The sequence below is a fragment of the Botryllus schlosseri genome, chromosome 3 (genome assembly GCF_051294905.1).
Source record: "Botryllus schlosseri isolate E-star chromosome 3, Bs_hap1, whole genome shotgun sequence".
NCBI lineage: Eukaryota > Metazoa > Chordata > Ascidiacea > Stolidobranchia > Styelidae > Botryllus > Botryllus schlosseri.
Genome location: NC_137238.1, coordinates 8,974,616 through 9,096,511, shown reverse-complemented (window position 1 = coordinate 9,096,511; position 121,896 = coordinate 8,974,616). Strand labels below are relative to the sequence as shown.

The following is a 121,896-nucleotide window of genomic DNA, read 5'->3' as shown; positions in this document are numbered from 1 at the left end:
ACATTCTATTACGCCACAAAACTCGCACGCGTACTAAGAGCGTTAAATAAAGCCAAATATTCACATACGATTGCTTTACGCAGTTGCAAATTACACACATAGTGAGATGAGGTCCAGCATTTCAGCAAATATCATTATTACGGAGTTTGGTCTTGCGTAAAGTACCAGGGACTAGTGCTAACACTGCAAAAATAGGTATGTGACTCACGGAAGTAATAACTGCGCCCGACCTTGTAATAACAGCTTGTAATAACAAACAGTTGTATCATAAGTTTGGGATGTGATACGAAGTTACTGTTGACTTCAATGAATAGCTGTATCACTTATATGGATTATAAGTCGCGCGGAAGATGTTTCAAATTGATATGAAATGCAGCAATACTATATTACGTAAGAGAACTAGCAGTGTCAAATAGACATAATATATTTACTTGCGATGGCCCTATGCAGCTGGAAATTACACATATAGTTGGTTGTGTACGATCAATAGGATCTATAAGACCAATAACATGGAGTTTGGTCTCATATGAGGCAGAATATACGTCCGCAGGAAATACCAACTACACTCGAATTACAATGCGCACTGCCTTACGCGATGCCTTTGCCGAAATGGCGTAAATTACGCCAGCCGCTAGTCATGCTTATCACAACAACTTTCCTATGTTGGTGCGCTCGACTGCGTACAGCCGTGTAGCTATCAAACCATAGTGTCCTATATGGTGTCGACACAAGCAAATCGCACGGTTCAATGAAATTGTATCACGTCACAGTTTCCATTTGGCTACGGGCAATTTGACGGTGATTTTTGACCGACTTGCCAAGCATTAAATTTGATGAATCGGGTATCAATCGAAAGCTGACGCTGTACTGCTTGCGAAAATATAAATTTTATTCCACTCATGGCCCTGGAACCCCCACAATCGGCCCCAGATTATTCATTGTCGAGTAGATTGGCAGTGTGACGCAACAATGCTGTCTGGCGAAACGATAGACTAGCTCAAGAGCAAGGATGCGGCCGAGCGGCGAGAGTGGGATCAGCTGACGTCGCGGCAATAGCAATGTGCAACGGCGCCACAGAGAAACGCTGCGCTGTTGATACTTTTTCCATGCGCTTCGGTACAAGCGAGCACACACCAGCCGGGGCCTACGTAGGCCCCGCACCAGCCTTTCCTTGACTTGTAAGGGTAGAACTGGGTCCACAGAATGTATTAGGGCCCTACCAATTTTCGCGCAATAGCCTTCAGCTGATAGAGATATGCAGGCTACGTCTAAGTAGTCTACATTGGATATGTCAGATTATTATGATATCGATCGCCTTAATCCGCTTGTTGCGTAGGGCTCCAGAGACACGTCGCGCTGTTGATGGCGGGTGTCGATACTTTCTATAGTCGCTTTTGTGGTTAAGTGTGAGCAAGGAGCATTGAGCATGAGCATACATTACAAACTTTTATTTGATCCGTATGGGTAGGACTTGGTCCGCGAATGCAGCAGGTAAAATGTTGATTGTTGAATAAAGTTTAACAGCAGGAGTGTCGAATTAAACTGGTATCGCTGCCCGGATTCAATCCGTTCCTAGAAATCTTGCGGGCCATACCTGCCATATGATTCCAAAATGTTACCACCAAATTCATACCTTTTTTTTCACTGGAATATATCTGATATCACTATAAACGTTGACGTTGGAATTTGGTTTAGCATTTTGCAATCACCAAACAGTTTTTTTGAATGCCGGGGACCTTTTGCGTCAAAAGTAATTCAGTGATATCACAGATATTTGAATTATATTCATTCTGTAGCCTGTATTTATATTCCTAATGTAACTTACGTAAAACGGATTTGCATTATTTTTTCGCATCTGTGAATAACTGAATGTCCATTGTCCATTCGGCCCAACAGAGTTTGCACTTTTTCGCCTTCTCGGAATTTGGTGTTAAGGTCACCGACGTGGTGCTTATGGGGACTAGAGTGAAAACTCAACACTATGATATATTTACATTATCTAAATTTGCTGTCTTGAGTGAATCTTATTACTTGAAAGTATATTTTTCTTACTAGAAATATCTCTATCAGCTGAAGGATATTGCGCGAAAATTGGTAGGGACCAAATACATTCTGTGGACCCAGTTCTACCCTTACAAGTCAAGGAAAGGCTGGTGTGTGCTCGCTCTTAGCGAAGCGCCCATAGAAAGTATCAACAGCGCCACGCATCTCTGGAGCCCTACGCAACAAGCGGATTAAGGCAATCGATATCATAATAATCTGACATATCCAATGTAGACTACTTAGACGTAGCCTGCATATCTCTATCAGCTGAAGGCTATTGCGCGAAAATTGGTAGGGCCCTAATACATTCTGTGGACCCAGTTCTACCCTTACAAGTCAAGGAAAGGCTGGTGCGGGGCCTACGTAGGCCCCGGCTGGTGTGTGCTCGCTTGTACCGAAGCGCATAGAAAAAGTATCAACAGCGCAGCGTTTCTCTGTGGCGCGGTTGCACATTGCTATTGCCGCGACGTCAGCTGATCCCACTCTCGCCGCTCGGCCGCATCCTTGCTCTTGAGCTAGTCTATCGTTTCGCCAGACAGCATTGTTGCGTCACACTGCCAATCTACTCGACAATGAATAATCTGGGGCCGATTGTGGGGGTTCCAGGGCCATGAGTGGAATAAAATTTATATTTTCGCAAGCAGTACAGCGTCAGCTTTCGATTGATACCCGATTCATCAAATTTAATGCTTGGCAAGTCGGTCAAAAATCACCGTCAAATTGCCTGTAGCCAAATGGAAACTGTGACGTGATACAATTTAATTGAACCGTGCGATTTGCTTGTGTCGACACCATATAGGACACTATGATCAAACCGAGTAAAGTCTTGTTCTAATGCTGAAATTAATGTAGCCAACACCGTAATCGGCCAGATTCGGTTTTCATGATACAATATCAAATCAAGGCAACTCCCGTACGCCTGCTAGATTTTACATTTCACATCGATGCATTCTTTACCTAAATTTCATTGAATTAAAAAATTGATTAGTTGAATAATCACAATTTGCACATGTGGTATTGTTGCTTTTTCTGGTATTCATACAGTGTTTTCTGACAACAATGGTCCTTTACACTAGGCCGCATACAGAACGCTAACGTGAACCTCGCGTTCACACCATCCGTAGCTTATATAGTGGTAGGCCTACATTTTGAAGTTTGCTCTACTCTACAATCTCTACATAATCAACTATATAAGGCTAATATCAAATAATTATGCATTTAATAACAGGTGCTAAAACAAAAAAGGCCTTCATTGCAGCCCACAACCCTTATGCACGATTTTGAATTGGCAGCCATTCGGGCATTCTCTGATGAATTTCCGAATGTGAAAATTACGGGGTGCCTGTTTCATCTCAGCCAAAGTGTACAAAGAAAGGTGCAGGAGTTAGGATTGAAAACTCAATATCTATCTGATCGCGACTTCTCCATTCAGGCAAGCCTTTGTATAGCCAATGACGTTATCGCTAAGTGATAATGACTTGAGGTTTTGTTACAGGTAAAGTCCCTGACGGCCCTGGCTTTTATGCCGGAGTCAGACGTAGAACGTTGCTTTGGTATATTGACTTCCTCTGGCAATGGCTGGCCAACTATTGCCGACGGTCATATACACAACGATTAGGGATTTGAGGATTAAATTATGTATTCGTAAATGTTCTATCTGTGAAGTGTATGTATCTTCCTCATTTCTTTACATAACATGATGAAATCCTGAAAATTCAATTCTGTATTCTAAGGCATCGAGATTTTGTGGAATGATCATGGATAGGTGACTTTTTTCAGAGGTGGGTGATGTATGCAACGTTGCTACTGAAGTAGTGGAAGTATTGCTACAATGATTTACTCAGGTTCAAATAGAAGTAGCGAAAATATAAATGTGTATAGTACTTTTAAAAAGTTCTAAAAGTAGATTTGGTTGTTCGCTCGGAGTCAGTTGGAAATAGTCACTTTTGAAATTGCAGGGTTAAGCTTAGTGACTACCGCAAAATGGCCATTGAATATGTGTGTTCTATTTTCAAAAACCTTCAAAACTCAGGAGATCTAGATATCCCCAGAAAAAAACAAGTTGTGATGTTTTTGTTTGGTGAGTAGTATGAAAACACAATCACCCGCGGAAGTAGGCAAACCTACTCGAGTACTCAAAATAACTAGAATTACTCCTTTAAAAACTACGTCTGCTTGATATTTAATTATATATGATGTTATTGATGTAGGAATATGATGGAAAAGCGACACCTCAAGTTGGAATGAAGGTTGTGTCACTTGCAACAAAGGTTGAACGTCCGCGACTGTGTGAACATAAGCCTCGTTGGTCGTCACAAGGCTACATCACGGGGATTGCGTATAATTGCGAGTCGTCAATGTGTGAATTGGATTTACGATACGCGCATGACGCGCGAAATTTATCTTGTGAACTAGGTGTACGACTGTACGAAGTACGTGTACGTGAATCAACGTTTATATGACAGCGGTCCGCTAGCATAATCAGAAGAAAAATGCCAGACGCGTTAAAGCTATTCAACACGTTAACGCAAATTGCCACTGATAAATATACCCAATGAATTATATATCATCGCTAGTTCCTCAAAGAAGTATTGCTGAGGAAGCCTTTGTTTACAGCACAACTGTGTATGCGATGAAGCGTGACCAGGAACACGCTGAAACGCAGAGCTCACGGTAGTTTCCAATCATTGTATATATATCATTGGTCTTTACTTACTAGGAATTTGCCTGCTTCACAATATAGGGTCAAGGGTCAAATCCTGGTTTTAAAATTGCCATATGTTGAAATCAGTGATGCGTAACGTTATTTTCAAACTTATCTGGCGCAATTCTATTTAAACCAAAATTCACGAACAAGGTGTCATATGAAAGCTGCTGCCAATTAGAATACAATAAACTTGGTTGTAATATTGATATTTGACCACAGCATAGTGTAAAATATGATTTGGTACTCAGTGAAAAATAGCACAATTTCTCATAAATATTAAATGTAAAATTCTAACTATCTGATTTTGCGTTTAGTAGATACTTGTTGCCATGCTCAGAGAGTAATCTTATTAATTGGATATGTTCATTATGCTTGCAAGGGAACTTATGGGTTACCTTTCAAACGATATTTAGACTTTCTGTATGACAGGTAGTGAGTTATTCCATGTTTTATCCATGCTAAACAGTATATTTTATGACTACAAGTTCATTGTTTGCTCTATATCCTATGCCTATATTATGAGTAATATTGATACGATTGTTGGTCTACGTAACGTGTCAAAATGTCATCATAAGATTTACTGTTGCATGTGATGTCAGTCAAAATTCCAATCACGTACACCGAGTCATGTATGCATATTATTGCCTATTTAATGTCTTGCCAATCCGTGTAGGATATCTCTGATGATCTGCAATCTTTCGATTGATGTTAATCAGTAGACATGGCATAAATAATTTGAAATAGCTATGAGTTGTTGAGTAATAGTGCTGTCTTGTTGTTCAGATACAATCAGGTTTTATGCTATTTACAATGAACGCGATAGAATCCTGCAGTGTTGGAATACTATTAGATGAACCCAGCGAGTGCCATAAGCTAACATTTGTGACCAAGAAATCACTAGTTTCATGTAAAGAATTGGATGTTGAGGAAAGAGAGAAACTTCTACACAGAGCAAATTTAATCAGCGAAGAGGGGAAAGTTGAGACAATATGTGGACACCACAAAGCACTGATGATAGACCAGTATGAAGCATTGCAGGTAACTTGTTGTGACCCCTTGAAGTGTCATAGAAGGAAAATTAGAAAGAACATCCATGCCATAACACTTGAGCAGACAAAGGCTTTACAGAAGCAGATGGTAACAGTTGTTCCAGGAAAGAAAGTTTGTAATAACTGCAATATTAAGTTGAAAGCAATGTGTGCGCAAATCTGTGACTCTTCTAATGGTGAAGATAGTGAGGAAAATGGTGAAGATGGTGAGGAAGAATGTTCAATTGATCAGGTATCAAGTTTTGTATTGAATTCAAGTTTGAACGAAATTGGAGTGTCCCCCTTGAAACTGCATGGTATGGCCAAAGATCGACGCTCTCAGTACGGCAAAAGAAAATTATTGAAGATTAGAAACAGAATGACAAAAAAAATTGCAACTGCACTAGACCTCTCAATAGATGAGGTCAGTGAGGAGAGTTATTCCAACAGATCATTGGAACAAAAAGCTAATGATCTGGATATCTTAATGGGAGAAATTTTTGCCAAGATAAATCATACTGATACAACAAGAGCAGAGAAAATCCAACTACTGACATTAGCTCCAAATTCGTGGAATAAAAAAGAAATATCTGAGTATTTTGGTGTCCCATATTGTTTAGTGACTGCTGCTAAAAGCATACTCGGGGAAATGGTATTTTGAGTAAACCACCACCAAGAAAGAGAAAGGCTTTAAGTCAGTCAATAAAAGAAACAATCTCAGAATTTTACTGCAATGATGATAATTCAAGAACAATGCCTGGAATTCGGGATAAGGTCTCAGTTAAAAGAAACGTATATCAGCAGAAAAAATTGATTTTATGTACCTTGAAAGAGCTGTATCAGCTATTTCGAGAGAAGCACAATGACCTCAAAGTTGGATTTTCAACCTTTGCAGCTTTAAGGCCAAAATGGTGTGTATTGGCAGGATCCTCAGGTACACATTCAGTTTGCGTGTGTACAATACACCAGAATGTGATATTGATGATGAAATCAGCACAATTTGAGGAGAGTTACCATGAGTTGATCAGCATGATGGTGTGTGATACAAAGAGCAATGACTGTATGTTGCAACGTTGTTCTCATTGCCCAGGCCCCAAAGTAGTTGAGGAATATATAAAAAGGAAATTTGAAGATTTCAATGAACCAATTACATTCAATCAGTGGACAGCCACTGACAGAACAGAGTTGGTTTATAGGGTACTTCCTGTGACTGAGTTTATTGCGGTGCTCATGACTAAACTGATCAAACTCTTACCGCATTCCTTCATTGCAAAACAACAGGCGACTTTTCTTAAACTGCGCAAGGAGACATTGGAGGAAGGATCTGTAGTTATCTTGATGGACTTCAGTGAAAACCATTCATTTCATGTCCAAGACGAGGCCCAAGGATATCACTGGTCTCATAGTAATTGTACTGTGCATCCAGTGGTATGCTACTATGTCAAAAATGGCGAGCTGCAGCATTTGTCGCTTTGTTTTTTTTTCAAGCGACTTGCGCCACGATGTAGCCATGGTTTATGAAATTCAAAGTGAAACGATAAGCTTTTTGAAAAATTCATTGCCATCTGTAACAAAAGTGGAATATTTTACCGATGGTTGCGCTGCGCAATATAAAATTTAAAAAACTTCATCAATTTGTGCTGGCACGAAGAGGACTTCGGTGTGAAAGCGGAATGGTCCTTTTTCGCAACTAGTCACGGCAAATCCGTTTGCGATGGAATAGGAGGTACAGTGAAAAGATCAGCCACTTTGGAAAGTCTTCGACGACGGCCATACGATGCCCAAATTCTGAATGTTCAAGAAATGATGAAGTACTGCAAAACTGCAATTCCCAGCATCTATTTCAAAGAGCTTCCAGAAACAGACCTCCAAATTACAAGAGAACAATTGAAAAAAAGATTTGCTCTTGGTAGCACCATCAAAGGAACCAGATCCTTTCATAATTTTCGGCCAATATCTAATTGCAAAGTTGCCATGAAACGCATAAATTTTGTTGCCATGAAACGCATAAATTTTGATGAGAAGGACAGTTTAATTTTTGATTTTTCACAGCCTAAATGTCACCCATGTGTTGATGGCATCAAGCAGGGCAGTTATGCATCTGTTATTTATGACAATGACTGGTTCATTGGATATATCACCGAAGTGGATAATGCAAATGATGATGCTAAAGTAAAATTTATGCATCCAAAAGGGCCTTCGGTCTCATTCAGATTTCCTGAATATGAAGATGTATGTTGGGTTCCTTATGCTCATATCTTGTGTATCGTCGAACCTCCAACCTTGGCAACATTAAGGGGCCAGTACAAATTATCAAATGGCACCCTTCAGCAAATTCAATCTGCATTTGCCAAGTTCCTACATACTCCGAAATGCACCGAAAAAACGTCAAGTGCATAATATGGACAGTATATATTGAAATAATTTGAAAATGTGTTCTGATGTTTAATATTGGTATTCAAAACTGATTATTGATATGCTTTCTACTTACTGTTCGACTTTCTTGTTCATTAACAATCGCCCCACACTACACAGATTGGTTTTTGATGCAGCTAATCTACTCTTTTCGTTTTCAGAATGTCTGGTGAATATTTATCCGTATCCGTGTTTCAGCCAAGTGATATGATCTTTAATCAACATGACAGCCATTTCAAAATAAGTTTTCTAGTAAATATTGTATGATCAGAGATCGGTGGCAATCAGGCAGTTTAGACACAGAAAGATATCTGGAAAAAACTCTAAACGCTAGAAAAAAATGAAAAATTTAAACATATCTTTTCAATGAAGTATTGAGATGATTGGCAGTCAAATATCACATTCAATATCAATTCAGCAGTGTTCTACTCTTTTCAAGCTTTCATTCAACACCTTTCTCGAAAAAATCGGTTTAAATAGAATTACGCTAGGCAAAGTTGAATATTTGTTATGCATGACTGATTTTGAAAACATGATGACTTTAAATTGACATTTGACCTCTAAACCCTAGTCGTAAAGTTAAAAAGTTAGGTCTATCACAATAAGCATATATAAAATTTCTTACTACAGAAATTTGAGTCTGTCTGGCTGCAATTTTATCACTATAATGTCAATTCCAATTAGACATAGGTTTCAAGCAGTATAGCATCACGGCCGAGTGAGCACAAAGTGTCATTTTTCAAATTGCAATAACTCTGCAGCGAATTGTCCGATTTTCTTGAAACAAAGTTTGTTATGCTCAAAATTTCATACCCTATCCATGTGAAAATTTTCAATTGGATCTAAAACTGTAGTGGAGACGGGCGTTTGCATGTTGAGAGGGAATTACTCCAGTTAATTATACTCAGTCAGTCATTACTCGCAGCGATTGCTCCAGTCCAACTCGCCGTCGAGTTGTAACAGTTCTGTGAAGGACTGAATGTGTCATAACAAGGACAGCCTTGTTGGAAGTGAAATGCCCATACAATGGCCGGAGTAGCCATATCACAGTAGCTTCAATCAAGTTATTCCCATTTCTTGCAATCAAAAATTAGAATATTGAGCTGAAAAGAAACCACAATTATTATTACCAAATACAAGGCCAACTCGGATTGTCAGATAGAAACTGTTGCTATTTCGTTGTTAACACTTTCAATGATTTATTTATAGAAAAAATTACACTTGATAAACATTTCTTTGAGAATAATTGGAGGCCCTTCCATTCAGCAGAGGCCCATCCATTCAGCAAAGTTTCTGTGTTAGGATTGGTTTTATATTCTATCAATATTTAGTTTATTAAAACCATTGCTGTGTTTACCTATTGTTTGTGAATTAATGGAGCGAAGCCACATTAAAGGCTTAAGATTTCTTTTTAGCAGTCTGAAGTGCAGTCTTTACACAAGTCGCGTCACTTCATGCTTCGAGTTATGAGAGTAATTTCTATTCACCTGAGAAAACAAAATAACAGAAAATCACTAGAGCTAAAATTCTTAGAAACAACTCAAATATGAAAGTATATGCTAGGCGTTTTCCTCTACAATACATTTCCTCAAATTCACAAGCGAGAATACGATATACACAATCTGCGAACACAGTCTAAGCCAGGGGTGGGCAAACTACGGCCCGCGGGCTCCATGCGGCCCGCGAGAGTCTAAAAAAACTAATTAAATATATTGATAAAATGCGTACTAAAAATCTAATTAATGCAGGGATTTATACTTTTTTAGTATATTTCACCATGATAATTCTACGGCAGTGGTTCTCAGACTGGGTGGGGGGCACGACCCCTTGTGGGCGTGAAAGCGTCTGAAGGGGGCGCGAAGTTGAGCTCAACTTGAATTTTTTCTGCTGCTGCAATTTGTGAAAATGTAATAAGCTTCCATCAAGTACGTATGTAGACCAGGCGGGGGCATAGAATGTAGAAGGACAAGAAGTGCGAGGTCATTGTGTCGTCATTTCATTGTTACGTAGGACGTCCGTCATTTTGGTCCTGAAGCTGCAGTTGTCTATCGTTGATTTGCCTATTACCCCGCTCTTCAGTTGTATTGAAATTGACTTTTCGAACGATTTCTCCCTCTTTATTCATAAAATCCAAGTAATACTGTTTAATTTGTAATCTTACTATTTTTCTGAAACGAACGCTAACCAGAGAATATACCCAAATTAAAAAGCAGGTTCGTTAGAATAAGTTCAAGATTGGTTTCATCACAACACTCACTACAATAATACATTTAGTGTTTGAGTGATATTAAATGTAATATTACAATAGATGTTGTGATAAATAAATTAAAAAGCATTGCAATACAACATAAACAACAATCATATAAATTAGTTCGAATATAATGGCAGCATAACGCTAACAAAGGTACAGTAGGACTAAAGTCATAATAAACATCACCATAAAAATAATACAATAATAATAATAGCTTTCAATACAACATCCATTGCAGTAAAATATTTATTCAACTCGAAGACTTTTCGGATGCCTCTTTTCAAGAGTTAACGGCACACTGAAGGGATTTAAGAAGAATGAAAAGCAAAACCAGAAAATCAAAGTATGACGCAACAATCAGAAATTACATACTATGAAGTCCGCAATGTAACAATGGCAACAATAAAAAAACTTCGAACTGTACGGTACTATAGTAACATTATGGAATGTAAACGTGGAATGGCAGCGACCGATTTTGCAGCTTCGTTCCGCTTCGCTGAAGCTTTACTCAGACTTATTTTACGGCCGCTACTGTAGAATTTCTGGCAATCCAAAAGTTGTCTTCCAGAGCTCAGAATTAACTGAATCCGGTCTTGATCGAAAGCTACTGTCGCACTGATTTCGAAAATATCAATCAAAATATGGTGAAGCACCGTACTGAGATGAAAAACCACCCTCAACATCTAAAATCTGCATTGTTCAGAACAATCGGATGACCGCAAAACAATGACCATAACAATGACCCATTGCGGCTCTTCGATTGTTCGGACAATGCCGATAATTCAGACTTGGAGGGCGAATTCTAAGCGGTTCAGTGCCTGATGATATTTTTATTTACATTTTCGGAATCAGTGCGACAGTAGCTTTCGATCAAGACCAGATTCAGTAAATTCTGAGCTCTGGAAGACAACTTTTGGATTGCCAGAAATCCTACAGTAGCTGCCGTAAAATAAGTCTGAGTAAAGCTTCAGTGAAGCGGAACGAAGCTGCAAAATCGGTCGCTGCCGTTCCACGTTTACATTCTATAGTAACATAGCTATTGGAAACTGAACAATAACAAATACGAATTTCCCATTAGTGCGTTCTAATTCGTGTTTGTTATCGTTTAGTTACCAATTGCTATGTGCACACTTATCTTTAAAGTGAAAAGGTCCTTCCATGTAACGATAAAACAAACAGCAGCTTCGTTTACCCGTATTTATTTCTAATCATACAATTTTTGATAAATCTCATTTTTTCGCGCATCTGCTGAAACTTCAGGCAACACTCGCTCTTGTAGCCGTGTGCAATTTTGCTCAGCAGACGACCATTTTTTTCGTAAAACGCACGCAGTCGATCGTCGTTAAGCAGTCTTATGACTTGCTGCTTTGTAAACGGGACTTGGTACCTCTGGCGTTTGCAAATGGTGATCACGAGACCTTCAACTCCATCGTCTGCGCGTTTGAATATTCAGACCATAATAGCGTTTTGAGATTGAAGATATCACTTTATCCTTTATTACAATTAATGCCGAGAGCACTGTTCGTTGCCGTTGTAGATTCTCTTGCCGTGCTTCGATCGCTCGACGGAAGGTTGTCGTCCTCTGTTTCCGGAGTTTTCGGAATACCGGTTGTTGATTCACACGAATCTTGATGCGTAACTGGTTTTGAATCGATTGCGTATTAATTTTAGTCGACTGCACACACGTTGAGTTGATCCGCGTTTTGACGCGGCCAAATCCGAATATATGCTCTCGAGTTGGCTGTACAAGTGGACATGGCCGTCGCGAGTAATTTTCTGCAAACAATCGATCCAGCGACCGCCTACCGAGCTCTCCCGATCCCATCGTAATGTTGACAGGCCACTTCCGTGCTGTGCGAAGAGGGGATCGATACCTGATTTTGACCCACCTCTTCAACCGAGCTGCCAAAGTCGCGACGATTTTACGTAGGTGCTGGTACGTCAGTGCCACGTCGCCGCGGTGGAGATATTCGATAACGAGCGCGGAAAGATTTTTGTACGGCTCGCCGTTTGAGTTTCTAAGCGCGACTTTTTCCTGTGCGAATCGAAACTCGCGTTGCTTTGCTGGCAAATCTGAATGGACAACAGGTCGTACATCGTTTCGTAACACGTCGGCGACTTTGTAACGCTTACTTAAATCGCCCGTAGTCACGTTGGCCCATAACGAACAGGCCCTGCTGCGAGCGGGATTTGTTCTGGTCGACTTGAACCACTCAACTCGTAGGTAATCTTATAGCTGGCGACCAGAGCGCAAAATTTATTTAAACCGGTCTCAATCGAAAGATATTTTCACGCTGATTCCGAAAATATAAATTAAAATCTGGTCAGCGCACTGGAACCTCCCCAAAATCCACCTCAAAGTTCGAAATTTTCATTGTTCCGAACAATAGGGGCGCCTGAGCTGAATGGTCGATTAACGCCTCGTACTCATTGTGACGCCATTGAGCGTCTCGGCGAAGTCGAACCGTGTTCTCCGTGACTCTCGGAGTATTTAGCGTCGTATCAATCGCCGTAACGCGAATATGTCCCAATCAGAGTAGTTTTCTTCGTACTGCTTTTACAGATTTCGATAAATGCATATGATTGCACTGAAGACTACGCATATCAACTTAACATTTACTGGTAATGCTTAATATAACAGGCCATTTCGCGTCGTATCAATCACTGTAAACGAATAGGCTACTGTATAATTACGATGCGCATTTACAAATTTAGCAAAATACAAATCAGAGCACACCAGTTCTTATCGTGTTAATTTACGAAACATTTCTATCCTCATAATTTGGTAAAACCCATTATGAAACAGTTCGTACATTCGGTCGCAATGCTTTTCAACCTTATGCAGATAAAATTGTGCTCTACGTTTTCTGATGAAGTTTCGTCGTCTGGATCTATTAGTAAAAATATGTCGGACTTACGTCACCCCACGAAATTATTTTTTCAGTTTGAATTTTGAGTTGTTCCATTGTCAAGCTCACATTTTAATTTGTGTTTTCGGAATCAGTCCGACACTAACTTCTGATTACCACAAGCTGAAGGACTACCATTTATACGCTGCTTTTAGCCGGCTGTTGTGTACACTGTGCACTGTGCCGCCTCATTTTGCCGCCCCTGGCGCAGAGCCCTAGCCACCCAGTCGCTGCTACGCCACTGACCTTCACTATCACGTATTTCACCCAGGGGCGTATACACCATTTCTCCCTCAGAGTCGGGCTATACTACATCCTCTCCTAATTTTCATGCTGACCAAGTCTTGGCACTACCTACGACGTTGTATCTTGAAAAGAAGCTCGATACCTATATGCTTTTCTATTATTCGTCCTTAATTGCCTGCGAAACCCCAATTTAACGCAGGCGAAACCTGACTTTGGTTTAAATTTTATTCGTCAACAATAAAAACATAAGGTTGCAATGCGATAAAATCGAATAAACGTTGCAATCGGTTGCTCTGCTGAGATAGGGTTACCATATTTTGGAAATCTGAAAAGAGGACACTTTTTCAAAAAAAGGTCAACTTTCCGGCCATCAGCTTCTGAAAAAGCCGCCGGAGCGTTACTTCAGTGCTTATTTACTGTATCTCAGTCGAATTTTACCCTATATTTAACCAAAAAAAAGGTAGCCCTGAAAAGGGCTGTTTGTGACAAGGTAGCCCCGAAAAGGGCTGTTTTACGACCGCCGCGTAGGGAGATAGGAGCTTTCGTACCAGTCGGCTATCATATTACCAACCACTTCACGCTGGATATTCATGGGCAATCCACTCTAGCAATCTATTGTAGACTTTCCAGCGGCCCCGGTCAGGGAACGAAACCATATTTCTGCCAAATGCGAGGGAAACAAGTAAACAACGCAGGGGAAGTTCCTCGCATAATGCGCAGAAGCTTGTCTTTGACCGGGCGCCACGATGTTTCAATACATTGTGCACGGGCACCTGTATCAGGCGAAACGAAATAATTGGTGTGGTTCACAGTGTAGTGATGGTATCCGATTCTGTTGAGACCATTGTAGCCTCCCCATTCATCGGTCTGAATGATTGTACCCAGCTCTACCTCGGCAAGAATCAAGTCATGGAGAGTTCGTTTATCCCGCCACTGGGAAGAGCCGAAGCTCTTTTGCCTTTCGGATTTCCTCATTACGACTGTTATAAGAAATGGAAATTTGGCGCATTCCCACAACCCATGGAGCCCTCTGACCCGGCGTCTATTGGTTGCCAGAACCAACACCAATGTTGGGATTTCTGCTTGGTCCAGGATCACTTTCTAGATCCGGACCAACTCCAGAATTCCCGTCACTCTCAACATCGCTTACCCCGGAAGTCCCATCATCTCCATCGTCAGCAACTCCATCGCTACTCTCTGTCTGGTAGTCCCCACGTAAAAACCTACTACGATGAGCTCTCCGCTTCCCTCGAATAAGGGATTCGTCGATTTCCACTACGATCCCGACTCCTCCCAATTTCTCGCGTCGCTGAAAACCTGCTAGGCAGATTTCCCGATAGAAATTGCGCCAGTCGACGATGCTAGCCTCAGTTAGGCCAAGAGATGTTGTAGTGTCCACGCCCAATCTATCCATCGACCAGTGGAAGATAATCTGCATCACCTTCTGGTAGCTGAGTTTGTGTTGGCACGGTTCTGCTTGTCTATGTATGCAAAAAACGTCTCGGTTCTAGGAGAGACATAAGTGCTGCAGGCATTACAGCGAATGACCATGATGGAATCAGGATTCTCCCCTTGCTCCTCGCACTCTCTTGCAGACGCGGCGGTCAGACTCCTTGCTCGTGTTGCCCATCGCAGTTTGCCTCGCTTTCTTCAGCGGGTGTTCGGACACCTTGAGAAAGACTCTGGCGTGCGTATCAGTCCCTTAGTGACAAAGAACTCTTTCAAAAGGGTATCGTTGAGTAAAACTTATAGAGTTTTGGCTCGCTCATCCTTGTTGCGCTGTGAAGCAGAAATGGAACTCCACGTGTAGTTTTTGTGGAATACATACAAAAATATGAATGGAGCTCATTGTTATGTCACTGCGATTTACGAAGCCGTGGGTGTCCCTGAGGGACCTGGAGTCAAACATTGAGAGTTTTATCAATCTCATTATGACATGTAATCTCATTGGATATCAAGCCGAGTATGATGCGACTATGTAACTTCCTATTAAACACACATCCGGTGATCATCAATTCATCAGCCTCGCACCTTCAACCAAGTTATTCGAGTGGTATCCAAAATAATACACAAAATATCCTTAAATGCTGACTTTGCATATGAATTCTTTGACAATATTTATTTCATAATCTGAAATTTTTTGGTACACGGCCGTAGTCTATAGAAAGTATTCGAAAGTCGGCATCATTCTGGAATGCTTTTTAATTTGTCGTGAATTAACTATTGAGGTTAGTGATAACTTTTAATATGATATTATAATCATCTCATCGTCGTTTTATAATTACAACTTACAATAAACCGCTGTAGGCTACAGTATAACCTTGTATTACACCAGGGGTCGCCAACTCAAAACGGGTTGCGGGCCACTTTTCAAATTTCGTAGAGGCCGCGGGCCGCATTTCGAGATAAAATAGGCCGCAGTCCAACAACCACGTTTTTGAATCTTGAAATCAGTAGGGGGGATTTGGTACCGATGAGACACTGGGACCGAAAATGCTTGAAAAATTCTCTGTAATAATCCCATGATTACAGTACGTGACTTTGTTTACAATGGCATGCTGGAAGAATCTTCCCTCACATGCAAAAAACTTCAACATGCGTGAGTTATTGGGTCTGTGACAAATGATTTACGCTTTAGTGGGTGTAAAAGAAATTTGGATCGACAGATACATTTTTCTATATCACCTTCCAGACTAGCAAACCCACTAAGCACTAAACAAGGAGGAACCATATGCAACAAAGTGATAAATAAAAACCCGTAGATGCATCATCACTACGCTCGTAGTACTAGGATTACCACGCGACCCGCAAAAAATTGTACGATATCGGTAACTTTAGCTTTACAATCCTTTGTCGGGTATTGGTTAATAGGCATCATAACACTGGGTTAATATGATGACATAACATCTAGGAGCCATCTCTGGGTTAGCCAAGGTTGCTGATTTCTTTTTTATTGGCTTCGCGCCACCCTTTTTGTGCTTTCACGTCTCCCAGCTCGAGAATCACTGCACTGAAATGTATATGCAACAGTACAAAGCTTATTTTCTTGGTAGGTGTGCAGGTAAAATGCAGCTTTATGTTGAGTGGAGCTTGCAGTTTTTCTGAACTTCGCCCTCCCTTGACCGAATGTTTCGTGATTTTGACATAAAGACTGACCTCAATTAAAATCCTTAATCTCGACGACTTGATCGACAAAAACTGAAAGGGTGGGTTTACCCCTAAATCGAGTGTGCGAATATTTAGTGCTCTAAATTATAAACCTTCATGGATTTTCAGTTTGACTTTTTTGGCATGCGCGTTAATACTTTATGCGGGTGGTAGATATTATTATTAGTATAGGTAAAAACATTGGCATGAGTGGCGCTTATCACAACTGAAGGCTTTTTGCGCCACGGACAGAAACAAGTTAAACGCTACAGAAAGTTCATAATATATAACTGAGATAGGTAGGCCTACACATGTGCACATAAAAAGGTTTTACAATATTCCTCGAGTCGATCTAACACAGTGGTTCTTAACCTTTTTTCCTCCAGCGCCCCCTTTCAAAAATTATCGTGCTCCAGCGCCCCCCAACCTCATATTGTAAGGAATGTAATAAAGACAATGAGTAAGAGGGAGGGCCGTAACAGCACTTCGTCAACCCCCCTAAAAACGATTGCCTTGCGCACCCATAGCGTGATAAACCAAACTTCTGAAGGCTTTGCCCCCAAGAACCCCGTAGCGTGATTTCGATGGTCAGCAAAGTTTGTTAGGTCTGGTCGCCCTAGGTACCAAAATTTTCTATAATGCATGAATGAATAGGTGGTATTTACATATATAAGTCGCCATAAACTTTTTATCCTCTCAGCACACGTAATCAGATTTACCGGTATTGCGGAGTGAGCTGTTGTATGGCAAAATAAAGGGCATGTAATTAATAATTAAACATATTTGGGCGTGCCCGTAGGTACAATTAATTCGTTACCGGGGCTGTAACAGCACTTCGTCAGCCCCCCCCCAAAAAAACCGTTGGTCTTGGGCCCCATCGGGTGATAAACCAAACTTCCGAGGGGGTTTCGCCCCCAGACCCCCTTTCGGCTATCCGCTATTTTCTGAAACTAGTCATCTACATTTGGTGTCCATTTACTGAGGCAGCTATTCTCGCCTAGACGCGCGAAGCGCGAAAAATTTCACTAATTAATGATTGAATTGGTCAATATGATCGGGAATTGCATGTATATTGAGATCAATTTTTATCCTCTCTCTGCTCGCGTAAACAGATTTACTGGTAAAGCTGAGTGATGTGTGATTGAAAAGGTAGGACCCCTCAATAATAATTACACATCTTCGGGCGTATACCCATTGGCAGGAACGAAACGGCACTTCGTCAGGCCCCCCGAAAAAACTTGGGTCTTGGGATCCCATAGGGTGATAAACCGACCCCCCCCCCCCCCCCCCATCACGTCGTTCGCTTTTGCCAGGAATCAGATGTACTGTTTAGCGAGCCAGTGCGAAGCGCGAAAACTTTCGATAATTCATAATATAATCGGTCAGTAAGAATTGCATATATATTGCTATCAATTTCTTGTCCTCTCTGCTCACGTTACCAGATTTACCGGTAGAGCTGAGTGAGGTGCAATGCTCCCTCTAAGTTGCGCACGTGCGCAGTGCACGGTCTCTGCGCACAAAAATCTACGTTGCGCACAACAAATCCGAAGTTATGACCTTTTTTTTAGTCGTTACGCACTGTTGTCCAAGGGTCAGCGCAGACTGTGCGCAGACTCATTAAAACTTAGAGCGAACATTGTGAGGTGTCTTGGAAACTGTAGGGCCCGTAACTGATAATTAAACATATTCGGGCGGACGAAGCCGTTGGTATGACTTCGTTGCATGACGTTATTTCGTGACCTCCTGTCTGCTATATCAAAAAATATAGAATCGCCAAACAGGGATATCGCCCAACAGGAATATCTAGTTTTAGATATCCCTGTCGCCCAATCGTACTAAACTAAAAGACGCACACGATTTCAGAGTGGTATTTCCTCACTTGCATATAATTTTCCCCTGCCAGATGGAATTCGTCTTCTGGGGTTCAGATTGCCAAGGCAGGAACATTCGGTGCCATCAGTCATTCAGGCGCCCATGGACAATTAAACCTATATGTCTTTTGTAGGCTATATATAACGAAGTTTTCGGTGTTGATTTACTCTGAATACTCATTAGGGATATGTCCTACCACCACATCATCTACTGCGAAGCCATTTTTCTCCAGCGCCCCCCATACCGCCCCCCTGAACCCAGCGCCCCCCATATCGCCCCCTGAGCGTTTCCGCCCCCTTCAAAATCGTCAGCGCCCCTTAGGGGGCGCTGGAGGCAAGGTTAAGAACCACTGATCTAACATATTCAACAACATATGGCAGTACTTGTGGATCAGTCAGTAGGGTTCGCATGTCGAAATTTACATTCTTCGACTCTGCATGGCGTCGTAAGCGTTCTCTTTGATAGCGGTATTTTCTATGATGAGTCATATAGTAATCGTGAGCACTGATTGACTTGTTTTACGAATAAGGGATTTGGACGTGTCTTCAAAAGTTTGAGAAACACTGTTCTAAAGTAAATATTTCCTACAGCCCGATCTCAAGGCCCACGCAGTTTAAAAGGTTTCAACTGCTAAACATCATAGAACTCCTAAACGAAATTGACATAATTTAGATCACGAGTATGATTTCACATTGGCCACATCAGTCACATTGCCTTTATTTTGAATCTGGATTACGCATGCCAGGTACGTATAGGCCAGAGGTCTCAAACTCAAATGTGCTCGCGGGCCATTTCCTAGTTTTTGATGACGCGGCGGGCCGCAGCATCAATAATCGGGATATTCAATGTATAGGTTCTAACTAGGCCTTATTTGACGGGTCCTTGCAGACAGGCATTCCATAAACATCATGGAAATGTGATTTACTATTGCATTATTCACGCTTGACCCGAAATAAAATCACATTTTCAAATATTTGAATAGTTTTTTTGTGCGTGGCATAATTTATCTAATTAATAAGTTATAGACATAATACGAGAGGATGCATCATGACATCGTAAAACTGTCGGGTTATAATAGTGCAGCTACACTCTAAATTCCAAGCGTTACATTAAAACACAATATGACTTTTTTCCATCTCTCGAGATGCGTGAATGTGAAGTAAACACCGGCATAGCGAGAGAGCGACGTCTGTTTTCGCGTGAGTGACATAAAGGTGAGATAAATCGAGCTCATTCCTCATTTTCCTCTTCTCGTAATATTACGTCACAAACGATGTGGTATCGCACGCTCGATGGTGTGACAATCGCGAGAAGAGTGAGAACGTTCACAGAATTGTCCGTTGAGTGAAGTTGGCTGCTAGAGTTATTCGTAGTTGGACGCCATGGATTTAAAATTGGCCGATTTTCTGCTAGGACACGGTATAGAGCAGAGACACATCGACTTATTGAACGGTAAGTGTTACGTATATCGATCACGCAAATCATAGAAAGCTATATTGATGTAGGTTCTCTTTGATAAGGTTATGCCAAATAGCGCCATTTTACATGTAAACAGCTCGACTATTATTTGCTAACGTGCAGCAATGTTTCTTGGTGGATTGTACGCTTTAGATACAGATGGTACAGCCTACAACTGTTCTTTAATTTTGTGTTGTACCGGTAACGTTGCATCATATGATACTTGCATCAACGTGCATACTTATGTATACATTTTACGAGAAGTGTAACGATAATGCCGAAAATATTTGTGTAATTTCTTGTTCTGCATCCAAGTATATATCCATCAAGAATTCTCAGCCTGTGATTCAAGGTTCCTACCACCATGTAAATCTTAATATTTCTACTTATTTTGTTCTAACATAAAAATGAAGTCATGTGCTGTTCTGGTGTAATGTACTGCAAAGACTGGTCTAGGTTCTTGTCAAAACAGCTACTCTGAATTCAATTGCGTTAAAACGTTTGTACAAACATCGGGGAGTATATTTTGCAAATACCGCCGCTTCAATGTATTGCATTTCGAGTCCAAATTCAATGCATTTGCCGTAGAAAGTAGTGATGCTGTTGAGTTCTGCAAATTTTCTGAGTTCACCTATCCATGGCCACAAATCAGTCACAAAATTGGTGACACACAGTATATTATTAGCAAGAATGTTGATCAGGTGTGGTGCTTTTGAAGCTTGTCCTGTTAAAGCTAGTGATGTGATTATTGTTTCATACGTTTGGGACTAAACAGTATATATTTTCTTTCAGAAAATGAAGTATGTAGCTCAGCTTTTGGATTACTGGTGGATGATGATTTTATTAAAATGAATTTCAAAGTGGGTGTCATGCGTCGTTTGATGAGCCTGAGAGATGTGAGTATATTGTTTCCATATTCATAGCTACGAATTTTCCATTGTAGAAAGTGAGTGATATTTATCGTCTAATCTTGTCTTGCAGAAGTGGTTGACGTCTATCGAACACAGCGAGATCAATGTAGTATCTCATGTTTATGCTCCAAATAGTGATTTTGAACATCCAATGACTTCTCAATCACAAGCTCTTGATGAGTGTAGAACTCATTAAAGTAATTATTGCATTCACCTTTACATGGAAGTATATTTTACAGAAAACTGAACTCACTCAGATGGAAAGAGAAGTTAGTACAGAGGACCCGCCTGTCTTGCCTACATCAAGTACTTGCGTTTCGGTGCGAACATTTGCAGAACCATATTCCATAGAATGCTCGCATAAATTGAGTACTATCACATTTTAGGCGGAAGAAGTTCAAACAAATCCAGGAAGTAGTGAACCCGGAATCGCAACTACCAGCAAGAAAATGACATTACCCAAATTCAGTGCCCATGTTGCATGCGCATTGCAACATGGAAGAGTTGTCAATTGTATAAATGCTGTTGTGGAGGAGTGTGCATACCATGTCTTATCACAAGGTGATATGACATCCAAAGGATAATATTCCGAATTCTCGAGACTGCTTTGTCAAAAGTATACATGCCTGCAATTTATTGGGCCTAATCACTGGGTAAGTGTATATTACAAGTTTCTCGACCTATAGTCATTTAACGAGTTTCTCAATTACAGACACATTTCTCGAAAAAACTCTCACAAAAGATACGAAACATTCGTCACAGGAAAAAGAAAACGATCAAGATACCATTATACACAATCGAAGGTAGCATCTATCATGGTCTCAATCAGTTCCTTGTTTTCGTAACCCTATGCTTTCCACCGTGGATACAATGATCGGTGCAATGTCTGGAGAAACGGTCAGTACCGTATACTAGATCATTTATCATTCACCTACCTACTGTCGAGTCATTTTCAATTCACCACCGAGTCAAGTTCAAGTCATCGAGCAGAGGGTCGAGTCCGAGTCATGGTATTATGACTTTAGTCTGAGTCCAAGTCATTGTTTTGACTGCTGAGTTTCCAGTTGAGGTCTTGTTAAACCCAATTTTTATTCAACCCAATTTTTATACCTGTTTGTTGATATCGAATGGTTCGCATTTATAACATACTAATTTTCCCCACTTTTAGGACTTTCTAGTCACATTTTCAAGTACCAGTACCAATAGACAAAACCCGAATAGTGTAGTTACTTTACTATTCTTCGAAATTACAATGAAGTCTTGGCCGGTTAAGTCTCGAGTCATGTGACCTGGTTCGAGTCATGTGCAATGACTCGAGTCCAAGTCAAGATACACAGATTGACTCAAGTCGGGTCATTTCCGTATTTTGAGAAAATGACTCGAGTCATCAGAAAATTGTAACTCGAATCGGACTAGAGTCATTACAACCGTCTGTTAAACTAACCTGATTTAAACCCAACTATATGGATGGAATCGGTATAATTTGCCTCGTTCCACCCATGGAATTGCATTGTAGTTCTTCATAATTACACATGAAAAAGTTTGCCAGGTAATATACGCGGAGTAGTATCAAACTTACTGCCATGAACGCTACGCCATTAGCTTTTATCTTGACGCTAGTAATATGTGCAAGAGCTCGTCGCCGACAAATATCTGAAGAAGTCTATCAGCAGTAGAAGTAAAGTTAATGTGAGCTGCATACGGCTCTGAGAGTCGCAGTTGGGAATCGCTGGTCTAAAAAGTTTGTGATCCTCTGATTTAGATCAAGTCAAGAAAACCGTAGCTAATATTTCCACTTATTACAATTGTATCAACCAAGTTATCCATTAAGATACATGGAGTTATGCACGTGACCTAATCATAACATTATTAAAATGATATTTTCCAGGAAGAAGATGAAAGTAAAGAGGTGAAAGGTCTCCTATTCCTCCAAAAAGGATTGACAGAAAGCGCTTAAAATCAACATCAAAGTTGCTCGCTATTGCAGTACAGCAGGTAATTATAGGTTAAAAATTTTGAGCCATGACATCTTGCTGAGTATTGTGGGTGAGAGGGCTGTCCAGAGGTGGTCCAAGTAGTCAGCCATGCTACAACAGTAGAATGGAGGAAATGCCGTAAATTTCACCCACCTTTTCAATTGCAAGGTGCATCTTTGTGACTAATGCCCAAGGCAGAACCTTCTTGAGTATACGGAAAAAGTGAAAGTATTTCGTTACTGATATTACTCTTAGCGTGTCATCAGTTAGTGTTAACTGTGTGTAAATAAGTCAGATCTCCAAGTTCTATTCTTATTAGCCAGTCTCTCAGCAATCTAGTTCGGTAATCGTGGTCATGATTTGATATTTTGACAACAGATAATATTGAACGCATTATTGAATGACTTATACATTCTTATTGTTTCAGGCACGTGATGTTAAAGTTGAATGCCTAAAACTGGACCCACCGCACCTACTTATCGCCATCCATGAGTCGGGAGTTCATCAGGGATGGGTGTTGGTGGATGATACCCTGCACAAAAGATCAAGGAATCCCAGGCATGGTCATTGACCTGATGTCTTGTTACTATGCCTGGGACCTTAAATATCCAAAATCATTTATGATCCTCGGATTTATTCAAAAGACACTTATCGGAGACGAAAAAAACGACTTTTTCAAATTGGCAAAGTACGTCGAATTTGAAAAAAAATACCGTGAGGCCTGTTTGTGAGAATTCAGATTATCCAATGGTATAGACAGACTTGGACAACTATATAATTCTAGAAATTATACTAAACGGAGTGAAATCTTTCTCTGCTCCAATTTCAATTCTAATCCAATTTTGGAAATGCTTCTCAGCTCTAATTATAATTATATTTGAACTAATTTCTGGTTTACCTGAAATTGCTGTAGGAGAAGAGCTGTATAGTTCGAAACCAGCTTTCTGAGACAGACATTTTCCATTCTAATGCTTAGGAGAATAAAATCTGACTTGATGTGTACTGACCTTGACTGAGTTTCAAAGTTTTACACTAATTAAGTAATTATAATTATAATCTAATTTGAAGAAAAAAAAGTCTTTATAAATAATGCCAATTCAAATCCAACATTTGAAAAAACAGTAGTAGATATAATTTTAATTCTAGTCCTATTCAGAAATACTAGCTATAATTCCAACTGTTTGAAAAAAACTAGTTTTAATTGTTGTCTAGTATTGAAAAAGGCTGTGTATGCATAATTCGAAACTAGTCTCAAAAAGTTGAAAATTTTCTAGTTGTCCGACTCTGGCTGTAAGGTTTGTAATAATGGCAATGTTGCCTAACATTCGAGCATAGATGCATTGTAGAATGACAGCCTAGCAAGCAGCACTTGAGCAGGTGTCTTAATGATTCGAAAATTATCCTAAATCTAACACTTACCAAACACAAGCCTTAACCTACATGCTCAAGTGTTTGAATCCCTCATGTCAGGTGTCGTCTCCTATTATGTCGCTTGCTCATCATATGTCCGTGTAACGTTTGTAATGTCATTGCACGTTGCACCTATGTTTCAAATGAGTTGGTGCTTTTTGCAATAAAATTCGTTTTCATTTCAAGTTTTGCGTCATTTTTGAACACGTCAGGGTTAGTTGTTTTCATTTCGAGCTCTGTGGCAATATTAAACACGACAGCGTTACCTAAAACGCAAAAAAGCGTGAAACGCAATCAGGCGGTAAAAATCGACTCACTTTTGGCGTTTTGTTTTCCGTCTCATAAACGCCAATGAAATTTAGAGTGTAGTGGACCTTTGACGTGCCACAATTTTATGTAGTATATTTTGAAATATACTGAAGATTGATCTGATATCAGAGCATTTGAGCGATGTAGCCTAATCCTGGTTTTGATAAAGTCGTGATAAATATAGGCTATTATTATTGTCATTGCCAAAGTCAAATTAAATCCGCGCTAGATTTTTCCTTCGATTATTACTGGAACATATCAATAACAACTTGAATATAATAATTATTGAGCCACAGTAAGAGCATTGCTTCCTTGCCTTTTTAGCGATCGTACCCCTTGTGCTTCCAAGGAGATTTCTCGTAGCGCCTGTCCATTTTCAACACAATTTCTGATAGTACCTATATTAAAATCAGAAAGCCCATTCACACAAGACTATTTTCCAGTTGAATAAATTGGCCAAGAAAATTATTCCACAGCATATAGGCCTAATTCCACAATGCATCTCGCACACCCTGATGTGGTGCTTCCTACCCCGATGGGGTTTACGGACCCTGGTTAAGAACCCTTGGAATAGAAATGCTTAATCGGCGAATAATTCATTGGTGTTACAGCTGTAGACCGTAGTATTACACTACTCGCCTAGGATAATAACATGGACAAAGAGAACAAACAACACCCAGCATGGAACCAACTATACGTCACGTGGGTCATAGAATGCCGAAGGTTGCCATACTGACCTGATTAGATAGTTATATACAATGTTCCCTCTAAGCTGCGCACGTGCGCAAATGCGCAGTGCTGAACCGGTCTCTGCGCACAGAAAATCTTAGCTGCGCACAAAAAAATCCGTAGGGATGACTTTTTTCTTTTTTTTAATCAGTGTTGGGATCAAGTCACTACCTTCGAGTCATTGCGCATTTTGACTCGAGTCAAGTCAAGTCAAGTCACGAGTCAAGTCACAATTCAAGTCAAGTTACCTTTTCGAAGTATGAGGAATGCTTACGTCATTGCATTTTGCTAGCTGTCTGAAATACAGATTGAGTGGCTATTGATTCTGGACCTATAAACGAATATAGAGTTAAATATAAACGCAAGAAGGCGCTTCATTGCTCGCATATACGTAGCAATGCTTAACTAGGTAAGTAATTGCATGGCCTCGGATTATAGTTACCAGCCAAAATAGAGAATAGAGACACGAATTGATAAGATGCAGTATATTACCGATTTACAAATTGATATGATACAATTCCAGCCTACTCCGATGGTTGAGGACTATATATACCTATATATGCGTTCAATTTCAATAAAACAGGAGGATTGGTTAAGTTAAGAACAGAGGAAAGAAAGAGACATTTTGCTATTAAATTTCCTTACTATACTAGTTTACGACAACGTAAGCTGTAAGCTCCGATCACTTCGTTTGCGATCAATTTATTTGTGACAGAACAATAGAGGCTGAGTAAAACGCACGATCATTGGCTCTCATGGATTACACCAGCGTTTCGCGTACAATCCAAACATATGCAAGATACAATGATTTTTATCGACATCGATTGCTTGATGACTCGAAATTGACTCGTGGATTTTGCTCCGAGTCACGAGTCAATCCACATTTTTGATACGCCGAGTCAAGTCAAGTCATTTTAGCAAAGTGACTCGAGTCAAGTCAAGTCATACGTAAAAGGTGACTCGAGTCATCCCAACACTGTTTTTAATTGTTGTTCTCCAAGGGACCGCGCAAGCGCGCAGACTCGTGAAAAATCAGAGGGAACATTTCCAGGGGCCAACAGGGTTATCGGTGAAGTCTGAAACCGAGGTACAAGTGGGGCCAGTAAAGGTAAATATTGCGCTCTGTGAAGAAATGATAATTTGCAATGACGTGCGCCTCACGAAAGAGATTTTTCTTTTAGTATGGTCTCGTACGCGTGAGCGATACTGATATCATTTCAGTAGCACAATCTTTTCTGGGAATGGCGAAATAACATGGTTTAACTAAATAACAATGGGCTAGCGCGAAGTTAATCTGCGAGAAACTAACGAATAGTCTTCTCCGTGTGGCATGAACATTGCGTAAGATTTACTGTACAATTACATGCCGTGAATTTTCAAAGTCATCACTTTCATTAGGCAAATCTGATCACGTATGGTGATATGGGATAATATGCAGAATATGCAAGTAGGCTACAAGCACCAACATTGTTGAAAAATCCATCCCCTTGCAAACGTTGATCGCGAAACGCTGCGACTGTGCACTGTAGGGCGTTGAATTACATCAGCTTCTCACCAGCAAAAATTTTGATATTATTCAATTCGTTTGAACGGGAGTTTTCTGTCGATAAGGTGATACCTAGGATTACCACATTTTGGAAATCCGAAAAGAGGACACTTTTGCAATACCGGAGGAAAATACTGAAAAATGGTGAATTGTTCCCACTTCGTAGTCGCAGGGCCGTAACTGCCGCACCCCAAACCCCCAATTGGGGGGTCGAGCTCGAAGGGGGCCCAAAATTATTTCGTGAATTAGCATAAATTACAGCGTATGATTCAAAAATTTATGCAACTTTTTCAAAAATTTTTCGCACTGCGCGCGATTTCAAGTCGCCAAATATCTTGATTATTGGGTACTCTTCCCCAATAAAAAAATACGCTAGATTTATAGAAAGGGGCATATCGGCGTCGGCCTTACCGCGCCACGACGCACGAAGACATATAAAGTTTTAGGCCATGTAACACGCGACTCCAAGAATTGTGCCGGAACGATCGGCAGCGAGAAAACCTTGGCCGTAAAGGTCTGCCCTATGCTGACCGAAAACTTCGTTATATATCAGACATGGGGTGATTACTTCGTGAATGTAATCGATTGCGATTACGATTACTTCTGAATGACGCGATTACGATTACGATTACAGCAAAATCAGGAAGTAGTCGATTACGATTACGATTACATTGGAAAAGTAATCACGATTACTCACGATTACATTTATTTTGCATCTTAGAAGTTATATCGTAAGACAATATATGGATTGCGCTGAAAAGGCCTAATGGGATAACAACTTTTTTTAAAAAGATGCGACATTTGGTTGTTACGTCATAAAGTACCCATTGCTCATTTTATATTGGACGATTTATCGCACCCAACGATTTGCATTCTTGCCAGGTCCACAACTGCCGCACCCCAAATTTCCTAATAGGATGGGAAGCGAGCTCGAAGGGGACTCAAAAGTATTTCGTAAACCAACACAAATTATAGAATATTTCCGAGAGATTTCACGAACTTGGAAATTGTCTACGAGCATCGCGATTTAAATGTCTCTAGATGAGCCGCAATGCAAATGCCACTCGGGCACCCAGAGCATTAAAGACATGGCAATTTGTGTGTGCGTCTCACGCAAGTATTTCTTTTAGTCTGCTACGTTTTGGACACAACAATATCTTTTTATTGTATAACAGACCGGAGGTCACGAATTAACAACATACCCTAATGTAATTATTAGAAGATACCATATGTTATAATTTAGGGTTTCCATACGTCCTCCTTTAGGATGAATTGTCCTCCTTTTTCGGGTTTTTGAAAATGTCCTGCGAGGACGCTCAAATGTCCTCCTTTTTGAGATTTTGTCCTCTTGTTTTAGAAGTTTAGTTAAAATTGAACCGAGATAAAATTGCACTGATTTCACGCTCAGGCGGGTATTTCGGGAGCCGAGCGAAAGTTGACATTTTTTTAGTCAACCGACTAGAAGTGGAAAAAGTTACCATTTTTTCAAGATTTTCCACAGGCATTCTAAGTTTAAAAATTTTGAAATAGTGTCCTCCTTTCTCGACTCCAAAATATGGTAACGCTATTATAATTATGAATTACGTGCTCCCGGCTCTTCAGGTAAATCGGACCATCGGGGACTGAGAGAGGATTAAAAACGAATAGCAATATAATGCAATTACCAGTGTTATTGACGAAATTAAATCTTCAACTTGAAAATTAACTACCCTGTAGAGGCCCAATACCAACGTTTGGATTGGCGGACGATTTGCCGTTTTTGTCCTGATTCTAGCTACAAGCCACGCTAACATTGTATATGGCGACAGTTCCAAATGTTGAGTAAAGAATTGTGAACGATTGGCGCCCGTTTCAAGCAGAATCATATCAGAATAAGAGAAAGTGAATATAAAATTCTGCCTTCAACTTAATACAGATAATGTAATGCAAGCGACCATTACGAGAAACGGCTCTGTTATGATCTATATCAGCAGCTGTTGATTTTTAATGCTTCGTCGTGGAAACCGTAATGATTTATTTGTCGAGTAGGCTACAAAATTTCAAACCTTTGTCCGGTATACGTTCGTACTACATAGGCCTACTGCTTGCGAAGCAGCAACGGTCAAACTGCGTTTAGCTAAACATAAACAAACATAAATTCAATAGGTACTATTTTAAAATAGGCAGGGTGGTGATTAATTATCCTGCTGCGAGGTAGTGGCGTCTGGAATGTATTGATAACCTGATATACAGCACGGCAACTGTTCTTACAATCACACTAATGTACATCGAATATTTATTCACTATGTGTGGATAGCTGGATACTTCTTACGCAATGACGAGCAAAGCTAATAGGCCATTTCTGACGTAATAATGAACAGTGGCATTTGAAAATCTGACGTTTGTGCTATCACTAACTGGTATAATACCTCGTCCTTGTTCACGAATGTTCAGTTTCTGTCACAGTCCTGTACAAATAAAAAGTAATCGTTCACAAAGAAATCGATTAAATATGGGAAGTAGTCGATTACGATTACTTCTGAATTTTCTCGAATATAATCGATTGCGATTACGATTACTTGAAAATGCTGTAATCGTCGTAATCGATTACCATTACTAATCGCGATTACCCCATGTCTGTTATATATACAAAATACATATAGGTTTAATCGTCCATATAGGCTCCTAAATGACTGGCGCCGAATGTTCCTGTCTTGGCAATCTGAACCTCACAAGACAAATACCATCCCGCAGGAAAAAATTATATGCCAGTAAAGAAATACCAATCCGAAATCGTGTGATCTTTCAGTTTGGTACGTTTGGGCGATTCTATATTTTTTGATATAACAGATAGGAGGTCACGAAATAACATCATGTAACGAAGTCATACCAACGGGTCCGCCCGCCCGAAGATGTCCAATTATTATTTACGGGCTCTGCAGTTTCAAAGACACCTCACTCAGCTCTACCGGTAAATCTGATTATACGTGAGCAGAGAGGACAAGGAATTAATAGCAAAAAATATGCATTTCCCGATCTTATTGACCGATTTTATCATGAATTATCGAAAATTTTCGCTTCGCGCTTGCTCACTAAACAGTACAGCTATAATTTCGTGGCAAAGGCGAACAATGTAATGGGGGGGGGGCAGTCTATCACCCAATGGGAGCCCAAGACTCAAGTTTTTGGAGGGATGGGGGGCTAACGAAGTGCTGTTTCGTTCCTGCCAACGGGTATATACACCGGGAGATGTTAAATTATTATTGAGGGGTCCTACCTTTTGAAACACACCTCCCTCAGCTCTACCGGTAAATCAGATTACGTGAGCAGAGAGAGGATAAAAATTGATAGCAATATATACGCAATTCCCGATCATATTGACCGATTCAGTCATGAATTAGAAAAATTCCTCGTGCTTCGCGCGTTTAGGCGAGAAAAGGTGACTCAGTAAAAGTAGCCCCAATGAAGCAGATAAGTAGCGGTAAACAACGTATAGGCTGAAGGGGTCTGGGGGGCGAAGCCCCCCAGAAGTTTGGCTTATCACCATATGGGGGGCCTGGTTGCGCACTGTTGTCCAAGGGCCTGCGCAGTGAGTTGGCATGTTTGCGCAGACTCGCGAAAAATTAGAGGGAACATTGGTTATATAATCTAAGCAGCGCAAGCTACGACCTTGGATATATTACTATTCTCCATGACAGTTTCATAGATTGTTGCGCCCGTAGGATTAACAAGTCACCGTTTCGATTCGCAAGTCCTTGTCTGATTTTAACGTTTGATCCAACTCAACTCGTGTCATTTTTATTTAATCACTCAGTCAATCCAAAACCGAGTCATTTTACGAGAAGGTCGCACCAAACCAAACCACAATGTTAAGTCACGAATCATCAACGGGTCATGTTCTATCGTCATGAACTAGAAATGTGACGTAATAGCTGATCTTCTACCTCATGGTAGCTTTTAAAAGTGATGTGATAGTGAAGTTTGTTGAGATCCCAGTGATTTTTATAGTAGTTTTAGATTGAACTTCAAGCTCTTGCATCTAAAAAAAATATATGACAGTTGAATATATTGTTGAATACTTGAAATTCCCCAATGTCGTCGCGGGCCGCACAAAATGCTCTCGCGGGCCGCGTGTTTGAGACCTCTGGTATAGACAGTGTAATCTTAGCATATTAATATACAGGCTTCAAAGGAAACGAATTTCCTGTTCATTTGATGCAGCCTATGGTTTTAGTCATTGAAAAAGCAAGTTTTATGTTTTTAATTCCAAGCAACCTTTCGCGGGCCGCACAGAATAGCTTCGAAACCCGTGCGCCCGAGGGCCCTGACCACATAAAACGCTGATTCCGTAGTAAGTGTAATCCAGGGGTGGAAAACCTTTACGCTTATTCACGGCCTTTTTGATTAGATATACAGCATACAATCGCCACGGCATCTCACGTCATTCACTAACGATAAATAAGCTACCGGAAACTTGGAACCGCGGAGAGCCCTTTGCCTATAAAAGTTTTTAACTGTGCCAGAGAGTATATAGTAGGCAATATATGGTCGCTGACGAGTCGTAATGGGTTCTTATGAGTGCGGTGGTGACTTGCCGTGAAACTCTTGGTGATGACCCCACCCTTTTAGATGAAGTCCCCGATATGTGATTATATTTATTTGATTAGCAGCACTTGAACTTCATCCACTGCAGATATCCTGCATATGTGAAAAAAACAACGATGTAGCCTATCGGCACTCTGGGTAATGTTCCCAGAAATTTTTGTCATGTTGATGATCCCACATAATTTGTGTATATATATTCATGCCGTTCTTCCTGGTCGAAACTACCATATGATCAGGACGGGAATACAAGAAAACGCATTGCTCTATGAAGTATGCCGGGCCCCAATTGTGGAACAGCATCTTGCCGGCTATCTGACAGTCGTCGAGCGTGTCCGCATTCAAGTCGAAATACAATCAATTTCTTCTGAATGATGACTAGTCAGCCCTCAACATTTACCGGACCACGACCTGACATATCGCTGCAACTATATTAACAACGACCAAATTTACATATCAACAACACAATAATAATGACCAAGTTGACGGCATATCTTGATCAAGCATCATCACACAGTCGCGAGAATCCCCGGAGTCATTTTCCCATCGTTTCTTCATTTTCACCTGAAACTTCTTCGCCTCACAGCAGTCATATTGCGTTCATTCGTCATTTCTCTCCCTGTTAAAATGATCAACTATTATATTTTATGTCCTTATTCCCAATTTTGTTACGTATACAAGTAGGTCCGGGTGAGGGAATCGCCAGAAAAAACGTACTTGTGTGATAATAGCTATACATATACATTGGCGTTCACAACCCGCAGACCAATTATATCAGAGAACACCTTTCATCATATTGTAATTGCTTATATTAATAATCGCTAGATTTACTCGGACCAGAAGTCGCATACCCGCAGTCACCCATCTGGAATTGTGTGAGGTTGATGCCAAGTACGCATCCATGTCACACTGGCATGCTATTTTTGCTTTGGTTGGGTTGTAGAGGAGAAGTAGAGAAGAACTGGTGTGTTATCATTTGTATTTGGCCAAATTTGTAAATGCGCGACGTAATTACAGAGACGCATTCGTTTACTGCAGACCTGGGCAAGTGCGGCCCGCGGAGCAATTCTAAGCGGCCCGCAAAAATCTGCTTGGAATCCCAAACATAAAACCTACTTATGAATGTTGCGCCGCGTTACAGCGATTGATACGACGTTAAATACTCCGAAAGTCACGGGGAACACGGTTCGACTTCGCCGAGACGCTCAATGGCGTCACAATGAGTACGAGGCGTTAATCGACCATTCAGCTCAGGCGCCCCTATTGTTCAGAACAATGGAAATTTCGAACTTTGATTTCGATTTTTTTGGGGGGTCCATTCCCCTGAACAGATTTTAATTTATATTTTCGGAATCAGTGTGAAAATATCTTTCGATTGAGACCAGTTTAAATAATTTTTGCGCTATGGTCGCCATCTTTATAGGACTGCTCGCGATACATGATAATATTAGCGGAGTTGTATGTGATAAATGATGAAGGACTCACCTGATCGCTTCAACATTCGCAGTGTCCGTATTGCTTATCACCGAATCGCCGATCGCTTCAACATTCGCAGTGTCCAAATTGCTCATCACCGAATCGACGATTTGATGCGAGAGAATCGTAGCAGCGTAGCGTTACACGCCAAGGTTCACCACTAAATGCGCGCCGCTACGAAAATAAAGCCGATAAATTTTCCAGTGCCATTGTTACGTCACAGAGAGCTAGATTCATTATTTTGCGAAAACCGGCTTGTACCCGATCACTGTAGCGTAGCACGCGAGCGCCGAAGAATGGAGACGGCCTTTCGAAGGATCAGTCAAGTCCCGGTTTGGTTTTAGTGGTTCGATGACGACGGCGACGTCACAGCGTATTTCTAGTTCGATTAAAGTCTGCCGCCATGTACGAAGATCACTGTAGATTAGTACGCGAGCAGCGAATACAACTAACATACGGCACAGCATGGATACGGCTTCTAGAAGGATCAGCCTTGCCTGGGTATGGCTTTATAGTGGTCGACTGGCGACACCCACGTCGCATCGTATTTCTAGTTCGATTCAAGTGTCCGGCCTTATACGAAGATCACTGTAGATTAGTAGACGAGCACTGAAGGTAACTACTATACGGTGCAGCATGGAGACGGCTTCTCAGTCTAGTCCTAGAATAAGACACCTGTGTAACATTTGCAGGTAACAACATTCATTAGTAACGGAAATATAAAATAAATACCACACACGCTAGCTGTACGTCCCCAAGGTCTGTTGTTAGACCTGTTTCTATTTCTTTTCCGTTCATTGCTACTTTCATTTCGAGAAATTCTTCTGCCATTTCTTTCACGTTTTCATTGCAGTCTATTATGCTATTTGTTCTTCCGAATCTTCTTGTCATTTCTCTTCTCAGCTCTATCTTTCTGAGCCATATTATCTGCAGTTCGTCTGTCGTATCCGATGTTATTTTCATTCTTCTCCTTCTTTCGAATGTTTGGTGGAACTCTCCCACCAAGAATCTTCGCTGCGCTCCTCCTGCGTCTGCTACTACGCCGAATCTTTCAACGTTTGATAATCCATTTGATTTAATGAAGGAGATTGCGGCGTCTTGATCTCTCCCACTGCTGTGTACTTTAGCAGTCCATGTGTTGTGGTACATTGTATACAATGTTCCCAGCAACCTCAACGACCCCCAGAAGGCGTCGGTCGCATCGTCCACCTTTACCACTACTTGGTCAATTCCCAATTCCAACTGTCCAACTCCTTCGCTGTCATTGGAAATTATTGATGCTATCTCCTTTGGAAATAGCAATTGACCAAGTAGCGTCTTTCCTGCTCCCGCAGTCCCCTTCAGTAAAATATGGGGACTCTTTTATACTTCTCCCGCCGTTGCTTCTAGTACTGCATTCGGTAGTACTAATTCCGCTTCTTTACTCGTTATCTCTCTGCCGTACATGGTCCAATCTGCATTGTGTATGATTTCTTGTATAATCCCATAGGCTTCCATGCCAGTCATTGCTGGTTCTTTTTTGCTATTAGCAATTTCAGTAGCTTTTTCTTTTCGCTGTTTTTTGTAGATGGCCAGAGATCGTAACTTCTCCTGACCGTTAACTTCGATATTCCCGTGAAGCCAAACTCTTCTATTAGCGCCTTTCTCCATCTCGATTCACATGGCTTGTTTTCGAACGTAGTTTGCAGCTCCTGTATTTTTTGTATTAGTGGTTTCCCATGTTTCTTGTCTATCCACCCCAGCAGAGCTGGCGGGATGTTGTCCAGGTCACTCTTCCACATATACCTAATGTAGTCTTCTTTTGAGCTTTTTAATGGCGCCAGGTAGCCGTCTTTCCGTTTCATGCCCAATCCTTCTACGAGTCGACATATCGTACCCTTTTTCGCGGACCATTGACTTTTGTTTTGCCCACCCGGCCCAATGATGCCATGGGCCGCAAAGGACCCACCAACTTGCTCTGCTGGCCCAATAAAGATTTTCCACTGCTTCACATCTTTTTCCCATTTTTCTACGTTTGTCGAGGTGAAGCACCAGACGCGCCCACGCGTGCCACTTTCGATACTTTCCCTGCATCTGATCTCTCGTCGTCGCTCATTCGCAATCGCTTTGAAGCGCCCGATGATTTTGGCAGCTCGCAGGTCTTTGATGAAGTCGAAGCTTCGCTTTGAGTTATATTCCTCTTCATACTTCGTCTCGTTGTCTACGACATCTCGTCCGGCTCTCCAATGAACATATCAGAACTGTCCATATTGTAATGACTACTTATATTGCGTTTCGAGTAAGTCCGCGTTTTCGTCTCGATGACGTCCGCTCTAACCGGTCTCAATCGGTTTTAACCTGCCCGACCCACCCAAGTTTTCAAATTCTCTCGTTTCGGTGGGTCAATATTTATTATAATAAACAAACATAAATATATAGTTTCACATTTGGGGAATCCCCTATTCTACTCCGTGTGCGTCGCCGCTCGCCAATGTCTTGAACTCTACGTCGATCTCTCTCGTTCTCGGTATGTCAAATGTTAATGTTGTTTTTCCAGTCCAATTCGGCCATGTCTGCGTACATACTGCCAGTCCACTGTAATAGTTTTGGATTCTCCATTTCTGCCAATCTGTACAGTGCATCCATGGATTCCCTTCGTCCGGAGTCGAAGTCCACGATGTTTATACTTTTTTCAAGTTTCATGCGATGATCGCTCTCGTCGTCGAACCAAATCCGTAGGCTTTTTTGGATCCTCCTTCTTAGCCCAATATCCATAGTTCTGGCTCATCCATTGCCCCTACTTCCACGTTTGAAGATGTTACTGGTAGGTATGTTTCGACCACCGTATCTGCTGTGCATCCTGCTCTTACTGTGGACTTATCTTTGTCGGTCCTTTCGTTTAGCCACATCATTGGTGTCCCATTATTTCCAGTGAATTCTCCATCAGTTGATGTTACTGTATTCGTTATTGTCCCCTCTCCGTTGTATAGCGTTGTTGCCTTCTTCGGTCTTGGCACGAATGCGTAAGGGTGTCTCAGCGTCGTTTTATAACTTTTTATCCTGAAGTATCTGTACATCTTTAGAGGATTGAATCCCCTTGATGTGTCCCATGGCCACACTCTTTTCCTTTTTTCGTTTTTGAATGCGCTTTACGTATCTCCCGTTTATGCTGGTAACGCAAATGCTTCCTTTCTTATGCCACTTTCTCTGAAGTGGCCATCCCCGTACGTGTCTACCCATTCCGTGTCTTCTTGATTTGGTGTTGTAGTGCCTATTTCCACTTTTGTTTTGAATTTCGCAACTTCATTGATTTTTATTTTGTATCCTGCATGTTCTGTTCCTTTCAAGAGGTATCCAGCGACCTTATGCACTCCCATGCCCCCAGCGCCGCCTCCGCTAGTTCCGGAACTCCTGACAGATGGCTCGCCCCCATGATCGCCACCCATTTTGCCAATCGAGCTGTCTGCCTCCATAGTGTTCCCTGCCGCTTCGCTTCTCGGTGCAGTTCTTTTTGGCTCGGTCTCTCCGGTCTCTCGTACAGGCCCTGGGCTAGCAGTCCTCCCGCGCTTTCGTTGCTGATTTGCTCCAGTATCGGATGGTGCAGTGTCAGTGTCGCTAGGTACAGTCTCTGCTTCTCGGGTGGTTCCTGCTCCTTCTTGTGCTCTTTCTGCTGCATCTCTCAGTCGTTTGGCAGCTCTTCGCTCGTTCGCCATATTTATACACTCCATCGGTATTCTCCTATTTTTCTTCTTCTATTTTTCCGTCTTGACGACGCCAGTATCCTGGTCTGTCTGGTATCCATCCTCTTCCCGTTCTTTGCCTTGGTATCTCAACACCCAAATTTTTTCCAATCTGTTCCAGCACTTGTCTGTTCGGTGGTGTTTCCCATGGCCTTACTATGTGCACATATTCGTCCCTCCCACTCAGTCTTCCCAACTGTGCTAATTTAACTGTATCTTCTGGGAATATTATTGGTGCCATTATGTCTCTTATTGATTGTTCATACTCCACAATGTCGTTATAGTCTGACTCTCCATTTTTGTCCGTTACAAATATTTCATTCAGTGTTTGTCCCTGTATTGTTCCTTCTCCTGCTGTAGTCTTATTCTCTGCGATTTTTTTCTGTGTCCATCTGTATGTTTGTTCTCTTATCGAGTCCAAACTCGTTTCTCCTATGAGCCCCAATGCTTCCAGGAAATGTTTCATTCCTGGTACTCCATTCTGATCTCTTATTGGCGTTTCCACTGTTAGATCGTATATCCTGTTTCTTGCATTTGTGAATGCCCCCACCCATCCTTCATTTCTTCTGTCTTTTGCTTCTTGTAATTCTGCTCTGTGCTTTACTGCTCTTGATCTCCATCCCCCAAATATATTGTTTTGCATGTATCTTCCCATTTTTCTCATTTCACTTTTGCTTACTCCCAGTATTTTCAGTCCTTCATTTAGTTTGTTTCTGTCCATGTCTCTGTTCATACAATCACCGTTGTCGCACTCATTCTGCGGTGGAAAGTCTGCACTGCGCAACATTTTTTCGAACGTGAACAGGATAGGGAATTCCTCCGTGAGCGCTCATTCGAACGCGGTATATTCCCCGCATTTCATCCACATTATTTGCAATGTTCTGTGGTTCCACACTGTGAACTCGGTCGGCAATGCTGTGCAATATGGCGATAATTCATTGCTTTGAAAGAAATCGAACATTCATTCAATTTTTCCTTTCTTTTCTTGGACTTTTCAGTCGTGACGATACGAGATTCTGCCAACAACGCCATTCGTGCCCTTGGATTCGAGTAAATTTTGACTCGTAATGAACTCGCCGGGACTCTGCAGCTGATTTTGAATGTTGGTTGGTTAAATGTATTTCGAAGTAATTATAGCTGGTCCGTGGTACAGAGCTTGGATATAGCTTTCAATACAAAATCCATTGTAAAATAATATTTATTGAACTCGAAGACTTTTCGGGTGCCTCTTTTCAAGAGTTAACGGCACACTAAAGGGATTTGAACAGATTTAAAAGCAAAACCAAAAAGGCAAAGTATGACGCAACAATCAAAATCACAAACCATGAAATTCGCATTGTACCAATAGCAACAATAACAAACTATGAATTATACGGACATACGGTACTATAGTAGCAACGCAATTCGTAAATAAACAGTTACACACGCACGAAACACATGCACTAATGAGAAATTTGTAGGTTAGAGAGGAAATCTTTTTGTCTACATAAAATAGGTTTGTTCAACTGAATAATAGTAGACTCCAGCACTTTTAGATGAAACAAAGACCTACCACGCGCAATGACAGTGATCATATTGTCATCATAGTGCTTTGCACAGGCGAGGTTTTCACTCAAATGCTGACCAATTGACGAAGCATATGCTTGGTAATCGTCATAGCAGTCTGTTTTGGCAGCCAATTTGCACTGACGTGCAAGCTCCGTGCGAGTATTTGCGCATGTTTTTGACCGAATCAATTTTGGGATATGCTGCTTAATACGCTCAAACAATCTTTGAGATGTACGTCCTACATACCTACTATCACAGTGGCACTTGTATTGGTAAGCCAGCAAACACCTGATCGCCGTGGGCTATCCGAGCCGGGTCCGAGTGTGCGGGTGTCCACTTGGACAGACGGGGGCATATACTAGGCTATCCAGGTTTGGAAATGTCCGGTTCGGATATCCAAGAACAACATACCTACAGACAAACACTTAGGAGAGTCCACTGAAATTCCAAATCGAATTTCCAAGGGATATCACCAGTGGCGGCTCGTGACAATATCGGGTGGTGGGGCAAGGGCCGCAAGCGACTTGTTATCAATATGACGTCACAGTAGCGTTTTTCAACGTTCATGATGGCCACATGAATTTCCCGTAAACAATGATTTTTAACGTAGGTGCCGCGAGAGGTTTGCCGGTGGCGTGACTTGAAGTGCGGTAACAAATGTTTTATTCATTGTTTTTTATTCAAATGATTATTTTACAAAATGTACGCGAACTAAGAATCGTTCCCATGCCACGAATCAATCATCAGGTTATCCTTAGTAGCATGCGTTATGATTTCGTGGTAGAGATTACGCAAGCGCCGAGTAAGACTATACCAAAAATACACAGACCAACTACCTACAAAGAGCATTCGCATGACACCTTGTGGTGTTTTAATCGTTCCATGCTCAGCAATTCTGTAAAGTGCTGCAGCGCCTCCGACCCGATTTGTATATGGATTCTCGTCCCGAAAGCGAGTCAAATCGATTTGCCCTCGTCCGAAAGTGTTTGGTACACGATCCTGATGCGTTACGACCAGGGGATAGGCAATCAAAGCGGTGGCACCCATAAACGTAAAACATTATAAAAAGCCAGCTGTTATCCATGGAAGATTGAGCTGATGCGCGTAGCAATGCAAAAAATGCGCATGCGGGTAAACTTCTTTAATTAAAACTTGTACGCTATGTCGCGATCCGCTCATGACTGCTGCGCCGTCGTAGGTTTGCGCAATAAGTTTCGACTCAACTGAATAGGGCTGTAATTCCACTTTTGGCTCAGTTCCAGGACACAATACTGACAGCATCATAACCATGTTAGCTTCAAACACGAATCTACGATGTATAGATAAAATATAAATACCCCAATTCTACGCATACAGAGAACGACCTAAGACACGCGCAAATCGTTTCTATAAGCACATCACTGAAATAATTAAAACTGCAATGAAGTGGCCAATATGAAATCCCACTCGTGATCCGAATTATGTCAATCTCGTTTAGGATTTCTGTGATGTTTAGCAGTTGAAACCTTTCAAACTGCGTGCGCCTTGAGATCGGGCTGTCGCGCCAGAAATTAATCATAAAGTAAGGAAGTATTTACCTCAGAACAGTGGCTATGAAATTTTTTGAGACACGCCCCCCCCCCCTTGTGATGGTGAAAAATTTCGCGCCACCCTTATCGTCATATCACAAAACGCAACTAGGGTGCTAGCAACCTAACAGATAGTTGGATGGCACGGAGGGTTACGAATGTGGATCAGGAATTTTTAAATATGAAATTGAGACTAAATACAGAGCAATCGAAAATTTTTTTCAGTGGAGGGAGGGCGCACCCCAGTTTTAGAACCACTGTCTTCGAATTATCATGGTGAAATATACTAAGAAATAGTTTAATGAAGTCCCTATGCATTCGATTCTTAGTACGGATTTTATCAATATTTTTAAAAAGTTTCTTTAGGCTCTCCCGGGCCGCACAGAACGGTGTGGCGGGCCGTAGTTTGCCCACCCCTGGTCTAGATAAACCTTCAACACTTTGGCAGAAATTCCGGAGTCGACCTCGGACGGGCTCGAACCCGCAACCCATTGATGGTGCAGCTGTGGGTCATACCGCTACGCAATCTCGCCAGATCAGTGCAGTTTTCAGTTTAGCGCCGTCGTAGGTTTGCGCAATAAGTTTCGACTCAACTGAATAGGGCTGTAATGTTTTTTTTAATACGTAAGAAATTCCGACAGCAGTGCGATCGTCAACAGCCACAAAGCTGTGGAATCGTTCGACTGGCATACCAAATTTCGTGAACCGAAAAATCACGACTAGTTGTGACAAACACGTAATGTCAGTTGTTTCGTCAGACTGAATAGATAGAAATTCAGCGTCAACAATCTCGGTAAACAAATGCTGTAGATAGATGTGATATATCGAATCAAGCACATCATTTTGAATAGTCTTTGAGGTACCCTTAGCTACTGTCGCGGTGTCGAGATGTTCGCGCAAAATGCTATCAATGGAAGCCGTGTATTTAATTAGATCCAAAAATACCCCCCTATTGAGAGAGCATTCCTTCTCATCGTGGCCTCGAAGGGGCAATTCATGAACTCCAATAAATTTACTGGCATCAATCACCCGAGAGAGAACATGCCTATTCTTATCTACAAGCTCATTGTGCTTGCAGACTGATACGCGATAACTTTCATTGAGCTGCGACATTACATTTACTCTGCCAAACAATTTATATTTAACTGCACTAGCCATGTGCACTTGGGATTTTTGGTGCGTTTTCAGACGCTCTGACAAATGCTTCAGATCGCGATAACCAATTTTGTTCCAACAAGAGCCACTGCTTCCGGTACCGGCACTGTCGAATAAAAGACAGTAAAAGCAAAACAAGGCGTTTTTATCCTCGCCATAAGTAAGCCATTCATTTTTATCGAAATGCGCTGAAGAAAAGGCACGAGTGCGCTTTCCTCCGGCGTACGATTGGATCAATGGGCAATTTCTAGGCTGATACGGACCTAGTCGCTTTACCTCTAATTTTTGCTCTAAAGGCAGCTGGCTAAACGGCGTACGGAGCAAAGATTCAACACGATTCATGTTCGCACTTGACCTGACTACTTATCTGCAGAAATGGAAATGACTATAAATCGAGAGATTGCGTATGCCTAACTGGAAAGGTCAACGAGTTCGGACACATACGCAATTGTTATCTCATAGATTGGACAAGGAAATGTCATATTGAATCCAAAACATCATTCTGAAGAACTACGGATAGCAGCCTCGGAAATTCGGTCCCGGTACAGCTTGGGAGATTCTGGCCTTGAGGCTGGAGACTGTCACACGACACATACGGCTTACGGTCTATAGTGTCTATATGTCTGCTGCAAAATCGCCTTCGGAAAATATATTACCGAATAAATACGTGGATGAAAGCCGAAAACTTGGTACACTGTTACATGAAATCATCGAGAAGTATAGCCTCATGACCGTTTTCGGTATGGTACACTGTCAAAATTAATACGAACAGATCAACGCCGAATTTTGCGTAATATTTACTGAGGAATCGGCTGATCAAGCGATCAGCTGTTAGCCGCCATCGAAAACGAAACAGCTATCGCGCTTGACAGGGGTTGTAATTGTGAGCAAATGGCCCGAAGGCCACCATTCCACGGTGAAATTGACATTGGAGAATATAAAATAAAACTAAATATTTGAATGCAAACCGAGGATGTTAGTAAACTGTTTCATGATATCATCATCTCATCACCTATCTCAGTATAGAACACAGATACACCGGCTTTTGCGTGAAATCCGCAATGCGTTAGGTAGGCTAAGTGTCAGATCAGCGCACATCTCTACCATACTCGAACTTAATAACGAAATTGCTGCCCTAATCATTGAGTGTCAACCTTGAGACTTGGCACAGCGTTCGATACTAAAATCAAGACACACCATGTAAAAGTTCATGACGGATCTAGCTAAGGAGCATCGTTAAAATCAATGGAGACCAATACCGGCTTTGCGTGAAATATGTTTGCGATACATGACCGATCAGCACACACTCGACTTTGGAAACGGAATTACTACCCTAAACTTTGAGTAGAAACCCTGAAACTTAGGACAGTGTTAAATACCACCATCACGACATGACATACCAAGTTTCAAGAATTATCATGGTGTGAAACACCATCAAAATTGACCTGTACCAGCAACGGTCGACTCAACGCATATCACGGTATCCGAGTTCAGATATAGATACGATTGTTACATCACACCTTAGGGGCGAGCAAGCATATTTGCCCCGGTTGCTCGGCCATTTTACGAATAGGAGAGAGTAAAGCAACGTTTCTTAATTGTGCGCAGCTTTGAGAGAATAGATAGTGAAAGCTTGTTATGAGCGCTACCGGGGCAAGCCCCGGCTAGGCATTCACAAAGCGAAAACACAGAAGAGAATTCGATTTTCGCGGAGACTTCGCTATGTATGGGCATTTGCAAGCGAAAGCACAAGAAGAACGCGGGTTTCGCTGTGATCTCGATATATATTGAGCGCTGTGCTTCTATAAATGGTTAAATTGTTATTGAACAGAATTTTAGGTGGGGCAATGCCCCAGTTGCCCTATAGGACGAGCCGCCACTGGATATCACAATCTGACAGTGTGCGGATATTTCCACGTTGTTTCAGCTAAAAAGTCAACCTCTCAAGTTTCTATTCTGATAAGTGCACATATTTCATCCGTTCAAAATGTTTCAAGAGTATAGTTCGAAAGAAAATGGTACATTTACACACCAACATTTGGGAGAGTCCACTGAAAGTGCGAACCAAAATTCCAACGGATATCATATTCGGACAAATGTGAGGATAGTTCCATTTTGTTTCAGCTAAAAAGTCAATCCCTCAACTCTGACGCTGATATACACAAATTGCACATATTTCAAGAAAATAGTTTGAAAGAAAATCGTCAGTTGACGTGATTCTTCAGCGACGTGGCGTAACCGGATTATGCAAGCTGGCATTCACTGGTCACTATATTCCCTGTCGGGCGTTCATTTTAAGCGTTACGATTTCTGTGCCTTTTTAGCTGTCGCGTTACTGTTTGCTCCTGCGGTGAACATTCGCAATTCCAAAAGATATGTGACGAACTTTTCGCGTGCGTCACGTCGTCAGATACGTTTATAGCGTTTTTCGCACGAATGCGCTCAATGGATCGGCAGAAATGGCGTCTGCGCACAGTGAATCTGTATTTCGTAATGACTTGATCGGGATTATATGATTGAGGTGACCGGAATTATATGCTGGTATTGCGGAGTTGATGGTATATTCTCTTTCGGACTTTTATTTCGACCATGTAATAAACTTCGCAATTTTTGTACCGCCGTACAAGGTGTTCCTGCGCTGAACATCACTGAACAGTGAACAACAATGAACATTGTGAACAATCGTCGCGTCGCGGCCTTCGTGGATGAGATCATTAGCGTTTTTCTCCTGCATGCGCAATGGCCCAGTGCACACTTGGTACGTCATCGTTGCTACATGAGTATCATAGTAACATCATGAATATTTTAGTTTCAAAAGTGACGGTTTCGAAGTCATGTCAAACTACTGCAAGTTGAAATAAGTAGTGTAAGCTTTGCTCTAAAAACTACAGTAGTAGAAGTGTAAATAGTAAATGAAAGTAAGTAGTGCGAGTAGGCAAAATCTATGAAGTGATTTGCTACTTACCACCGCTGTGTCCAATTTAGAGACAAAATGTCGCACTGAACAACACATTGACTTTGCAATATATTTTCATCATTTTCAAAGCTTGCCAATTTTTCTGTGAAACTCGGTTATCTGTCATCTGGTAGTGTGAGCGGCGCATGCCGTTATGAATCTTCACCACTTGCCCATTGACCGATTCTTTGTTTATTTATTATAGTTGTGCTCACCGTAAATACTATTTTATCCAAATCCAAATTTTTCGACGGCAATAACTCCGCTTCCACTGGTAGGAATTTAACCAAATTTGGTGAGCATCGTTTCTATAGACAGCCTAACACCTTCATGGCGTGAACAGAAAGAAAACTTTCAAATTTTTTATTATTTATTTTTAAATAATAAATAGAAACTTTCTTCTCCTGTAGCAAAGCGGTTACTGGCTGGAATTGAACCAAATTTTGTGTGTAGGCTTAAATTAGGTAACCTAACAATTTTATCAAGTAGCCAGTACGATTTGAGAAAAAAATTCATTTTTGAAGAGCCCTATTAGACATGCTACCTAGCCAAGGCAAGTGTAAAAATGCCGGGCATTTTTCTGGTCCGTATTTGGGAGCTATATCCGATTTTTTCAAAACCCTAGAGGTGGAGCATTTTAATATGTGGTCTGGATAGCAATTTTTGGACAGAATCAAGTGGCTATCATCCAATTCGCGTGACAGTTTTTCCGGTGAACAGATGCGCAGGGCCCGATTGACAACAGATGAAATAAGGTTTAATTACGCCGCTTCGGGCAAAATGAATCCCAACGGATATGATGACCAGTCAAGGTAGGCTTTCTGTATACCGACGTTAAAAACGTTTGTCCTGATCTCTCTACTAAGACGTCTAAAAAGGGAAGGGCAGCATCAGTTTCCTTTTCCACGGTAAATTGTAGAGCTGGATGGAGACAGTTCAATTTTTCGAAGAAATTATTACACTCTCGCTCATGGCAACAAAGGTGTCATCGACATATCTAAAATAAAGGAGAGGTTTTGCGACGTTTTCAAACAATTTCTTTTCATGGTATCCCACGAATATATCGGCCAAACTAGGTCCCAACGGTGAACCCATTGCATTACCATTACTTTGACGGATCATCGTGTCATTGAAGCTGAATTCAACGCAACTAGTAGCAGTTTGCAACAATTCAAGAAATATATCACGTGGTAATTTCGGAGGTTCAAGCGTGCCATCAAAAAGCGCGTCTGTGCAGATTTCGAAAGTTTCCGACAGTGGTACGTTGGTAAAAATACTTTTCACATCAAATGAGTTAAGAAATACATTGGACGGATTTAATTTAGCGCGCTTTAGTTCTACAAACGTGAACGAGTCGTGAAGACAGTGGTGCGTATACAAGGATCGAACTGGTTCAATGACGGTGTTAAGCCATTTAGCTAAATTATGTTGTGCCGATCCACACATAGACAATATGGGGCGAAGAGGTACGTTATCTTTATGTGTTTTCGGTAAACCGTACATATGCGGCCGCTGCGATCCCGACGGACGTAGAGACTCGTACAAATTTGAGGAAAGGACTCCATCCTTCTTTAGTTTCAGAAGGCGACGTTGCAGCTTCATTTCTAACTTGCGCGTGTTGTCGTTCATATCGGCAGGACCCAGGTTGGTGAACTTGGACGAATCATGGGGAACGGATTCCATTTTCATGTTGTAATCTGCCCTGTTCAAAATCACAACTCCAGAGCCTTTGTCAGGTTTTGTGATGACAATTTTTTCATTTGAACGTAAAGATTTGATGGTTTTAAGACAATCCTTGTTCATCCGAAAATCACCGGCGTCCACTGGGGTGCCACAATACGCATGTGCAAGATCACTGAGTTTAGCTTTCATTGCGGGAAAATATTCCGGAGATACTGGTTTATGGTGTTGTAATTGACCAATTAATACCTCGAAATCGGCGAATATTTCTTCTCTCTTTACGTTGTTGGGTGACAAACAAAAATCCAATCCATGTGACAAGAGCAAGCATATGCTTCGTCAATTGGTCAGCATTTGAGTGAAAACCTCGATTGTGCACAGCACTACGATGACAATATGTTCACTGTCATTGCGCGTGGTAGGTCTTTGTTTCTTCTAAAAGTGCTGGAGTCTACTATTATTCAGTTGAACAAACCTATCTTATGCAGACATAAAGATTTCCTTTATAACCTACAAATTTCTCATTAGTGCGCCTGTTGTTGCACTAATAACTGTTTATTTACAAATTGCGTTGCTACTATAGTACCCTGTGTCCGTATACTTCTAGTTTGTTATTGTTGCCATTGGTACAATGCGAATTTCATGCTCTGTGATTTTGACTGTTGCGTCATACTCTGCCTTTTTGGTTTTGGCAGTGGCTATTCGTCCGGAACCGTGTGACGTAACTATTCGGAATGGTAGTTTTCTGTGACGTAACTGTTAAAAACCAGCACTGTGACGTGACTGATAAACTCTGACCGGTTATCAATTTCTGCGTGAGCCTATACTGGATTTCTGCGTGAGCCTAAACTGAGCGTATGTCCGATAACATGTTGGATAAGAAGAGCAGGTTTGCCTCTTATGAGGAATTTGAGCGAATTTGAGCGTGCTGTGGCACTCTATCAGAAACACAAGTACGTGCAACTGTACAAAAGAGACTCGCGTACGCTGGACGCTTCGAAAAAGCGGACTACCCAGCGTATTTATGACACCAATAAACTATAACTAACAGTAACATAAGACAGATGAACAAACAATTAATGGAGTAACACAACGAAGGGAGTAACACAACGAATGGAGTAACACAACAAATAGAACAGTAACAAGAACAAATGAACGAACAATGAAACAAAAGCAACACAACAAATATAAGTCGAGAAAAAGTATACAATGAAAGTTTAACAAAACGCGAACAATAAAACAACATTATTATAGCAATAAAATCAAATAACAACATGAACAGTGAAACGAAATGAAGTGAGCGGTAACATATACTTTTTTTGTAGGATGCCTTCGAACATTTGCCGCATCAGCGCAGACTAGACTCCGGCCAGAAGGACCGCGTTAAAGAACTGTTGAGCCTGAAGGCAAATAAAAAGCTGTTATAAAATCATTTACGGAATTCACTAGGTTAAGTCGTACTGTTGAAAGATCTTCACAACATCGGCACCACAAGAACCAGTGAAGTGTCAGCACTAGAAGAGACAGCAAAGGAACTCGAGGAAATTCCAGGTAAAGCATTTGTTTCCGTTGGTTCTCATCAAGTATAGTCACTAATTTCAGGTGCAGGTGCCGTTATGGAGATAATCGTTACAGAACATAATGTTCTGAACGGTATATTTTTCCAAGACAAAGATATGCAACAGACTTTTTCACACTATCCCGAAATTATATTCATCGATGCCACTTACAAACTGAACGACATGAGAATGCCACTGTACTTGTTGATTGCAGAAGATGGTAATCGAGAGAGTGTCGTAGTTGGCGTCTTTGTCTTGGTGTCAGAAGATGCGGCATCGATATCCCAGATGGCAAGAATCTTTAAAAAATATAACAGTAAATGGTGCGAAACTGTCACTATCATGGCAGATAAAGACTTTACAGAGCGTCAAGTCTTCAAAGCAGAATTCCCAGATGCCAAAATTTTGATATGTTTATTTCATGTGTTGAGGACATTCCGAAGAGAATTGACTTGCGATAAAATGGGAATCACTGCAACGGAACGAAGTTATATTTTGAATATCGTTCAAGAAATGACGTATGCAAGGTCTCACCTGCATTACGAAGAATTATATCAAAAACTGATTGACAGTGGGTTGGCAAATGTCGTGTCATACTCTAACAAAAACTGGCATGACATCAAGGAAGAGTGGGTGTATGTCTATAAAAATACTGGTGTGACATTTCAAAATCAAACAAACAATAGAGATGAATGTATCAACCAAAAATTGAAGGATGTTATTACCAAGTACTTTAGTTTGCAGCAGTTTTTTCACAATTTAATATTTGTCATGAAGTCTCTACACGTACAGAACAATCCCATCGATCCATTTCGATTCTGCAAAAGGTACGTGTAATTCCATTTGATGTGGGTAGTACAGAGCACCAATACGGACAGATCCTCACACCTTATGCTCTTGAAAAGGTCCTCACTCAGCTTAAAACCCCTACCAAAGAGAATAGAGAAATTCAACCGTCTGCGCACGACTGCAACTGCGCTTTCCGCTGGTCAATGAAACTACCATGTCGTCACATTTTCCACGTTCGTCGTCAGAACTTGTTGTCAAAGCTTGTTCTGCCCAGAAATATATGCAATACGATGGACCTTAGCACACTACAAGAAGAACAGTGAAGTTATGTCGGATAACGAGATCATTTCACATCCCGCAACAATTGGTATGAATGTTGCCAAAACGAAGCCAATCACGTCACAATTCGAAATATTTAAAGAAGCCAATGCTATTACACAAAAATTGGCGTCAATTGTCTCCGAGTCCTCCATGCGCGAATTCGAGAACAAAATTGAAGGGCTGGAGATGCTTGCGAAGGTGTGGGGTAGTGTAGGTGAAGTTGCATGAAATGCAAACAGCCAGTCTGAAACACATGGTTAATATGCAATAAATTCAATGCATGACACTGACTCTTTTCAGATACTGGGATAGTAAATGTTTTGTTACAATGTGCAACTGATGCCAACAACAGCACAACAGGTGTGTTTTCTTATGTGTCTGCGCTTGATATTTATTTGTATCCGCCTCGCTCCTTGCAGGGGACGACCATACTATGGAAGATATGGCGAACGGTTCTGAGCAGAAAAAGACTGTCCTCATTGTTGAGATGACTGGTTAGTTATCATTTTACCTTTGAAGTTTAGGATTTCACCACGTATTTTGTCTTTTACCAGGTACAGACGAAATGTCATCAAGTAATGAATCAACTGATCAGTCAAGAAACCTTGAACCAGCAAATAGACACTTCCAGTTGCACATCGGGTGGGCTCATTTCACCGCTATGATTCGTTTTTTAGTAACATCTGGCGAACCTACAACTTTAAATTATTCGAAACAATGTACTGATTCAGTGCCCAGCCGATATATTTTATCGGTTGAAACACAATAAAGATTGGGTTAATGTTTTTAATTGCAGAAAACAACACACCAGCAGTGTCTGGAGTTGTCAAGCAAAACATCAAACCCTCGGAACAGTTGATTGGTTGGTTGGCTAAATGAATTGAAGTTTGAGCTCACCAAATAACTCTTTCCTCTTGGTGTTCCAGATCTTACCAGATCTTACCAACATAAGTCTTCCACCAAAAATGAAAAAACGAGGTCGTTCAAAAGGCCTTGAACAAACCGTGGTGGGTCTTCGAAAGAAAAAAAAATCAGACGGGCCGGTTAGATTTTCAAAGAAGCACCCTAAAGACATGGAGCGATGTAAGTTCTTTTCTATAGCAAAACCCTCGACCATCTTATACTTTCACCTCAATTGCAGTGATGTTATCGTGGTTCGTGTCACCAACCGACACTAGTGCCGCAATATCCGGCAAGCGACTGGACCGGAAATCAGCCAAACTTGACACTCGCGACATCCCTAATAGTTGCCTTGACGAATCTGTAAACATAATTCAGATCAAGAAATATTTTACAGCAGATGGATGGGCGACCATAATGAAATTATACCGAAAGAAATGTCGCCAGAAGGAGTGGTATTGCGAAGTATGTGACGAGTTGCTGGACAGCAATTCCATTTGTTGCGACTCCTGTCTGAGATGGGACCGTTTCCTATGTGCGGGACTAAACGCTTCCCCGAAACAAAGTAAATGGTTCTGCGATCGCTGCAAGAATTGATCGCTAATATTTGATTGCCTACATTTCATTCATTTATATTCAATTTGTGTTAGTTAACTATTACGACATCAAGAAATATATCTTCGTTCTCGTTTCATCGACCCACATGTTGTTGATTGCCCTCAATTAAAAGCATACATTTCAGACATATGCATATACACATTTATCATTCCCATTGAATGGAGCTAACGTAGAGGCATAAGGGAAATTATTAGCAGTAAATCGAATATCAAGTGTCTTAAAAGGTTGCCGGTGAACTCCGCCTCGGGAAATTTTGTAATGAAGTGTATTAACAGCTATTAATATGAATTATTAAACTAATACTAGTGTTATCAAGTGATTCGTCAATCTTGTAAGGAGTTCAGGGCATCCGTAGATCACGCAATCACGGCGTCATTAGATCACGGATTGCGTAGCGGCGGGAAATAACACAGCGCTCATATACCGACCACGCGCGGTCTGCTTGGTATTGAAAATTTGATGGCGCAAGTGACGGTCGTGTGTCGTGTAAGTTTTGAGAAGATGGATCTTGGCGTTGTATGTGAGATCGGAGCTTTGGAAGATCAAGCGGCGCTTCTTCGTTTAACGATCACGACAAGCCAGTGTTCCTCCTCAACAAATGATTCACATGATCACGTCAAAATAAATCATTTTTTGCCTTCGGAGGGACGGATATCAATGTTCGGGAGGGGGCATATTAGGGTTAAGGGAGGGGCGTATTAGGGTTGGAGAGGGGCAATAGGTATTAGGGATGGAGATGGGTTAGGGTTAAAGTTGAGGTTACGGTATCTGAAGAGGGGAGTAGGAATAAGGGGAGTAGGAATAAGGGTTGAGGGAGGGGGATATTAGATTTGGGATCGGGGACATCAGGATTGGAGGTGGGTTAGGGTCAAAGATTAGAGTTTGGAGATGTTCTATTAAAGTTGGATGTGAGTATATTAGGTTTGGGGTGGGTTAGGGTGTCCCGATAACAAGGTGGAAGGATCCCAAGATTACGAGATCTACCGCGAGCCACGACACATTTAAATTTCCTTTTTGATGATGTTCATTCACATTAAATGCATTTCTAATGCGAAGGTGTTCTAGTACCAATTCCTCCAAGTGCCGAGTTTGTGCGGCCGAATTCACCAAGTGCCGGGTTCACTGGTAATCTCTTGAAATACGCTATCAATTTATCAGATCCTTACCACATCAGCTCTGTCTCAACGTTCTTGGCTGTAGCAAGACGCATATATCTTCACAGACCCTCATACTTCGAATGTTTCAGCCCGACCGCGGCAAACACGCTGGCTTCTCCATTCACGACACGCTGCTCCTGCCGTACTCACGTCGACCGTCATAGGCGCCGAACCTGGGTATGCAAGGTATGCCAGGCATACCTAGACATTTTTTTAGGTATGCGGCATACCTAGAATTCGGTTTGGCATGTATCGGCATAAGTCCCGATTGTGTTATTTAGAACGAATCGCAATGTATTTCCGTTTACGACATTACCTACTGTGGCTTATGTGAGCGAGGTAAACCGTTGCGCGCGGCCAATTAGCGACTGCACTTTCGCATCCGCCTTGGCGCACACGATATTATCGCTTGCTTACGCGATCGCATCTGCCACAGGCCCGGTACGAAAGATATCATCGCTGGTCAATAGGGTTGTTCAGATTTGAAAAATTGTCAGGAAACTTCGACCATTGTGATCCAAATGATGGTTTAGTACATAAAAACACTTTTATGAGCAATTTTGGTCATCATCATTGTGATCTTCCTTTTCCTCAAAGCCCCCAAAGATCCCGAGGTCATTTCTCCTTACTACAGCTGATACACCAGAGTGTTTACGTTGACGTAGTGCTCTGTAGTGTTGACCGTATAACCAGTTTGTAGCTTTTGTGATGTTATCAGTTGAAAACGGTTGTGCAGAAATAAGGAATTGCAAGGTAGTATATTTGTTTTCAAAATTGTGCCTAAATGTTGTCTTATAAATATCAGATGTATCTCCGTTTTCCTGTTCAAAACCTGTCTATCGTGTTCATGGGAAGCATTTATTAGTTGCACGGGTGACACTGGTTTGTTATGGATCGTACTTCGAAGGAGCGCCGTTGGGTTGCAAAGTCGTGAACAAATGCAGAGATTTGCAGCTACTTTTTATTGTCATTTGTTTTGTGCCATTGAATATAATGTGCATACTCCTTCAGGTGGCGACTGTGTACTAAGGCCTTGCGGCCCCTCGTCGTCCTCCTGGTCCGTACCGGATTTTCACTGGTGTGACAAATGAATGATTGATTGATTGATTGAGTAAATGTATTGAAAGGTGTATGATATGTAATGTCAGTAATATTTACCTCAATTTTAGTTTATCTGTAACATAACGAGTAATTCCATTTGATGGTAGAGTGCAATTTAGTAGAAGAAGAATGCCTGACACAAAGCGGAGAAGGTAGTGCCGGATTCACCAAGAACAAGATTGAAGTCTGGTTACTATTCGAGCGGATAGTCATTTGATTGTATCAGTCACTCCCAGTTCTAAAATATCTGCTATATCTATAAAAACTGCCCCAAGACTACCAAAATGCAGGAATTTCTTCTTCAAACTGTTGGAAGAGGTTGCCAAACTTCATGCCGCTTAAACTTTATTATCTTCAAAAGAACATGTCAATTGTGATGAACTCGATAAGTTGGGGAACCTTGGACATTGCGACGCAGTAGTAGCCATCTCAGAAAAATGAAGACATCGCATTTTATGAGGACCAATAGTATTCTCGCAGTGCACGACTCGCAGGAAAACATGAGACCTTTGAAAGAAGCCAGGCTGAGATTAGTGACGAACCTGTTTCAGCATCTGCGAGCATAAGTTCTAGTGATGAATTTGCTACAATAATGTCCTCGTCACCTGGGAAGGAAACCAGTACACCACCCTCTGATTATGATGCTGCCATCAAATATCCTTCATTTATTGAACTTCAAGCTCATAGAAAGAAACATATTACTGATGAGCTGGACCGCCTAAAATTGACTGATAACCAAGCAACTATGCTACTTAGTGCTTTCATGCAGGCATGCGGAGGGAATATTGATGCCTTTGTGCTATCCATATCAAGTATAAAAGAGACATATAAAGGCTAATCGCTGTAAGGTTCCACATGATATATTTGAATCATTCCAACAAGACCTACCCAATCATGCTGCTATACACTGGAATGTAAAGTTGACAGAAGACTGATTTGGAACAAACTATGAAGCATTGGTTGTGATATTGTCTTCTTATCCTCAGCATACAGATGGAAAATTACTTGGATTTTTCAACATCTTTTCAATGATAATACCAATTGTCGCAAGCCACGAAAATGTTATAACGTGCTGATTATTTTTTGACACAATCTGTTTCATAAAGTTTGATTATTCAAAATGTTCTCACGATAAATTCATTGAGTTTCAGAAACATACATTGCCTTCACTTGACTCTCTTGTTGTTACAAGAGCAAGCCTTGTATCATGAACTTGTTGGATTTTCACAATGTTGCTCAGTAGGTACCCTTGTCCTATTTTACACTATGGCAACCTCTTAGACTGTTTGAACAGGACAGTCCTGCGTGGTCATCTTCGGGCAATAAGTGAACGGGAATATTGAGTAGTGGACTTGTCTCTTGTTCTTTGCAGGACAGGTACAACCCTTCTCCGCTTTGTTTCAGACATTCTTCAACTAAATTCCGGTCCTCCATCAAATTAGACAACTCAGTATTTTGCAAACGAGCTGAAATTGTCCGGAGGCACTGGCATTGCACATTATATTCCTACTTAATAGATCTTTCACCAACGTTAACAAAATAAAAGCCACCCGGAAATGCATGCAATTGTCTCATTCATATAGCCTGACTAGCAGTAGCAGTGGGCCTATAGAGATAACAACACATGTAGCAGAAGGTCGCACTGGCGTATGTAGTTCAATACGATTGCCAAAAAGATATATTACCATGATATTCATCACCTATAGACGGTCGTTTTCAACTGCAAACTCCACTGAAGGTACAATCATCACCTCGGAGCACCGCTTTACAATAAAACCTAGGTAAAAAGTCTGGGGAATCCCCAATAATTAGGAGAATTGGCCCCTGATCTTTGGAGGCTTTGAGGAAAAGGAAGATCACAATGAAGATCACCAAAATTGCTCATAAAATTGTTTTTGTGTGCTAAACCATCAGTTGGATCACAATGGCCGAAGCTTCCGGACAATTTTTCAAATCTGAACAACCCTACTGGTCAACTATCGCGTCTAGAGCCTAGCATGCGTTGGCTCCGATCTCTCGATGGCTTGGTTACAATGCCGTTAGGTGTTTGCTGGTTAGCGATTGTGATAGAGTGACATCGCTGTTCAGACTGAATGACATCGAATGTCCGCAGACATGTGCGATTGTGAGTGCGCCGTGCATGTGTACCTAAACATAACTATCAGAAGATGTGTGTCGAATGTCAAGGCTTGAGTTGTAAAAGACGAAAAAGGTTGTAACAATCTGAAATCAGTGCCATTATAGACCAGATTCCATAACAACTCGGACATTTTGCCTTGCGCAAATCGTCGCTGAGGTTACGTGATGCGCGTTGATAAGCAACGTATTCAATTTTTCGCTAGCGATCAGGAATTCGCTAATTGACAACACTTCTGGACTCGTTGACAAGCTTATCATACGCGCAAGTTTGTTAACACGCAGATATTGCATAATCGTCATTTATGCATGCACTTAACCCTCATGAATGGGAGACATTCATACACTTGGGGGCGCCAGAACCTCGCCCTAGTGATCCACTGTTTACAGTGGATACCAATATAAACGTCGTCTTCACTGTTGTATTTTGATATCCTAGCTAGCTTGTGGCTATTGCAATAGAAAATGTCGACGGATTATTCTTCATGGACGGTGCACGATCTCAAAAAAGAGCTGGGCAGTAGGAATGCTCGGACATGTGGCAGGAAAGCGGAACTTATAGAAAGGTAGTTATGAAAGTCATTTATTTATACATGTGGTTGTATATAGAGCTAGTTTTGATCAGATATGACGCCGTAAGAATGGTACAATCTAAGTTCATTTAGTTACATGGTGCAATACGCAACTATATTTGAAAAAGTGCAGATTGAGACCGAACTAAGCTGTAGCATGTGAGCTTGCCTCTAGAGGCTGCTACGTAAGTTGAGAAGCTATGGATTTTCCAACTGGTAATGACACTCTGGATCAATGTTACTTTTTGCATTGCAGGCTGCTCGCTTATGACAGGAATGATGATTTTGGTAGAACGTCGTATGTCAGGAGTACAGAGTTACTAGAGTGGCCCAAATTTGGTTATGAACCAGTGAATTTTGAATTAATTCCACCACTCTCAGGATGCCCTATACAGGCGTATTTTATTAAATTTGGGAGAAAGGAAGGATCGAAGACAGTGAAATCGTTGAAAAAGGGAAAAGTGATGTTAGAAGGGATGTGCGCGAAGGCCTGCTCAGCTTTATTGATTGAGACTTTACACTATTTCACTGCCATTGTTAAAGCATCGATGAAGAGGCATGTCAGTTATTGGAGCAAGATATGTTGTAAGAACAGTGGGGAACTCCTGTTCAGTGAATGTGAATGCCCAGGAGGAAGCGAAGCGGTCCAAATGCAATTTGCAAGCATTTATCATGTCTTGCTCTGATGTTGCTGGACTATAAGCAGTCGAAGACTGTTCAAATTTCAAAGGCATGCACAGAAACATTGCAAACGTTCCATCATCCTTCTCAAAGAAGTTCAGGTATTACATGCATGCTGCAATGATTGATCACCATTATTTAGAAAGGCCATTCGGGGAGTACTGGATTGATCAAGCTCTTGCTGTAAGTATGATATTTCTCACGTCAATGCTTAATCCCAATTATGTTGATAAATTTTAAGTGCCCACCAGAGAAAGCTGCAGAAATATTTGAGGCGACAATCAAGCAACGTCAATCCCCTCGGTGGTATTTTGAAAGAAAGTGGCGCTTAACAGCATCAAGATTTGGAGAAATCCTATCTGCTACTGATCGACGTGACATGTGGAAATTGTGCGAATCGATGTACAACAATAGTGATTTAAGATCAGATGCCATTATACATGGGAGTTTGTATGAAACAGCCGCGAAAGATGCCTTCTCCCATTTATCCGGTCGAAAAATCTCGAGGTCTGGACTCATAATACATCCAGAATTTCCATATATTGCAGCAACACCTGATGCTATGGTACTCCCTGATAGTGTGTTGGAGGTCAAGTGCCCCTACACGGCAAGGGATGAGCTAATAACACTCGGAAAGAATTTTCCATATTTGGTGACTGCTGCAGATGGCTATCATTTGAAAAAAAATCATAAATGGTATGCCCAAGTACAAGGCCAAATGGCTTGCGCTGAGAAAAAACTATGTTATTTCGTAATATATATATACATTTCGTGATGTCCACATTGAGTATATAGAGTTTGACCCAGAATTTGTTACCAAATTTATGATTCCCAAGCTGCAAAATTTCTACGAAATGTATTGGCGTCCTTTTTTGGTGGTCAAGATTGCATCACCGCAAGATGAAAAACTGCTGAATGCAATGTGGCATTGATAAAATATTTTTCCGAGCTAAAGCTATTTCTGCCGTTGTGTTGATTATTGTTATTTCCAAATTCCATGATACTTTCTAATGATTATGTAGGCTACATTTTAATTACCTATATATTGGGAGTTTTCTTGTATCTCGTTTAGTAAATTAAAATCCAACTTGCGTTTAGGTAGTAATACGCGCTCAGTACAGTCATCATATCCAAAAGAGTGATGTTTAGGTTTATTATGGCGGGATCTAATATTAAAGTGGAAATAAGAACATCCATGCATTACTGTGAGTAAACAATCATCAACACTGACCAACGCTACTTAATCAAACACAAATTAATAAAAGCATCAAACGCTGTTATAGCCTATCAAACTATGCCTTTCCTAAAATTTACTATCATGAAGCAGATAAAGACTATTTCATTTCCCAAATGCAGGAGATTGTAAGGCAATACATTATAAATGATTTTGAATGTCTTTGCATAACCAATAACCCTTTCAACGTGCACACGTTCTGAGGAGATCGCGCAATCATCCAGCCGCTGTTCCTGAGAGAGCCGAGTCATGCCTTTCATCAAAGTAGGGGTGTTGATTTTTACATTAAAGGGTGCAAACAAATCTTGCACTAGGAATCCTTTATCAGCCATGATACTGTCGCATTTTTCAAACATTGTTCTGGCGTCGGCCAGCAAATCAGATTGCTCAATAATGCTGCGGTCACTAACGGATCCACCATAGCAGTCACTTATGAAGGAAACAGCACCCTTTGGTGTAATACCTATTAATACTTTCATGGTATTCCTATTCTTGTAAGTTGAGAATGTAATGGACTGTGCATGGATGTCAGATGGCTTCTCAATTGGGATTTCTGTTGAGTCAATAATTACTCTCGTTGATGGATAGAGTCTTTTAAAATCATCTGGCATGGTATCCAATATCACTTGTTTTGAAGGCCAAATTGGTAACTTTGACAATAGACTGTACATATGCTTGATCCAAGCATTAATGATGCGGGAAACTGTTGCTTCTGAGACATGAAACATGTAGCATGTAGCCAAGCAGTTGATGATCAAGAGCTTGTCGTAACTTGATCAGTGTCATAAAAACTTGTTCTTCATTTGAAAGCAATGTACAGGTGTACTCCAATCGATGCAAATCGTACATTACAATGTCCTTAAAAAACAGAAACTGTTCGATGTCATCAAATCCAGTGAAGTACTGCACTGCTTTCTGGTCATCCTTGATATTTTGTAAACTGAAAGATGGCATCGAAGCACCCAGTTGGCACTGAATGCCCACATGTTCCGAGTCTGTTGTCAATTCCTGGTCGCTATGTGTTCCGGAATAAATTATTTCAGTAGGCTCTGGTTTAAATGGGTTTGAATTGTTCGTCTTCCTGGCTGTTTTTAGTGGTGCTTTTTTATCATGTTCAAAGACACTTGGCACTGCCTCCTTTTTCAGTCTTTTAAGTTTCATTTTCGGCTCATAATCGCTCGGAAGAAAATGACCATAGCAAACAATCTCTTTACTCAAATCAGGCGTCCAAAGTTGTTTCGTTTTCGGGTCAGATCTCTTAACTGCTACTGTCCATTTCCTCAGCTGCACTGGTGACGTAGGAAATCAATGGCCACCTCTCCGACTCTTGCAACCAGGTACACAGCAATATCGTGGCATGTTATAACGTAGATCGATGATAATACAGTCTATAAAATGAAATATATGTCACTCAGCATCAGCTAATATTCAAACGTCACTTTCTTGAAATAAAATACCGGTACGTGAAGTAACCTGGTAATTCATAAATTGCACTGAACCCAACTAGCTCTAAGATGCATCAGGCGTAAATATGTTTATATGCCATACATACAAAAGATTATTTCTGTTATCCGAATCCAACAGGCAGTCACAGACCTGGTTTCTAGTGAATAAAGACGACCAAGCTATATGAGTGGCCCGGTTTTGTTTATGTGTACTACAGACGACAGGACGAGGTGTTGGCGCCTCAAGTGGTTTGTGAATGTCTCCCATTGATGCTATTGATCCTAATTATCAATTCCGTCAGATCATGACGTCATTCCATTGTGACGTCATCGAGCTCGCATACCTAAGGAAAATTAGCGTTCGGCGCCTATGTCGACCGTCAATCGGCGTCCGACATATAAAAAAACACGTTGTATGCAGCGAGCCACGTTGTATGCAGCGAGCCATGACTATCGTCATACGTGACCCCATGCGTTTTTCTGACTACTAAAGATAGATGAATAAATGAATAAATAAATATTATATTATTTGAATAAATATTCATTCATTATTATTTCATTAAATTCTACTTTGCGTTCATGGGCGACGGTGTTATTTAGTAACACCAGCACGAAACATCTATCCCCATAGTTACGTCACACAGTTCCGGACGAATAGCCTGGTCTACAGCTTTGGGCTATTCATCCGGTTCCGGACGAATAGCCACTGCCTTTGGTTTTACCTTCTACATCCCTTTAGTGTGCCGTTAACTCTTGAAAAGAGGCACCTGAAAAGCATTCGAGTTTAATAAATATTCTGCTACAATGCATGTTGTATTGAAAGCGATAACTCTTACATGCAATCTGACACTACGTACCACCACTCAAGTCTTCTCATACTAGAGATGATCCACAGATCTCTTTTTGGATCAAGACACCTTCACAACTCGTTTCATACCTAAAGACGGCGCTTGTTTTTCCACGCCATAATTGACCAACTACAATTCAGACAAATTGTCAATCTTTACAATTCGAAATCTATTAGAAACCACGTTTGCAACGAAATTATCAACCATTGGAAGAACATTGAAGAATTCATCGAAAAAAACGATCGAGAAGAAAACTTGAAGATAAAAGAAGAAGACTACTACGCCGACCACTTCTTGATCCAAGCAACTTCCGATACGCTGAAACTTAACATATAAAATTGATCAAATTACAGACTCACACATTCAGAATTATTCATTTGGCAGTTACACCGATGCACTAACTCTTACCCTAGCCCTCCAAAATCTTCACTTCTCATGGAGCTTACACCCATCCAAAACCCTGCGCCATAGCGCCACCAACACCCTTACCCGCATTTGCAATACCAAAACTAACCCCTTCTCACTGGTCAACCAAACCGATCAATCCCAGACCCTCCCGCATCTACACTTATCAAGTACTCCACTCTATACATACCGACCTACTTCAATTCCTCTCACTACTTCTGGTCTTTTCTAATTCCAACATCACTATCACCCACCAACATAATTTCTTCGAAACGACCGACCCCTCCCATCTTCATTCCATTACAATTACAACCCTTACTAATTATCTGAATTCGGCTCGTGGAAAACTTGATACCATAAAAGAATATGAAAATATAAGAACCCCAAATTAACCAACACCATTACTAAAATTATCAACCAATATTATCAAGACATTCATGACCTCGTCATCACCACACAGCATATTTGAGTAATAAAAATTCTTCAGACGAATTTAATAAGCCTAAAACCCCATTTCACAACACGTACAGTGTCATATATTTCAGGATTGACCCCTCCTTTATACCCACCGAACAATTTCGATCCCCCAGTAGATATAAAAACGAAGTCAACCATTCCGTACTTAACTTACTTTTAAAAAATAACCCCCAGAGAGATCAAAAATCCCAAACCCATTCCTGAAACCCACTCCGCTTCCACTTTAAAATAAATCAATTCGGTCATATCAAAAGCACAATCGGCGTATACTACAAGTCATGTTAGGGATGTCATACTGAATACCTTGGATAACTTTTCAGGCAACTAGGACAAAACATTTACTCACCCATTAACCTAAATTTGGAAATGATATATTGAATAGGGCCCTCTGTGATAGACATACTATCACTTAGAAACATCCAGAAACCCTAGGACCATTAAACGTCGCTTCTTGGAACTTAGAACTAAAGAAAACTACCACATCCCTTCATTCAACTTACTTCCCAAACCCCCCAAATTAGGACTAGGACCTTTCAACGCTAAGCATGAACCAAAACTTGAAGGCAGATATCATTTCGGATTATTCTTGTATCACAGTAGAACCCGGTTAACTTTTCTGCCACCGCTCTCGGTAATACTATTTTTATCAGTGCACCTTTCAACATCCAAATTATTACCTTTGATTTTGAATATTTATATACCAACATAAGAAATGAGGACGTCATGTATGCCTTGAACCAACTAAAAACACCCTCACCATCCGGACCCAATCCTTAACCTTGATCTCTTCGTCTTCTGTCAAAACACTGCTATTTCTCCTCTGGTGATAATCTGTTTATTCAAAAAGATGGATTAGCAATGGGTAGTTATAACTCCGCCCGATCCGCAGACCTTACCCTCGCCATATTTGAAGAAAGTTTGATATCTCAAATCTCCACGACCTGACCCATCCAATTCTTCCGTAGGTACCTAGACGACGGACTCACTATTTCCAACCTCCAACCATCACACCTCCCCTACTTCATCCATTATATCTCCCAAATTGACCCCAGTCATTTTAAGATCACCTTCAATTGCAACCCCATCCTCACCAAGGGATTGATCGGTTGCAAAACCTTCTTCAAACACGCCTCCCTTTACACTTATATCCCTTTGATTCCAATCATCCCTCCCACACCTACACCGGAATTATAGCCACCGAACTCACCCGTTACCACAGAACCAATTCGACCCCCCTCCCCCTACACAGAACCAATTCAACCCCCTTCCTATCTCCAAAACACATTTCACCGATTCAAAAAACGACTTACTAGATTAGGATACCTCGACCGACTTATTAGATTGAGACCTTGTTCAGTATGTATGAGCCACTGCAGTCAGTTTTCAATTTTATGGTGGCCAAGAAGCTGTCATGTCTCTATTTAGGTATACCACGACCAGATTGGCGAGGGACTGAATTGAATGACTGGCAAATAGTTTTTCATTTTCAATCAGATTGAAATAGGGAAAATTTGACCCCGCGGGAAGTAGAGATCACCCTGAAGGGCTCTGGAAATACCTTGTCGCTTACCTGCTGCATATCAGCATATTATTACAAGCAAAGCTCTCTTGCTTTCTTCAATATACAATTGAATAGTAAGTAAAACATTCCCAAGATAAAATGTGTTTGGTGATATCAAAGGAAAATTGGTGGGCTTTGTTGATGCAAACTTTTCTATGGTGTGCAAACTCGCTACACATCCCCTCTGTGATTCAGCAGTTATTTACACGTTCAACTGCGAATCTAACTCTCATTATCGCATCCCATTTCTGATTCAGCAGTTTTTTTACACGCTGAAATATTAATTTAATTCTTATTAATACATCCCATTTGTGATTCAGCAGTTTTTCACATGCTGAACTACGAATCTAACTCTTATTATTACAGTTTTTTACACGCTGATATACGAATTTAACTCTTATTATTACATCCCATCTGTGAGTCAGCAGTTTTTTACACGCTGAACTACGAATCTAACTAACTCTTATTATTGCATCCCATCCGTGATTAAACAGTTTTTTACACGCTGAACTACGAATTTAACTCTCACTGTGATTCAGCAAGTTTTACGCGCTGAACTACGAATTTGTTTTCAATAAGGTTGCGGACTACAATTTTTGATTATTGCCCAGTATATTTTACTTGCGCACTGTCAAAGGAGAAATCTCTCACCATGCTGAGTGGTATCCTGCAACTGTCACTAATGGGGGAGATGTATAGCTTTGAAATTTTGACAGTAACGCCGTGAATGGACAGGACATTCAAGTTCATGCCGTTGCTGCTGATGGCAGTCTAGGAATGGACAATTTATTAAAGTTCTGACTGGAAGATAAAAAATTCCTCTCAACTCCTCTTTCTCCGCCCCCAATCCATATGGAGGTAACAGACCGATTCTAATCTTTTCTTATCGACCTTATCCTCTCAATTTATAGTAGCCTCTGTAGCTACTTTTACTTTATCATTTCTTATCTTGCGGATTTCCATATAAACAGGTGCAATAGGTTTGGCTTCAACTTTATATAAGCCCAAGTCTTATATCGTTGTTCGAAGTATATAAGCCCAAGTCTTATATCGTTGTTCGAAGTGATAAACTGCGGAGTCAAGAATCCTAAACGCAGTATGGAGGATCACAGGATCAACTTCCTCAAGGAATTTGTCCAGGACCTGGTGTTATGGAAGACAGACTTCAAATGCTTCCCGTATAAACTAACTTGAGTGATAAATGCTTATTTCCTGTGAACGCTCGATACGGAAACTGAATTCTGTTTACGTGCGAAACTTCTCCTACATCTGCGACACCAATGGGTTGCAGGTTCGAGTTCGACCGAGGTCGACTCCAGAATTCCTGCCCATGTGTTGGATGATTATCTAGGCTTACCCTCGCCTCATCCGTGAAACGGTATCTTTAAAAAAGCCTATAAGTGGGCCGTACTATAAGTCGGCAGTTACGGTATAAAATTGAAGAATATCGACATGGTGTAAATGACCATAGTAGTCGACAAACACCACGAATACCATAAAAAAAAACTGGAGTTAGCTAGCCACGGTACTTGCTGTAAAACTATCTCCTTTTAGATGAGTCATTTTCGAATCGTATCGATGAAATCACCCTATAGGGTAGTGGGTTAGGGCTATGGTTTGTGGTTGATATAATGAGGTAGTGGGTTAGAGTTATGTTAAGGATATATTATTATGTGGTGGGTTAGGGTTGTGAAATGAAGGCTTGATATGGCATGCGGTTACGGGTTAGTGTAGGTGTGTGTTCAATTGTTATTTGAATTACAGGAGATATAAAGAAAGAATAAAACATGGGGTGCTGGCAAAGAGATCTGTGGAAGAAGTAAGACAGATATCTGGGTATGTGTGTGTGGGAAAGTATAGGAAGAAGATGGTGTGGAGTCTTTTCTTGTCCTGTAGTAGAAGGGAATTGGTTATGTGTATCAAGTTCGAAGTGATTGAGAAAATCAAAAACCTTATATAAAACTGTATTTATTGTGGACTCTATGTATGGATACGGTGTATATTAACAAGAAAGAGTCGAGTCTGTTTATAGAAACATATATTAACAAGAAAGAGTAACAATAAAATAGTTAATAGTAATAACTAATGTCTAAATGTAAAGAAAAACAGATGTATGAGGTGTAAAATGTAATATAGAAATAAAAAGGTAATAAATATAGTCGTACAAATTCAATTCTTTTTCCAAGGTGTTATCAATTTCTTTTTTTGGTAACTTTTTCTTTCCACATCTTCATTTTACGATGTATTAGTTTGTTATTGGTGACCAATTGTTTTCATTTTCTTCTATATTCGAAACCGATGCGGAAAGGAAAAGGGTAGGTGGGTTGGGTGATGCGCCGAATGTGTTTCCTATGGTCAAAGGTTTTGGAGAAGGGGTAAGTGATGAAGGTCGAATTAGTAGGGGTGGGTTTCTTTTTAGGTATTGCTATTAGTGATTTTGTGTCCTAATCTAATAAGTCGGTCGGGGTATCCTAATCTAGTAAGTCGTTTTTTGAATCGGTAAGTGGTGTTCTGGAGATAGTGGGGTTCGAATTGGTTCTTTGGTAACGGGTGAGTTCAGTGGCAATAATTCCGGTGTAGGTGGGATGGTTGGAGTCGAAAGGGATATAAGTGTAAAGGGAGGCGGGTTTGCAGAAAGTGTTGTAATCGATCAATCCCTTGGTGAGGGTTCTATGGTCGAAACGAAGGGTGAGGTCAAGGAAAGGGTTGTGGATGGGGTTGCAATTAATGGTGATATTGAAATGACTGGGCTAAATTGGGGAGATGCAATGGGTGAAATAGGGGAGGTGAGAAGGATGGAGGTTGGTTATAATAAGTCCGTCATCTAGGTATCTACGGAAGAATTGGATGGGCCAGGTCGTGGAAATTTCGGATATCAAATCTTCTTCAAATATGGCGAGGGTAAGGTCTGCGGATTGGGCGGAGTAATAACTTCCCATAGCTAATCCATCTTTTAGAATGAACAGATTATCAGCAGAGAAGTAGCAGAGTTTTTGACAGAAGATGAAGAGATCGACAGCAAGGTTGAAAATACGGTTCGGGATGATGAGGGTATTTTTAAGTTGGTTCAAGGCATACATGACGTCCTCATTTCTTTATGTTGGTATATAAAGATTCAAAATCGAAGGTAATAATTTGGATGTTGAAAGGTGTACTGGTTAAAATTGTATTATCGAGAGCGGTGGCGATGTTATGGCTGTTTTTTGTTAGTGTGGGTGTAATGCCTATGCTCTCGAGGTGTTCGATGTATTCGTTCTTCCACTCTGTCAGGATATTGCCTAAAAGCTTACCGGGTTCTACTGTGATCCAAGAATGAGCCGAAATAATAGGTCTACCTTTAAGTGTTGGTTCATGTTTAGCGTTAAAAGGTCCTAGTCCTAGTTTGTGGGGTTTTGGGAGTAGATTGAATAAGGGGTTGTGGCAGTTTTCTATGGTAGTAAGTTCTAAAAAAGCGACGTTTAATGGTCCTAGGGTTTCTGCATGCTTCTCGGTAATAGTATTCCTGTCGCAGAGTGCCCTATCTAATATAGTTTCCAAATTCAAGTTGATGGGTGAGTAAATGTCTTGTTCTAATTGCCTAATAGATTCGTTGCTATACCAATTGGTCCAATTCATGCAGAAACCTAAATTTTTATCCGAAATGTTAATAATTAAGTCCTTCCTATTTGTGATTTCTCTAATGTGGTTTAGTTGATAATTGGAAAATGTGGGTTTAATTTGGTTGTTGTTTAATTTAGATTCCCTAAACCAGTGCTTTTCAACCTGTGTGACGGTTCGCACTTGTGCGAATGAAAAATATTGCAGTGCGAATGACGAACGTGGTGCGAACAGTGCGAATGAAAATCCGGATCGAGTGCGAATGACGAAGGTAGTGCGAATGGTGCGAATGAAAATCCTGATCAAGTGCGAATGAAAACCGTGAACAATTGTCAACTTTTCTGGCGTGGAATAATTCAAATAAACCTAATAGGAAATTTAAGATCAGTGTAACTTTTGTAGTTGCGACGCAATTGTAAAGCTTTAATACGACGCACCACTCATCGTAGCCCTCACAAGCCGTAGTGAATTAATATTCCCGCACTCTAATTATTACGTAACCAAAAGCCTGGTTTGAAGCTGGTGTACTGTCAGTATAAAGATCCCTACAATCTCTATATTATATTGGCAGACATACAGTACATCATCTGAGCCCGCGACAGGCTGGACAAAATGACGTCAAATTGACTTTCTGCTTTCTTTCGCTAAACAATCATCATATTTTCGTAATAACTGTTCGATTTGCGCGAGGCACGAGGATATAGTAGTAAATACCATCATTACAGACTCACATTTGCAAGTTACTGTAACGCAAATTTTTACCCCTTCAAGGGTAATTTACTACAGTATGGACCGCAAAGGGTATAATTTTGGGTTTACACGGTGCCAGAGCTATCTGTTGATATGTATTTAATATTTATTGAATTTATTGCAAAAAGTCCTGCGATCGTTTCTACATGTCGTATATAGCCAATAAGCGAGACACGCTTGAGAATTCATGATAAGATTTGTCCGACTGTCTTTTTCTGGGAAACATGGTCGAAGACCGCTGGGATGAACTAGTGTAGGCCGTAGGGGTGTGTAACGAGCGAGTTCAGGCCTATGAGACTCATTCATTTCGAGGCCAACCCCTTTCTGCGTGGTGGCACATGAAGACGTCAAGTTTTGGCAAACAAACCGCTGATAACATGCGGTGTCAAAAACATAAGCGGCGACAAAACCTCGGTCTAAAAATTACCGATGTTGGGTGGCCAAACCTTTCGAGATATGTTCCGTTGTCTGCACGGAATAGTCCCGTTCTTGCAATCTGAGTAGACAGTAGTACAACCGCGATACCCAGAGGAATTTAAAGCGTCCTAATTTGAAATCGCGTGCGTCAGACATGTGTTGTAGAGCTGTGTTGGGGGGTAGAATTGTGGTTCGCGCGTTCTGTATGTCCTACATGCTCGTAAAATGTAGAATACAACTGTAATGTTATAAATAAATTCCTTTTTATGGGTGAGGCTCGGGTCGCGAGATGTCACAAACACTCAGATTTTGGTGGTAGTCTAAAAGCTGTTTTTTTGCCGTTATTAAACTGTCATGAATTCTCAAGTTAGATTGAGCTGAAGAGTATGACACACAGTATCATGAGTTAGTTGCTCTTATCATAAACTTGCGAGACAGAAGATGGATCAACGTATCATCAGGTAGCGAGCTCTAATGTGCCTACTCTCCTTGATCGTTTTGCACCCTATGTTCCAAAGAAATAAAGAAAAAGCCTCAACACAATCATGTTTTTTTTCTTCATCCTTTCGACAGATTGGAGCCTTGCGGGACCTTTGTGTCAGCTCTCAAATACAATTTTTGCCAGCAAGCATTTTTCACCCGCGAAAAATACGCTGTATTTCGGATAGGAGTGCAGAACAGATTTTAAGACCTGGCCATCCAAGCACTAGTAGACGTTTTTGTACAAATTCCCAACAACATTGTTAGGCCGAGAAGGGTTTTAGTGAAATAATTGGAAGCAAAACGAGCGAAAAAAGTTGCCTTCTTATTGAGACACTTGATAGCTTAAGCTATATAGCAGTCAATTTGTTGCATATCTGAACAAAATGTTGTTAAGTAGGCCTATCTTCATCTACTTTTTGTATAACAATTTTCGATTAGTTTGTGCGAATGAAATTTATTTTACAAAAAAAGTGCGAACGGAGCACAAAAAGGTTGAAAAGCACTGCCCTAAACTTTTCCAAGTTATCTAAGGTATTTAGTATGACTTCCCTAATACGACATGAAGTATACTGCGAATGTGCTTTTGCTATGACCTAATTGAATATTTTTGGAAGTGTAAGCTACGGACGACAGGACGAGCTATTGGCGCCTCAAGTGGTTTGTGAATGTCTCCCATTTCTGCGTGCACCTATACGGCCGTAAACCAAACTTTACGCTGATTGATCGAGAGACGATGGCCATGGATACGGCGCAGCAACGGAGGACGCTGCATTTACCTAAGCCTATAGTCTGCTACAATGTATTCCTATAGCCGTGTGTAGACTGTATAAAAACGACAAGATTACAGTTAAATGATTATCTATTCATCAATAATAAAATTAGGAAAGGAAAGGAAATATTTAGTAACATATACTAAAATATAATGCCGAAATACTACTGTGTTTATGAATGCAGTGCCACCAATGGCAATGAACTGGGCAAGAACAGATCTTTCCATTCATTTCCTTCCAACGCAAAGGACAGGAAGGCTGGGAATGCAGAGTATAAGAAGGCAGGACTATTTGTGGCATACATTTGGGCCTGAATTTGATGCCAATAAGAGTGATATACTTGCAATTATCTAGCAGCAGTCAAATAAAAACTCTTTTTCTGTGATTTCTGCCCAAGTTCAAGTTTCATGAACTCATCGCATGTGCTGTTACGATCTCAAGCACACCGAGTGGTCTGAGGTCTGCTCAGCTAGAATCACTCTATCAGGTGAAGCACCCAGATATATTTATATGGAAAAAGAACAAGACCAATCTTTGTAACATTCACATGAGTGATGCTTAGTAGTCTTGAATAGCCCTTTCTTCGTGCAATAACGCCAACAATATTGAATAGCCTACCTGTTCATACTGTACTGTCCTTGAAGTGATTTGAAAAGAGATGTTGGTTATGGAGCACCTGCTGTCTTGTTCCCCTCAAAGCAGTCCAAAACCCTACCAAAATTGCTACTTGTGAGTCGAAGAGCCCTATGTATTTACCCCATTCTGTACATCCTCTCTGTTCTGATGTCCTGTGGGCAAGGTAGCTAATCTGCATATGACTGACTTTGTTGGCTTCTAAACCTAAGATTCAGGTGATGGCTTTGAAGATTCCATTTCAAGGTTACACAATGGCGATTCTAGATCAGGATCACCAGAGATGACAATGTAAGATTTGCATGTGCAGCATCCACAGCATTGGAGGAAGACAGTTGACACGGCATGGAGTTCAGGGTCAGCCTCTTTGCAATGGGCGTATCTTCTGCTTCACCACGGAGATCGCGACTGGGAATCGCACGTGACGTGACTGTATTCGTGTATCTATAATGCACTAGCAGCAAAATCTTCCTTGCAAAAGTGGTAGGAGCAAATTAAGATTATTTTTATAATTGTACACAACAGTGGTGCTTTTAGCCTGTCTAAGGCTTTGTGCTTCACGACATGACAGTATTTGGACTGATCAATGCATTTATTCTTGTCTTTGACATTCTTTCCAGTCTCTCATGCATCTGCTCGCGATTCATCGGGTCTTTAGCTGCCAAATTGTAGCTCGGCTAACTGTGATTCCTCGGCTTTTTAAGTCACTGCAACTGCAGTGAGGTCGGCGATGAGGAGCAAATGAAGCTTGTGGAAGTAGGCTTGAAATCCTGCCTCCTTAATCTGCATTCCCAAGCTTTCCTGTCCTTTGCGTTGGAAGCAAATGAATGGAAAAATCTGTTCTTCCCCAGTTCATTGCCATTGGTGTCTCTGCATTTATAAACACAGCAGTATGTCGTCATTATATTTTAGTATATGTTACTAAATAGTTTTTTTCCTTTCCTAATTTTATTATTGATGAAGAAATAAACTTTTAACTTTAAACCTACGTAAATTATTGAGTATTGTAACTCGAAAATTCTCTCTAGATAAGTTTGATTTTGGAGTGCATACGTCTCCCCCTCAACAAAGAAAGCATACATAATTTAGGCTTGCATTTAAAACAAATGGCTGTTTAAAAGCAGTAACGGTCAAACTGCGTTTGCATAACCAAACATCAATACACAATTTACTAGGTAGAGCGGTGATTAATTATCCGGCTGCGGGGTACTGTCGTGTGGAACGTGTTGATGACCTGATATACAGCACCGCGGGTGTTCTTACAATCACACGAATATCTATTCACTTTGGATACTTCTTACGTAATGACTAGCAAAGGTAATAGGCTGCTTCTGACGTAATAATGAGCAATGGCATTTAAAAATCGGACGTTTGTGCTATCATGAACCTGGTATAATACATCTTCTTTGTTCAAGAATGTTCAGTTTATGTCATAGTACTTGTACAAATAAAAAGTAATCGTTCTTTCACAAAAAAATCGATTAGATGCGGGAAGTAGTCGACTACGATTACGATTACTTCGGAATTTTTTCGAATGTAATCGATTGCGATTACGATTACTTGAAAATGCTGTAATCGTCGTAATCGATTACGATTACTAATCGCGATTACCCCGTGTCTGGTCTCAACTGCTTCTAAAAAGGGCCAAATATTGAAAATAAAGGGCCAGGGGCCAAATTAATTTTTTTGGGCCAACTGCCTCTAAAAGGGGCCAAATTTGTTGAATTTGGCCCCGAAAGGGCCAATCTGGCAACCCTGGATGGAGGCGTTAGTGGCGTATAGAGGAAAATCGAATAAATAATCGAATTAATAAAAATGAAGCGCCATATTCGACCCAAGAAATTTCAATTGATATTGCAGTTAATTGTTCGAAAATTGCTTGATATGTATATTGTATGCTGATGAAATATATTTATCTTTAGATGCTTGCTAAGTTTATCTGCTGAGTTTGAGTATTGACGGACCGGGTCCTACGATATTCACGGCCTTATCTGGCACACTTGCAAGAGCTAACAGGCCGACGCTCACATAACAGAAATTTGCTATTACGCCCGGCGTAACAATGGGCGATCATTTTGATTCGATGATACCTCTTGACGTAACAATCGGCGATTGTTTTGATTTCGCTTCTCACACCAGCGGTACTGGCATTATGAAGCGAGTTTTCGAGTTGAAGGTAGGCTGAGATGTTTTAAGCTGTCGTTTTTACCATCTTATAGTATTAGGCAGGCTACAGTAATGCGATTGAACTACTCTTTAGCAGACCTCTCACGTTTGGGGTGAAGTTTTTGACCTAGTCGACGCGTTGGAAATGTTATAGAATGATTCCGTAGTTAGCTAATGCTACAAGGACGATATTTTTATTGTAGTGAAAATCGGTTCAGCTGTCACTTCCACCTGCTTATAGCATGAGGTGGGATACCGTTATGCAGTGGTTAAATAATTCATGTGGCCATTCTTACAGTGAATTTTGACTGATTGTATACTTGGTGACACAGGTTAATCAATAATGACCAATAAATGCTGTGTTTATGGTTGTAAGTCTGGATATTTGACATCAAAAAACGAAGTTTCGTCGTTTCAATTTCCTTCGGACGATTTGGAGTTACAAAAAAAATGGATATCATTCGTCAATAGACGTGATTGGAAGCCAACAAAGAATTATGTAATTTGTGCCTTGCACTTCGAATCCAAGTACATCAAAGACTGTGGCTTGCGGAAAAAAACTGCTTTTGGATAAAAAACCAGTTCCGTTCATCCGATCTGAGCAGGAGCTGCAACGGCCTTCAGTGATCCCGACTGTGACTGCGTGCAGTAAGCCACCAAAGACCATAATATTTCAGGAGGATCAGCTGAATGATTTTGAGCTGGCTGATAGAATAAGCAGCTTATCAGATCTGACTGACCGACAAGATAGCGTAATGGTTAAGCGTCCGGCTTCTTGATCGGTAGGTCGTGGGTTCGATTCCCGGCCGGGTCAGACCAAAGACCTGATTAGGAACACTGGTATCCATGGCTTCCCTGCTTGGCGCTCATGCTTTACTGGGATAGCATGGAGGGGTGGTGCATGACTTAGAAAGCCGTAAAGGCTATATCTGCACTTCCTTGTCCAGCGGCATATGCACATCATGCACTCATGATATGCATATGCGCAGATCGTGTGTATGTGTATCACGAGTCGGTGTATATGCCGCAAAAACATCAAGGACAAAAATAAACTACGTCCTTTCCTTTTTCCTGAGTCCCATGCTCCAGAAGGCTATACCATGTACAAAAGAGACAATGAATATGTAATATATTATCGTATGGAATTCCATGATTTCCCCAAGGTGTCAGAATGCATAAGGACCACAATTTACTGGAAGAACTTCAAAATCTAATATATTACAAGAATGATGGCCATGCTCATATTCCATAGTCGTCTGAAATGATTCGCTTTGCTCTGTTGCTGCGGTACACATCTGCACAAGCTTATAAAATGCTTACAAGAAGCTTTCCCTTTCCCTCAATGTCAACCTTGAGTCGCTACAGCAAAGGGAGTTTTGACGCAAGTCCTTGAAATCATGAGAGAAAAGGGTGAAATCTGCACTGATATAATATTGATGGTGGATGAGATGTACTTGCAGAAAGGTGTTCAATATCATGCTGGTAAATATTATGGAGCAGATGAAAGCGGTAACTTATATAAAGGCATTGTTGTGATGATGGTCAATGGTCTTCAAAAGTCCACATCAATTGTGGTGAAGGCACTGCCGGAAACCGAAATTAAGGGAACATGGTTAGCAGACGGTATGATGGATTGTATTGCTACTCTCAATCGCCATGGATTTGTTGTTCGAGGACTTGTGTCGGATAATCATCCATCTAATGTAAAGGCATTTGAAATAATGAGAGGAACATACCCTAGCAATGATGAGTACTCTTTTCATCATCCATCCTGCGCCAAGAAAACCTATCTATTTTTTGATAATGTACATCTTGTAAAGAACATAAAAAACAATTTGCTCCGAGCCAATAAATTTGTCTTTCCCGCATTCTCATTCACCATTGATGCTTTAAGTATATCGTCACCAAGCGGATTCATTGCATGGAGCGATCTTCACAAAATCAGGGAATGTGATGACAAGCTGGATTCAAATTTACGTAAAGCGCCAAAGTTGTCACATGCCTCGTTACATCCAAGCAATAACAAGCAGAATGTAAATTTATCCCTTGCTCCATTCCATGAGACGACAATTGCAGCTTGCAAAAGTTACTTGCCTCACAGGGAAGACATGGCATCATTCTTGAGCCTTATTAATGCTTGGTGGACGACAGTGTTGGGATGACTCGAGTCAGACTCGAGTCACCTTTTTCGTATGACTTGACTTGACTCGAGTCACTTTGCTAAAATGACTTGACTTGACTTGACTCGGCGTATCAAAAATGTGGATTGACTCGTGACTCGGAGCAAAATTCACGAGTCAATTTCAAGTCATCAAGTAATCGGTGTCGATAAAATTCAATGTATATTGCATATGCTTGGATTGTTCGCAAAACGCTGATGTGACTTGTGAGAGCGAACAATCATTCAATGATCGTGCGTTTTACTGACCCTCCATTGTTCTCTCACAAATAAATTGACCGCAAACGAAGTGATGGAAGCTTACAGCTTACGTTGTCGTAAACTAGTATAGTGAAGTAATTTAATAGCAAAATGTCTATTTCTGTTCTGTGTTCTTACCTTAACCAAACCTCTTGTTTTATCGAATTTGAATTCGAATATAATTTATATACTCCTCAACCATTAGCGCAGGCACAAATTGTATCATATTAATATGTAAATGGATAATGTATTGCATGTTATCGATTCGTTTCTCTATTCTCTATTCTCTAATTTGACTGGTAACTATAAACTGAGCTTTACGTATATGCGAGTGATACAGCGCCTTCTTCGGTATATATTCAACTCTGTATTCGTTCCTCGGTTCAGAACCAATGACTACTCAATCTGTACTTCAGACAGCTAGTTAAATGTAATGATGTGGTCATGCCTCATACTTCGAAAAGGCAACTTGACTTGAATTGTGACTTGACTCGTGACTTGACTCGAGTCACCTCCAAATATCGAGTGACTTGACTTGACTCGAGTCACCTTCGAGAATCGGTTGACTTGACTCGAGTCAAAATGTGCAATGACTCGAAATGACTCGTGACTCGAAGGTAGTGACTTGATCCCAACACTGGTGGACGATTGTCAATTGCTGTAGCAGATTTTCAGCAAACCCCTTGGCCAAAGCAGACATGGCATCATTCTTGAGCCTTATTAATGCTTGGTGGACGATTGTCAATTGCTGTAGCAGATTTCCAGCAAACCCCTTGGCCAAAGCAGTGGTTCCACAAGATAGCAAAATCAATTTCCTTCACGACTTCGATTATTGGCTCATAAAATGGAACGGATATAACCCCCGGAATTATTGCCTGTCAAAGCAAACATTCAAAGCTCTGACTGAAACCCTCCAGTCACAGTCGCTGCTTATGGCAGACTTGTTCGCAGAGGGGTATGAATACATTGTAATTTTCTTGAAATAATGTGAAATAATGTAATGTGAAACCTCCCCCCACTCATTTGCCTATCCCGTGAGAATGTTCGTTCAATTGGACCACTTTGTAATTTTCTTGAAATAATGTGAAATAAAGTGGTCCAATTGAACGAAGATTCTCACGGGATAGGCAAATGAGTGGGGGGAGGTTTCTGGTTGGATTAACAGAAGTTACCAATTCTGAAAAGATAATACTGCTCCGTTCCATCCTAAAAATTGACTTAAATTTCTGGGAGCATGATATTTGTGTCTCAAGTTCGACTCATTTTGACGATTTCAAACAAATCATTGAAAATGTGGCCATTGAAATTACTGGATCAGTTTTATCTCCTGACACTGAGCAGGTGTCGTATGTTGATGCGGGGTACATTGGAAAAAAAGTCCTCGATAAATTGGCTTGTCAGACGTGTTCCAAGTTATTTTTTGATGAGTCCTGTGACGCAAGTTCACGCTATTTCGACTTACTTGATCGCGGGGTACTGCTTGCTCCTTCAGAACCACTTGCCAAGTTTGTTTCATCCAGTTTTTCAATCCTAGATGGTTGTGATAAAATCATCTGCTGTCACCCCCAAGTCGCAGTCAGGGAAGCTGGTGAATATGTTTTGCGGGAATATGTTTTGCATCGTTTTGGGGTGCCTTTACGCTTTGCATGTTATGATCATCAAGATCGAGATTTAAAATTTGCGAGCAAAATCATAGTGAATATATATGACAATAATAAGCAGAAACTGGTAAATGCCTCTGTCAGAAAAGATGCTGTGAAGGACTTGAAAAAACGACAGTTGAGCAAGATGTAGTTGGCATATTTCAGTGATGCATTTCATTCTCATCACTTGTAGTCGAAGCTTGTATAGGCTACTACAAGTTTGTTTTTGTAAATGGCGACGAATCCTGCTAAATCCGGTAAGCCATTCATAGTCATTCGTACCAACAGGTTGATGTCGTCAATCATACGCCACGAAGCACTTTATAGTTGTAAAATGCATTGCATTGGATATAGCTATGCAAAAGTATTCAAATAAATCATACGTTGTATAATGACCTGGTATTAGTATCCGTTTATTATTTTCATCATTTCAAACCTCCACAAATCCGCGATATTATAAACAGATACGAAGGTGTTGGGACGACTTGGAGTAGTTCAGACACCCACCTGAACCTGGGCCTAGGTGATGTAGGCTAAAGTAGAGGCATACACACTGAGTGGAAATTAATTGTAGTCACCTTGACTTGGTCTGGTATAATTGGATTATTATTTGGATTATGTGACCAATATACATTGCATCGTATATTTTTAACTTACTCAAAGCCACAATTCGTCTGTGCAAGTGAGTATTTCGCAATTCGTTTTCCTATTGGCCAAACTTCACGACCTCTGTTACGTAAAACTAGCGTTCTATAGCTATCACTGCCTTTTTCGTATCGCGACTTCTTTAATATCCGTATTCCTATTGGCCAAACTTCACGACCTCTGTTACGTAAAACTAGCGTTCTATAGCTATCACTGCCTTTTTCGTATCGCGACTTCTTTACGACCCGTTTTCCTATTGGCTAAACTTCGCGACCTGTTACGTAAAACTAGCGTTCTATAGTAGTAATGATCCCTTAATGTCCGAAACTGGCAGCTAACTTGTTGCAAATCTGAACAAAATATTGTCAAGTATCTTTATTTTCTTTTGTATAACAATTTTGCGAATGAAAGTATTTGAAAAAATCTTTGCGACACCTTCCTATCTTTTTATTGCGTAGCAGTTCTGGGATGTTTTTAAATTATGAAAATAATAATAAACTGATACTGATCATATCGAACTTTTATACATTCACAGGCCATCTTCAGACTGACAAAGCAGAAACAATGTCTTCTAGTCAATCTGGTGCACCAAAGAAAACGTTTGACATATTTGGACGCGCAAAAACAGGAAGGAGATGCCCCAGCCATCTTCAGACTGACAAAGCAGAAACAATGTCTTCTAGTCAATCTGGTGCACCAAAGAAAACGTTTGACATATTTGGACGCGCAAAAAACAGGAAGGAGATGCCCCAGCAGTCTCCGGTTAACAAGAAAAAAAGACCAGAAAGACGAACATTATTGCATTTTGTGCCACAAAACGATCAACAGGGGAAATGCTGACTCACGTAAAAGACACGCGAAAGACAACCACGCCACCAATCCCTCGTACGACTGTTCGAAGCATATTGTCTCAATTAATAGCAAGCTGGCTGAGAAGTCAAAAAAGGAACGGCTCGCAGCAAAATCTACTTCGCCGAAAACCAGCCAAGTATAAAATTCAAACAGTAAACAAGATCCCAAGCCAAGTGTCCAAACCGTGATGCAAACCATCGAACCAACGAATTTATTGAATAATACATCTGGTACGGCTGCTATAAACGGGAATAATATACCGATGGATTTGGAAATAAATGTGGACAATTTGTAGTCGACATTACACGAGATTCTGGGCAAAATGAATAAAATCGATTTGGCGGTGCGGACCAATAGTAGGCAACAGAACGACTCAAAACGCAACTTTAATGAAATCGAGGAATCGGAAACCGCCGTTCGAATTGATATCATAAAAAAGGCAAAGTGTTTGACTGAAATTGATGGTTCCGGATTTATCGTCAAGTACGGCGGGGATGTGACGAAAGGGGAAGGGATAATTATATGTACCCTCTGCCATGACTACGCCAGTGAATCGAAGCTCTCGAAGAAGAAGATGGACCACGGATTTGCCTGGGGTATAGATTACCCACAAAAAAAATTGAGAAATTGATACATGGAGGCAATGAGTCATGTCGTAATTTTAAATGCCGAATGACGCAGCATCTGATGTGTTCGGCAGATCGTGCTTGGGGTTTACAGCATTTTAACGCCCTATTGCATCGCCAGCGGAATGACAAAATTACCAAAATAATTTAAAAAATCACGGCAAATCAAATACGCTGCGCTCTCACCACGATTAAAGTAAAAAGCGCAGCATTGCATTTCGAGAGTCATATAGCACTACTATATGCGTGTGAGGCGCGTGTTGGAGATGTCGGTCATGGTCGAAAACAATGCAACGAGATTGTCAAGACTCTCTCTGTGCATATGCTCACAAAAAAACTAAACATCTTCTTTGCCAAGAATTGCGATCTACTGGAATCCCTCCACATTTTGCCACTGAGTCAGACAAATCAACGCCTGGAAGAACGAGTGACCATGCTATAATGGTATTAACCATGTGCAAGGGAACAAAAAAATTCCATACCAATTGCCGCACCCACCGTGTACAGTGCCACCTCCGACGGTGCGGTTATTGGTGGAACTGCAGCTGACCTTGCTCAACAAGTTGTAAATGCATTGAATTGAATAGTATATTCATATTGAAATGAACCCGAATATTTTCGGCCGACACTCGTCAGGGGTAATCGTCAGCAACTAGTAGAGAACGAGTCGACTTTTATCAAAATACACCAACCAAAACTCTGTCAACAAAAGGAGTTCGTGTACCACCTAAAAATAGTACATTGAACGCTCTCTCATTCACGAAATTTCATGCTGGTGACATCATATTTTGTGATACGATTGTTGATATACAATGTTCCTTCCAATTCTCTACTAGTTGCTGACGATTACCCCTGACGAGTGTCAGCCGAAAATATTCGGGTTCATTGCAATATGAATATACTATTCAATAGTATATTGAAGTTCTGTACCTCCAAGAAGCTCTTCAAATGCATTGAAATGCAACATAAAGCTTGAGACGGATATGCTATCCAGACTGGTGTCTCATCAAACAGACGGGCAGTACGTTATTGCTTCAGGCTTCAAACAAGCCTAGCTCTCAGCTGCGCACTCCAACGCCTGCATGACAGCACAGTCTGAGAGATATTTTGTCGTTGTGTGGGATATGGCTCATTGGATGGACTTGTGCTTTACGAGTCCTAAAGAAAATGGCGAGACTATGATTGACAAATTTATATCCCGCTGCAACGAATTTACCCATATGTTCGGGATGGGGAAAGGGATACGCGGAGTATAAAAGTCATGGAAAGAGGCTTCAATTATCATCGAACGGCATCCAGACGTTCTCCAACACAAGATTTTCCAGCAGCTCTTTTGACCAATTTCAAAATATATATAAAAATTATCCTGCGCTCATTGAAACTTTCAATGAGACGCGAAACTTTGGCGATGATTGCGACGAAAGGAGATTTAAGGTGAGGGGCCGCGATTTTGCCATCGATCTATGTGGCCTTGTGGAGTCTTGGATTTTCTATCTCCAGTTATGAACGTCATGGTAAAAATGCAATCAATTAATACGAATATATGGCACATTTGGCCGCTACTTGAACAAATCCTACTGATCAAAATTGACGAACTGAAAAATTTCGACCGATCAGAACGCCCCAATGCCGAAATCTTCCCTAAGCTTCATCGCCACTGGCATGACCTAATTGACGAGGATGCGGAAAATGTAAATTTCAAGGTCAAGGATTGCTAGAAGGGTGGTTGGTGTCGCAAACCGTTGTCAAAAGTAAAAGGATGCGGCAATATACACATACATGGATAGAAAGATGTCCAGAGGATTGCCTCAAAGACCTTTTCGACATGGCAGAAGCTCTTGTGAAGACAATTAATACTCGATTCCACAAGTGTATTCCCGCCGCTGCGCACGAACTTGCCAATTGCTTTGACGCGCACTAAGCAATCGAAAATGCGATTATCGAGTCTGCGCCCTTATCCTCAACGAGCTATGTTCATTGGAAAAAGAACGGACTGGCAGAGTTTTCTAACTTTTTCGAGTATGTTTGCTCATTGAAACATGTAGCAGCATTGTATCAAAAAGACCGCTCTCTGTCATTGGATCCAGTTCTTGGCGATCGAGTTTGGATCACATCGCGCGAGATTATTCACTCGGTGTTGTGTAACAACTTTGCCAATTGCCGCCATGAATGGTTTGAATGTGAAACCGCGGAACGCGTCATACCAAGCGACAGACCTTTGGATGCTATCGAAGTGATTCGCCTAAATGTTGAAATTGAAAATGAATGCCAACTAAGATTCGGACACGAGGTTTATGGATGCCGGTTTAAAGAACATGAATTTTATAAATCGTTTTACCAAAATGAGGACTTTTTTGGTGCTGTTGGCAAAGAGTTTTGCATTTCGCTGGACGTAGCTTTAAACATGGGGGGCTACGAAGCTGTTGTAGAGTCATTTTACTCTGTAATGAAATGCCAAAAAAAATCCGATGGCCAACAAAACGAAACGTTGGCACAGAGATCAACAGTAGATTGGGTGTTTCCAATGCCAATACAAATTCCTGATACTATTGACGAAATCGTCAAACTATATTTGGACGGGGATGAAGATTTACACCCACATCGCCTGACAATCATCTTTGATGAACGAGGACGAAAGCAGTCAGTCAGGGAACCAAGCAAAGTTATTGTTCGCTTGTCACAAAAAAGTGACTCTTTTGTTGCAGCACCGGGCGATATGAAACCTACCTTTAGGAATACAGAATTCGTTTCCGCATATACAATCTGTTGTCTTTATTCGTTTCGTTCATTTTCGTGTCATTAGTAATTAAATGAACACGTTTATTTACCTGATACGCACCTGATAATTTCGTGCTTTTCTCCGTCCTACACAAACTAGATATAATTTTATCAACTGTAGTTGGAGCTCAAGATCCGAGTGACGTCACAGCCTGAGGACTATAGGTAGTCTTTTAGATGCGAGCAGTGCTAGGATGAATCAGCAAAATCGAAAATGTGATGACGTCAGCACATTTCACCAATCGGCGTGATCATACGAAAATGGCGCGGGGAAGCGTGTGGCGCAGTTGGTTAAACACTGCAGTCACGAACCAATGGACGTTGGTTCGAATCCCGGTTCTGACCAACTTCTATGTGTCGGAGGTTTCTCTGGGCCGACCTCACTACTACGATAGTGCATTGAAAAGCCCAGAATGAAAGTGAGCCGTGCTGCAAGTCGGCAGCAATGACCACGATGGGGACGCATGGGAGCGAGAGAGAATGAAGAATGACTGCGAGAGAGATTGAAGAACGTTTCCAAAATTACAAAAAAAGCAAATACCTCTAAACATTATGAAATTCGGGTCGTGGAGCACAAGGCCTAAAAGGCGATAAGCTCCACTGTGTTGTGCCCAGGGTTGCCAGATTGGCCCTTTTGGGGCCAAATTTCACAAGAGGCAGTTGGCCCCCAAAAAAATCTTTGACCCTTTGGCCCCCTTTTTTCGATATTTGGCCCTTTTTGGAAGTAGTTGGCACCAGAGTTGGATCAATTACATTATTTCAGTTCAATTACAATTACTTTCATGCATGTTTCAATTACATTACAATTACAATTACTCCATGCTAAAAATATCAAATTACAATTACAATTACAATTACTCCTTGTATGCTTCAATTACATTACAATTACAATTGCTGCTGTTGAACATGTAATTGAATAATCATAAATTCAACCGTGCTCCTTGACAACCGTAGCGTCGTAATTAACAACAATTCAAGTATTCATGTTTCATTCATGATGCGCAAATACCCGTTAATTAATAAAAAGAAAAAACGTTTTCGAACTATTCCAGTATGCAGTATGTCGTTGAAAAAAGTATTATAATATATGCACGTGTTGGATTTGCGTATATAGTATATAATTAAAGAAATATTATTATTTTTATCGAGGGACGTAGGAATTAGGATGAGTAAAAACAAAACCGTGCTTTGTCAGATAAGACGTTATATAATATCCAGTGGTCTGGTTAGTTAGCCAGACGAAGTAACGATGCAGCATCGTGATCTGAAATCGTATTGTAGATTGCCAATCCACGGATAGATGCGCAAGATGTGAGTCACGGATGAATGCACCGACAAACGTACTGCAGAGCCGGCTGAAAGGAGCAAACTTTGTAGTCCTAGAGCTGGCGCTCCAAGCGTCCAAATTTGATGCATCTGGTCTTTATCGTAAGCTATTGATGCACTAATTCCGAAAAGACAAATTAAAATCTCGTCAGAGCAATGTAACTGCTCCAAAATAGCCGTTTAAAGCCGACTGTTCTGAAAAGTGAGAGCGCCGCAGTAGCATGACCACAACAATGACCAATTACGCCCAGCGATTGTTCAGAACAATGCCGATTCCCAGACTTTCACGACTATTTTGGGATGGTACCATTGCCTGGAAATATACTTTTATTGCGGAATCAGTGCGATTAGGACCATACATATCAAATTTCGACGCTTGGATCGCCAGCAATTGGACCATCAATTCTGCTGCTTTTAGCCGGCTCAGCAGTTCGCTTCTCGGCGTATTCAATCGTGAGTCACGTGTTGCGAATCCATCCGTTGGTTAGTAATCTAATAATTGTATACAATGGCAGCCGAGGCCAGCATAGCGGTAAAAATAAAAAAAACTTTGCCTGCAAGGGCGCAGTCAAGGGCTTCCGCGAATGGATCCATCAAATTCCTTGTCGGCATTATAAGTCAATTATTTTATGTTGTGCTTGTCAGGTCTCAATAGCAATTTAATGTAATTGAAATTGTAATTGAGCAAAATTTTTGTCAAATTACAATTACACCAAATAAAAATGCTTCAATTACAATTACATTGAAAAATGTAATAAATTACATACAATTACAATTACAAATTACAATTGATCTAACTCTGGTTGGCACATACTATCAAACTATAGATAACTCCGTAGGTTAGTTATCTATAATCAAACTAGCTATTTAAATGAATATGAATTCCAGAAACCAAACGTGAAAAGCGGTATCGTTTTAGGCATTGTTTGCGCAGAATGCTTCCTCATGATGACGCTTGAATGCTTGTATTGGGTCTTACCAGTTATCACTGTACTGTACGTGCTTTGCTTGATTGATTAGGAACCGTGCGCTGTGCTAGTGGGAATGTTTAGTTTTCCGTTGTATAGGGTTGAATATAGTTTAGTAAGGCACTTAGGCTACTTAGGTATCATATTTGACTTCAATGTGTAATTAATCTGTCATAATTTCATAAAGATTTGGCATTATATTAATTTGCTCTGTTTGTTGATGGGAATTTGTGTTATCTAAAGTATTATTTCACTCAAGAAGACGCATCTGATTTACAACATGCATAGTCAAAATTAGTCAGCCGACAGCGCAACGAGGTCGTGTACTGAGAATAGAACGTTACTGCGGTTACAGACAGTACTTGATGTGTTTTATCAAAAGTTATCTAGCAACCCTATTCAGTTTTGTAGTTTTTTTTTTACCACAAGCTAGCTAGCTAAGTCAATTTGAGTATGGCATCATCAGCAAAGGGCCAGTGGAAGAGCAGTTATGATAAAGGGCGGAAGTATAATAGTAAATGGGAAAAGAAATTTGTTTGGTTAAAGAAGGCGAGTGATGGTTCAGAAGATGCATATTGCAGGTTATGCCATACTACCATGATACCCAAGCAAAATAACTTGATGAGGCGTGAGAAGTCCGAAAATCATATGAGGAGAGTTCCATCGAAAGGGCAAACTTCGCTAAAAGTTGTTTAGAGTTCAAGCAGCCATGATGAACTCAAAATGGCTGAACTTCAGATTCCCGTTAGTGTAACCTGTCACAGTGCTATTCGTTCGATTGACCACCTTGGAGAAATCATGGTAACACATGGAAAAGGTAGCACTTTGGAAGAAATCAAGATGCATAGAACTAAGTGTACATGCTTAATAAAGAACATCATTTCACCTTCCATGAAGTCGGATTTAATTGATGATTTAAAAGACAAGAAATATGCCATTATTGTCGATGAATCAACTGACATCTCTATCCAAAAGCATTTGTGTATCCTGGTTTGCTACTTTAGTGAAAAAAGGAATGAAATAATCACTGCATTTCTGGGTTTAATTCCTGTACTTGAAGCAACAGGAGAAAATCTTTTCAATTTGATTGATGCAGAAATTACAAGCATCAATCAAAGTCTAGCAAACTGCATTGGTTTTGCCTCAGATGGAGCTTCAGCGATGCTTGGTTGCAACAATTCTGTGTGGTCTAGGTTGGAGAAAGTGTCCCCACAATGTGTGCAACTCAAATGTACCTGTCACTCGCATTATGCATTCAGTATGCATTTTCGCATTCAGTATGCATTTTCAAAACTGCCATCAAACATTGGATTTATGCTTTCAGAAATACCACGATGGTTTTGTAACAGTGAGTTAAGGAGGGAGGCACATAAGGAGCTATTTCTTGTCATGAATGCCACAACAGCTGTTGAGCCGATGTCAAGTATTCCACTGCCATTTGAAAAACTATCATCGACCAGATGGTTAGTAAGGGGGAAGGTGATGTTTAACATTTTAATGAATTGGCAGGAGCTCAAGGCCTACTTTACCAGTGCAGAATTAGCTACAAAGAAGATGGATGGAAAGTACAAGGCTCGACTTCTAAAGGAAATGCTACCTGATGACAGCAATTACTTATATTTTGTGTTTGCAACACCAATTGTGCAAGAATTTGAAAGGGTGAACAGTCTTTTTCAGCAAACAAAAGCGGATCCACACACCTTGTACCAGGAACTGAATTTACACCAGCAGAGCCTTCACAATAGGCTTTATGACACCAATGGGAGGAAAGGAAACATACATGATGTTGATTTCGGAGTCAAATTTATAACAGAATGTAACCATGTCAAAAAAAAAGAATGTCAAAGCACTCCAAGAAGTAAACAATGTTAAGACAAGGTGTCTGTCTATGCTTGAGGAAGCAGATTGTCAAGTTTCCAAGAGACTTCCCCCTGTCAAAGATACTTTCAAGAATTTGTCATTATTGAATCCTGTGGTTCTTCTCAGCCAAGCATCAAGACCAGCTTTTGCAAAACTGCCACTTTTGCAATTAGCAGGGGATAGTATCGGTATGATTGAGGAACAATACAGAAAGGTTATCTTCATTGACTGGAAAGAAGCGGCACCATTCAAGGCACATGGAATTCCACACGACAGTGAAGAATTTTGGGTCGGAGTGCTTTGTCATGATTCATTCAAGGAGCTTGCAATGTATGCATTAACATGCCTTGTAACTCCAGTGAGCAATGCTGTTGTGGAGAGAATATTCTCCCTTGTTACATCGGCCCTTTTTCTCAAAAGCTGTCTGGCAACCCTGGTTGTGCCCATTAATACATACATACGAAAATAGCCGCGTAACGGTGCGCGTGACAATGCCACCGATTCCACTCTGGGTTGCACCATGTCGACTAAGGTAATCAGAATAAATCATAAGTCACTATGCTAACAATAAGGTAGCACAGCCGCGTCAGCCTGTCTATCAGATCTCTCTGTACCTTGTTCAGTATGAGCTACTGTGGTCAGTTTTCCAATTTTATGGTGGCTCGGAAGCTGCCATGCCACTATTTAGATATACCAGGACTGAATGACTGGCAAAGAGCATTTCAAATCAGATTGAAATATGGAAAACTTGACCCCCCTCCCGCGGAAAGGAGAGATCACACTGATGACATCAGATGGGCTCTGGAATTACCTTGTCGCTCACCTGCTGCATATCGGCATATTATTACAAGCAAAGCTATCGTGCTTCCTTCAATTCACTGTTGAATAGTATCGTGCTTCCTTCAATTCACAATTGAATAGTAAAACATTTCAAAGATAAAATGTGTTTGGTGATATCAAAGGGAAATTTGTGGGCTTTGTTGATGCAGACTTTTCTACTGAGTGCAAACTGGCTACACATCCCCTCGTTGAACTCTTGTTATAACATCACATTTCTGATTCAGCAGTTTTTTACACGCTGAAATACGAATTTAACTCTTATTATTACATCCCATCTGTGATTCAGCAGTTTTTCACACGCTGAACTACGAATAACTCTAATTATAACATCCCATCTGTGATTCCACGGTTTTTTTTACACGCTGAACTACGAATTTAACTCTCGTTATCATATCCCATTTGTGATTCAGCAGTTTTTTACACGCTGAAATACGAATTTAACTCTCATTATCACATCCCATTTGTGATTCAGCAGTTTTACACGCTGAATACACGGATTTGTTTTCAATAAGGTTGCGAAATACAATATTTGATCATTTTCCAGTATATTTTACTTGCGCACTTTCAAAGAAAAAATCTCTCACCATGTTGAGTGGTATCCTACAACTGTCACTCATGGGGGAGATATGGCTTTGAAATTTTAGTACTTACGCCGTAAATGTGAGATCGGGTATTCAAGTTCATGCCGTTGTTGCTGATGGCATGTCTAGGAATAGATAATTTTTCAAAGTTCTGGTTGGAAGCCAAAACATTTCTCTTCACTCTTTTTATCCGTCCATATGGGGGTAACAGACCGATTCTAATCTTTTCTGATCAACCTTATCCTCTTAATTTATAGTAGCCTTTGTAGCTACTTTAATTTATCGTGATTTTATCATTTCTTATCTTGCGGATTTCCCATATCAACAGGGGCAATAGGTTTTCCTCCAACTTTATATAAGCCCAACTCTTATATTCTCTTATCGTTGTTCGTTCGAAGTGATAAACTGCGGAGTCAAGAATCCTAAACGCATTATGGATGATCACAGGATCAACTTCCTAAAGAAATTTGTCCTGGACATGGTGTTATGGAAGGCAGACTTCAATTGCTTCCCGTATAAACTAATTAAAGTGATAAATGCGTATTTCGAAGGTCGCATTTCTTCCTCGATCAACCCTTGGGGGGTTGATTTTCGCATCTCGAATTTTTTCCTGTGAACGCTTGCTACGTGAACTAGATGTTTACCTGTAAAACTTCTCTCACAGCTGCGACACCAATGGGTTGCGGGCTCGAGTACGACTCCAGAATTCCTGCCTATGTGTTGGAGGTTTATCTAGGTTCCCCCTCGCCTCATCCGCGCTATCGATGTCTTGAGAACGCCTAGAATTTGGCAGTGCTATAAGGCGGCAGTTACGGTATAAAATGATGACTATTGACCTGGTTTAAATGAACGACCATCGCAGTCGACAAACACCAATAATACCACAAACAAACCTGGGGTTAGCTAGACACGTTACTTGCTGTAAAACCATCTCCTTTTAGGGAGCGCGGAGTCATTTTGGAATCGTGTCGATGAAATCACATGGCGGGCCGGATGCGCCCCGTCGTATGTTTTACATCCATGTTCTAGCTAGAATCTAGACTTACCGGTGACCAAAAGTATGTTTTTATCAAAGCTGCGATCGATAAACCTCAGATCCTTAAACTACCTACCCGTGCCGGTTCAACTGTCAAGTCGCTCATGTACCGCTGAATGCGGCGCAAGCTCACCTGAACATTTTGTCATTTTAACTAATCGTGTCTCACGTGACAGGGACGAGACTGCATGTCGTTGTTATTGTTGTTTTTATTATGCCGGTTTGACCGTAGGTGAGCTACATGTAAGGAGTCCTGGAATAATTTCCTATTCTTCTATTCAACTTTGTTATTATTCAGTTATCATTTTGATACGGTAGGCTATTGCACCATTGTTGTCTGATGGTCCATGTAATCAAACTGAGGAAATGTCTGATTGTTGTCTTGCTGGACAGACTGCTGAGCCTCGAACTTCATACCACAATACCGCAAGTTATCTCAGTCAAACAAGTGATTGGATTGGTTTGGAGGCTGCAATAACAGCTTATTGAAATACTTTTACGTTACAGATGATCGTCCCACAGATTCGCGAAGGGGAACAACAATAAAGCAAAAAAATACTACAGAGCCAGCTTGCAAACCTCGACCAAGAAAATGAAAGAAGAGAGTATCCGTAAAGCTGAACTGCATCCAATATATATGCAGTATTATAGGATTAAAATGGATCCTATATAGCAGCAGTTGGAGGAGAAATTAATCCTCTTGATAATTAGTTTGTTTGTTGATCATATTATTTTACTATTGTTGATTTCAAATTGTTCTTGAATTTGATTGAATTACATCTATCAGTCAATGCGTCGTAATTTAGCTAGTATTCTTGAAAATGTTAGAAGGTGGGGGTTGACAGAATAACACGATTTGTACTTGTGATCAACACCGTTATCAGAGAGAAATATCTCGTCGCATAAGCTAGTCGGGAATACCGTAGAGCTGTCAGTTCAATTCTGTACCAGCATGAAAACGAGGTAAATACTACTTATATCCTAATGAAATGGTGCTGAGACCAAGTAGTATTTACCTGGGGTTTCCACACTACCCCGGCCTATTTTGATTGAGATTTTCTTGAACAAAATCGAAATCACCAAGAGTCGAATTCCAGAACAGTACGCTCAAGTCCACAACAACTTGCAATAACATGAGTACGCCTGGTCTCACAGACTACTCCCCGACATCAAAGCCCGTCGCATAGTTCCGACTGCATTCCCCAGCTTGCCATAGCTACCGTCCAGGCTGCCCTCGGTTGAATGCGAATCCACCATCAAGTAATGACGGTTCCCGGAAGGAGACGCCCGATTCTCAGCCGTCGACACACACTGACGAACTTGTCACTGTCATCAGTGCCTGAGCCAACCCTGCACTTCGACGCGACCCACGCCAGGGCTATCAGCTACGACCCGATGCTCCGCGTCATGACCCCTTGACCAGCAATCCAGCATACACATTTATTGAAGCTTCAGCATTCAACGTCAATTGCCTAGTTATCCTCAGCCATCCGCCTCTATACTGCACTCCACCAGTACATAACCCCGAGGCTCTGTTGCTTTTTCAAGTGCACGCACAAGTGCTGGTTACAATTCTTCACAGCCAATCCACTCAATATAATCGGCCTCCTCCGCTCCACTTCGTACTTCGTGTAGTAGCCACCCAGCAAACACAAAACAGTAAAAGGATCATCCGGGATCAGGGGCGTAGCCAGCCGAGAATAAAGGGGGGTGTTCTAAAGTAAAGGGGGGTGTTTCGTCAACAAAGGATGTTCTGAATTATACCCGATTTATCAGGCTAATTGTATGCATAAATGCTTCTACTACAAGTATCAGATAATCTCGCTCGTGTTAACAACGCTATACGCATATACATAGCCGTTATATTAAAATATAACGGCAATGCCGTACGCTACGATGGATAGCAGCCCGAGTACGTCTCTTCGTAGGCGCGCCTCTAATTACTGAGAGCGAGTTACGACATCTACAACACGCGCGCGCAGATCATATTTCAATCAACGCAGCAGCGGGAGATCTTATAATTTCGCATTCAGATAAGTAGCGGCCTCGACGTAATATGGTACCATAACCAGATTCTCGAATGTTAATATATGCAGTCGGAATCGTGGTATATATCGTGATAACTTGTGCGATGATTCAGTTCGATGTAACGCCCGCGCGACGTTCCGATCTTTTTTAATTCGGCCCGTAACTCATCCACATAACCCAGCTGTATTACCGTATTACGATATAGCACCACAACTGGTAAGCTGAGATAACAGCAGAAACAGATATAACGTGCCCTTAATTACCAAAAGTGAGCAGTGTGATGACTGTGATCAATTTACAATACAGTCAGAGATATTGCCATTTCGCACTCACATAAGAACGTGACCTCGAGTCGGGTATCATAACAGATTTCCCAAATGATAATGGCGGGTGCGGAATCTCTTAATTATTGATGTAATTGACGATGAATTAGCTCGGTTGTTGGAGTAACGACTGGCCGTCTTGCTAATCGTTACTCGGCCTCTAACACATCTCCTGATTGTCATGGTTTAATATTCGCGCTAATACACCTTCGCCTTTGCTATGAATTGTTCACAGATCGTTTCTGCGGATCTGGATTAATTCAAATTATGCACCATGTGTTTTGATTCAACTTAATATCGTTCGCTAAATTGATGTAGCATTTTTGCTATGCAGGGATGATAAAGAGTAAAGACCAATGTGTGCGAAAGTGCGATGCAATCGTTAATGTCAGTAGCCCGTCTCAGGTCCAGGCTTAGGCTTAGGCTCAGGCTTGTAATCGAAAAAGCATTCGCAAAAGTAACAAATGCGGATTATCCAGGACTATATCGTCTCGTTATTACCACATTACATCGAATATTTATAGAACTGTAATGCATAGCTGATCGCTGAGCGACCTAATTTTTCGCGCCTCCGATGCGTCTATGATTGTTTTTATTTTCGGCTAAATTTGTGAAAGCAGGACAAGAGATAACATAGCACTAAAAGGCGGGCAGTCGTTACTCACACAACCGAGTTGTATGGAATTCATTCATGTACCAAACAGATTCCGCATTGGGCATTTGATTAAAACAAGGCAAGATATCAAGCCGAGTCGTCAATTTATTTGTAACGCGAAATAGCGCTATTTTCCGCTGCGTTGTAACATGATACCTAAAGTACTCTCGTTATCACAGACGAGAGAAGAATCGGAGAAAAAAAGGGGTATATCGGCATTGATCGTTCAGTGAAAACACTCGCCGTGCAACAATTACGAATGCGCGATTATGCCAAGAAATATTACCTCTAGATTTGGGATTCACGAAGGGAGGGTATTTTCGTTTTGAAAGGGGGGTGTTTGGACACCCGAAACACCCCCCCTGGCTACGCCCCTGTCCGGGATCATCTCCATCAGGTGCCGATTTTCTAAGTGTCGGGGGTATGTCTGAAATACGTGGAAAGGATGGTATTTGGGTTACATTCAATCAGAATGAATTCATACTCGGTGTTGTTCCATCTCATGCATTAGGCTTCGTTATATCCGGTAGTTGACTTAGTAATGCCAATTTTCTATCTCTCGCGGGTATAACTAAAGTACGTAGAAAGGATGACTTTGGCGGTACATTCAATCACGATGAATTCATATCCGGTTTTGTTCGATCTCATGCGGTAGCTTCGTTATATCCATTAGAAAATATCGTTTCCCCTTCGTTTTATTGCGTTAGGATGTCGCCGGTGTTATATTCAGAGGTAGTCAAAGTAGTCAAGAAATCTACTCAAGTGGAAGTAGAGTAAAAGTAGCGACGAAAATATCTACTCAAGTACGAGTAGAAGTACTTCCTCCATAAGCATCCCAAAACTACTTGAAGTAGAAGTAGAATTGACTGACTCTAAAAGTACTCAAGTAAGTACCCAGCAAACACAAAACCGTAAAAGGATAATCCGGGATCATCTCGATTAGGTTCTGATTTTCTAAGTGTCGGGGGAATGTCTAAAATACGTAGTAGGGTTGTCTTGTGGTTATATTCAATCGAAATAAATTCCAACTCGGTGTTGTTCCATGGCATGCGTTAGACTTCATTATATCGCGTTGTTAACCTAATAATGCGAATTTTCTATCGCTTGCGGGTATATCTAAAAGACGTAGAAATGATAATGTTTGTGTTACATTCAATAACGATAAATCACTATCCGGTTTTGTTCGATCTCAAGCGGTAACTTCGTTATATCCATTAGAAAACAATGTTCTACCTTCGTTTTATTGCGTGAGGATGTCACCGGTGTTGAATATTCGTGTTGTTGCTCCAAGGCCGAACAGTTTCGTTTTCTTCTGATATATATGATCTTCATTAGATATATATTCGCTCTTTCGGTAATCTCGTATGTTCAACGAGTATGGATAATAGTTTTATTCAGAGAATAACTAAATAAGTGAGATGTTGTACGTTTAGGAATATGATTATCGATGCGTGACTTCTAGAATATATCGGCGATTCAAATTTACGTCATCGCGCGTGACAAAGATTTGACTCGCAACAGGTAGCAGCCAGGCATAGTTCGCTCTTTCTGTATGGTAAATGCCGTAAATATATAGGAATTGTGACTGAATGAGGTAGCGGGTAAAAGGTATATATGCAGTAGCATATAGCTTATGGGGTATTTCGAATTGCCTGTAGTATATGACGCCTAGAGCTGTTTGACTTTCTTCAAACCAGGCGTAGACATAACTGTAGAAAAGTCTCAACGTTTCCAGGTTAGAATTATAGAGCTAAACCGTTTTTTCCGAATTAGATTACAATTATATTACTGGCATTTCGCTCTAATTTAGTGAAATTAGACCACTAGAATTATCTAGTTGTCCAAGTCGCTTCAAACATCTGAATTACCGGTAGGCCTACCTTCTATACCTATATCATAATATTTATGCTTGAATTTTCTAGGCCTATAAGTCATATAGATACATACCTGTAGAACACTGATTCGTCGGTTACCTGCCTTGGTACTGGCATCCTGATTTTATAAAAGTTGGTGCAAGAATGGACATTTTCAACTTGATGTTGATTAATGGAGCTAAATTTGATATTTGAATGCAATTATACCTCGAATCCAGTGACAAGATTATTAATCGTTGAAACCAAACGCAGCTTGTTTATGTTGGCCCAGATAATTTCGCTAGCCAGTCCATATTGATAGAATATGGTCACAGTAAGATAATATTTTGGGCTATTTTACATGAACTTTACAACATTTGATTTGATATGTCCGGTAAAACATTTGTTATTCTGCTTTCGAATAAGACCTAAATTGCTGGTTTCAATGTTAACTGTGTTTGTCAAAGGCTGTAAAGGTAATTTCTTTTCCATGTTAGATGTTTGTTTGTTTGTGGTGTTCATGGTGGTGGTTCGACTACACTGGTCATTTTACACCAGGCCGGTTCTTCTTCTTATTATTCCGTATCTGCCCGATTACCAGTGAACTCGGCACTTGGTGAATTCGGCCGCACAAACTCGGCACTTGGTGAATTCGGCCGTGGTAGATCTCGTAGCGGTACCGGTCACCATGATTGGTTACTGGACTGTTTTCTGGTGAACTTGGCACTTTGAGTGGTTGGCAATGTTGTACGGGGGTCAGGGCATGCGTAGATTACACAGTCACGGCGTGATTAGATCACAGATTGCGTAACCGCGGGGAAATAACGCAACACTCTTCACTTGGTGAACTCGGCCCTTGGAGGAATTGGCACTAGAACACCTTCGCATTAGAAATGCATTTAAATGAATGAACAGAATCAAAAATGAAATTTGAACGTGTCGTGGCTCGCGGTAGATCTCGTAATCTTGGGATCCTTCAACCCTGTTATCGAGACACCCTAACCCTGAGTGGAATCGTCTCTCCAAAGGCAAAAAATAGTTATTTTGACGTGATCATGCGAAACATTTGTTGATGAGGAACACTGGCTTGTGATCGATAAACGAAGAAGCGCCGCTTGATGTTCCACAGCTTCGATCTCACATACAACGACAAGATCCATCTTCTCAAAACTTGCACGACACAGGCCCGTCACTCGCGCCATCGATTCCAAGCAGACCGCGCGTGGTCGGTATATGAGCGCTGCGTCATTTCCTGCGGCTACGCAATCCGTGATCTAATCACGCCGTGACTGCGTGATCTACGGCTGCCCTGACATCCTTACAAGATTGACGAATCACTTGATAATACTATTATTAGTTTGATAATTCATATTAATAGCCGAATTCACCAAGTGCCGAGTTAATCGGCAACCATCTGCCCACTTATAGCACGGCCCACTCCTAGGCTTTTTAAGACATGGCTATGCGGATCAGATGGCGAGGAGGAGCCTAGATAAACGGCCAACACTTCGGTAGGAATTATGGAGTCGACGTGTCAGGCTCGAACCCGCAATTCATTGGTGTTTAGCTATAATGGAACGTACAACTACGTTACCTCGCCATACCTTGTAAAATGGGATCGTAGCCTTTAACATTTCGTGTGGCAATTGACTTTTGTGTGGAAAATTGTGTTCGTTTTAGAACTTATCCGAAACTTTTATTCCACCATAGATTGTATATGATAAAACGATATCGGAATTGATCCTAGAAGAATTCCAAAGCCACTCGCCACAAAGGAGGATTTAAAGAAGTTTGATGACATATTGAATGAAAGCAAAAGCCTTTGCAAGATATGTGGTATGTTGAATCTGTTTTGTTATTTTTAAATACTTTGTTGTGCCGATAGCAGACGGTATATATAAACGTGCCGATAGCAGACGGTATATATAAACGTAAGATGTGGAAACTATCAAGGTGTTATGTTTATTATTTTTAGAAATTCAGTCAGTCAAAGTGGACAATCGTATTGCTTGGATTATATTTAGGCTTATTTTAGCATCTTTGAGATGCAACTCTGAGCGTGGACGGTCATGAACAGTCAACTAATTCTGTTCCTATATTGACATATCAGACATTTGCACTCGTACCGTTGGCGGCGACAATATTGGTCAGTCAGCAAGAAGCATCATGATGAAGGTTGCCAGTCTGGTGTAATTATAGCAGAGTCGGAAAGAATGGGAAATACACTTTCATCAACCTCCATTTGAACAAGATCACATATAGTAAGAGACATTCATGATATGCTGCAAATGTGACTGTGTTCTTTGTCTAGTCACCCCACTCATGTAACTATTGAGGCTTCATGCCAGGGTTGTAACCAAGTCACAAGGCTCCGGGTCGCAAGTCAATTTCACTTTTATAGTTTTGACTCGAGTCATTTTCAATTCACCACCGAGTCAAGTCCAAGTCAGCGAGCAGAGGGCCGAGTCCGAGTTATGGTATTATGACTCGAGCCAGAGTATAATTCATTGTGTTAGCTGCTTAGTTTCCAATTTAGGTCTTGTTAAACCAACTTATTATATTTTTTTGTGATATCGAGTGGGTCGCATTTATAATATACGAATTTTCCTTACTTTTAGCAGTTTCTGGCAGCATTTTCAAATACCAGTATCAATAGGCAAAATCCCAATAGCGATTTGCTGTACTATTCTTTGAAATAATCATGAAATGTCGGTCTTGGCCGTCTGAGTCTCAAGTCATGCGCAATGAGTCGAGTCATTTCCGTACTTTGAGAAGATGACCTGAGTCAAGTCGAGTCAACAGAAAATCGTGACTCGAGTCTTACAACCCTGCTTCATGCAATGAGCATTTACTTTGAAGATAAATAGTAATTAAATAACTGGTTGGTGGTACAAAATTTTAATACTGCTTTCAAAAGTACCTTCATAATAAACGTTATTGAAACCCGAAGAACTTTTTGCGCGCCAATTAAAGAGCTACCGGCACGATAAAGGAAGCAAAACAGAGTTGAATTCAAAATCAGATGGAGAATTATGACGCATTAATGTCGAAATGTTAGAAATAACATCAATGGAGCCAGAGCACAGCAACAATGCAGTGTATAACAACGGCCGCGTAAAACAGTATGACAGCGTGACACAATTCTTTATTTATTTATTATTATTATAGTGGTGCCCACCGTAAATACTATTTTATTCAAGTCCAAATTTTTCGATGGCAATAACTCCGCTTCCACTTGTTTGAATCGAACCAAATTTGATGAACATCGTTTCTATACATAACCTAACACTTTCATGGGGTGAACAGAAAATTTTCAAATTTTTTCTATTAATTTTTATATAATAAATATAAACTTTCTTTTCCTGTAGCAATGCGGCTACTGGTTGGAATTGAACCAAATTTGGTGTGTAGGCTTGAATTAGGTAACCTAACAATTTTATCAAGTAGCCAGAACGATTTCAGAAAAGATCTAACAATTTTATCAAGTAGCCAGAACGATTTGAGAAAAAAAGTCATTGTTTTAAGAGCCCTAATGTCCATGTCAGAGAAACGTTTTAGGGTAGGCCTACTCGCATGTCTCGCAGCGTTCTCTACATAATTGTTAATTGCGATACAAACTGTACTTGTATTGGTAAAGCCATCCTACTTCGAATTGTAAAATGTTGGGAGTCTTGATATCAAATTTTTGAAAGGTGCACTTTGAGAAGATTTCGGAATCTGTCAAATTATACAAAAAAATTTAGCAATTTTTTTGACATATTTCATCTATTTGGGACTCGATCAACGTAAAAGAATTAGTAATTATTTTATACAATATATTGTATTTGTAGTTGAAGTATAGTAATAATTCTTATGGTTACCGCACTTGTAACGATTCACGGCCATAACTGGAATAATTAGAATGATGTAACTTTCAAATTGTCATGCATTTTGCAACAACATTGTTCTCAATTTTCAAGGTGCTGACCATTGGAGGAAGAATCACCATTAAGCCGGGAATTCACGATCCGTAAACGCGGCCGACTGTTTCTCTCCTGAAGCGGAAGCGACAGAGAAGAGGAACGAAGAAAAAAAAGGAGCAGAAATAGCAAGAGTGTGACAAGTCGCGTCCGTTTGCTTTAATGCGTATTTCCATCCGCGTAGCGCGTAGTAGTAGGTGGGAAAACTAATGGGCGTTTGGTTAGCGGTTATATAAGGTTGACTCCAGCGCTGTATTTGCTAAATGTTGCGGTGAAATAGGGGTGGTGTCATTTGGTATCAATATTGAATAGTAAAAGACCATTTGTTAGTGGTCATGGATCTGTTCGGCCAGTATTCAGTAATTTCTGATGGTCACTTCCCGGCTTCTGTTCTCTAACCCCTCATGATTGTTATTTTGCTTCTAGTAAGACTGTCGATTCTAATGTTTTATCATTTGTCGGAGGTTTCGCTCGCTTTATTTACAACGTTTTGCTCTCTGCTAGGTCAATTACTTCCCTGGCTGAGTATCGCTACAGCCTAAGAAACTGCACCAATTCTCATTTTAATGTCTTGCTGGTTATCTTGCTGTCAATTCTAATAACTTGTTAATGTCTATACCAGTGCAGCCACTCAAATGTTTTGTTCTCTGTACACAATATTGTTAGGTCTTCAGCTTTCCAGGCAGAGTATCATTCCACTTCCTAGACTTGAGTATATATCTCTCCAACTAGCTGCCAAATAACTGATTCATTTGGATTGTTGAATTGATCATTTTTGACAGAATGTGTTTTCAAAGATTGCTGAAGTAGTCATCGTTGATCTTGATAATCAAGTAGAAGTGGCGATTGAAGCCAGTTCTCTAGTCATATAATAATAAAAAATACAATAAATATAATAAAAAAAACTTGAGTGGAAATAGTCCAGAATCAAATCAATTTTAGTAAGTATGGGCGAAAAAAATGCAGGAGTCATTCGTTACTCGCTACCTCTGCCATTTTCGCAGTACGAATGTCTTAGCTAATAATCGTCATTTTCATTTTATTTCTGCAGGGTGTTGAAAAGAAAACGCCAGAGGGATTATCATCATCAGACGATGAAACCTTCTGATTACTGACTGTTCTCATAGTTTCATTCATTGCTACTCGGCACTACAAGTAATTTCGTTCGTTTCATTTTTTACACCGGCATTATTTACTTGCCAATTCCGTTTTGGAATAAATTACCGCAAATGTGATTAATATGTAGTAGATAATGTGGTGTGTGTGTGTGTACGCAGCCGTGATCAGGTTATGCCCAGTGGTAGAAAACAGGTTATTATATCAGGATATTCTTCTAATGTAGGATCTACATTCTACTCACCATGTTTAAAGGCTGTAGCATCTACATAATATTTACATTATTGAAGGACATGGAAAAGACATTGAATTGAGTCGACACAAAATCCCCCTTTCTACTACCTGCCGAGCTCTAATATCATCTACTATATCGGACTCCGCTTTCTACATCTTTGGTCTGTAATGTGTTTACTGGGTAAGTAGTTATGAAAACGATCCTAATTCGTTCACATGGATTGTAAACGGGTGCAAATTGAGCAATGCGATAGGTGACGAGCTTGATTCATATTGATGCATACCAGCAGGTATCCAATTTTCGATAGCATAAGTATTCGTCCACATCATGGGACAGTGGCGGCTCGTGACAATATCGGGCGGTGGGGCAAGGGCTGCGAGCGACTTTTATCAACATGACGTCACAATGGCGTTTTCCAACGTTAAAAAGTAACTTTAATATGATGGTCACATGAATTTCCCGACAACAGTGATTTTAACGTAGGTGCCGCGAGAGGTTTGCCGGTGAGCCGTGACTTGAAGTGTGGTAACAAATGTTTTATTCATTTTTTTTAATCAAAGGATTATTTTACATAATGTACGTGAACTAAGAATCGTCCCTATGCCACGAATCAATTATCAGGTCATCCTTAGTAGCATGCGTTATGATTTCATGGTAGAGTTAGAGATTACGCAAATCGATAGGCCGTCCGAAAGTGTTTCGTACACGATCCTGGTGTGTTACGACCACTGAGCTGGTGGTTACGAGTTACGAACAGGTGATAGGCAACCAAAGCGGAGGTACCCGGCGTACGATTGGATCAATGGACTGGACGAAATGTCATTACGTAACGAAGTCATTATACCCACGGGTCCGTCCGAATATGTTCAATCATTATTTACGGGCCCTACAACTTCCAAGACACCTCACTCAGCTTTACCGGTAAATCTGAATACATGAGCAGAGAGAGCAGTGGCGGCTCGTGACAATATCGGGTGGTGGGGCAAGGGCTGCGAGCGACTTTTATCAACATGACGTCACAATGGCGTTTTCCAACGTAAAAAAGTAACTTTATGATGGTCACATGAATTTCCCGACAACAGTGATTTCAACGTAGGTGCCGCGAGAGGTTTGCCGGTGAGCCGTGACTTGAAGTGTGGTAACAAATGTTTTATTCATTTATTTTTAATCAAAGGATTATTTTACAAAATGTACGTGAACTAAGAATCGTCCCTATGCCACGAATCAATTATCAGGTCATCCTTAGTAGCATGCGTTATGATTTCATGGTAGAGTTAGAGATTACGCAAATCGATAGGCCGTCCGAAAGTGTTTCGTACACGATCCTGGTGTGTTACGACCACTGAGCTGGTGGTTACGAGTTACGAACAGGTGATAGGCAACCAAAGCGGAGGTACCCGGCGTACGATTGGATCAATGGACTGGACAATTTCTAGACCTTTAATTTTCGCTCTAAAGGCAACTGCGTAAACTAGCCTACGTACGGAGCAAAGATTCAATACGATTCATGTTCGCACTTGACTTGACCAGACTAATTCCAATGACTAGAACTCGAGAGATTGCGTAAGCCTGCTGCAAAGGTCAACGACTTCGGACACATACGCAATTGTTATCTCATAGATTGGGCCTGTCATATTGAATCCAGAACATCAATTTGAATGGTCTTTGAAGAACTAAGGACAGCAGCCTCGGAACTTCGGTCTCGGAACAACATAGTCAGGCCGTGTTATTTTTGGCATATGCCAAAACTGCCAAAAATAGCTTATTTTTGGCATTTTTCAATTTTTATTTTTGGCAGTTTTGGCATCGACCTCTAAATAGATATTTTCAGACTCGAATTAGTCATAAAAACGCTTTATTTGGGTCAGTTTATCAATAGAGACCAAAAATTGTGCAGCATCCACCTATAATCAGTACCAACAAACAATAATAAGAAGAAAAAACTTAGCGGCGATTACATAGGTTAATAAGATCAAACGAAACCACAAAATGTGCAGTATCCATTCGGAATCGGCGCCATTAAGCAAAAAGAATGAGAAGCCTAACAAACACGCTCAACACCTGATCGTTTAAGCCTTTGAATAGACTTAAATTGTTTGCACTGTAACAGTGCTTCCAAACTCAGGTCAGCAAAGTTTCTCCTAAATTAATTTTTCGCCCAACGAATCTGGGAAATATCGGCTTCAACAGCAGCCGTTGAGAGAAAGAATGTTGCCAGTCCTCCACAAAAGGTTTTCAGAGCTTCAAAATTTCGGAGGGCAGAACCGCCTTCCAAGCATCATGAAAAGATATCACTGCGCTACTGCCATCGATCTCATCGCGGAAAGAATTTTCTTCCCGACACTTTTCAAGGAGTTCCCTGTGTTGTCTCTCTACACATTCTATTTTGTAGCGCGACCATCCCATCTCCATCAGTCTACCGATATATTTTAGGAGGACTTTTGTCATGTCGGATGGTTTTAATATTACCAACTCACATGGAAGAGTCCTGGGAAGGTTAGCTTGTTTGAGAACATTAACGCAACAAGGCTGTCTGGCAAAACGAGACTGCAGCTCAGAAATAGCCGGACTGTTTGTTGTGTCACAATGTTCAACTCGATCACAATGCATAAATCGTGGTTAAATTTAGCGGTTCCAGATCCATGAGCAGAATACAATTTATATTTTAGCAATCAGTACAGCGGCAGCTTTCCATTGATACCCGTTTTATCAAATTTAGCGCTCGGCAAGCCGGTCAAAAATGGCCGTAAAATTGCCTTTGGACAAATGGAAAGTATGACGTAAACCAAATGCAGTCAGCCGTTCAATCTCGCTGTGCCCACACCATTTAGGACACCATGCTTTCTCCCCTAATGGATGGGCCGGACCCATAGAGTAAGAAACCTGCCCTTCACACACGCTCTTCTCGCTTGTAATGCGGTCCTGTTAACACAGCACCACGAAAGAAATACACTATTGGCAGGCCGTGTTATTTTGGGCATATGCCAAAAATTAGTTATTTTTGGCAGTTTTGGCATCTGGCTCCTGAAATGCCAAAAATAACACGGCCTGAACATAGTACATTTTGGACTTGAAACTAGAGATTGTGACGCAACACATACGGCTTACTGTCTATAAGTCTGCTGCGAAATAGCCGTTGGAAAATATATTAATCAATAAATACATGAATGAAAGCCGTAAACTTAGTATACTGTTACATGAAATCATCGAGAAGTAGCATTCGCAATCTCATAACCCCATTCCGGCATGGTACACTGTCAAAATCAATACAAACAGACGAACACCGAACTTTGAGTAAAATAGATCGAGGAATAGGCTGATCGAATGATCAGCTGTTAGCCGACATCGAAAATGAAATAGCTATCGCATTTGACAGGGGATTGTAAGCAAATGGTTTGAAGGCCACAATTTCACAGTGAAATGCACATTGGCGAACATAAAATTATGTGAATATTTGAATGCAAACCGAGAAACTTAGTTAGCTGTTTCATGCGATCATCGAGATATACCATTGGAAATATCATCACCGATCTCGTTATGGAACGCAGACTAGATTAGCACAGACAGACACCGGCTTTTGCGTGAGATCCGCAATGATGTGGGTAGGCTAAGTATCAGATCAGCGCGCATCTCTACCATACTCGACCTCGAAAACGAAATAACTGCCTCAATCATTGAGCGTCAACTTTAAGACTTGGCACCGCGTTCGATACTAAAATCAAGACATACCGTGCAAAAGCTCATGACAGATCTAGGTATGGAAACGAAATTACCACCCACATAGTTCAGTGACAAACTTAAAACTTGTTACAGCGGTCAGGGCCAAATGTCATGACCGATCTCGGTATGGAACGTCAAAATCAATGGAGACCAATGCCGGCTTTTGAGTAAAATCTGTTTGCTGTACAATGTACATGATAGATCAGCACACACTGAACTTCGGAAACGAAATTACTACCCTTATCTTTAAGTAGCAAGCCTGAAACTTGGAGCAGTGCTAAATACTACCTTCACGACATATCATACCAAGTTTCAAGAATTATCATGGTGCGAAACACCGTCATAATCGACATATACCAGCAAAGGTCGACTCAACGCATATCATGGTAACCGAGTTCAGATATAGATACGATTGTTACATTACACCTTAAGGGCGACAGGCATAGTTGCCCCACTTGCTCGGCCATTTTACGAATAAGAGAGAGTAAATCACCGTTTCTTTATTGTGCGCGGCTTTGAGAGAATAGATAGTGAAAGCTTGTTATGAGCGCTACCGGGGCAAGCCCCGGCTAGGCATTCACAAAGCGGAAACACAGAAGAGAATTCGATTTTCGCAGAGACTTCGCTATGTATGGGCATTTGTTAGCGAAAGCACAAGAATAATGCGGGTTTCGCTGTGATCTCGGTATATACTGATTGCTGTGCGTCTATAAATGGTTAAATTGTTATTGAACAGAATTTTAGGTGGGGCAATGCCCCAGTTGCCCTATAGGACGAGCCGCCACTGTCATGGGATGAAATTGATAGTATTGATACGGAAATGCGATGCTAATCCTCTGTTTTCTCGAACAGCACGTTTTAGAAAATAGCAGGGTATGGCGCCATTCCCCATATTATAAGGCCCGTACTTCAGTCGATGAGCAATACGGAGAAGTTGTATAGGATACGGTGTAAACACTTTGCGCGATTAGTAAAGCGTTAATAAAAAACATGGTGGACCGTAAAAATGCCATATTGTGTAGCTTTATTTACAGAAATTAAAGGCATTACTACACTTGCTTTTATGCTTCAACATATATGTTATCCAGACAAAAGAACTGATAATAATTATAACTCAAAGTATATGATACTGGGAATTGAAAGTGAAATATAAATACTACTTCTAAAAGTAGAAGATGTATTTCATGTTTTTAGTCCAGAAAGTTTCGAAGGTGGTATGCTAAAACAGCTCTAAAACTAAAAAAAAGTCAGAGTCCACTTTTCCAGATTTGGACACGCCATGGACATGCTAGATTACGATATGACAAGTAAATGCTAGATTGCGAAACATCAGTTTCAAAGGTTATGATGAGCCATATATACTGTGATGAATTATTTGATATGGACGAAGGGCGACAATGTGGTGTGAACGGAACCACGCAAACCCTCAACCTAAATTATATTCACCGATACTTTCGTGAAATCATACTGGTCACTCCGTATCCAGCACCACTTTTTCTTTTCGTTCTAAACCACCTAGGCCTGTTCTACAGGTCGCGTATAGTCCAACAGTGGCGAAAAATCCGGGATTGAAGAGAAAAAAAATTTCGAAAATTTCTCAAAAAACGACGAAGTCCGAAATCCCTATCTCTTAACACAGGGCCGAGATCAAAAAAAGTTAAGGTCCGTCAAATTTTTTTTCGTTCTAAATCAACTGGGGGCGTTCGCCGCCACGTTTAAAGACGCGTGGCGAAGGAATTGCTCGGATCCGACCAAAGGCAAGCCCTCCAGAGCCGGTCAAAGGCCCGATTTTGGTGCGCTTTAACCGGACATATCTCAGCTCCGGTAGAACCGATTCGGATAATTCCCGAATTTGTCTCGTTGCACTGCTTCCAACGATGGGTCGCGTGAGGGTCTGGGCCCCCAACGAGCTGAGCTATACGTCGAAACGTCGTATCTCGGAGTCAACGATTTTTAATAATTTTTTATCGTTTATTGTAGCGATCCTGTTACAATTCGACCCAGGAAAAGAATCAGACTCGACAGATGTCAAATCTGCCATATACAGACCAAAGGTCATAGAACGAGGCATCTTCGGAACGTTCATAAGTGGTCGGTCGACAGAATTAAAGAGTAAGATTGTCGTTGGCGTATTTATAACAACTAGAAGCAAATAAATATGACATGTCGCAGGTCTGCTCGCTCCTTGCGCGAGCCCAGGCAAGACATCAAGCAATGCCGCCCACAGTCTTGGTGTGCTCTCTGTTCGAGATCAGTGGCCACAGCCTATATAGCAACGCACTGGAGGATTACCCATTCGGATAGAATACGTGACGGCTTTGGGGTAGGTTGCGACACCTACAAGGGAAATTTTCAAAAGTTGACCTTCGAGTCCTACTTTTCAAGTGTGAGTAACTCTGATAGTAATGTGTCACTTTGGTTACCGAAACAATGCTGATTCGTTTATTACAGCTACTCTCCAGGTACGAGAGGCATCGCCAAGTGCAATCGCTTGACGAAGCAAACACAAAATTGGTCGTCAGCAAACTGAAATCGGTTTTCAAGAAGTTTGTGGTTGACGAGCCGGAACAATTAGTAACGTATATTTGTAACGCCGATGGAAGACTGTCCGCAAGCACGATTTTCAATACCCTGACGTCGCTAAAGGGATTTCTGCAATTTGCGCGTCTGCAGCATCCGGCGATATCGGAAAAAGTGTCACCGGACAACCAACTGAGAGCGTTACAAATCATTGCCACGTACTCAAGAGCGACCAATATGAGGAGAAAGCGCTAGCATGAGAAACGTTTGTCTCTCGACATGAATATCATCAATAAAAATTGGCCGAATATCAAAAGGTTCGTACTAAAATTAAAATATCGTACAGTTTGAAGTTTAATAGGCGTGTTCTTTTTAGAATGATCAAAAGCGAAACCTTCAAAAGAGACCTTCATCAACCGATAACGGACGAAAACGTGCGCGATTGCTTGGCCGCGACAATAATCCAGGTTGGACTCGGAAGTGGCACGAGATTGTTATATTTCCGTAGAGTGACAGGATATGAGCTTGGCCACGCGGTCCGTTCCGTTGACGATCCGTCGATGTTAGTCGTATAGGTGAACTACAACAAGTGCCCTTCGAATCAGGGTTTGTTAGTAATGGGTCAACAAGACTATGACCGATTCAAACAGGTAGGTGTTACGAAGATATGAACGTGTAATGGAGTGGTCTCAAACCTCTTTTCGAATTCAGATTTGCAAGCAAACAAATCCAGACTTGGATTTGTCGCGAGAGGAGGTCGCGTTGCAAAACTCGAACGGCAAGCCGTTCCGAAATTTGTCGGTTTGTGTCGTCGAATATCTCGGTCGCCACGAAGTCCGCCTAACGTACCAGCATCTCCGTAAAATAGTCGCGACGATGGCGAGTTCGCTAGACGACAAGGGACAATATCATGTCGCGATGTCATCGTTGCACAGTACGGAGGTGGCGACTCAACACTATGACGGGATAGGCAGAACTAAGAGGGCGGCTGCCGGGGCGATTCTGTGCAGCAAAATACTCGGGACGGCCATGTCTAGTACACATGACGACCTATATTCGGATTTGGCCGCGTCAAACGTTCCTCCAAATGAAGGTATGTAAAGTCCTAACAAATTATAACGTCATATATCTGACCGCAACTGTTGATTAAGGATCATTTGAATCACCGACCCCAACCCCGACCACAGTTCAACCAGAGCCGCAAACAAAGGACGATACCACTTTTCACACCGACGATGATTTGCAACCAAACGGAGCTACTTCAGAACGTCTGTTCGCTACGGGCCGGGACACACAGATCGTCACAAATGAGGGTAATCTATTTGCTATTACCGTCCAAATTCCATGTCTATAATCACATTCAAACGCGCAGATAATGACGTCGAGGAACTAGCGAATTCGATATGTAACCGTCAGAGAGGTACCAAGTCCACGTTGACGAATAAGCAGGGCCCACGACCATAGTTTTTTAGTCTATTTTTTCATATCCTCATATCACCTCATAAAATTTTTGCCTCCCATCCCCCCAAAAAATTGCTATGCCCTGGAGTCTGAATGAATGCCTTTGCTAATCAGTGTTTATGTCTTATCTTTACAGGAGGTTTGTTAAAAAAAAAGAAAATAAGAGACACCATATCTTCAGACGACGATCAAGGTGAAGAAGATATGTGTTATTAAGCTTACTGAAATGAAAGTTGTTGTTTTTTCGTTTGAATTTTTTAATAACAGTAATTCAAAGCTATGATTTGTGTGTTCCCGAAATCAGATTTGCCGGCAGTAGTGACAGTCCTGCGGAGCGTTAGAAGTACGTTGAACCGAGGCAATATACAGAGCGTTAGAAGTACGTAGAAACGAGTCGACAAGGCAGGGAGGGTATTTTTACATTCTCGCCGCGCCGTAATAAAGACAGTCTCGCAGAGTGTTGAAAGTACGTTGAAAAGATAGACTATGCACCATCCCGCAGTCCATTGGAAGTACGCTGAAACGAGTCGACAAGGCAGGGTATTTTTACATTCCCGCCACGCCCTAATACAAACGGATTTTCGGCATTCCTGGTCTGTACCAGTATTTGCTGGGCAGAGATGAGCATGGATTGGGATTTGAAAAAACAGGATTTTTGAAATTTTGTCGGATTTGGATTGGATTAGGATAAAAGATTTTTTTCTGAACGGATTAGGATTTGATTTACCGATTTTCTGGGAGATTAATATGTCGTGTGGCGAATGGCGACAAAGTTTATTCAAATCAGTTATTGATGTACTTATAGTACACTTCACTATGGTTCACTCGGTTCAAATGAACATGAGAGGTGCAGCCCTAAGCTCAGTTATCTTAAATCAAGAGAATCCTTGGTTGTGGAAGAAATTTTCCAACCCCTCCCTTGCATAAATTAGCATTTTTTCGGAATTTCAAGTTGGAATCGGATTAGGATTGGACATGGACTTGAATATGAAAAAGTTATGGATTAGGTTTTGGATTTGAAGTTTCGGATTTAGATTGGATTAGGACATCGAAATTCCAAATCCGCTCATCTCTGGTAGTAGCCAAACCAGTACGAGCTCTCGTTCCCATTGTTTATGTCATAACGAAACCACTGAACACGCGGCCACCGCGTCATAATAAGGCATATAGCTATTCGAAACGTTCGCCCGAAAAGCTTCACTTCTCAATTCTCATATACGATATACCAGCACACGATGATAGTCGACACAACATAGGCCTACACAGCAGCGGCAATCACAAAGATTAACAAGGTCCTGGCGTGCTCGCCAAAATTTGTAGCGACCCCGTTACGGCGTATACTCGTAGCAATAACGGGATCGCGGTTGTTACTGGGCTCGGGACCAATGTTCCCTCTAATTTTTCACGACTCTGCGCAAACACGGCAACTTACTGCGCAGGCCCTTGGACAACAGTGCGCAACCAGGCCCCCATAGGGTGATAAAACGAACTTCTGGGGGGCTTCGCAGACCCCCCTCGCCCCATGCGCCTTTTGCCGGTGCTTAACATCGACATTGGGTGCCCATTTATATGGTTACTTCGTCCATACGCGCGAAGCGCGAAAAAATTATATCATTCAAGATTTAATCGGTCAATATGATCGGGAATTGCATATATATTGCTATCAATTTGGGTATAATGACTTCGTTACATGATGCTATTTCGCGACCTCCTATTTGCTATGTCAAAAGATATTGAAATCGCCCAAACCTACTAAACTATAATGACGTTCACGATTTCAAATTGGTATTTCTTTACTGGGAAATAATGTTCCCTCGATATGGCATTTGTTTTGTTGTGGGACTCGGATCGCGAGGACAGGAGTATTTAGCGCCAGCCGTTAGGCGCCTATGGACAATTAAACATATATGTATAATTGTATATAAATCGAAGTTTTCGGTTAGCACAAGGGCAGTCCTTTTCGGCCAAGGTACTCTCGCTGCTGATCGTTCTGGCGCATATTTCGGAGTCGTTTGTTACATAGTCTATAACTTCACATGTCTTGGTGCGTCGTGGCGCGGTAAATGGCCGACGCCCAAGTTCCCATTTCTACAAATGATGTGTATTTTTAATTGGGGAAAGGGTACGCAATAATCAAGATATTTGACAAAAATAAATGGCGCATGGCGCGGAAATTTTTTTGAAAAGTTAAAAAAAAAATACACCATGATTTATGTTAATTCACGAAATAATTTTGGGTCCCCTTTGAGCGCGGTCCCTCCAATTGGGGGGTTCCGGTCCTGAGTAAATCTTACGCAAAGTTTATGCCACGCGGAGAATACTATTCGTTAGTTTCTCGCAGAGTAACTTCGAGCTAGCTCAACTTTGGTAAACAATGTTATTTTGCCATTCCCAGAAAATAATGCGCTATTGAAATGATATCAGTATCGCTCACGCGTACGAGACCATACTAAAAGAAAAAATCTATTTCGTGAGGAGCCCGTGATTGCAAATTCTCATTTATTCACGGAGTGCAATATTTACCCTTGCGGGCCGCACTTGTACCTTCGTTTCAGACTTCAGCGATAACACTATTTGCCCCTGGCAATGTTCCCTCTATTTTTCACGAGTCTGCGCGCCTGCGCGGCCCCTGGACAACAGTGCGCAACGACTAAAAAAAACATCACTTCGGATTTTTTGTGCGCAGCTTAGATTTTCTGTGCGCAGAGACCGTTTCAGCACTGCGCATTTGCGCACGTGCGCAGCTTAGAGGGAACATTGCTCGGGACCTCGTCTCTTCGCGACTGCCGCCTGCTCAAATGACACTTACAATCACAAGTCTATGCGGTTATAATATTATATTGTTACGACACCAGAAACTCATAACAGCGATGCTTATGGACACATATAACGTCACCCAGACGATCTATAACTATCCGCCCAGAGATTCCGACCGGTACATCCAACTCAAGCCTGCAAATACAAGACCAACTACCTACTAAATTTTGTACAGTCGACCAAACCGAGGAAAGCTAGCTCCCCAAAATGATCGGACCTAGCTTTCATTTGAACAAGGATGTTATTCAGAATGCTGTAGAACATTCGTTTTCTCTCATCTCTGACCGACTGATCTCTTCCGCTATCGGTTTGTTCAAGTCTACTGCATTTCTGTTCAAATCGCTGGTACATCATGTTAAACTATCTTCTCATGCGTTCAACAGCTTCGATGGTGTCCTGGATTCGCGCACAACAATAGCCAATGTCCATGACCTTGTTTTGCAACACTCTAAAAAGCGCATTGGTTTCACAAAATACGTCTTCATATGCCATAATTAAAAGCATGTTGATGCTTTTGTCAGCCAACGATAATATCCAGCGGCCATCATTTGAGTTTCATTATCCCAATTGTCAGGATTTTCAATAATGATGCGAAATACGGCACGCAGATCAGATTGGTACATGCTTGTTGTCTGTAGCAGGCGGGAATTTGAACTCCATCTTGTGGACGCTGCTCTTGGTAAGCGCCGTTTCACAACTTCATCCAATAAACGGGTGCGCTTCGAGGATTTGCTAAAAAATGACCCTAGTCCCTCAAGTGTTTTAAAAAACGCTCTGCTCTCAGGCATACATTTTGCTGAATGCTGGAGCACAAGGTTAAGCTTGTGTGCATAGCAGTGTGTGAACATGGCCTCTGGTACTTTTTCTTTATTTTTAGCTTGCACTCCATTAAGCTCTGATGCCATCACAGCAGCCCTGTCATATGTCCGAGCTACTAGCTTTTCGACACAGCTTTATTTTTCCAATACACCCAAGACATACGAAGCTACCGCAGAGGCTCGTCTGTCCTCACGTCATCAAATCCCAAAAAGGCCTCCTTGACTTCACAGTCTAATCCCCTTTTTTCTACATAGCGGAAAATAACAGAGATCTGTGCTTTATTTGTGACATCCGTTGTCTCGTCTACCTCTACAGCGACAAATTTGGCAGCATTAATCTCACTTTTTATATCATTACGAATTACATCACCGACTGCCTCAATTAAATCGTTCTGCGTTCGATTTGACAAGCCAGAAAGCACACTGGATGTCTCCAAATGTCTGGCCAACCTTTCATCTTTCTCGGCAAAAGCATGTACCAGCTCTACATAATTGCCGCGATTAGTAGAGCTTGCCTTCTCATTGTTGCCTCGAAATGCTAGCTCCTGTTTACCTAAGAAGCAGGTTGCATTAATCAGGTCTTTTAAAATATCTCGGTTTTCCGTTACTTTTGCATTGTGGATGCTAATATCGAGTCTCCGCCGTTCGTTCAAAGCCGTATCGATCCTGGAATTTCCAAAATATTTTGCAGAAATCGTGCTTTGAATATGGAGGAAAGCAGTAAAGACGATTTTTTAAAGCGCAGCCACACAGCCATTCTTTTCGGGTATACCAGTCCGGTTGAAAAGTGCGCATTTTCTTCTTTCCCACATTTTGAAGCAAACCTTTTAGTTGCGACGTTGGTCTTCCGTTGCTGATCACTTCTATTTTTGCGCGAAACTCCAGTTTTGAGAAATCCCGAAGCTTGGATATATAATCCTCTTCCATTTTGGGAGCCCCAAGCGCGCTGTTTAATCACTGCGGTTCTGTATTTGATCAGCAAAACTAAATATGTCACTCACTATTATCACACCTAAATGATTAGACATCAGCCAACCTGTGACAAATCAGGGTGATATTCATGATTGGGGATAAAGATGTCATTAGAATCGACCTGGTGGGTAATTTCCGGCCAAATGAGCAAATTCATTTTCAGATGAGCACCAAGGTTAATGGATGGCTATGAAATTTGGCACATTGATTCTTCTGTCATTATCATGAGGAAATCCAATTTTTTTTTCTCAAATTCAATCTGATGACCGAGTTACACTCCTCACAAAATCATGCTTTTTGCATGTCACGCTTCAGTGATTTTCATCAAATCTGCAATGAAACAGCAATATATCTTACTATGATAGTTTGATAACCCTAAAATTTGGTGGAAATCTCCTCAAGAGCCTGACTAACATATAAAGTGAGCTGAATGAACCATTTGAAGTCTATATCATGTTAGTGAGGCTTGTGAATAGCAGCTTCTCATTTTCCTACAGCTTAAATGGAATGTGGTATATCTGAAAAGGGGAAAAAAATTAAGGTCATTTTCATGAATTAATGGTTTTCAATGAGCATTCTACCTTGCTACAAAAAATGAACAATTAATTTCCACGTTATCTGGTGGAAATTTGACAATTTCTGATTACTGTGAATTTTTAGCATTTCCAATTATGACGTCACAAACCAAACAAGCTTAACAAACGAAATTCACATAAAATGGTTGTATAGGCCTACTGTAAATGAATACATGTAATTCAATCCAAATTTCTCATGCCAATTGGTCTGGAATTTACAGTTTCTCTAATCATATACCACATAACTAAAAAAAAATGAAATTGTTCTCGTAGCATACTTATACAAAAGCATCTCAATTGCCCAATCCATGGAAAATGTTCTGTATTTTTTGGATATTGTCTTCATGGACTTTGTACTGCCTGCCACTAACAGTTGAAGGCATGTTAATGCAAAGGCATGTCAATGCAAAGAAGTATATGAGAAAATGGGATATAGCAGATATCTTCTCTTGCTGGCCAATGAAATGAACGTGATGGACCGTGAGGATGCATGAATTTGATTTGGGCGTCACGATGGTCTTCATTCACATTTAACACCATTCCAATCCACCAGTTCCTATCATATAGGTATCCGACATAGCTGAGAGGTGTTGGCCTTATTAATAAATTGCAGCTTCTGTCGAAGGTATGTATCAAATCTGTCGAAGGTATGTATCAAATCAAAATGCTCCTGACATGATACTCTTTTCATGGCAATTTTTTTATCTTCAATGGGAACAAAATGGTGAAAGTTTCGAGTACCGGGTATAGCTTTATCAGCTTCCTGAAAACGACTTGACATTGCGGAACGAATGGGTGCCATGCTTTGTTTGGAGATGAAAATAAAATCAATGCCAGCAATGTTTCTCTTACAAAAATCGAATAATTGGGGTGGTGTTAAGATCAAATCAGTCCCTGCAACCCTCTGAATTTATGCCCGAGAAGCTGTTCTTTTAACTGTTCCACCAATACCATCACATGGAGACTTGCCATGACTTGTTGCAAAAAACACCCATTCAGCATTAATCCCGAATTCGGTTGCGTGATAGCAAAGATTCAGGAAACTCTTCCGGTTCGTGTATTGGGCAGCACATCCATCAGAGAAATATATAATTTTTCGAACATTGGTTTTATATTTGAGGTATTCCAAAGTTCGAACCTGTATTTCATGAACCAAGGAAACATCGTGGTCCATGTCATCAGATATTACGCAAATGGATGTACATTGCAGAGATCCCTGGGAACAATAATAAAGACAAACCGGGTGTAAAGTTGCTTGTGCCGTATTCCAGTGAAATGACTGAATTTCGTCCTGAATCATGAATGAATAATTCTCTGAGAAATCAAACAAATCGATGACAGTGCCTGGCTCTATAGTTTCTTTGAGATGATGGAGATATTTTGATTGTGATTTGGCGATGTAGGAATGAGATGTTAACTTATCTAGGTTGGTTATCAGTAAAGAAACATTCTTCCACAGGTGCTGATAACCTTGCCAGAGTAGATCTGTCTGTTGTAATCCATCGCTAGTACACAATCTCACTCTCCATATCATACTCGCCAATTTTATTGAAGAGATAAGTAAATAATTTGTCTGGCGTTGAACACTGACTGCAGCGATGGATCATGCACTCTCTACTGTCCGTACTGCACACCATCATCTTCATTATATCCTTATAACTGTCTCCAGTCCCAACAGCTTGCATAAGCAGCTTAGTATTTTGATGAATGGTGCAAACGCACACTAAATGTGTGCCACTGGCTCCAGCTAGGACACACTATTTGGGTCGTAAACTGGAAAAAGTTGAAAATCCAAATTTTGTCTCTGGGTGCCTCAACTTAAATGCACAATAAAGCTCTCGGAGATTACATAATATTAAATACTTCTGCTTATGAACATTTCTGCTTACACTGACATAATCCTTTTTGCCTGGCATTACCCTGGTGAATTCGCCATCCTCATAAAAATCAGCAACCTTCTTTTTTGTTTCTATGCTCAAAACAACTAACTGAGCCTTTCTTTTTTCTCCAGTTCGGGTAAAATACCTTTCTCATTTAACAAATTCCTTGCTTTTCTAAGTTGATATTTAGATACATTGAAGTACTCCGCACTTTTTTCGATGGACCACGTCCCTGGAATCAAGGTTAACAATTTGGTTCTCATGTCCCTGTCTGATATTACTAATTTTTCTCTGATAGCTTCGCAAAGTTTTTCGGAATGTTGGATTTTTTCTAGATCAAGTTTGATTAATGTTTTTTCTTCATGATTGCTCCTGTCTTCCACTATCACTGATGCACTGTCTGGGAATGTATTTTTTAAAAGAATGTTTGCTGTTTTTACGATCTTTTCCTTGGCCTCTGATGCTTGTCTTTTTCTGCACTTGCCATGCCTTTTCAGAGGAGATACAGAACATATGTCGAATGACGAATTCAATTGTGCAATTGCTCTGGGCTCTATACCATCATCTTCGGCTGAATACTCTATAGTGTTACTATCGCTGTCATCGCTTTCCCACTGTTTCCAACATGCTCTACAAATCTTTTGCCCTGGAATGATCTTTTTCCCACTGGATGTGCACCATTTTTCTGCCTTTTCCAGAGAAATCTCAAGCAGACCTTGAGAAACTACTCTTTTATGCTTACAACAGGGATCCATGCACTTCTTGAATCTCAGAGGATACTTGGAGACAAGATCCTTATAATGATGGTGGCAAATATTTGTAATTTTGTCCTTGTCAATGAATGCCCTGCGACTTATCAGTTCAAGATCATTCTTCAATAAGCTTGGCACAGTTATCAACCCGGTTTTTGCGGTAAAATGTAATTAGTGGCAAATTTCTTCCTAGTTTCTTCCAATACTGCAATTTTCAAGCTGAGACATCATCTTTCTAACTATGCATTCAAACGAGTTATTTACCTGTTGAAATTAAGACAATAAAGTCACTCACTCACTGAAATTGGACTAGTTACTCAGCCACAGCTGTACTGTAATTCCCATGGCCAGTTTACTCCATTCAGCCACCTTTAACAATCCATGCATTGTGACATCACAGTGAACAATGCCTTGAAAGTTTTAGTTCATTGTTTATCTAATCCAATTATTAATTTGAAGTTTTTTACTGGTGTAGTTGGAAATTAATGAATTGAATTAATATTAAATGAAAGACAATATATTCAAGATCATTTTTTCAGAATTTGGGCTTCTAAAATTTTTCCCCTTTTTATTTATGGGAGTGTAAACTTCCGGTACCAAAACATGCAGTAGGAGTCTTTGGTGACATTATTTTCTATGATCACATACTCTGAAATGTTTGGGCCATCAATTTGAGAATTCTTGGATAGCAGTAGTATCATGTCCCCAAATTTCAGCCACGCTGACGGCTTTTTACCTTTAAAATTATGGCATTGAAAAAATTATTGACAGTGTTCAATGAAGCGTGACAAGGAAAATGTGCAAACTTTGAAGCCTCATAACTTTTCGAAAAAAAATTGGATTTGGCCTGTCTAAAGCTACATCAGCCAGTGTGCCAAATCTCATATAAATTCTCCAACCTTGGTGCAACCCCCTTGCTGATTTGGCAGGAAATTACACCAGTGTAAATAACTATTGCAATCGAAAATACTATAAACGACCACAAACAACGACAACGCAGGCTATGTAAGTACATCAATCACATATCACAATTTAAGGCTATACAGCTATTGAATTTGAACACAGCATAAAGGCCACAAAAAACGACAATAGGCTATTCTAGTAGCTATCACATACCACAATTTAACGGTATCTATGGATGGAAAATACATAACATATATATTTGTCGTCGCTACTATGCAATTACTACAAGACAATTCCGAAATCGATAGAGCGTTTCACTTTGCTGCAATTGTCCGATTGTTAGCGAATAGTGCATGAGCTAGATTCGTTTGTGCCTCCTCTGGCCATTGTTTTTCTGCGTTGGCATTGTCCGTAATAAAGCCGACTGTCACCTTCTTTGACGATTTTTGGGGGGTTCTGGTGCTCTGACACTGCTAAAATTTGGATTTTCGGAATCAGTGCGACGATAGCATTTGATTGATACCAATTATTATGAATTCCGAGCTATTTATGATGAATTGCATTGTTCCAAGTGAGGCACGACCGGCCCGTGCCTCACCTCTCCTTTCGCGCTGTATTTTTGAATAATAATGAGGCAAATTGATGATGTTGGGTGAAAAAATGTTCAGATTTAGTTATTTATGAACATCGACGGAAAATATCAATAATCATCGAGGGTTTTCATAATTTCACTCACTCACTCCAACGACAGGTGAGGCACTGCCTCCCCTGCCTCATTGGACCGCACGTCACTGCACCAGGGTTACCATTCGTCCTCTTTTAAGAGGACTTGTCCTCTTTTTGGACTATTTTTTTAAGTGTCCACGGAGGACGCTCAAGTGTCCTTTTTTTCGATAAGTTGTCCTCTTATTTGAAAATTTTGGTTACATATAGATTAAAATTCGACTGAGATACACAGTAAATCAGCACTGAAGTAACGCTCAGGCGGCTATTTCGGGAACCGAGCCGGATAGTTGACCTTTTTTTTTAGTCAACCGACCACAAAGTCGGGAAAAAATTTACCTTTTTCAGGATTTTACCCCGGCATTGTAAGTCTTGAAAATTTTGAAGAAGTGTCCTGATTTCGGATGTCCAAAATATGGTAACGCCCGTTGACACTAAAGTTTAGTAATAGTTTAATAGAAAAATATCATTCAGCATGCTTGTATTGTAGGACTAGCTAACAAAATTCAACGGTACAAAGTAGCCTATCTTCGACAATTGCTAGTTTCACACCGGAATATGTCAGCTTCGTTTATCCAGCCCGGAATAATACATTCTTTGCTTTGCTAATAACTTGACGGGTTTATAAATGTAAGCAAGCCGCAATCTATGGAATCCCAATTTCCACGGCACTTTACCCTCAAAGATTCTATCCTCCAGATCAGTGATAGGCAGCCTGTAGTTAGCATAGTTTCGCAGAAACTTGTACCAAAATCAGTTTTATTTCACAAAATATACTAGCAAATAGCAACGAGAAATCGTACAAGTCGAACAAAAATGTACTATTACGCGTTATTGAAATTTGCATTCAACATCCCTATCAAACTCGGCGACAATTTCACTGTTAACTTCAGAGCTAATTAGTAGACTCGAGAACAGTATGTATTTCGAGGCACCGGATTCGCAACTGTACGACGCATCTTCGCAGACCTCTTCAAAATATATTTGATATGCCGACTCATCCATATGTTGAAATGCACAGGAACTACGGGCACAATCGTTCTTCTGTCATCTCTTCCGTTTTCGCAGATAGCTCGATGAAATCTTTCCCATCACGCCTTTGAAACTTAGCTGATAAATTGGAGTGTACTGCGTTCATGCGACTTCGCGATCCAATCCAGTCGAACGAATTCGTTGGTTGAGGTTGACTCGATCCCTTTTACCCTACGCCTGCAAGAATTGGCCCGCGTTGGTCGAATCAACATCCCCCGCTCGTTCCAACCTGCGATAATGTCATCCGTCTCCTTCAGAGTTGGAAAGTTTCCTGGGACCGGTACAGGTCCCGAAGGCAGTCTTTCCGGTGTATTTGGTGGAACTTGTAAATTTTGCGAACTATAACTGCAAGAATTGGCCCGCGTTGGTCGAATCAACATCCCCCGCTCGTTCCAACCTGCTGCGATAATGTCATCCGTCTCCTTTAGAGTTGGACAGTTTCCTGGGACCGGTACAGGTTCCGAAGGCAGTCTTTCCGGTGTATTTGGTGGAACCTGTAAATTTTGCGAACTATATAACTGCAGTCTCCTTCTTGGCATAGAAGCCAGCGTTCCGCACTGTGTGGATCCTTCGCCAAAATAGATTTGTTGGAACCCATGCCTGTGGAACTGTCGGATCCGTATCTCTCTTACAATACGTTCAGAATATCTATGCTCTTTCAGTTGAGGCGACTTTTATACCGCGGTTTGGGATTCGACACAGGTGCGATTCTTAGTGCTATCTTCGAAAGCGCAGACTTCCCGCTGACTTTGCCGCCATTTTCTAATCAAATCGCTTCGCAATTCCAATCATACCGATTCTTGATGATAATAATGTCGGGGAATCGTATAGCACAGTGGTTCCCAACCTTTTTCGACTCATCGCCCCCTTTTCAAACTCCACACCGATCATCGCCCCCCAAATATTGGGAACCGAAAATGGGCATACAGACTGAAATCACCGGCGAGTTGACTAAGAAAAAAGGTCTTTTCGGCTCGACCTCGAAATTACACTTTTCCAACTAAATTTTGGTGAGTTGACTAACAAAAAAGGTGATATCTCCGACTTGATTCCAAAAGGACCGTAACAGCACTTTGTCAGCCCCCCCCCAAATACGTTGGTCTTGACCCCCCCTCCATAGGGCGATAAAGCAAACTTCTGGACCCCTCAAACCAAACTCCCCCGATACCTCTTTACCGCTACTTCTCAGCACAAATTGTTGGACTCTTTAGTTCGTCGGCTTAAATTTCTATCATTCATGATTGAATTGGTCAATATGATCGGGAATTGCATATATATTGCTGTCAATTTTGTATCCTCTCTCTGCTCATGCATTCAGATTTACCGGTAAAGCTGAGTGAGGTGTCTTGGAAAATGTAGGGCCCGTAAATAATGATTGAACATGTTCGGGCGGACCCGTGGGTATAATGACTTCGTTACGTAATGACATTTCGTGGCCTGTCTGCTATGTCAAAAGATATTCAAATCGCCCATACGTATTACTAAACTAAAAGACGCACATGATTTCAAATGGGTATTTCTGCACAATTAATTTTTTCTTTGCGAGGTGGCATTTTTGTGGGGTTCTGATTGCCAGGACAGGAACATTTGGCGCCAGCCATTTAGGCGCCTATAGACAATTAAATATATATGTATATCGTATGCATATCGAAGTCGGTCAGCATACAAAGGCAGTCCTTTTCCGCCAAGGTTTTCTCGTTCTGGCACACTTCTCGGAGTCGCATGTTACATGGCCTGAAACTTCATATGTCTTGGTGTGATAATGGCTGACGCCGAGATGCCCATTTCTATAACTCATGCGTATTATTTCTTGGAGGAAGGGTATCCAATAAGCAAGAATATGTGATCACGAAATCGCGCGCAGGGCGAAAATTTTTGAAAAAGTTGCCTAAATTTATAAAATAATACTCTATAATTAATGTTAACTCACGAAAAAAATTGTGGGCCCCCTTCGAGCTCGGGATCCCCATCCCAACTGGGGGTTTGGGTGTGGCAGTTACGGTCATGGACGCCAATATAGCCATTTCAACGCGTTATCGCCCCCTGGACCGACAAATCGCCCACGTTGGGAACCACTGGTGGAGCATATGATTAAGTTTGAGGGAGCGCGATCAACTCTATTGTATGATGTTGATTCGCCTTGCTTCTTATGCCTTAACTGATAACATAACGCTCTTCAGCAGTGGTTCTCAACGGGGAATGCCGATGGGTCTGCGAAGCATTTTCAGGGGTTACGCGAATAATTTGATAATTTAATTTGTAATTTTCCAAATTAGGAAAATCATGTGGCAATTTCGCTTCATAACTATAACTTTTGGACTCACAACAGCAGAATTTCCGCCCGAGATGAAATATCCTACTGTGCAAACTCATTCCCTTTGTCAAATTGCGAATAGCCTACTGCTACACTCGTATAACTGTTAAGAGATGTATTGTCGGGATTTGTGAAAAATTAAAAGTTGGATTTGAAGTTGTCAGTCTTAGCATATTAGGGAACAGTCATATGAAACACAAGTCTGTCCCAATAAAAGGACTGAAACCTCGCCAGGAAACACATTTTCTCCAGTGATATACATTGCGACTATTCCAGACTAACTTCATTATGAGCTTCTGGATAAAAATGACTAGGTTTGACGTGATATATTCATTAGAAATTCTGTTTCTCAATTTCGGTGCCATATATGTTTCGAGCGATCATACCAAAAGACATCGTCGGAAGCGAAGCGTTACGCGTTATCATTCCACTTACCCCCACATATCTTTAAGGAGGTAGGTTTTCGGCACTCGTTCGCGAATTTTCAAGTCCCTAACACGTATTTCAAGAAAAGCAGCTGCTGAATTCGTTTTGAAATAATATAAGTCTGCCCAATTTCTACTATGATGTTGTTTTCAAGAAGGTCATTTTGTTGCTGTTTGCCATATTCTACATTTACTAGTTGCACAAGGGTTGCACGATAATAATTGACTTATGGAGCTAAATGTGGATGAAATCTTGAGGTGTCCGCGGGGGTCTGCGAAAACAAAAGGTTAAGAACCACTGCTCTACCGGCTACGCCAAGGTGAGTGTCTTATTAAAAGACATCGCCAAGTCGTTTCGGCACACTGCTATGTTTTTTCATTATATCGCAATCTTGGTGTTCTGATATGATGAAACTTTTAATAAAATGATGATGATGATGAAACGCCCTCATTTGCATTCATCAGAGAATGAAACCTATTTTTAGTGATTATATGGACAGTTGGACATGGACACCAACGTTCTCCTCTTCGCTCTAACCCACGTACCTCAAAGTTCATATTACTACTTTAATGTTAGATATATAATTTCCATCTTGCATTAACTCTCAACAGGCTATGAGATTACCATGTATGTTTAGTTTGTTTTACTCGGCAGTTCTGCTTCCACGAATCAAGCCCGATCCGCGTGAAATATATCTGTCTATATGCCAAAGTTTGCTTACGTCTATGGCCTCACCCTGCGAATCGTCGTAGGAGACTATCGGCGTGGGAGTAGGTATTTTCGACGCTTTAAAATACGTTCCCGCGCTGTTATTACTCGATTATGAATACGTTGTTGTGCCGATAGCAGACGGTATATATAAACATAAGACCTTGATGGCTTCTACACCCTGTTTAACGTCCACTTGTATGAATATATTTTCCGGTGTCAAGCAGAGTTGGATCAATTGTAATTTGTAATTGTAAATGAATGTAATTAATTACATTTTTCAATGTAATTGTAATGTAATTGTAATTGAAGCATTTTTATTTTGTGTAATTGTAATTGTAATTGTAATTTGATAAAAAATTTTGCTCAATTACAATTTCAATTACATTAAATTGCTATTGAGACCTGACAAGCACAACATAAAACAATTGACTTATAATGCATTCTCTTTAAACGAACGACAAGGAATTTTGTGGATCCATTCGCGAAGGCCATTGACCGCGCCCTTGCGGGCGGAGTTTATTTTTATTTTTACCGCTATGCTGGCCTCCGCTGCCATTCCATACAATTTTTAAATTACTAACCAACCGATGGATTCGCAACACGTTGCTCACGATTGAATACGCCGAGAAGCGAACTGCTGAGCCGGCTAAAAGCAGCAGAATTGATAGTCCCATAGCTGGCGATCCAAGAGTCGAAATTTGATATGTATGGTCGTAATCGAAAGCTAGTGTCGCACTGATTCCGCAATAAATATATATTTCCAGGCAATGGTACCATCCCAAAATAGTCGTGAAAGTCTGGGAATCGGCATTGTTCTGAACAATCGCTATGGGCGTAACTGGTAATTGTTGTAGTCATGCTGCTGCAGCGCTCTCACTTTTCAGAACAGTCGGCCTTAAACGGCTATTTTGGAGCAGTTACATTGCCCTGACGAGATTTTATTTTGTATTTTCGGAATTAGTACATCAATAGCTTACGATGAAGACCAGATGCATCAAATTTGGACGCATGGATCGCCAGCTCTAGGACTATAAAGTTTGCTGGTTTTAGCCGACTTTTCAGTACGTTTGTCGGTACATTCATCCGTGACTCACATATTGCTCATCTATCCGTGGGTTGGCAATCTACAATACGATTTCAGATCACGATGATGCATCGTTATTTCGTCTGGCTAACTAACCAGACCACTGGATATTATATAACGTCTTATCTGACAAAGCACGGTTTTGTTTTTACTCCTCATCCTAATTCCTACGTCCCTCGATAAAAATAATATTGTTTCTTTAATTATATACTATATACGCAAATCCAACACATGCATATATTATAATACTTTTTCAACGACATACTGCACCCTATCCTCAATCCTAACCCATAGGAAATTAGGTAAATAACATTTTACATTTCCAATTACGTGAGCCATAATTACCTAGCATACAAAACACGCTTACATTACGTCACAGTGACATCTTACATAGCATACTATGTACGCACATCAACGCAATTATTACTACACAATCTGAACTAGACTTGAATTGTTGTTAAATACGACGCTACGGTTGTCAAGGACCACGGTTGAATTTATGACTATTAAATTAAATGTTCAACAGCAGCAATTGTAATTGTAATTGTAATGTAATTGATGCATGCAAGAAGTAATTGTAATTGTAATGTAATTGATGCATGCAAGGAGTAATTGTAATTGTAATTGTAATTTGATATTTTTAGCATGGAGTAATTGTAATTGTAACATTCATGAAAGTAATTGTAATTGTAATTGAACTGAAATAATGTAATTGATCCAACTCTGGTGTCAAGTCGAAGTTGGATATATTTTCCGGTTTGACTAGTCGGCAGTTTCCAGGAAGGGGTGGCTCATCATCAAACAGTAACTCGTGTGAAAAATATGACGTTAAAACCAAGTTCAACAAACAGTACTTCAATAGCTGGTTCGTGGTACAGAACTTGAATATAGCTTTCAATACAACATCCATTGTAGACTGCTATGATGATTACCAAGCATATGCTTCGTCAATTGGTCAGCATCTGAGTGAAAACCTTGCCTGTGCACAGCACTATGATGACAATATGTTCACTGTCATTGCGCGTGGTAGGTCTGTGTTTCATTTAAAAGTGTTGGAGTCTACTATTATTCAGTTGAGCAAACCTATTTTATGCAGATAAAAAGATTTCCTCTATAACCTACAAATTTCTCATTAGTGCGTGTTGTTCCGTGCGTGTAATTGTTTATTTACAAATTGTGCTGCTACTATAGTACCGTATGTCCGTATACTTCTTAGTTTGTTATTGTTGCCATTGGTACAATGCGAATATCATGGTTTGTAATTTTGATTGTTGCGTCACACTTTGCCTTTTTGGTTTTGCTTTTAAATCCCTTTAGTGTGCCGATAACTCTTGAAAAGAAGCACCCGAAAACTCTTCGAGTTTAGTAAATATACTGCTACAATGGATGTTGTATTGAAAGCTATAAACAGTACTTCAATAAGGAGAGTGTTGATCGCATAGCTGGCGAGGAGTGTGTTACTGTGCAAGAGAATCTACATCGAGACATACTGGTAACCACAGTTTTATGATGCATTGTAGCGAAACTAGCAATATTTCTCATGTCTACTTTTTTTCATCAGGAGCTCTTCGAATTGGAATCAGACTACATGAACGATTGGCAAAGACTGTTTCTTCTGCGAACAATGACAGAATGCACATCAGAGTCGAGCGTGATCATTCTGAAGGCATTTTGAAGTCATTAACGTCTGCAAACTATTCGATGAACTTTTTACGTATTATACTGTAATTTGTGTGTGTTTTGTGGACATCATATGATGCTCCTGAATGGTAAATGTGCAATATGCTCTTTATAATAGTGATTTCGGAAGGCACAATCCAAGTTCATGTCGATGATACCGATGAATACATACACACAGTTTAAGAGTTTGCACTTCATCTTACAGTCTCTATAGTGTAGCCAAGTATTTCAGACAGATTTACTCGTGCTCGTTTTCGGCGTTCAGTGTTTGATTTATGATAAAACTTTTGTCTCCACACTTCATCTACCCAATTGTAGAGTAGAGCTCCGGCTCCGCTGAAAATGCACGGCTTGGCTCCTTGCTCGGGCTTCAAAGCCCTGGTTTATAGCGTGCTCTGTCCTAATTTTTCTTTCACATGGGTAAGTGTGGTTCGACGCGATGAATTCGGGATTCCAGGGACCAAAATTCAAACCTGATCGTCATCCATTCTATTCCTCAGATGACGACCGGTTACATTGGCTAGCACTAGAGTGACTTTATTAACTACCTGAATCAATGGCATGCACGGGCACAATTACGAGTTCTCCCTCGTGACGTGAATCTCTTGCTAATGCTCCAGGAAGGGTTTAAGAGTGGCCACCAAGTCGATGGTAGCAATTATTCGGGAATTTCTGTTAATGGTTGCTCAGTGTATATACTTCCCCGTAAAATCAATCAGGATCCATTGGAGTCCTACTTTGGTCACCAGCGACAGCGATGCTCATGCACAGACTCGCCTTCAGTAGCACTCTTCAGTGCAAACTCGCACTCTGCAGATATGCTACATTTTGCCCCTATACCCCACCCACTCATCTGTGGTATATGATATCACCGGCATAGGTCACGCCAACCAAAATATCGGTATGGCAACAAAACTATCTCCGGAAAAAACGTTATCACTAATTTATCCGACCACAGATTCGAGTGATGATGAAGAATTTGCTTTATCACTTGGACTTGACTTCAGTGTTCCACCCACTAATATTAAACATTACCAGGTTTTGCCGAAGTTGAAGTATTACTGGGACATACTGGGACAATTATATCATCATGAACGGAAGTTTGATGACGAAGTTCGGGTGGAACAGCATACTGAGAAAGTGGCAGCTCTCGGAGTAAAGTTGAGTAGCCTAGCTCATGGTTTCTGTGGAACTCCGACTGATAAGAGTGCCTATAATATGTCTAAGGATTGCTACAAGACCATAAGATCCCTGAAGTCCAACAAATCGATTCACATCACGAAACCTGACAAAGGTTCCGGGATTGTCATTGTGTGTACGCTTTCTTAAACCAGTAAGTTCTCTTATGGTATCCATTGCATTCGTGACTCGTTCACGTTATTTGCTGATACCATAAGAAGTTCTATGCTCGATCCTGCTAAACTTTTTATGTGCTCCTACGACATCTCAAGTCTGGTTGTAACCATACAAATCTGTGCTAATAAGTTATACGGGGGTTCTTTGCG

General features: G+C 40.9%; 3 protein-coding genes, 7 long non-coding RNA genes and 1 pseudogene across 10 annotated transcripts; 9 read left to right on the top strand and 2 right to left on the bottom strand.

Moving 5' to 3' along the window:
* Positions 1–5,178: 5,178 nt before the first annotated feature.
* LOC145435732 (uncharacterized) lies at positions 5,179–8,588 on the top strand. The gene has a single exon (XM_080313013.1). It carries the CDS (start codon positions 6,532–6,534, stop codon positions 7,297–7,299), a length of 768 nt encoding a protein of 255 aa, XP_080169139.1. The 5' UTR covers positions 5,179–6,531; the 3' UTR covers positions 7,300–8,588.
* Positions 8,589–19,699: 11,111 nt separating this feature from the next.
* LOC145435376 (uncharacterized) lies at positions 19,700–21,183 on the top strand. Its single transcript, XR_013913830.1, has 3 exons — positions 19,700–20,070; positions 20,869–20,972; positions 21,058–21,183. It is a non-coding gene; the product is annotated as an uncharacterized LOC145435376 (long non-coding RNA).
* A 43-nt stretch (positions 21,184–21,226) lies between these two features.
* Positions 21,227–21,817, top strand: LOC145435279 (uncharacterized). Its single transcript, XR_013913782.1, has 3 exons — positions 21,227–21,307; positions 21,374–21,640; positions 21,700–21,817. It is a non-coding gene; the product is annotated as an uncharacterized LOC145435279 (long non-coding RNA).
* A 1,020-nt stretch (positions 21,818–22,837) lies between these two features.
* LOC145435731 (uncharacterized) lies at positions 22,838–23,965 on the top strand. Its single transcript, XR_013913982.1, has 2 exons — positions 22,838–22,982; positions 23,391–23,965. It is a non-coding gene; the product is annotated as an uncharacterized LOC145435731 (long non-coding RNA).
* Positions 23,966–30,226: 6,261 nt separating this feature from the next.
* On the bottom strand, positions 30,227–105,748 carry LOC145434891 (uncharacterized). Its single transcript, XR_013913620.1, has 2 exons — positions 105,111–105,748; positions 30,227–30,492 (listed from the first exon to the last, which is right to left on the bottom strand). It is a non-coding gene; the product is annotated as an uncharacterized LOC145434891 (long non-coding RNA).
* LOC145435309 (uncharacterized) lies at positions 49,257–49,960 on the top strand. Its single transcript, XM_080312607.1, has 2 exons — positions 49,257–49,392; positions 49,451–49,960. Exons 1-2 carry the CDS (start codon positions 49,275–49,277, stop codon positions 49,804–49,806), a joined length of 474 nt encoding a protein of 157 aa, XP_080168733.1. The 5' UTR covers positions 49,257–49,274; the 3' UTR covers positions 49,807–49,960.
* Positions 63,534–65,182, top strand: LOC145434895 (uncharacterized). Its single transcript, XR_013913624.1, has 2 exons — positions 63,534–63,819; positions 64,273–65,182. It is a non-coding gene; the product is annotated as an uncharacterized LOC145434895 (long non-coding RNA).
* LOC145435730 (uncharacterized) lies at positions 72,206–73,375 on the bottom strand. The gene is made up of 2 exons (XR_013913981.1): positions 73,316–73,375; positions 72,206–72,396 (listed from the first exon to the last, which is right to left on the bottom strand). It is a non-coding gene; the product is annotated as an uncharacterized LOC145435730 (long non-coding RNA).
* Positions 81,961–83,846, top strand: LOC145435374 (uncharacterized; annotated as a pseudogene).
* LOC145435729 (uncharacterized) lies at positions 92,383–95,182 on the top strand. The gene is made up of 3 exons (XR_013913980.1): positions 92,383–92,529; positions 92,804–92,954; positions 94,653–95,182. It is a non-coding gene; the product is annotated as an uncharacterized LOC145435729 (long non-coding RNA).
* LOC145435373 (uncharacterized) lies at positions 102,210–103,707 on the top strand. The gene is made up of 5 exons (XM_080312649.1): positions 102,210–102,560; positions 102,620–102,893; positions 102,955–103,336; positions 103,395–103,556; positions 103,616–103,707. Exons 2-5 carry the CDS (start codon positions 102,861–102,863, stop codon positions 103,705–103,707), a joined length of 669 nt encoding a protein of 222 aa, XP_080168775.1. The 5' UTR covers positions 102,210–102,560; positions 102,620–102,860.
* Positions 105,749–121,896: the final 16,148 nt, after the last annotated feature.

Excerpts from the sequence above, each read along its gene's own strand:
- LOC145435373 (XM_080312649.1), top strand. The coding sequence starts at position 102,861 with ATGGGTCAACAAGACTATGACCGATTCAAACAG. Across the intron at positions 102,894-102,954 it reads ACTATGACCGATTCAAACAG|ATTTGCAAGCAAACAAATCC; the intron begins GTAGGTGTTACG and ends TTTCGAATTCAG. Across the intron at positions 103,557-103,615 it reads ACAGATCGTCACAAATGAGG|ATAATGACGTCGAGGAACTA; the intron begins GTAATCTATTTG and ends TCAAACGCGCAG.
- LOC145435309 (XM_080312607.1), top strand. The coding sequence starts at position 49,275 with ATGAAAAAACGAGGTCGTTCAAAAGGCCTTGAACAAACCGTGGTGGGT. Across the intron at positions 49,393-49,450 it reads CCCTAAAGACATGGAGCGAT|TGATGTTATCGTGGTTCGTG; the intron begins GTAAGTTCTTTT and ends CCTCAATTGCAG.
- LOC145435732 (XM_080313013.1), top strand. The coding sequence starts at position 6,532 with ATGCCTGGAATTCGGGATAAGGTCTCAGTTAAAAGAAACGTATATCAG.